The 144,179-nt window shown below is 36.8% G+C and overlaps 1 protein-coding gene across 2 annotated transcripts; it reads right to left on the reverse strand.

Moving 5' to 3' along the window:
• Window positions 1-2,487: 2,487 nt before the first annotated feature.
• On the reverse strand, window positions 2,488-110,186 carry Fbw5 (F-box and WD repeat domain containing 5). Of its 2 annotated transcripts, none has more exons than XM_090370488.1 (8): window positions 110,090-110,186; window positions 93,269-93,697; window positions 71,052-71,226; window positions 69,878-70,498; window positions 47,100-47,328; window positions 36,495-36,686; window positions 12,231-12,443; window positions 2,488-3,018 (listed from the first exon to the last, which is right to left on the reverse strand). In XM_090370488.1, the coding sequence occupies exons 2-8, from the start codon at window positions 93,620-93,622 to the stop codon at window positions 2,778-2,780; spliced, it is 2,025 nt and encodes a 674-aa protein (XP_090226614.1). In that variant the 5' UTR covers window positions 93,623-93,697; window positions 110,090-110,186; the 3' UTR covers window positions 2,488-2,777. The 2 variants fall into 2 exon arrangements, with proteins under 2 accessions (XP_090226614.1, XP_090226615.1); XM_090370489.1 differs by having other exon boundaries at window positions 93,269-93,694; window positions 110,090-110,154.
• Window positions 110,187-144,179: the final 33,993 nt, after the last annotated feature.

Here is a 144,179-nt window from a genome sequence, read left to right on the forward strand (position 1 = left end):
TTCGTCGTAACGTGATTTGATTGTACAGTGAACCAATTGTAAAAAAAAAAAGGGGGGGGGGGAGGTACATTGTATTTTTAACTATTTACGTGAAACTTCAGATAATTGGGACAGCCGCTTAATTGGACCAAAATGCGCTAGTCCCGATGTGTCCCAAATAACCGGAATGGACTGTAGTAATATTTAGCCAAATCTTTTAAACCTAAATATAAGAGAAATGGACTTTGGTACCTTTACATTGAAATATCCTATATATAAATACAAGCAACATATACATTTCATTAAACTAAAATTAAGATTAATTTTTCAATGACAAAATCTAATATATTATAGATGTCTGTAAGTATAATTGCAAATCTGAATAAGGCTTTTAATATAAAAATATTTATAGAAGAAGCTGATATACTGAGAGTGACTATATTATCAATATCAATAATCAGATTGTTCATGCTTATATTTGAAGATAAGTAAAATTTACTTATAAAAAGTTATGTATTGAGGCACACAAATCTTCTGAAATATCAACAGGCAAACAGTAATGAACAATATCAAAATCGAAGATCGTACTCAGATACACAATAATACCCATTATTTATATAAAATTTCTGAAATCAGCATGCATTTACATACAAGTTATATTCACCTTATTAGAAGTTATTAGCTATAACTAAATTCAGATAATTTAAATTGTACAGTTAATAAATTATACCTTGACAAGTTGTGGGTATTACATAGATATTTTTAGGATGGTATATAATTTATATATTCTTTCAATTACTTAGCAGTTTACAGATTTGAACTTGGAATGAAGATAATAAAACATTTCACTTCCTATCATCCCGCCACTGACAACTGTTTTCGGTTTTCAATTCCTCTATATTGTTTTAACGGAAAATTTTCTAGTTTACTCCGAGTTAGTGTCTCGGGCTATAGTAATGAAGTTTTCCTTGGAATTTTTTCGCACAAACAAAAAAAAAAAACTAACATGTGCAATACCCAGACACTACAGCTGTAAAGTAGACTGCGATATTTCATGATTTATCGTGGTATGCAGAATCATCAGAAAGTGTATCTGACTGTAAAAACTCAGTTCTGGTTACAAGCTTCAAAATTCCTGTTATCATTAACACATCTTTGGAAAGCAGGAGAGTGACTACTAACTTTTAGCATGTTAGTAACAGTGACATACTGGCAACAAAATTTCTGGGTACTGCAATACTGATATTTCTGTTTGGGTAATTACAATATTTTGTAAATTTCAATAACGTTTTTTTTTATTTGAAATACATAAATCTTAATAGGTGTATTTTGCTGCTTTCCTTGATGTGGAACAAAGAACAGAATTTAGTAAAAATGCAAAATCAAATTCATTACATATAAATACAGTATAAACAATGAACTGACCAGTCAACAATAATGCCATATGGGTAGTATTTAGTAAACCGGTGCTCTCCATACAAGTGATTTTCCATTATTCATCACACAGAATCGATTTGATCCTGTGTGACTAACAGCAATTTGTGCTTCATTTACTCTGTCCACACAGTTGAAACTCCTAATACCTATTGTTGAAATGGTTTCCTTGAATTTGTTTCCGAAAATTCCAGACGTGTCTGTTAATCATTGCACAATTGATAAAAATATATGATTAAGTTAAACCTAATTATATGCATGTGTTGATTGACAAGTGTCATGAAAAGATATTGATAGTAATTTCACTTTACCATTGTGCTTTTTCTTCCAATCAGTAATGCTCTCTGGCATCATGATGTTGATGCATGATCTGGAGTAAAACAGTTTACGTACGCCCTTCACATTTCGTGCAGTGAGCACTGTTGTTAGTAACATGTTCTCCTCAAATAAAAACATAGGTTGAAGGTTGGGATATTTGCATTTGCTATAACAGATCTAAACTCAGTTTTAATTTTCAAAAATTAATTTAAGATATGTATGTTTTAAATATATAACACGGACTTTTCACAACTGTGTTCAGAAAAATATTTAAATTATAAGTGGCATCAAAAAAATGAACAAGTTTAAATCATTTTTTACTGATTTTTCAAATTTTCACTAGCACCTCTTTCGCACAATCAGTACAGAGTTAAATAAACATTCTGTAAACAAACAAACAAAATAAAAATTGATAAATTACTCGAGAAAGATTGGATATCTTAAATATTCTGAAAAATTAAAAAAAAATTTGAATGAAAAAAAAAAAAAGGCAGTACAGACACTGTATTAATAAATCATACTATAGGCTTAATTTCTAAGATGCTTAATATAAGACCAGATAACAATACCAAAAAAAATAATAAAAAAAGAATTTTAACTAACAACATACAGTACAATAAACTTAAATAAACAGTTTGTATAACCTCATATGGAAGATTTAGAATATATCCAATATTTGTCTTCAAAAATATATACATTATAACTGGTCATATCCATTTTTATATACAAATAAAATATATTTAGACTGAGCTATGCTGAAATAAAATCTATTACAGATTTCGACTTTGAAGTCTTATGCATCTTCCTTTCAGTATCTGAATGCAATATAACTATTTTTAACTGTTATTAAGATAACACATCAGCTAATTCTGGCATTTCCAATTGCAACTGCTAAATAGCCACCAAACTGTATCAACTTTGTATGTGTTTGTTTTCCATATAGCAAAATATCTCAAGCTATGCAAACTTGTAACATAGAGTTCCTGACAGAAATACTTATTAATAAATATCTTACAAACTGTAGAAGACTAAGGCTTTTCTTTTATTTATACTACACTATCCATGCCACTGTAATTACCCACATCTCTGTTAATGTCAATATTCAATTGTTGAACTTTATTCTGGGAACGCCAAACCTTGAGTGTAAAATCATCACTTGCAGTTACTAGCATTTCTGGGTCCTGTGGGTTGAAAGCCACGGAATTAACAACATCAGAATGTGGAAGTTTGGCTAAAAGATTGCCATAATGTCTATCCCAGAGATAGCCATGTTTATCTTCGGCACCACTATGAAAAAAAAAAAGAAAATAAAAATAATAAAATACACACACACACACACATATATATATACATATAAATAAATATATATCAATAACAAGTGGTTGTAGTGAATAGTAACAGCTTACAAAGGAATGATATACAGGTAGTTCTCGATGTTACGAGTTAATTCGTTCCTAGCGCACGCTCATAAAGCAAACTCTTAAAGCGGGAATTTATTTCCCATAGATATAAGGTTAAAAATACGGGTTACGTTCTCAACAATGAAATTAGTTAGCTAATTAGTTTGTTTAAAGAATGATTGATTTATCCAAAGAAATGAAAATGTAGCCTGTAAAATCAAGCAAATTATAATAATAGAGAAATTATTTACGACTTATAAAAATGTTAAAGAATGTTTATTCTTCATCATCATCGATAAAATGCACACTCGTTGATCACTCATTATTGGGCTCGGTACGCGTTGGTTTGTTGCACAAGGAGTTATCTTCTTCAGAAATGTTTCAAGAGGCGTTTGTTTCCAAGATAATCTTCTCTTTTAATTATAAATTTCATGATTGCATGCATAAGCATTTTTAAACAGCACACGCAAATTGCAACTAACACGATTTGCGTGGAGTAACAAGTTTATGAAGCTTAAAAAAAAAAAAAAAAAAGGAATGAAGAGAAGATTCTGAAATTTTATGTTCTTTATATGATTGAAGATTTCAGTAAAGGAGAAACACATTTCACCTAATAACGTAAAAACCACACAATTCCAGCTATCGGTATTTTTGCAAATGCAAGAAGATCGAGTTTACTACCTGTTTATAATTGCTTGCAGTAACAGAAAAGCATAATAAACCGGAAAGTGCATATTGTTTTTATTGTTTTATGGTCATGACCTTCAGAAATGTGCTTTAGAAAAATATCACAAAGGCATTTTAAAATTGATTCTTATAACGGAACATATGATAACGATGAAAGTATAGTGCATTTTTAATGATTTGAATTGGTAACTATATACAATTTACAAACCACACTCAACCTTTTACATGGCCTTAAGGTCACGTTCATTACCTTAAAAATGATATTTTAGAGAGATAAATAGCTTAGTTATAACAGAACAGCAAAAATTTCAACTTCCGAGATCTTGAAACGAATTACCAAAAAACAATGTGTTATTGGGTTTCACATTACAATATTTTCACAATACGATGGTCTCTGGAACTGATTAATATCGTAAAGCAGGGTACACTGTATTGTACAGCTACGCATGTGGTTTGAAATGCGGTATTTGTGAATGTTTAACATTCATTTTTTGAAATTAATGTTCATATTTTCGATTTTGTTGATTGGGGAAAAAAAACAACTCGTAAACCCGGGAGAACTCGTAAAGCGAGAACTGCCTGTATTCAAATATTGGGATGGATTATGGACAAGGGGAATATATAAATAAATATAATATATACAAGTGTGGCAATAAAGTTCCTGGACTGGTGCAATAAAAAGTGAAGGAGCTCAAAATGGTTTTATTTTTATTCAAAATTTTTAATGCACTTGTTCTAAAAGTTTTTGAAAAGAGTCAGCAAAGGCATCCAGAGAGATGACATTCATTTCTTCAGTTACATTTTTATTTGTGTCCCAAACATCCTGAAATCTTTCCTTTGAGGGTAGTTTTCACTTTGGGAAAACTGAAAGAAGTCTGCTGGTGCTAGAGTGCAAGAAGTGATTGGAGGGTTAATCTGTACAGTGCCATGTTTCATCAGAAATATCTTCACAACAAGTGCAGAATGGGCAGGGGCATTGACACACAACAAGAAGAAGCTCCTTTTCTCTCGAAATTGCGACTTCATCCAGAAAACGCACTTCAACAGTATTTGAAGCACCTGTATGTAGAATGTAGCACTGACTCTCTCCCATTCAGGTACAAATTTCTTGTGAACTACATCCTGATTGTTGAAAAACACAATCAGCATTGTCATCATCTTGATCCTGGAGTTCTGTAAACAGAACGTTTTAGGCCTTGGTAATGTGTTTGGAGGCCACTGCATGCTGTGGCACTTTTTTTCCTCTGGGTTGTACTGAAACATCCAACATGCACATCCGTGTTAGGTGTCTAACTTGCAGTTACAATGCTGTTGAGAAAATTAGTATTATCTTGACCAGTCTGGATCAAGTCTTTGCATGATAACACTGTTCATTGCTTCTGCTCATCCATGAGGCTGTGCAGCAAAATTTTGCAGACCTTTCTTTTCCCTAAATTTTCATACAGAATTTAACAAATCATCTCCTTATCCATACCCAACTCATCAGCCATCATTTTGAGGGTTAAACAACAATCTCCTGAACTTTTGCCAACTGTGTCCACATTTCGGGAGTTTGATGAAAACTCACTTCTTGGATCATTGCAAACATCCTCAAGGCATCTTTGAACTGCTTGCAGCATTTGAACACACACACTGGTGCAAGTTAATGTTTCACCACCATAAAGTTTTTTATTTTAACATTTCATATGGTTCTGTTAGAGATTTTCCCAGTTTAAAGCAAAATTTGATATTTATTCATTGCTCCATTGCAAAATCGTGACATGGAACAATAACACTATTAATGAAACTGGTTTTTACTTTCAACCTGTCAGTCTACTGGTCAATCTCTGTACCACCATCTGTTGGAGGACATTTGAACTACAGCATACCACTTCTGTTTATTTTCAAACTCATTGAACATGACTGTGGCATCACCAGTTCAGAAACTTTATTGCTGGATCTTGTATATTTTTATAGCAAGTTTTAAATTATTCTATATTTATATATAAAAATTTAAAAAGTGAACATAGTTAGCAGGGGCCAAATTTTCAATATTTTGAAGCACTTATTATTTTAAATTACAACTTACGTGACAGACAAGGGGGGAGGGGTTAAAAAGGATTTGTATTCCCCCAGAAGTAGTTGTGACAGAAAGACAAATTTTTTTTTGTTTGATACTTTGAAACCTCTATAGCAATGACAAATTTTGGTTTTGATCTGACAATTCATTATTTTCTTTGCTGAATGAAGTGAAGTGTCACAAAGGATAAATTGGAATACAGATCAATGATTTGGTTTCTCTTTCTGCAATGGAAAATACCCAAAACAATCCATGAAGAAATGGTCACTATTTATGGAGAAGACTGTCCAGTGTTGTTGCACACTAGTATAAAAAATTCAAATGTAGAAGAACAGTGTGTGATGAAGAAATTCTAGGATGCCCAGTAACTGCTATAACAGAAGTGAGTGTTGCAAATATTGAGGCATTAATCCTGGAAGATTGCTGTATTAGCATCAAATAATTAACTGCATAGCTCCAAATTAGTTTAGAGTCTGTGGAGAACATCATCAACAGCTGCATATGAATAAAGTGTCTGCTAGATAGGTTCCCAGACTTCTGATCCCTTAACAGAAGAAGAAAGGGCACAATATGCACATGAAATGTTGATGTGCCAGGAAAGGCAAGAGGAGTGTTTTTCTTGGCTAGTCACCATGGATGAAACTTGGATCCCTCACTATAATCCTGAAACTAAACATGTCTAAACAATGGAGCATGCAGAATCACCCCACACCCAAAAAGGCAATGGTGCAACCAAGTGCTGGCAAGGTAAATGCTGTTGGTTTTTTTGGGATCAGCATGGTGTAATACTAACAGATTACCATCAAAAGGGCTGTCCTACTATGATGGTGAATTATTATTCCAACCTCCTTATAAAGCTACATGCTTCTGTAAAAGACCACCATGGTGGCTCATTGCAGAGAGATATGTCCACAAATATGAGTTTCAAATATTGGGAAAACTTCCTTATTCACCTGACCTTGCACCCTTGGATTTCTTCCTCTTTCCCACTCTAAAGTCCTTTCTTTATGGAAAACACTTTGCTGCTGCTGATGATGGTGATTTCTGCTGCTGAGTCATAGTTTGAAGGACAGTCAGAGGACTTCTACAAAACTGGCATGTGGAAGTGTATCAAGAGGTAGCAAAAATGTAATTTTGTCTGGCAACTATGTTGAAGAAGTGTAATACATGGTGTTTGTTTCAACCTTCTATCAAAAATTCTTCTGGATGACTGCAAATATTTTCTGATCCCCCTTCCCTCATATACCATTAAGAGAATATAGCATGAGGAGAATGTCGAGATGGATAAAAATGGAGCTGGCCAGTCAAAGAGAATAGAAAAAGATAGCATGGAAAAGTTACAGAGCAGAGCAATGAAACTAATGCTCTATTAGTTTGCTTTCTTGCATCATTTGCCACTACTAATATTAATATTAAAAGTACTGAAGCCTACAACACCTACAAGTTAATCTGTAATAATACCACAGATAAGATCATGGAGGCCAAGGCTTAGTATGAGAAGCACTGGCTAAGAGAGCAAGGAATGGGGACAAGGAGTTTTCATGTATGTGAATACAAAGAAGAAGAAAACAAATCAGTTTGGAAGTGCATTGAGAAGTAGCAAAAATGTGTCATTTTGTCTGATGACTACATGAAACATGGTGTTTTTTCAACCTTCTATTACAACTACTTCTGGGCAAATATAAATCTTTTTTGAACCCCTCTCACAATAACACTAAGAAGTGCAGCTCCATAATGAATATCACAGCAAGTTTTTCAAATATTTGCAATGTTATTCTACAATAATACACATTAACAGGCATGTCTAAAACTGGCTGTTAAAAAAAAAAAAAAAAAAAAAAAAAAAAACAAAGGCAACATGATGTACATTAATTATTTCACTTTTTGCAGATGAAATAAAAAAAAAAAAAAAACAGAGCAACAACACTGCACCTCATAATTTCATTCTTTATTCTGATACCGCACACTGGATAATAAGAAGCAATAATATCTTTAATAACATCAGTATTTGTTATCTAAAAGAAATTATTTCCCAACTATCTCACTTTCAACATACATAAATACACAATGAGAGAAAATGAAGCCAATGCCAATGCACCATGGAAAATCGACACAGGATTGGACGTGTGATGCATTTTGCACATAAACCCAGAATTGTAAACAATTTTTTATGGCTATACTTCTCCAAATAAAAATAATCAATGATATTTTTATAACTGAATAACATACTGTAAGAATATTCTGACTGGCTTAATTCTAGTAGATGTTTTAATTTGTAAGTTCTGTTTTTGGTTATAACTAGACATCAGATTCTATACAAATGCACATTGTGACTGTTTTAATTAGTGCTTATAAATGCATACAATATGAACATCTCTAGCAACGCTGCCTATTTTGTTAATTTGAGCTCAGTTTCTAGGACATTAAACTTGGAAATGTGATTTAACTCATTGAAAATATTACAATAACATTAGCGTGGAAAAGCATGTCAGTAGTGCTTCAATTTTTGTGCCATCAACGACCTTGTATAAAAGTATTCTTTGAATGTGTAACATAATAGCTCAGTTTTTCTATTAAAAAATTGCAGAATAGGCAAGTAGAGCTTCGCTCAAAATTCCAAAAATCATATCTGTTGCTCAACTTATTGAATTATGGACTGCCAATTATAGAAAACATTTTACATGGATGGAGGTAATGTTTTTCTACTGTTTGAAAAAATAATGTTAAATATTCTTTTATCAGCATGGTGCACAGGTATATCAAGAAATGGAGATTGGTGAATAACAAGCACTTCAACCTACGTGGAGGGTAATCTGCCTTAATTTCTCAAAGAATTACAAATTATTCTCAGCTGTTCCGCCATACTTCCTGTACCACTTCTTCAGTGACTGTAAAGACAGCATAACTGATAAATTATGGTAACTTTGTTTACAGAGTGGTTAATTTGGTTACAAATTTCTTACTTGTTAATACCTTACCTTTAGTAATTATATGTTCTACATTCTAAATTAGTTAACAGATAGTTATTAGTAAACATCATGTAAAGATTAATTATAGTAGTTTAAATAATTTTTAAATCAGTTTATTAAATTTAATCTTATTAATTAAATTAACTTAAATACATTAAACTTAAGTAAATAGATAGCCATGATGACTAACTCTTTACTTAAGTATAATTTTATTAAATGTAATCTAAGTAAATTATTAACTGATTTAAAAATTATTTAAACTGATAAAATCTTTACCTGATGCTTACTTTTTTTTTTTTTTTTTTATGTGACCCCCAAACACGAGAGGTATTAGAACCTATAGTACTTAGTACCGTGCTTGGGTTGGAGGTTGAGAAAACGGAAGATATTTGTTGACATTGGACTTGAACTTCTGTAGATTGTAATTTTCAGGAAATACGTATGAAAGAAGGTTGTTCCAGAAAACGGCAGTTGAATGAATAAATGAGGAAGATGAAAAGTTGGTTCTGTGGGTTTGAAGTTGGACAGAAAATGGATGTTGGCTGGTGGCGGCACGTGTTCGGACTGTTTTGAAAGAGAGAGCGGGAATTATAGAAGCCAATTCAGAAGAACAGTGCCCATGGAAGTATCTGTAGAAGAGGCATGCAGCAGAAACAGTATGTCTATGAGAAAGCGAGTGGAGAGACTCTGTTAGAGATGAATCATTAATTAACCTAACTGCCCTCTTCTGAATGGAATCAAGAAGCCTGAGAGAGGTTTTGGGGGCACCACCCCAGATGTGGGAACAATATTCCATGGCAGGGCGGATTTGCAATTTATACAGAGTGAGCAGCTGTTTGGAAGAAAAGTAATGCCGAGAGCGAAAGAGAAAACCAAGTTTTTTAGATGCAGAGGAAGCAATATTTGTAATGTGCTTGTGCCAAGAGAGATTAAAAGTCAGGGTAATCCCCAAAAGTGATATATCATTTTGCCTAGAAATCGGAGTGTCACTAAAGATAAGCATAGGAGCAGAAGAATCCTTTTTGCGAGATATAAGACAAGACTGAGTTTTAGAAGGGTTGAAATCAACTAAGTTGTCTTTGCCCCACTGGAGAATTACCTGAAGATTGGCATTTAAGGAATTGGTAGCAGATTCTCGAGAAGTTGAAGCTGATTGAGCAGGACAAGGCTTCTCAAAATGGAAAATGGAATGCAATGTGCTATCATCGGCAACACTATGGATAGAATTTCCAGTCAATGGAAGAAGGTCATTAATATACAAGAGGAAAAGAGTGGGGGAAAGAACTGAACCTTGGGGGACACCAGCATTAGTGGAGAAGTTAGAAGACAGAGAGCTATCTACCATCACCCTCAGTGAGCGATCAGAGAGAAAACTGGATAACCAATTACTAAAAACAGTTGGCAAACCATAAGATGGAAGCCTGTTTAGAAGACCTTTATGCCAAACACGATCAAAAGCCTTTGAGATGTCAAGAGCAACTACTTGTGTTTCACCAAACCTTTCCATTGAATTAGTCCATAAATGGGTAACATAAGCCAGAATACTTATAGGTATCTGTTGACTAACTCAGGATCTATTACACATAATAAAGATTAAACATTTAACTCAGTGTTGTCATGGGGGACTTCATGAGAGCTTGAAAAATGGTGGATGCACACAAAAGGTTAAAATTGGGAAGGCCCATGTCAGAGCTTGCACCTGATGATCAGGTAACACAGCAACAATGGCAGAATGCACTGGTCTCACAGGAGTTCTCGCTGACCCTATTGTTATGGAAACAGGAAATATATCGTGCAAAGAGAACAGTTGGAATAGGACCAGGGAATTGATGACAGTGTAGAGCAAAAATCATCTTTTAAGGGCACAAAAGGTGATACTGTTGTACACATTGGCACTACTGACATTAAGAGTAAGAGATCTGAAGACGTACTTAACAAGTACAGAGCAATGTTGAAAAAAGTTGCGAGTTAGGGTTAAATTTGCAAGTGCTAACTGATGAGAGCCTTGTCAATCAATTTGGCCCTGGAGAGATTGTGCAAGGCTCATGGTGTAGAATTTTTCACAGCATGGTCTGTGCTTGTTAACAGGAGAGACTGTTTCTACAGGGATGGGATACACTTAAATAGAAGGGGTGCAAGAATATTTCGATGCTATCGAGGCAGTGTTAGATTGGTTCAAAACTGGAAACTTGAGGGGGACACACAGACTAATAGCTTCACTAGAGCCACAGACAGGTGAAAGTGATTCTTACACTACTGCTACTATTGGTACATGCAGCAGCCTGGAAAGCAAGGTGTGGGGATTTCAAGTACTGCTGGGAGTCATCATGGAACAAATAAATACATGAGCCGTGTTAGAGTAACTAAGAGTAAGAAGAGGTGCACGTACACTAATGCTAGGGGCATTCTAAATAAATTTGATGGATTTGAACTGCTGGCCAAGACATCAAAATGGAGTTGGGATGTTGGAGATATGGTGTCACTCATATATAAGGGATGCAGAATTTGAATATGGGGAGTACAATGTGTACAGAAAAGACAGACAGGATAGGAGTGGGGGAGGAGTTATGCTCTTAGATTTTATGCTCTTCTTAGTTAAGAGCATAAAATCTAAGGCAACCATCCAGTTCATATGAGTGGCCAGTGCAATATTGAGTCAGTTTGGTTTGACATAAGCACTGAGAAAGCAAAAATGAGAGTAAGAGTATGTTATAGGCCTAATGACTCTAATGAGTACAATGAACAACTGTACAGAGAAATAGAGTGGGCCAGTAAATCAGAATGTTTTATATTGGGAGATTTTAACTTTCCAGATATTGATTGGAACTTGTGGGTTGGTCACACACACTAGTAAGACTTTTGTGGATTCATTGGATGATTGATTTCTACATCAGCAGCATTAGAGAGAAAACAAGAGGAAGTAATACTCTTGATCTAATTATCAGCAGTGATTATGCATGCATTAAGAATCTGCAGATATAGGAACCACTAGGAGTCGAAGTGATCACAATGTATTGATGTGGGACTTACTTAAAGATGTAACTACAATCAAGGATAAAGGGAAGGGTTTTTGCGTTCTTAAAAGGTGACTAGCAGTCTCAGACAGTTTTTAAATTTTATACTGTGGGACCAACTGATGATGCAAAGAAAAACAGCAAAGATTTCTTTACTTATGTAAACACTAGAAAGGAAGTGAATGAATCAAATTGGTCCACTTCATATTGATAGTTTGATCTGTACAAAGTATTTTGCATTACATTCACTCATGAGGAATTCTTTTAAGGAAGTGAAGAGTAATTACTTAGCAAAATTTTGGAAACTTTTGTACACTTAACAATAAAAAATAAACAACCAACTACAGAAATCAATCAAAATATAGCCCACCTTGCAACATACTGATCACTAACATCTAAGAATATAAAGAAGCATTCATCATTTGGGGTGTAAGCCTTGTGTGACCTGAGCATGGTCCCAACTTCCTTAAGTGACACTAGATCTATCACATGGATATCAATTTCCTGTGCTATAGGTGGTGGATCAAGCGGATGTTCAATCACATAGTTTTGAGGCCATGGTCGACTATTCACATACAAGTACCTGAAATGTAAAAATATTATTATAAGAATAAGGATATTGTTATATGTTTGTTATAAGTCACTTTGTGGGAAGGGAAAGTTACCTCTTTGGGCTAGAACTTTCAAATATTTTAATTCTAAATCTCTCAGAACCACTAATAGTTTCAAGGAAAAGGAATAATTCTGCCCACTGCATTTATTTCATTTCCCTCAGTCATCAAGGACTGGACAAGAAAAGCAAAGATATGAAATAATCTTATTTTAATCTTATTTTCAAGTTTTGTCCCAAGCTATGAACATAAGTACAAAACAGTGTGCAGCAGTTATCTGACTGGACATTTTATTTATTTTTTAATGTTGTTGTTATTTGGTTTTTAGGAGCATTAGCAACTAAGGCCATATTGCTCCGGGGATATGCAGTGGTCATTCCCTGACCTTTCCGCATCCTCCGTAGTTGGTAGTCACGGGCTTGAACCCAGGTCTAATCAAGAAGCATGTGCTATGCACTGCTGCTCCTGCCCACCTGGCTATGGAGGCACCCCCCCTTTTTTTTTTTTAATGAAAACCCCAAACACAAGAGGTCTTAGAACCTATAGTACTTAGTAGTGTGCTTCGGTTGGAGGTTGAGGGATCAATGCTAATAAGACACTGTAAGATGTCATATTTTCCCAGAATGAACTGCTTTTTTCTGAACTCCCAATGGATGCATTAGACAAGTCATTGAATGGTGATCACACTGGTCAACCATATTTTTGGTTTCTGAAGGAAAAGCAACTCAGGAGTGGATGCTCTGCCCATTTTGTATGTGGAACAGTAATGAATTTTTTACCATGTTTCTTCAATTAAAAAATAATCAATGATGCAATAAAAAATGAAGACCATACTGAAAATATTGAACTTCACATGGTCATAATTCTAACAGATATTTTAATTTTGAAGGTTAATTTTTTTTTGTTGTTGTTAAAATATAATGGGCCTACTAGCGTAGTCATTCCCAACTGGCATGCTGCCCCCAGCATGTTAGTGTGCTGTGAGATTAGGAAAAACTCCACTGAGTTCAATGGCAATCACTAGGTATGCCATTAATATGTACCTTTTAATTTCAAACGTGACTTGAGACACTGACATTGTGTAAAAAACATTATGGGAATTGGATGATTAAAAAGAGTTTAAAGACTGACAATCATTTGAGAAAAATGGAGGGTCTAAACTAAAAATAAGCTATAATGGGGGTACAGTCAGTCCTCATATAACATGTGTTTACACTACACGAATTCGATCATACACGATTTATAAATAGGGGAACGATATCTTATATAACACGAACCAAATTCGCTTATGCACGATTCGCCTTTGTGTTTACAAGAAATGGCAGTCGAACGCGGAATCACCCCAACCGAACGCAACACGACAGGAATGAAGAGAAGATTCTGAAAATGTATTTATGTTATATCAGTGAAGGGGAAACACATTTCACCATAATAACGTAAAAACCAACACAATTCCAACTATCGGTATAATCGCAAATGCAATTAGATCGAGTTTACTACCAGTTTATAAGAGATTCCACTAGCAGAAATGCAACTGGAAATTGTTTTTATTGTTTTATGGTAATAACCCCTAGAAATGTGCTTTAGTAAAATGTGAGGTGTAATAGTGTATCTCTGCCTTTACGGTGTTGTTTATTCAGTTGCTACACGCGCGCAGCTTTGTTTATGTGTATCAAGCGTGCCTCCTCGTTTTGTAATTGTGCTTTATTCCCTAAAAATGAGTAAAATACTTAAAAGGTGTGAAAAGGAAGCTTCCTGGTGAAGACACTGCAGATTCAGAGAGAAAAAGAAAAGCAATATTGATAAACAGAGGCGGACTGGGTCAAAAATTCTTACCCAGGAAAATTCATAGTGGCCTCATACTATGGTTTATGGCCAAAATCCCTCCGGCCCACCGGTGTTTCCCTGGTAAGGCTTATGGCCAGTCCGCCTCTGTCGATAGAGAAAAAATATGAAATTGGGAAATGCTTTGAGCGAAATGAAAGACCATGTGATATTGCACGCGCAACAGGCCTGAATGAGGCAACGCCGAGAATTAGAAAGAATGCAGAGAAAATAAAAAACTTTCATAGCAGGAACAACTCAAAGTGTAATTAAAATCCATTAGATTAAGACACAAGGAATTGGAAGAGATGGAACGGCTGTCATCTGTTTGGATAGAAAATCAAACAAAAAACAAGTTTGGTTAGGATAGAAGCAAAAGCAGTAGCAATATTTTATTACGTAATAGTCGTAATAAAATACTTGTGTATTTTATTACGATAATTAATTGTGTTTGGTAATGTTTTGGTTACAAATGTGTGTTCAATCTTGGGTGGTCGGCACCTAACCCTATTTTTCCCATAGGGCCCGTTGTTTATATTGCATGATTTTGCATTGCACGAGGGTTTCTAGGAACACAACTATCGTGCTATATGAGGACTGTTGAAATGATTTGTTAATGGGTTGTAAACATTAGTAGTAGCATGCATGGCATTCTTAAAACATTTACCCACCTTGAATTTGTGCATGCCGGATTCCCCATATTCTTCAGGAGAGCAAAACTGCCATCTAACATCATACTAATAACACAATCACGTGTTTTATACCTGTCATACAATCCTAACCTTGGCCCACATTTAACTTGTTTCCAGCAATAAAGAAAAAAGCTACTAACAGGGCTGCTGTTATGTATAAGCAGGTGGTTGCCTGTGGCTTGCTTGGTTGGTTGTTTTAGGATTTTATGCTGCAATAGCATCTAAGGCTATAATGCACCAAATCAAAAGGTTGCTTGTGGCACCAAACTGAAAAGGGCATCATTTTCTTTTACAACATGAGATCAAAAAATAACATAATTAGAGTTAGCTTTGATATGACGAACTCATTTCTTAACTTGTATAATATTGCCAATTGATTATCATTATAACTGTAATTGTATTGTCAAAATAATCAAATGCTGTGCAAACTAAGATATTACTGCAACATATTAAAATCAACTTTTTTTTTTCTTTTTGCTCTCACTATGGAGTCCAAAAAAATATTTTGCTTGTGGTGGCATAAATCTAGTGGCAGCCCTGGTTACTAAAGCAATTTAAAGAAAATTACAATAGCTTTTGGCATGAAAGAGCCATTGGGATAAGGGCACAGGAAATAACTCTGAAAGCAAAATGCAAAGTGCTTTAAAAAGTGAGAACTTTGTATTAATATGATTAACACGACTGCCACGGCTTATTTGGGTAAACAGGTCTCCGACACCAATCTGAGTTAGGCATGTTAAATTATTCAAAATCCAAATTATAATATATATTCATTGCCAAAACTTGTAAAAAAAGCTTATTGTTGTAAAAAAAAAAAAAAAAAAAAAAAAATCAAAAATCTCGAATCGTAGATGGTGTCTATAATAGAAAATTCTTCGCGGCAGTCAACCAAAGTTAACTTGATTAACTCAGACATATTGTTGCTTGCAGAATTTTCCATATATGAGTCAGCACTGTGCGTAAATCCACAGTAGTGACAGCTTGTGTCGTGTACGTTGTAGTTAGTAATTTGCTACGTTTTTTTTTTTTTTTTTACAAAAAAAAAAAAAAAAAAATGGATAAGAAGAGACCGCTGACCGAAGAAGAGCTTGAGAGCTCTATGCTAATATCAGTGACTCGGAATTTGAAGAGCTGTACAGTTCTGTTTCCGACAATGACAATTATGAACCTTCTAACGATCCAAGTGAGGATAGCGAAGATGAAGCCAGCTCCCAGCCTGAAGATAATCCTAATTCTCCGCAGGCAAGTATGTCAAATAATGACAATTTGTGGAATGAAATAGCACAAGATCCTCCACAATTTATTTTTGAAGAGAACATTGGTTTGACAAATGAACACAACAGAACTTAGTGTACAAAAATTGGTAGACCTATATTTTTCAGAAGAATTTCTTACATTATTAGTTGAACAAACAAATTTATACGCTTTGCAAGAAACTGAAAAATGTGGACAATTGCAAAAATCTGCCAGGTCGCCAAGATGGAAGGACACTGACATCTCAGAAATGAAAGTGTTTCTTGCACTTTTGTTATGAATGGGTCCTTGTTCTTTTCCTTCAATAGAGCATTAGACAGGCTATACAAAGTAAAACCAATTCTGAATCATTTCAATAATGCTATGTGCAATAATTACGTACCGAATAAAAACATCTGTACTGACAAGTCGATGATGTGGTGTGGGAGATTGAATTTCCGCCAGTACATAAAAAATAAAAAGCACAAATACGAAATCAAACTTTACAAACTGTGCGAGTCCAATGGCCTTGTTATGAAAATAAAAATTTACTCTGGTAAATCAGAAACTGAACAAAACATAGGTCATACTGCTGGAGTTGTGCTATAGTTGCTTGAGGACTTCTTAGACAAGGGACATGTATTGTATACGGACAAGTTTTATAATTCTGTTGCTCTGATGAAATTGTTGTCTGCTCCAAAAACTTATGTATGTGGAACATTAGGCACCAACAGAAAAGGACATTCAAAAGATTTGGTGATGCAAAAATTGAAGAAAGGGGAAGTTGCATGGCAACGAAATGGCCCTGTTGTAGTATGTAAGTGGAGGGATAAAAGAGAAGTTCTCACTATTTCTAACAAACATGTTGTTGAAATGGTCGAGGTACATAACTGGAATGGAAAAATTTCGATAAAACCAAACATAATTCGAGATTACAATAGTGGAATGTCTGGCATAGATCAATCGGATCAAATGCTCCCATATTCTTCAGCGCTAAGAAAAAGATTTGGATCACTTGCAACCGGAAAAAAATTGCATTACATATTTTAGAAATATATATATATACATAACGCATACATCCTTTTCCATCAAGTTACAGGTTCCACCATAAAATCTCTAAAATTCAGAGAAACATTCATTGAATCTTTGATTGGAGAAAAATTTTAAATGTTCCAAAGAAGATTAGATCATGAAAATTTTAAATGTTCCAAAGAAGAACATGAAATTCATTATTTACAGGTTATACCACCAACTGAAAAAAAAAAAAAAAAAAAAAAACCATGCCCAACTAAGCCGTGTCGAGTATATACAAGAAATAAAAAATGCCGCGAAACACGCTATTATTGTCCAGTGTGCCAAGAAAAGCCTGCTCTTTGTGTAGAATGTTTCAAGAAATATCACAAATAAACAATATTATTTTCATGAGTTTCACTAATACAGCAACTCCCCAACTTACGTAAGGGTTGCGTTCCGCGGAACTCTACGTAAGTCGAAATTTCCCCCCATGCTTGTGCAGCACTTGCAACTGTGCTCGTTGAATTGATTGAATCAAAAAAGAAATGTTTGACGAACATGTAAAAAGAATTATTTATTGTATTTATTCAATTTTTTATCTAATGCCCAGGAAAAAATTACAAAAGCGTGCAATTTAAAAAAAATTTGAAAATTATAAATTTACAAAAAAAAAGAGGAGACAGGCATAACGTCAGTAAGTTTTACCTCTCGAGCATCGTTGCCGGAATTGATGTCTTCAGCTGATAAGTATGCCGCTGCATAGGTTGAGTGCTATGGAGATTTAGAAGGGGTCGGCCACTCAACCTTACGAAAGAACATATTAATGGATGACTTTTTTCTTTTCATAGTAGATTTCTTTGTAGCAAGCAAGCATATCATTCACCCCTCTGTTAACTTTTAAGAATCGTTTGCTGTCAGGATCCATCTTCTCAAACCTTGCCATTGCCGATGCAATTTCACAAAATGCCATTGCCATCTCCCTGATGATGAAGCATCGCGGCTCTTCATTTGGTTCATCTTGAACTTCGTCAACATTTTTTTCTTTCACTATCGCTGCCTGCAAGTCAATAAGTTCTTTGTTAGATAATTCCTCCTCTTCTTCCTCTATTAACTCCTCCACGTCTTTGGCATCAATCACCAACTGAAGTAGCTCCGAAACCTTGACAATCTTATCTGTAACCTCTTCATATGGTTTGTCTTTTTCAAATCCTTCGAAGCCTTTTACGTGCCGTGGGGGGCGCCTCCGTAGCCAGATGGGAAGGAGCAGCAGTGCGTAGCACATGCTTCTTGATTAGACCGGGGTTCGAGCCCGTCACCACCAAATACGGAGGATGCGGAAAGGTCAAGGGAATGACCACCGCATATTCCCGGAGCAATATGGCCTTAGTTGCTAATGCTCCTAAAAACCAAATACCAAACAAACAAAACAATAACGTGCCATGGTCATATTTTCTTACATGTTCAATTTAAATAACTTTTAGTGATTTCTGCACAGGCCTTATTAATGTTTAAGATGGCGTGGTAAATATTGTAAAATTTCCAAAAGTCTCTTAACGTAAATATTTTTTCATCGTCTATTGCAGACAATGCTTGAGCAAATGCTGTGCGTAGTAAATAGTATGCTTTTAAGTTTGAAATAATACCCTAACCCATAGGTTGGATGAGTGAAGTCGTGTTTGGCAGTAGAAATATGACTCTCATGTTTGAATTGAAATCATCTAGATGCGTTAGATGTCCAGGAGAATTATCTAACAGAAGCAAAATCTTGAAAGGAACGTCATTGTCTTTACAATATTTTCAACCTTGGGAATGAAGCAGCATTTAAACCAATCCTCAAACAGAGATTGTTATCCATGCTCTCTGGTTCAGTCAGAAATGCACAGGTAGGGTGGATTTATTGATGCACGAAGATTTCCAGAATGGTACACAAGCAGGGGTTTTAATCTGTAATCTCTCGCTGCATTAGCCCCAAGCAAGAGAGTGACCCTATCTTTTGAAGCCTTGAAACCTGACATTATCTTTTCCTCTTTGGCAATGTATGTTTGATCCGGCATTATTTTTCTCCAATACAGAGCAGTTTCGTCAAAGTAAAAATTTGCTGCGTTGAATAGCTACTTTCATCGATCATATTTTCCAACACATCACAAAATTTCTCTGCAGAATTGGCACTGGCGACTTCACTGCATACTTTAATGTTGGAAACCAGCGTGATGCTTGAACCTATTAAACCACCCGTTGCTTGCCACGAACTTGGGTTGGGGTTCGCTGTACTTATCTGTAATATCTTCATAAATACTTGTTGCTTTTGCTTGAATGGTCATTACACTCAGGGGCACTTGCTTCTGAATCTGATTTTCCATCCACATTATTAACAGCTGTTCCATTTTCGATATAGCACCTGAACGCCATTTTGTGATCACTGTTGATCTTAAGTGCATTGATCCTTTGACATGTTCTTTTATATGCGCACTGTCCTTTAAAATAGTATTCACTGTTGAAGCAGTGAGACCTAATTCCCTTGCAATAGATGACAAACTTTGTCCTGCTTCATACTTCTTAATCATTTCAATCTTCATTTCTAATCAATTTTGTTTTGTTTCCTGTTACTTCCCATTGGTCATTTACCTTTCATCATTGTAATATGTAAATAGTAGTTAAGAGAAGTTTCTGACAATTTGTTTTTTATATGATTGAAGATTTCAGTGAAGGGGAACACACTTCACCATAATAACGTAAAAACCGACACAATTGCAGTTATCGGTATTATTGCAAATGCAATAAGATCGAGTTTACTACCTGTTTATAATTAGATGCATTAACAGAAAAGCCCAATAAACCAGAAAGTGCAAATTGTTTTTATTGTTTTATGGTCATGACCTCCAGAAATGTGCTTTAGAAAAATAACACAAAGGCGTTCAAAATTTATTCTTGTAATGGGAACATAAGATAACAATGAAAGGGTAGTGCAATTTCCATTATAATATGACCTTTTAGAGAGATAAATAGCTTAGTAATATAGCAAAATTTTCAACTTCCAAGGACTTGGAACGAATTATGGGAAAAAAAAAAAAAAAAAACAATGTGTTATTAAGTTCACATTACGATATTTTCACAATATTATCTCTACCTCCATTATTATATTATCACAATATTATATTACCTCCATTTATCTCTACAGATGCAAAATACATTTCCATATTTTTTTCGGTTTGCACCGGTCGCCAAAAACTTGTGTAAAGTCAAATTTGCATAAGTCGAGTATTACGTAAGTCAGGGAGTTTCTGTACGCTTTTCTTTATGTATTTGTGAATAAAATATTTTTTTTTTTGTGAATAAATTTTGTTTTCTGATGCTGTGGTTGATTTTTGATTCTTACCCCAGAAGCCACTATCCATCAGTTGTATATATTTGCTACAAATATACTCGTAGCTGCACCTGAAAGGCAATTCATACCTGTCTGAGTTAACTTGTAGGCAGAATCCTGGGCCAGATCGTGAAATATGAGTTAACTCGTATTTGGCAATCAAGGTGTTAAGGATTGGCAGACAGTGCATGGGATTAGTATTAGCAAAATGATGCAAGGAAGCAGATTTACATAGCATCAGTTAAAAAAAAAAAAAATCCTTTGCTCAATCTGCCTAATCCTCCCTTAAATTTATTCAAATTACCTATCTACACATACTAGGTAAGCTTATTCCAACAAACAGCTACCCTGGCTGAAAGCAAATTCCAGACCTCTATCTTGCAACCATCCTTTTCCAATTTAAAATGATGTCCCCTTGTGTGTGTGTTGTTGTCCAAGGATGATGAGTAAGAAAGCCATCAGCATTTACCAAACCCATTTAAAGCTTAAACATGTCAATCAGTCATATCACAGATGACTAGTTTCCAGGCACTGCAATTTACAGAACTCTTAAGTCTCTCTTGGTAAGAGTACCCTTTTGTGTCTCTGACTAACTTTGTTTTTCTGTGTACCTGTTCCAAGAAACTAAATCCTTCTAAAATGACACTTTCAAAGCTGTATGCAGTACTCAAGATGTGGCCTAACCACTGCCTTACACAGCACTCTGATCTTAACCAAAAGGCCGAGAAACAATTGCCTTACACAGCAGAGAAATTGCCTTTTCTCTGCTGGAAAATTTTCCACACGTTATTTGAGAGAATCCTATGAGCTGTCCTATAAAAATGAGAACTGCACAGGACACAATCTGCTGAAGGTGGAGGTAATCAAACTGACTGCCTCTCTCTCTTTTCAGAGAGAGAGAGAGAGAGAGAGAGAGAGAGAGAGAGAGAGAGAGAGAGAGAGAGAGAGAGAGAGAGGCAGTCAGTTTGATCACCTCCTCAGTCAACTCCTCATTCTAACAACTGCCTTGCCCAGGGTGTGTTTCCTAACATCTGGAAGTGGGCAAATCTAAGGTTAATACTCAAAAATCCAGATAAGCCTCTAGTTGAACCAAGGTCTTAACAAACCAACAGCTTTGCTACTTTTGCTTGGTAAGATTCTTGAGAGAATGTTACTGTTGAGGTTAAATGACCATTACCACCAGTCTAATCTGCAATTTGATAGGCAGTATGGATTCAAACCAGGTAAATCAACAAAAGATGCAATGTACCAGCTAACACTCAAGAAAAATATTTGTTAGCCATTTCCATTGATTTTTCTGGGAATTTCACACTTTGCAGCAGCCTAACATCCTGTGGCCATGCAGGTGTCCCAAAGTTACAGTCCAGACCACATATCAACAGAAATGTCACCCGACGATGCTCCAAAAGCTCCCTCTGGTGACAGTTCTTCTGGATCATTGTAATGGATGAACTACTAATTACTGATCACTAATCTCTCTCTCAACACAGAGGCCATAGCCTTTGTAGACGACCAGGTTTTGACTGTGAAGACAAACTCCTATGTAGAACTAGAAACGCAAACAAATTTAGTCTACAGAAACTACAGCAGTGAACCAATGTTCATAAACTTGAAATAGCCACAAATAAAACTAAAACCATACTGCTTAAAGGAACTCTACACAGATCACCAGTTATGAAAGTCAATAACAATTCCTTGAAAATGGTCCATGAACTAAAATATTTGGACATAGTATTTGATTCTAAATTAACCTTCTACCTTTCTTGCCAAAAAAGTAAGAAATTATACAGGTCCGATCACAAGAATCCAAGACTGACTGGGGATTAAAGAGGCATTAGCTCTGATCTATAAAGTAGTATTCATACCCGTAATTTCCTATGGTGCTGGAATATGGTTTCATAGGAAAGCAATAGTCAGGAATAAAAACAAACTAGACTATACACAGAGAATTATCCTACTTGGCATCATAAAAGTGGAAAAATTTCATTGGAAAAATGCCAACGTATCTCTAATAAATAAAGGTGGTTCTAAGAGTGAAGTGGGAAATTACCAACCAGTCAGTCTAACTTCAGTAGCATGGAAAATCATGGAGGCAATGATCAGGGTAGAATTCAGGATCATTTGGATAGAAATGAAATTCTGAAGGATTCAGAGCATGGTTTTGTAAAGGGAAAATTACGTTTAACAAATCTGGTTAACTATTTTGATAGGATCCCTCATGAGCTGGATTTAGAGAATAATTTCAACATTGTTTATTTGGATTTCAGCAAAGCATCTGACTCAGTCCCACACGAGCAGTTACTTTATATGCTGGAACAGGTTGGAATCACAGGAAAAATCCTTAGATGGATAGCAGGAGGGCTCCATAGTAGGAGGCAGAGGGTTGTGATAAATGGTTATTCTTCAGATTGGGTTGATGTAAGAAGTGGGGTTCCCCGAGGATCAGTATTAGGACTACTGTTGTTTTTGATTTTCATAAATTACATCAATGAAGGGGTAGAGGACATGTCTAAATTTGCAGATGATGTAAAGATTGGTAGAGTAGTTAATAATCATTGCCAAACAGAGCTCCTTTAGAGTGACCTAGATAGACTTCAGGGATGGTCAGAAAAATGGCAGGTATGCTTTAATCCAGCAAAGTGTAAGGTATTACATCTGGGGAACAGTAACCCCAAAATAACTTATACACATGGTAGAATTGAACTAGAGCCAGTAGTGGGGGAAAGGGACTTGGATGTTATGATACAGTCAGACACGAAGTTCTCCAAGCATTGTAAACAGGTTGCAAGGAAGGCCAATGATTTATCAAACAACTGCTAGTAGAGATAAGAACGTCATAATCCCATAATAAGGCTATTGTCAGGCCACACCTGGAATACTGTATTCAATCATATAAGGCGATTGTTATAATACCAATCATATAAGGCTACTGTTATAATACCAATCATATAAGGCTACTGTTATAATACCAATCATATATAAGGCACCACATATAACATAATAATATATATTACATATTATAATATTAAAATAATATATAACATATAATCATATATAATAACAATCATATAAGGCTCTTGTTAGACCACACTTGGAATACTGTGTTCAAGTATGGAGACTGCACCTAAAGAAAGACACTGTGCTTCTTGAAAAGGTCCAAAGATGGGTAACTCGCCTGGTGAGATCAGCAAAAGGGCATCCATATGAAGAAAGACTTTGAATATGTGAGTTTAGCATTAGCAGAGACACATGATGCAAGAAAGTGTTGCAGAGCTTGGAAACTAGGCATCTTAGAGAAGACTTGACTGAGGTGCTCAGAGAGACATAAGTAAAATGAACGAGGATTAAATTTTCATGGTCATAAATGAGTCTAGAACTAGGGGCCATAATTTCAAGTTATGGGGTGGGGGGGATATTTAGACTGGACTGCAGGAAGTTTTATTTTAGCCAGAAAGTTGCAAATTACTGGAATAAGTTACCTACATGGGTGGTAGAGGCTGACAGTTTGGGGAAATTTAAAGGTCAGCTGGATACCTATGGGTGGATGGAAACGTATAAGTTGTCTGTTTCCTTTTTATTTATTTATTTTTTGGCTGGTGCAGCATAAGCTATAGGCTTCCTTGCACCATGTGGCCATTGCTAATACTAATAAGAAACTACAGAACTATTAGTACCCCTGCCTTTCACATTCTGGCAGATACCTTACCTCTTGATCTTGAAGCTGTTTGCCATGGGCTAAACTACAGGTGGAACAGAGGTATTGTCACACAACATCGTGGCATAACACTGGAGTTGGAACAACATATCAAAGAAGAAAGGAAGCATGTTGCCACTGAATTCCAGCAAATGTGGCAGACAAGCTGAGAACTTTCCACCAAGGGAAAGATCACTGGAGGTTCCTGCTCAATGTGGCTCTAACTTTTCCTAAATCTAAACCTTGACCAATATCTCTTGGGTTACACGCTTTATAACCAAGAGCAGAACTTCTTCCTCCCCCACATCTATCCTTTCTATCCATATTTTACTCTTATTCTGATAGCCCCATATGTCAGAGTGGTACCATGTTTCTAGTATTCCTATAATGTCTGCATTTGATGAGTTAACCAATACTCCAAGTTCAAATTTATTCACTATGCTCCTAGTATTAGTATATAAGCAAGTACAGTAAACCCCCGCTATTCGGGGGGTTACGTTCCTGAGAAATTCCGCGAATACTGAGTTATGGCTCCCATAGTAATAAAAGGTTTCCATTCCAAAGTATGAATTATATAAGAAAAACTAGTCTAAAATTTTGTCTATGTATGTATTATATGTACCTTCATAATATGACTATGTACATAGACAGTACTTAGTGAAATGCAAGCATAAGGCATCGAAATGAAAATAAGAAACAATTTAATATTAAATGTAATATTTATTAGAAATTTCAAACAAATCTTTCAATCCAGCGCCTTTGCTATAGCTAAAAAACTTATCCCGCCAGTTCTATCACCAGTTTCGCTAAAGTGTTGATAAAGGTGTTTTGCCTTTTTACGAATGATGAAAAGGGGAATTTTATTTTGAGTTCAGTCTTCTATCCACAGATTTAAAGCTTTTTCCATATTTTCTAATTTAACATCATGAGTTACAGAGCAAATTTTTATAGCAATTAGCGCGTTTCCACGGACACTACGGCGGATTTTTTCTTCCGATTTCTTGATTGATCATACCGTTGACTTTTTTTTTTTTTTTTTTTTTTTTATGTGAACCCCAAACACGAGAGGTATTAGAACCTATAGTACTTAGTACCGTGCTTGGGTTGGAGGTTGAGAAGACGAAAGAAGATATTTGTTGACATTGGACTTGAACTTCTGTAGATTGTAATTTTCAGGAAATACGTATGAAGGAAGGTTGTTCCAGAAAACAGCAGTTGAATGAATAAATGAGGAAGATGAAAAGTTGGTTCTGTGGGTTTGAAGTTGGACAGTAAATGGATGTTGGCGGCACGTGTTCGGACTGTTTTGAAGGAGAGAGCGGGAATTATAGAAGCCAATTCAGAAGAACAGTGCCCATGGAAGTATCTGTAAAAGAGGCAAGCAGCAGAAACAGTGCGTCTATGAGAAAGCGAGTGGAGAGACTCTGTTAGAGATGAATCATTAATTAACCTAACTGCCCTCTTCTGAATGGAATCAAGAAGCCTGAGAGAGGTTTTGGGGGCACCACCCCAAATGTGGGAACAATATTCCATGGCAGGGCGGATTTGCGATTTATACAGAGTGAGCAGCTGTTTGGAAGAAAAGTAACGTCGAGAGCGAAAGAGAAAACCAAGTTTTTTAGATGCAGAGGAAGCAATATTTGTAATGTGCTTGTGCCAAGAGAGATTAGAAGTCAGGGTAATCCCCAAAAGAGATATATCCTTTTGCCCAGAAATTGGAGTGTCACTAAAGATAAGCATAGGAGCAGAAGAATCCTTTTTGCGAGATATAAGACAAGACTGAGTTTTAGAAGGGTTGAAATCAACTAAGTTGTCTTTGCCCCACTGGAGAATTACCTGAAGATCGGCATTTAAGGAATTGGTAGCAGATTTTCGAGAAGTTGAAGCTGATTGAGCAGGACAAGATTTCTCAAAACGGAAAGTTGAATGCAATGTGCTATCATCGGCAAAACTATGGATAGGATTTCCAGTCAATGGAAGAAGGTCATTGATATACAAGAGGAAAAGAGTGGGGGAAAGAACTGAACCTTGGGGGACACCGGCATTAGTGGAGAAGTTAGAAGGCAGAGAGCCATCTACCATCACCCTCAGTGAGCGATCAGAGAGAAAACTGGATAACCAATTACTAAAAACAGTTGGCAAACCATAAGATGGAAGCTTGTTTAGACCTTTATGCCAAACACGATCAAAAGCCTTTGAGATGTCAAGAGCAACTACTTGTGTTTCACCGAACCTTTCCATTGAAGTAGTCCATAAATGGGTAACATAAGCCAGGATATCACCAGTGGATCGACACTGGCGGAATCCATACTGGTGATCGTTGATCAGACGGAAGGTTTCTAGGTAGTTTAAGAGTTGGCGGTTAATTGATTTCTCCATTACTTTAGAAAGAGTAGAAGTAATTGCAATGGGACGATAATTGGATGGGAGGGATTTGTCACCCTTTTTAGGAACTGGCTGGATATGAGAAAATTTCCAAGCAGAAGGAAAAACACCTTTGGAATAAGAAAGAGAAAAAAGGCGGCAAAGAATAGGAGTAAGTTCAGGAGCACAGATTTTGAGAACAAGTGGAGAAATACCATCAGGACCTGGAGCTTTCTTAGCATCAAGATTCATCAAAATCCTTCTGATATCCTTTTGACGGAAGACCACAGGAGGCACTGAATGGACCGTGTTGGGAATGGTGGGAGGTGTTTTACCAAGTTCATTAATACATGAGCTGGAAGAAAAATGGGATGCTAGCAGGTCAGCTTTATCCTTGGCTGAAGTGACAACAGAACCATCTGGTTTGGACAGAGGTGGAAGCAGAGATGGGCAAAAGTTGCGGCCAATAGCTTTGGCAAGAGACCAGAATGCTCGGCTACCATTAGGGCAAGAAGCAAGTTTTCTACTCTTAGCCTGTTCAAACTCTAGTTTGGACTGATTAATAACTGCTTTACAATTGTTGCGAGCTTTGGTGTAGGCAGAAAATGAAACTGAAGAATTAGAAACAAGCCAATTACGATATGCCACATTCTTCTCTTGGACAGCCTTAGCACATTTATTGGAAAACCAAGGTTTAGATAAAGGACGAGATTTTAAAGTGGAGTGTGGGATAAAGGATTCCATTCCTGCAAGAATAATTTCACTGACACGATCTGAGCAAACATTGACATCAGAAGTTTTGAAACAGTAATCCGACCAAGGAAAAGAAGAAAAGAAGTCACGCAGGTCATCCCATTTTGCATTCTTGTAATGCCAAACAACACGAGGTTGGGAATAGCCATGAGATAAAGGTTCCACTGGAGAAGAGACAATCACCAAGTTGTGATCTGAAGTGCCTAAAGGACCTCTCACTTCGACCGTGTACTTAGAAGGGTTGTTTGTGAGAAAAAGATCAAGCGTATTGGCTGTATGATTCGGATTGTCCGGTATTCTTGTAGGTAAATGAACAATCTGTGCTAGGTCATTAGTAATTGCAAAAGCCTCAGCATCTCGACCTGCTGGGTCGGTGTGAATAGAAAACGGAAGCCAGCTGGAGTTGTGAACCTTAAAATCACCAAGGAAAATTACCTCACTGTTAGGAAAGTTGGACTGGAGAAAGTCAAGTTGCAACGAGAGGAAGTCAAAGAGCTCCAAGTGATTAGTCGAGTTGGGAGAACGGTAGAGACAACAGATGAATTTGACACAATGAGGTAGAGAGATTTTAAGCCAGAGAAGATCGAAGAGAGGAGATTCCAAATTGCCAAGTCTCTGACAGGGAATATCAGAACGGACATATGCACAAGTACCACCTTTGAGGCGAAAGGAATCATACAGCGAATAATTTGGGCATCTGAGATGAGCAGTAGTTGAATCAACCGATAACTGAGATTCTGTCAGAAAAAGTACGTGTGGTTTGGCAGACTGCAAGTGGAAATGGACATCGTTGAGATTAGAATTGAGACCACGTATATTTGTGAAATGAATTAGGAAGTCCTTGGGAGGTTTAGATCTTTTCGCAGATAAGCTTGTTCTATTAGTTTGACAATTCATGGTGTATTCAATAGTAAGAAAAAGTGGGTGGGACATGCTGTATGAAGTAATGAAATTTTTGGATATGGCGTACATGTGGCAAGAATATACCCAGATCCTTGACATAACGTGGCCTCGACAATGCTCCCCGCATACACACTACTCGGACTCCCTTCAGTCACTATCTGGCAGAGTAGAGGTAGCAAGATTATACACTAGCTGATCCGGAAGCCTCCTAGAGAGTTACCAATAGGTTCGGTCCGGTGTACTAACTAGCGGCCGGCCTGCGAAAACCGTTTTAGAGCTGTACCCTCGAAATGTAAGGAATATTGGATCTCGCCACGACGTTCATCATAACCTCAAAAGTCATCAATCATACTGCATGATGGAAGAGATAGGGAAGGGTTGACCGGAACTTAGCTCTAGAGACTAAACATGGGTTCCACCACTTCAAGCCTCCAATAAGCAAAGTGGTGGTATTTCACCGGTTGATGAGAGTCATCTACCACCTAGTACTGCCTGGTAACATAGAGGGGCGGCGTTCCTCCATGTGGTGTGGGTGCCACACCTCGACCGCTGCTTACGTTGGTTCACACCTGGGTGGTCACTCACCATGTGCTTGTGCATGGAGGTTATACCCAGGATTACTAACAGTCCCACCATCGTGAAGGTGCAAGCAGAGGATTTGGCTGTCACAGACCGTCCGGACTTCGCCGAAATTGGGTCCACTTGACTTGAGTGTCACCCGAATATCAGTTCCATCAGCGTTTTAGACTCCCAGGTAGCAAGTACAGCTTGTCTGGCATATCTGAGAGAATGTCTGTGACAACCTCAAGGACTTATTGATTTTATAATGTTTTGCCACTTTCACCATTAGAAATTTTGTCTAATAACTGAATTTTACTTGCTAATGTCATCACCTTCTTTGACCTTTTCACATTTTCCTTCTTATTATTAGCCATATTTTTGTAGGGGTTAGAAAAGAATTTGTTCACAATAAAGGCACTTTCTTCTGTTAACACTAACACATTGCACAACGGTAGATTTTTCACTTTTGTAAGCATATCAATTCCTAAATTGATAAATTTATTCATTTTATAAGCATATAAATTAAAAGCAAACAACGAAACCTTCCATGGCAAGCACATAGCACATACTGAATAAGGATTAGCGAGAAACATCCATGCTCGCGATTTTGTCACCCCTCTCCCCCACCCACTGAGCGCTGTTTTTACCGGGAAAGATGATTTTAGCCATGCCCATGTTTTTTTATGGTGGAAAATGTTCACGGCGATTTAAAATTCACATTTTTTTAGGTTTCATTTTATATTTCATTTGAAGGGATAGAGGGCGTGATGTCTAAATTTGCAGATGATGTTAAAATTGGTAGAGTAGTTAATGATCACAGTCAAGCTGAGCTTCTTCAGAGAGACCTAGATAGACTTCAAGAATGGTCAGAAAAATGGCAGCTGTGCTTTAATCCAACAAAGTGTAAGGTATTACACCTGGGAAACAGTAATCCCAAAATAACTTATTCACTTGGTGGAGTTCAACTAAACCCAGTACTGGAGGAAAGGGACTTGGGTGTTACGATACGGTCAGACATGAAATTCTCTGAGCATTGTAAACAGGTTGCAAGGAAGGCCCATGGTGTCCTATCGATGATCTATCGAACTTTTGCAAGTAGAGATAGGGACGTGATAATCCCATTATATAAGGCTTATGTTAGACCACACTTGGAATACTGTGTTCAAGTATGGAGACCACACCTAAAGAAAGACATCGAGCTTCTTGAAAGGGTGCAAAGACGGGTAACTCGCCTGGTGAGATCGGCAAAAGGGCGTCCTTATGAAGAAAGACTTCGAATATGTGGGTTGCAGAGTTTGGAAACTAGACACCTTAGAGGAGATTTGATTGAGGTGTTTAAGGCTCTGAGAGGCATCAGTAAAATGAATGAGGACAAAATTTTCAAGATTATAAATGATGCTAGAACTAGGGGACATAAATTCAAGTTACGGGGGGAAATGTTTAGATTGGACTGCAGGAAGTTTTATTTTAGCCAGCGAGTTATAAATTATTGGAATAAGTTGCCTTCATGGGTGGTAGAGGCCGACAGTTTGGGGAAATTCAAAGGTCATCTGGATAGTACTTTCGGGTAAGGGAAGCGCATAGGATGATAGGATTAATTTCCTTTTTATTTATTTTTTATTTCATTTTATTATTTTTATTTATTTATTAATTATTATTATTTATTTATTTATTTAATTTTTGTTTATATCATTGTTTTGTTCGGATTTTTTTTTTTTTTTTTTTGGCTGGTGCAGCATAAGCCATAGGCTTTCTTGCACCATACGGCCGTTACTAATACTAATATTAAATCAGCGACTGCGAATATGCGAAAACAGATGCCGCGAATAGTGGGGGTTTACTGTATATATATGTGCTCTTAGTAACTTTTAAATATATCTTTCCTTTTAGCACTTCTTTCTGGATAGCAATAAATGTCTACCAAATATTCATTCACTTACATAGCAAGTCATCTCCCTTTTCAACACACAAAAGGAAAGCCCATTACCATCAAAGTGCCCAACTACCTCTTTCAATACCTTGCTATTTCAGTTTTTAGGCCTACCACAACAAGTGCATTATCAACAGCAAGTTTCAGATGGTTTTTTTTTGAAGGAATCCCACATGCTTTCAGGTTGTTTAGATGTACAACATTATATCTTATAGAGTCACCTTCTCAGTGCCAGCACTGAAGGCTGACTCTACACTACCATACAGAGTCACCTTCCAATGCTGGAACCGAGAGCAAGTTGCTTTCAGTGTGACAGTTTTTTTTTTTTTTTTTTTAAATTATTATTATTACAAAAGGTCACCTCAATGCTATATAGCTTGGAATCAAAATCACTTTGTTTACTGCCATCTGTAGTAAAAAAAAAAAAAAAAAACTTCTATCCAAATCCATGAAATTTAACAATGCCTGCTGTTTTCATTCTTCCACAATCATATTTTCTTGCTATTAGTAAACATATTTCTGAACAACACACCTACATGATCAGCACAACTCAAAGTATGTTCTATGACAAAAGATGCAAATAAGCATTCAGCATGTATGACAACTAATGATGCAAAACATCTATTGCTTCTATTAAATTCTTTATCATTAATGATAACAGGAAGTACTGGAAACTTCATAAAAAATTTCAAATTTGAAACTGATGCACTGCCAACTGATAAAATTTGCTCTACCTTAAGCATTCATAAGAACATCATTTTTCAATGGAAACAGTACTTCCTCACTGAATAAAAGAATAGAATGTTCTCTTGTTTTAGACTCCCCATCCACAACCTTGACAGCAGAAATGCCTATAATTGGGTCGGAAGCATCCATCTGGTTTAGTCTGCTACAGCAATCAATTTCCAAAATGGAAGTGGAAAATCTGAAAATTGCTAGTAAAATAAATTCACACATAACATTCTTCAACATGGTAACGAATGGGCCTGGAGTACTGGGGTCCATAGTTCAAATACACATATAGTTATAGTTATTACCCAGTTTATTAACAAAACAAATTATAATAAAATATAATAAGATAAAACCAGTAGCTTTCGGGACGCGTGTCCCGAAAGCTACTGGTTTTCCCTTTGTCAACTGACAAGTTAATACAAATTTTGAATACAATACAACGAGCAAAGTGGCATGTTAATCATGCTTCATTGTTGTTGCACGGACGTGTGCTGCTTCTATGCCACTTTCGCCACCGCCTATGGCTAGAGTCACTCAACATAATAAATAATTCTAAGGCATTAAATCGCCAGAAAGGCATGCGTCTACAATCCCATCCTGGAAACTACCGTTTTATTGCTGGATGATCAGTGGCGTAGAAGCAGCACACGTCCGTGCAACAACAATGACGCATGATTAATGTGCCACTTTGCTCGTTGTATTGTATTCAAAATTTGTATTAACTTGTCAGTTGACAAAGGGACACGCATCCCGAAAGCTACTGGTTTTATCTTATTATATTTTATTATAATTTGTTTTGTTAATAAACTGGGTAATAACTATAACTATATGTGTATTCTTCAACATGTGAGTAATGACCGCAGCACATGGATATGCAATATTTTGGATTGAAGAGCTATGGACATTCCTCTCAAGCTCTAGCTGCTTAGCACTGGGTGGAGCATAAAGTACTTATACATTAAACTTATTTTAGATATAGTTATTATTCAAATTTAATAAGGTAGTAATTGAATACTATAAATATCTGACAGCATTCTAGAAAATTCTGAAGCCATGGTTATTTACACCGAGGCAAGTGCACTGGTGTCTCAAAAGGTACCAAATTCTGCAACCTTTACCCACATGAACCCTAATAATCAATAAAAAAATCAAAGAAAGGCTATGGCCAATTTTATTACGATCTTATTACGATTACTACTTTAACACATTCTCATTTAATTTTTGAACATTTAAAATAGGATTGCTTACATATGAGGTGTGGCAATAAAGTTTCCAGGTCGGGCTGTTGCAGCCACGTTTGACGAGTTTGAAAAGAAACAGAAGTGGTTTCCTCCAACAGATGGTGGTACAAGTTGTCCAGTAGGCTAACAGGTAACAAGTACAGTCGGTCCTCGTATAACACGTGTTTACATTACACGAATTCGATCATACACGATTTATAAATAGGGGAACGTTATCTTATATAACACGAACCGAATTCGCTTATACACGATTCGCCTTCGTGTTTACAAGAAATGGCAGTCAAATGCGAAATCACCCCAACCGAACGCAACACGATAGGACTGAAGAAGATTCTGAAAATGTATTTATGTTTTATATCAGTGAAGGGGAAACACATTTCACCATAATAACGTAAAAACTAATACAATTCCAGCTATCGGTATAATCGCAAATGCAATTAGATGGAGTTTACTACCAGTTTATAACAGATTCCACTAGCAGAAACGCAACTGGAAATTGTTTTTATTGTTTTATGGTAGTAACCCCCAGAAATGTGCTTTAGTAAAATGTGAGGTGTTAATAGCGTATCTCGGCCTTTACCGTGTTGTTTATTCAGTTGCTATACGCGCGCAGCTTTGTTTATGTGTATTAAGGGTGCCTCCTGGTTTTGTAATTGTGCTTTATTCCCTAAAAATGAGTAAAATGCTTAAAAGGTGTGAAAAGGAAGCGTCCTGGTGAAGACACTACAGATTCAGAGAGAAAAAGAAAAGCAATATCGATAAACTGGATCAAAAATTCTTACCCGGGAAAATTTATAGTGGCCTCATACTACAGTTTATGGCCAAAATCACACCGGGATTTCCCGGGTAAGGCTTATGGCCAGTCCGCCTCTGTCGATAGAGAAAAAAAAATATGAAATTGTGAAACGCTTTGAGCGAAATGAAAGACCATGTGATATTGCACGTGCTACAGTCCTAAATGAGGCAACGCCGAGAATTACAAAGAATGCGGAGAAAATAAAAACAACTTTCATAGCGGGAACAACTCAAAGTGTAATTAAAATCCATTAGATTAAGACACAGAGAATTGGAAGAGATGGAACGGCTGTCATCTCTTTGGATAGAAAATCAAACAAAAAACAAGTTTGCTTACGATAGAAGCAAAAGCAGTAGCAATATTTTATTACGTAATAAAATACGTAAGCATTTTATTACGACTTACGTATTATAATTTATACTTACGTATTATAAAATACGTAAGTATTTTATTACGACTATTTTATTTAATATAATAAATTTTTACGAATAAAATACGTATTTTATTCGTAAAAAATACTTTTTTATAATATAATAAAAATAAATATTTTTTATTATTTATTGTATAATAAAAATAAAAAAATATTATATTATTTTTTATAACGATTAAAATTACCCGATTATTTATTGTATTTGGTAATGTTTTGGTTCCAAATGTGTGTTCAATCTTGGGTGGTCGGCACCTAACCCCACTTTTCCCATAGGGACTGTTGTTTATATTGCACGATTTTGCATTGCACGAGAGTTTCTAGGAACACAACTATCGTGCTATACGAGGACAGACTGTAACAACAAGCTTTGTTAGTAGCATTAACATTCCATGTCACAATTTTGCAATGAAGAAGCATGATCATCAAACTTTGCTCTAAACCGGAAAAATTGCAACTGAAACGTATCAAATGTTCAAAACTGTTTATGGTGATCAAGTCATTTCAGTGTGTTTGAATGGTATAAGCAATTCAAAGATGGATGTGAGGATGTTTGCAATGTGGGTGTCTGTCAACTTACTGAAACGAGGACAGAGTTGGAAAAGTTTGGGAAATTGTGACAAGAGAACATTTGACTCTCACAATGATGGGTGATGAGTTGAATATGAATAAGATGATCTTAAAAGGTAAGATCTTAAATGATCTTAAAAGGAAGGTCTGCACAAAATTTGTGCCACACAGCCTCATGGAAGAGCAGAAACAACAAAGAGTGTTATCATCTGAAGACTTCATCAAGACTGGTCAAGACAATCCTAATTTCATCAACTGTATTTTCACTGGAGATGAGTGCTGTGTGTTCCAGTAAAACTCAGAGACAAAGCATCATTTCATGCAGTGGAGTTCGAAATCATCACCAAGGGCCAAAACATTTAGTTTACAGAAGTCCAGGATCAAGACTATATTGGTCACATTTTTTGACAAACAGCATGATTCACAAAGAATTTGTATCTGAAGGAATGAGTGCCAATGCTTCAAAGACTATTGAAAACCATTTCCTGGGAGAGGCTGCAATTTCAAGAGAAATGCACCTAGATCTTATTGCACGACAATTCCAGCCCATTCCATACGGTGGATGGTTGGATCTGTGCAATGCCACAAAACATGGCATTGCATAGATCAACAATCCACCGTACTCTCCTGATTTAGCAGCAGCAGCAGACTTCTTCCTCTTTACCAACGTGAAAACTGCCCTCAGAGGAAAGACATTTCAGGATAAAGAAAAATGTACTCCGAAATGAACATAATCTCTTTGGACACAGTTGCTGACATTTTTTTTTTCAGAAAGTTTTAGATAGGGTAACAAGTGCATTCAATCTTTTAATAAAAATGAAACCATATATATATATATATATGGTTTCATTTTTATTAAAATAATGTTTTATGTAAACCAAGAATTCTGTTAAATATAATTTATATAACTTTACACTCCTTTGCTTTACCTTCCTTCACTTAATATATATATATATTAAAAAAAAAAATAAATAAACAATATTGAAATAGACCCACCCACCCCGATGGGAGCAAGTGGACTACACTCCATAATAATAAAAGCTTGCAGAAGGGTGAATACAAATCAGTAGTCAGTGTATGGGTATGCATACAGTGGCAAACACTGTGGTTCCAGAGCAGATGACTAGAGGAAGTAGTGGGTGAACGAACTGCATTCCCTTTTGTATCATGCCAACGAAAGTGTACACATGTAGTAATGAAAACAAGGTAATAGAACATCATGTGCATGGTGCAGAGAGTAAAAACTGGTGGTGGTGTTCTGGTCTGAGAAATGTTTTGCTGGGATATGTTAGTTATATGTACAAAGACATTTCATGGCAGAGATTATTACCCATCATGTATACTCACCAAAAATATATCTAGCTATTCCCAGATGGTAAACTGTACCTTTCAGCAGAATAATGCTGCATGTCACCAGTCCAGATATGTGCAGCAATGGTTTTCCAAATACCCTGATTTGAATCCAATGGAACACCTGAAGGATGAGGCAAAACAAACTGTTGTATTCCCCCCCTTAAGTGGGACAATTGAGACTCTATACAGATGGCATGGTGATCCATATCTCCAGATGTATTTGGGAACCTTGTATCCATGTCATGATCTTGCAAGCCCACAGAAGCCCAAATCTGTATTAGATTTCAATGTCCTTTCAGTATAATATACACATAGAAATGTATGCATACTGAATTTTTAGCTTCCCTCTCCCAGCAGAAGTAATAATAGTTTTGTTTGATAAAAACAATGAGTTAAAAAACCATTTTAAAATTTTTTAATTTTTCATTTAAAAAATTGCAATACAATAACAAAAAGTTATTGTATTGCAATAATGAAAGTTTGTTAATTTATAAAGTTTGTATTGCAATAATGAAACTTTGTAAAGATACTGAATAAACAGCAGAAAGAAATCTAATAATTATTAAATATACCTATGGTCAGGTGATAGTCCCATACCAATAATATGACCATGCAAGTCAATAATGTGATCAACATTATCAAAATAACGCATTACAGTCTGTTCATCTTGCCAATTCGGTGATGCACTTGGAGCCTGAAGTCTTTCTTGACGTTCTGCAATACGCTGAGAGAGATTTGGTGTTTCTGTGACTCTTTCTGCAAACCTGTAATGCAATGACAACAGTATTATGAAAATTGTTTATAAACATAGGTAGTTTATGGAAAAAAGCTACTTTTTGTTTTAGAGAGCAACAGGAAAACAGCAAAACAGAAAAAAAAAAAAAATATATATATATATATATATTTAATTATGTTGCATTTCAGTATAGAACTTTTTACTAAATGAATATAAAAAATTGAAAATTGGTTACTGGTATACAGGTAACCCTCGTATAACACGGTAGTTCGGTGCCTACAAAATTTTCTGTAATATGAAACCGTGTTATACAAGACTAAGAACCAGTACAAAGGAGGGGGGGGGTTACGTTCCAAAAGTTTTGGAACGTAACCCCCCCCTCCAAACAAAAATACCATTTTTGTTTAACAAAAATTAACCCCCCCCCTCCAAACAAAAATACCATTTTTGTTTAACAAAAATTAACCCCCCCCCTCCAAACAAAAATACCATTTTTTTAATAACAAGCATTAGTAAAGGCACCTGATGCAAGAAGCGAGCTTATATAGCATCAGCCAAAATAAATAAATAAATAAAAAACCCTTCTCATTTCACTGATCCACTCGCTCCAAATGTTTGTCTAGTTCTGCTTTGAATCTATTTAAGCTATCAATTTCTATAATGACAGATGGAAGTTTGTTCCAGCAATCAACCACCTGCTGGCTAAAGGCAAACTTCCGCACATCTATCCTACAACTGTCTTTCCTCAATTTGATTTTATGCCCTCTCAGGCGATTACTCTGAGCAAGAGGAAGAATCACATCCACATTAAGCATGCTCAAACCATTCAAGGCTTAATACACCTCAATCAGATAATCTTGCAGGTGCCTAGTCTCCAGACACTGTAATACTTCGCCAAAAATTTCTTGTAATCTGCCTTTGCCTGCCTAACCTCCTTTGTGACTTGGTTAAAGACCAAGTTATATCTATCATAGGCTTCCATATCACCTGTTAATTTTTATGCGTCCCATGCACTCCTCCTCTCTGCCACATGTCTCATCAGTTCATCTGACATCCATTTAGGCCTAAACCTTGAACAATATTTCTTAGTTGGTATGAAAAGCCTAGTAGCTTCCAAGATTAATTCTTTGAATGCCTCTCATTTTGAAGTTGCTGTTGGTAACATCAGTTGGTCCCACCGTATAGAATTTAAATACTGTCTCAGACCATCGTAGTCGCCTTTACGAAAGCAAAAACCCTTCCCTTTACCTCTGATGGTAGTTACCTCTGAGTAAATCCCACCTCAGCACACTGTTATCACTGCCACTCAGTGGTTCCCCTATCTTCAGATTCCCATTGTATGAAGAATCACTAATGATAATCAGATTAAGAGCATCACTTCTCCTAGTTGCCTCCAAAACATGCTGCTGTAGAAAACAATCATCCAATAAATCCACTAAAGCCCTGCCAGTGTGTGATTTTTTTTTTTTTTTTTTTGATTTGGTAGTTGTTGGCGCATCGGCTTCTGTGGCCATATTGCACCTCCCAAGGTTTTTGCAGTACTTTGATCCAAGCCCGAGGCGGGAATCGAACCCGCGACCTTTGGGTTGCCGGGCAGGTACTTTACCCACTCGGCTAGCCCGGTCGGCCCAGTGTGTGAGTGACCAACCCACAAATTTCAGTCAATATCTGAGAAATTAAAATCCCCCACTATAAGAAACTCTGATGCACTATTGGAAAATTAATTTTTATAATAGTAATAACTAGATATTTTAACTTTGTTTTTATAATAGTAGTAACTTAAATAGTAATAACTGAACAAATTTCTTACCTTACAAAATGTGATACATATATGTCAGATAATGTACATTCATTTAATTTTCTTCCTCTTCATTGCTGCTAAGCACAATCAAAAGAGAACATTTTGTCTGTTGCAGAATATCACCTTCTGAACTTTCTTCTGCAGCATCCAGGTTTTGTGCATATTTTGCTCTTTAAAAAATCAGTAATCTGGGTTTGTTTGCTTTTGCTTGATAGATCTTTGTAAATTTCTTGGTGTGGAGCTAAACATTTTTGAAGCTCCCTTTTGAACTTTGTGCTCCTTTCAGTAGCAGGATCTGCATTCAAAAAATAAGATTCTAAATGCTTGGCTAAGTTTATGCCTTCCCATATGCTTTTTAGTGTAAAATTTGGAACTTAAGAATTTTTATCTGCGCTATCATCCTCTGAATTGATTTGGTTTACCTCTGATGCCATTTACACCAAATCTGCTTTGCCAGCCTCTTTTTCTACCAATAATTCTTGAATGTCTTCAGCAGTCATATCATCCAAACCTTCCTCTCCTACCCACTTAGCAAGTTCTACTATCACACCAGTTCAACCATATTTCCTGAATGAACTGACTCTGGCCATACATTTTTCCAACACGCATTTAATGTTGATGGTTGTCGATAAAGCTATGATTCCAATACAGTCCACAAATGAAAAACGTTTTCGTGCCTCCATCACTTCAACAGATTTGAAATCAATTTTTTCCGAGATCCATTGTAACGATTTTCTGATGTAATGAGTTTTAAAGATAGATATAATGCCTTGATCTAATGGCTGAATTAAAGAAGTTGTATTAGGTGGTAGGAACGTAATACTTCAATGGTTTAGATGACTTAAACCTTTTGGATGGCCTGGTGCATTATCTGATAGTAATAGTGCGTGTGCGAATTCGGCTATAGTTGTGGATTTTGGTGCTCCTAATTATTGAATGTTTTTATCTTATTTGAAGTGTAATTTAGTGTTAGCATTAGCATTAGTAGAGGCATTTGATGCAAGAAAGCAAGCTTATGCAGCATCAGCCAAAAAAAAAAAATAAAATAAAAAATAAATAAATAAAAATAAAATAAATAAAATAAAAATAAATAAATAAATAAATAAATAAATAAAAAATAACCACTTCCAGTTCACCCGTTTATATAAACGAACAGTGCTGCCATCCATAGTTCATTTTTCGTTTATATAAACAGGTTAAGATTACTTTTGTCAGTGGTGTGGCTTTGCCCTGGAGTGCTCGTGTCTGTTCTATTTTTGATTTTCGCTGCATCAAGACCACCACTGTTCAATTCCCTGCATTGGCGGTTCGATCTGAGGATCAGTGTGGCGGACTGATCTTTGGATCGATTCTCCTTTGCGGCGATTTGTCTAGCGTTCGAAATGCAGTGATTCCCTTACCATTATTGGCCTTGTGGTCCTCTGTCGAGATGGGGCATGATGGTCAGTCTATTTTTATTTTTGTTTACTTTTGTTTTATTGTAGTGGTTTATATCTCTATTTGGTGATATTTCAAATAAATCTGGACCTGGTGCCCGTCAGAGGGGGCACCGTTAAATTTCTATTTAATTGGCTTTTAAATTTCAAAGAATTATTATTCGTACATTTAGATTTTCTAAATTAGAGTTTCTGCTGCAATATTTTTACTCTTCTCTTCCCTCCCTGCTTGATTTGAATTAATTTAGGTTTAATTTTGCCTTTTTCGCTCTGGTCTTGCCGTACTGCTGGCATTATTTTATTTTTATTATGATCCTTACTCTAATTTATATAGTTATATATATATAAAAGAATAACAGTATTAAGAAGCTAAGTAATCATAGAGGGTGGAGAGTAACAGTACAAAAAGGAAGTATGTTGATTATGGATGAGGGACACTACATTAGCAAAACGTAGCCTACAGCCATAATGTGTGTGTACACACACACACACACACACACACACACACACACACACACACACACACAGGGTGTCTCAAAAATACACGGCATAACTTCAGGAATGAGTTTCTCATATGTAGACAATAAAAATGTTTTATATCAACATAGTTCCGGAAATGCTTGGTTCCCGAGTTATTAACCGGAATGTCTTATCTCCCGCAGGTGAAAGGTTTTTTTCCCTTCATCACAAGGTACTGCAAAGTATTTTTGTACGTTACTGGCGGTTTCCAGGGTGGCCCCTATGTCCGCCGTTTGTTAAGCTAGTTTTTGCCAGCAGTATAATTTAGAATTCCTCTAAGGAAAGGGTGTGAAGGAGGAAGGAATTTAGAAGAGGGGGGTAAAAAAGGGGGGAAGGGGGGAAGATAATTTAAAGGTTACATTTTTAGGGTATTACTCGGTGTTCATTATGGTGTGTGTTGTGTGTGGTTATGTTGTTTGTGGCTGGCGACTGGCATTTAGCAGCAGGGGGCCGAGGGCAGGTTGCCCCAACCCCCCGCTCCCGTCCCTAGCCACGAGGAGGCAGCCAGTTTCTACTTCATTAATTGGTGGGAGTTTACTTATAATTAATTTAGTTTAGGGGAGGAAAATGTATAACAGAGTAACAGATTACAGTAATAAATATCGTAGGGTGAGGTAGAATAAGTAAAGTAAGTAACCTATAATAAAGACATCATTGAACTAATGGATAGACAAACTGATATAGGGATGATAATTAACATAAGTAGCATATAATTTGGATAAGAGAAAGTAAGATATGCTAATAATTAACACTTTGGAGAGTTGGTGTTTGAGTTTTGTCTATCTGTGCCCAGGCTCCCGCAGGGCTTAATCCTGTCCTGGAGCGGGCTTTAGTATGTTGTTGGTGGCCAGGACTCTTGCACTCGCAGGGCCCAATCCTGTCCTAGTGTCAGAGCCTGGCCCTCTTACTTTCAAATTTAAGCAATCAGTACTATAAGAGGCACCTGCATAACTCCGACGCACAGTTTCCCCATGCATCTATAAAGCATGCCTGCACTAATATTACTATTCCCTAAGTGTACTTCAAGGGTGCTTACATCATAATCCAGCCCTAGGTGGGCGTTTGGTTGATACTTGAAGGCCCGAGCCCCCGCACTCGCAGGGCCCAATCCTGTCCTAGTGGAGGAGCCCGGCCCTCACAGTACTTTCCATATTTATCAGTAGGGTATCTGGCCCATCAGGCCATTATTTGGTTAACCGTGTGTTGTTACTGGGCTTCTGCACTCGCAGGGCCCAATCCTGTCCTAGTGGAGAAGCCCAGTACGTTTGTTACGTACATACGTTGTACTCCGGTATACCTGTGTATTCGGTATTTTCTGTCCTGGTCATGCCCTTTCAGTATCTTTCTATTGTGCCTGGCGGGCAATTTGTTCCGAGTTGCCGTAGGCAGATTATCTTAATCTTTCCTTTAATCTGTGGCTTAACCATATTGTTTGGAGTGGCACTGTATTGAGACCCATTTAATAGTTCTTTCAACTGGGTCAACCTTTAATCAACATATTTTGTATGGAAACTGCCTCACCCAGCAGTCCCCAGGAGCACACTGGCACATTTCATTGTTCTTGGATAGTGGCCATGTGAGTGAACAGGCATCCCTCACCTTCCCATTATATCCTAATACTGTTGATTTTCAGTTATCTTAGTCATAGCCATTCAGGCTGCCACTTGCAGTTGGATCACCTTTCGGTCTAGATCATTGCCACTGTGAGGGCTTGTGCTGCTGTAGGCAAGTATTACTTTCAGTCTGTACTTAAATAGTATGAATCAGAGCTGTAATACTCCTCTTATTAATTTACTAAGTCTGTACTTAAGTATTGTGGGATGTTAACTCTGGCAGTCAGCCCTGCAGGGTCTGTTTGTTGCCCTATGCTCTTAGCAACAGTGGGACATTTTATTACTACCATATATGGTACATGTGGTTGGGTGACTTTTGTTCGCTGCTTTGTGCAGCAAGCTGCCTCAATTAAAAACCTCCAGCAATGCACCATCACATTGCTTTCTTCATAGAAGTAGCCCTGCAAGAGAACAGGCATCCATCGTGCCACACTGGCCACATGCATGCGAGTGCCTTTTGGTCAGCTTTATTGCATGCCAGTCACCCCACCTGCCCACTGGGGGCTTGTGTTGTAGCAGGCATCCATTTTGATCACACTGATCCACGTATTGTTGGTTGTTAACTGTGTCATCACAAGGTACTGACAGAATCTGGTGGTTTTCCATTCCGACCATGTACTCAAATCAGGAGCAAGCGGATATACACTTTATATACGGTTTGGCAGACGGCAATGCTCTGGAGGCTCGTCGTTTGTAGCACGAAACAGGAAAATGTTTGAAGGTATCCATCGCCGCCTTTGTGAACATGGGACCTTTACACCTCGTACTGCTGACAGAGGACGACCAAGATCTACGACTTTTGAAGCAGAGGAGGAGATTTTGGATGTTGTGCATGCCACTCCTGGAATCAGCACACGCTGAATAGCAATGCAACTGGCTGTTCAACGTTCGACACTGCTGCAAGAAACACTGGCAGAACATTACGCGAGCAGGGTAATCTGCTGGTGACAAGGCCTGTACCCGTCGCAGATGGTAAGGATACAGTTGGTGTTCTTGCAACACTCTCCAAGTAGTCAAATGTTGAACAGCCAGTTGCATTGCTATTCTGCGTGTGCTGATTCCAGGAGTGGCACGCACAACATCCAAAATCTCCTTCTCTACTTCAGGAGTAGTAGATCTTGGTCGTCCTCTGTCAGCAGCATGAGGTGTAAAGGTCCCATGTTCACAAAGGCAGCGATGGATACCTTCAAACATTTTCCTCTCTGGACATCTTCGTTCTGGGAACCTTTCGTGGTACAAACAACGAGCCTCCAGAGCATTGCCATCTGCCAATCTGTACATAAAGTGCATATCCACTTGCTCCTGATTTGAGTAAATGGTTGGAATGGAAAAACTACCAGATTCTGTCAGTACCTTGTGATGAAGGAAATAACCTGCGGGAGATAAAACATTCCGGTTAATAACTCGGGAACCCCAAGCATTTCCGGAACTATGTTGATATAAAATATTTTTATTGCCTGCATATGAGGAACTCATTTCTGAAGCTATGCCGTGTATTTTTGAGACACCCTGTACGTGTATGTGCATATATATATACATATTTTATATATATATATATATATATATATATATATGAGGATGAAATTTAAAAAAATTCTATGATTATTTCCAAATTTTTAAACATTTATGATTTTTAAAATTCTTATTTGATTTTTGATAATGATCAAGTCAAAATATTAATATTTTGACTTGATCATTAAAAAAAAAAAAAAAAAAAAACATACTAATATTTAAAAGAATTTATGTATAAAGTTTTCATTTTTGTGAAAATTTAAAAATTTCATAAAGAGAGCCTAAAAAATATAGAAATCTAGAGAGCTTAACAATAATAAACTCAAACCTTAGGGTACAGACAATTTTAGGAACTCTCTCCCAAAAGAGAGAGAGAGAGAGAGAGAGAGAGAGAGAGAGAGAGAGAGAGAGAGAGAGAGAGAGAGAGAGAGAGAGAGAGAGACTTTATTTAGCCCTCTATCTAGGATAAATCTTAAATCCTCATTGAGCTTTTCCACCTGTATAAATGCTCTGTGCCAGTATTTTTACATTCTTGAAGAATATTCTGCAATCTGTCCTTGTAAATGAGGGGAAGGGAGCTTTATACTGTCATGTGAAGACAGGCTTTATAATTAGTCATTGCTGCTTAGAGATGTAATGCATGGATATATAACCGGCTTGGTCCCTATCTGTACTTATTTTTTTTATACAATTTCTATATACAGTATATCTTTTAAAAAATAGTAATTTCAATAACTGTAACAATAACTGTGTGGCAATAACCGTAACAATTGAAAATTCTTAGAGAATTTTGAATTGTTACGGTTATTGAAAATTAAAAATTAATTTTCAATAACCGCACGAGAATTTTTAATATGGAATAGAAACTATTTACTTGAATGTCTATACAACAGTGTACTCTCAATTATTGGGTGGATTACCTGGTTTGTGGTTATCCATGGATATTTTTTCTAATTTACTTAATAAAATTATGTACATATAAATATAAGCATTTCTCGGTACTTCCACTGCTTGTTCCAAGAAAAGTGCCTTAAATCAAAATGAAGTACTGCAAGTTGGAGAAAGAGGCTGTGATAACAATGCAAGATCCTCTGAAATGAAAGAATATGAAAAAGTCATCTTATGAAGATGTAGATATCCACCTGATTTCAATGGTTAAACCAAAAATGAGCAAGAGTGTTTCCAGCTTAACATGTGCACATAAAGTCAAGTTATTTCATGAAGCATTGGGACTGGAAGGTGATTTCTTCACTCACTGAGTGGTTGACCAACAGATTTCAGAAATTATTTGGTAATTAATGAAATTACTTACACAGGGAGTGGTTTAGTGCTTCTATTGTAACAGCTGATTCATTTTGCACAGCATTTCAGAAATATGTGGAGGAGGAAAATTTGCAGCCTGATCAAATCAGATAAGATAAGGCTTAAACTGGAAAGGCTTGCTTACAGAAACTTGCTTTGCAAAAGCAAAATCTGTTCCAGGATATGTCATTTGAAAAATATGACAATCGTGTGTTGTGGGAATGCTTCTGGAAATCATAAAATAAAACTTATCGTAACTGGTAAAGCAAAAAAATAAATAAATAAATAACAAGATCATTTAATTGAACTGAAAGCAAAAATCATCTTGGATATCATTATTTTTGAAAATAGGTTCAAAAAAAAAGCTCAACCTGGAAGTTCATTCTTTTTTAAAAGATAAAGGATTTCCACATAAAGCAGAAATGCTATTAGAAATGTTCCTTAACATCCCAATAGAGCATAAAGAAATCAAATGATGGCCTCGTGGTTGTAAAATTTTTGCCCCCAGATGTTATATCTATAATTAAGCCCAGAGTGCTTTCATAAATGAAATGATACTATTCGGCTGGTCTACTCAGAACTCTTGCTGATGAAGTTGACAAACTGACAGCATTCTGGAAAAAAAAAAAAAAAAACAGACTATTTTTACTGAATGCTATATAGCGTGTGTATTGGGTGTGATACAGTATAAAACCAGTAACACTGTTTGATCATGGAGGGAACTTCTCACAAGAGCAAAAAGGCAATCCATGGGTTCTGATGAAAAAGCAAGCAAGATGGCTAAGAGATGCAATGAAAAATTTAAAAATTTGTGAAAATGTTGACAAAGAAAATCTTGAGTGGTTGAAAACTAATTAATGTGAATCAAGCTTTCAATATAAATGCTGCAGATATCATCCTGCTGCTGTGGCCATCCACAGAGAGAAAGAGAAAGAGAATGAAGAAAAAATCAGTAAGTAGAATAATCACAGCATAATGCTGCTCTGTGTTGACACTTTTGTTAGAGTATGCGAGTCAGGTGGGACTACAAATATAATTATATCATAGCTGTGAGTAAAATCCGAACTGATGTAAGGAGACATCTTAAGGATTCTCAAAAATAAACCAAAATTACATATTACATTTTTTTTTTTTTTTTTTTTTTTTGTTAGTTGTTGGCTTCTGTGGCCATAATGCACCTCCCAAAGTTTTTGCATTTTACTTTGATCCAAGCCCTAGGCAGGATTCAAACCCACAACCTTTGGATTGCCAGGCAGGCACTTTATCCACCTGGCTAGCCCGGTCGGCTACATATTACATAACTTAGAAATGTACACAATATATATACAATAAAAGCCATTACAGATTAGAATAATTTCTAATACTTCAAAGAACAAAGTATAAATTTCACATCATCCATATTTTTAAATTATCTGTGCATCCTCTCTTGCTCAATTAGTCTGGATATTCAAGAGTACATTTCATAGCATAAAATAAATTCCTACATTCTGAATTGTTACATAGAAAACATTTTTAAAATGTTATTAAACTATATGTATATCCAGAATAATTCAGCACAGAAGAATAAAATTCAATAGGCAACTACTTGTCTTCTGTAATAATAGTTATTTTTAGAATCTAAGGGAGCATTTTAAACAGGCAGTTTTGGTATATTGATATAATACAATATTGATAGTATTTTCTTGGATTTTTTCAAAATATGCTCATTTTATTTGTAAAATAAGAGAAGTTTACCTCAATATAACACATAGAACACTTCCGTACGATGCTCTCCAGCAATTAAAATGGAAAAAAAAAAAAAAAAAAAAATCGAAAATCTTACATAACAGTAAAAAATAATTATGTCGTGTTCACAGGAACAAAAATTCGTTCCCGAATCACGACATATGGTCGAAAAGCGTTGTCAGCTTCAGGAAGGAAAATCGTTTTGCATTTTTTTTTGTTCTATTTCTTTTAATTAATCTATTTAATTTTTAATTATGCTAGATTGATTTTTAATTATTTTTTACTGTTATGTAAGATTTTTGATTTTTTCATTTTAATTGCTGGAGAGTATCATATGGAAGTGTTCTATGTATTATATTTAGGTAAACTTCTCTTATTGTTTTACAAATATTGATATCAATGTAGAACGTATCGAGCATTACAGCTCTGGTTCATACTTTCAAGCTCATTTTATTTGTAAAAAAAAAGGTGCTTTTGGGGGACTGATCAATAACAGAGAAAAAAGTCTGCACACAATATATGTATATACATACTTGAAAGGCTTGATCTTCTTAAAACCTATCTGATGTGGTGTATAGGTTAATGATCCAGTAGTAAAAATTAGGAACTTTTCTCTGGGATCAAGAATTTTTTCAGGGCACCCATCTTCTTCAACACTATCTGCTGCATCACTGTCCTCTTCCTCATTATGGGCTGATGGTGCATGACAATTTCTTTGAAAGCAGCTTTTTTTATTCTCAGATGTTTCTAAATTTTCCTCACCTAGAGAAATATATTATTGTTTTAATTTAGCCCCTGAAAGAGTTTTACTCAAATGCAAAATAAATTCTAATGAGAAAAATATGCCACATTTCTTTGCTAAAACATATACACATTTTCTAGAGCTCATACATCTGTAAAAATGAATAATACATTAAGATTATAGTATCTTTCCTGACAGGCAAAATAAGAATGCAAAGAATTTCTTTTTAACCCTAACCCGTGACTTTTTCCATGACCTGTAATTGTTAAGTAAATCTACAGATCTCTTACTCTTAAGGTCATTAGTGCCAGTGTGTAGAATTTTGTAGAATTTCATAGTATGATACACTAAATTATACAGGCCTAAAAAAGTTTTGGGACTGGATAATTATGTCCTTCAATAATTCATGTTCTGAATTACTAGCAGACATATTGTGTAGGGACCTGATCTATCCATATTTTCTCCAACAGAAACTCTCAATACAATTTCATCAGTTAATTCTGAATTTAATTTATAGGTGATGGCAAGTTTTCCCAGAATGAAAATGTAGGTGAACTGCCAAAAAAAAAAAAAAAAAAGATAAATTATTTGGAGAAGAGATCTGATTCTTCCAAATCTGGAGAGATGATGGGATCAAGATACTATGCTAAAATTACTCTTGCCAGAATATCATTTTCCTGGTACACCACGATGAGGAGTTAATTTCACATTTTTCCTCAAGTACATTTAATTGTCTACTGCAGAAATATTTGCAGATTAATGACTACTTTAGCAACTCCAGCAGATGAACCAAATTAAAATTAGTGAGACTGTTCACCAATTTCTGCATAACTAGCCTGAAAGGCATTTTTACTTCACAAGGAGAAATTTATGCTTTTGAAGTTTGATTTACTTACTTTTCTGTGGAATTATGTACCTATACCAGTGTTTTACATATTTCTCTAAACAATATATCCATTAAAGTCCTTGATTATACTCCAGAACAATTATCAGATCCGAGGAGTTTTATAATTAATTATTTGATCAGCAAATATAATTATTAGCCATATTTAGCAGTCAACTGAGTTTGAACCACAGTCCAAAAAATACACAAAATGTCTAAATTTTTGGCTACCATCTCTATTATTATTATTATTATTCATAGTAATAGTGGTAGTAACAACAAATGATGCAAGAAAGCAAGTTTACACAGCATCAGCCAGAAAGAAAAAAAAAAAAAAAAAAAGTGTGCGCGCACCGAGCATGCATAGCAGAAGTTAAGTGAAACTTCTTTAGGCGAACAGAACATTTATCACTTGATCGAGGATACCATATTGACTAACAATGCCACAGGCAATGAATAGAGTGGGCTAGTAAATCAGAATGTCTTATAATGGGGAATTTTAACTTCCCAGATATTGACTGGAACTTGTGGGTTGGTCACTCACACACTAGTAAGACTTTTTTGGATTTATTGGATGATTGCTTTCTGCAGCAACACGTTCGAGAGGCAACCAGAGAGGGTAATACTGTTGATCTGGTTATCAGCAGTGATCATTCATGTATTAAGAATTTGCAGATAAAGGAACCACTAGGTGGCAGTGATCACAGTGTACTGATGTGGGATTTACTTAAAGATATAATTACCATCAGGGGTAAAGGAAAGGGTTTTTGCTTCCGTAAAGGTGAGTACAGTGGTCTCAGACAGTTTTAAATTCTGTACAGTGTGATCAACTGTACAGAATTTAAAATGTTACCAACAATGTTACCAACAGTAAATTCTAAGTGGGAAGCATTCAAGGAATTAATCGTAGAAGCTACTAAAAGATTCATACCTATTAAGAAATATTGTTCAAGGTTTAGGCCTAAATGGTTATCAAATGAACTAATGAGACTCGTAACAAAGAAGAAAAATGCATGGGATGCATATAAATTATCAAGCGACTCAGAAGTTTATGGCAGATATAAGATAGTGCGTAATCAGGTCACAAAGGAGGTTGGGCAGGCGAAGGCAGATTACGAGAAATCTTCGGCAAAAGATGCTAAGAAAAACAGCAAGGATTTCTTTACTTATATAAACTCTAAAAGGAAGGGGATGAATCTGATTGGTCCACTTGATATCGATGGTTCGACTGTTGATGATCCTGCACAGTTAGCAAACAAACTGAATGAGTATTTTTCATCTACATTCACATGAGGAGTTATTAAGGTTTGAAAATGGCAGAAGGTTATCAAATTGTAGCAGGGTGCTTAATGATTTTGTAATAACTGAGAGAAAAGTGGAGGAGAAATGGTTGAAGTTAAACATAAGAAAGGCACCTGGGGTGGATGGGATCTATCCAGTTATACTAAAGGAGGCGGCAAAGCAACTAAGCAAACCCTTAGCCATAATTATGAGAGCATCCTTGGACTCAAGGGAGGTCCCCACAGACTGGAGATGTGCAAATGTATCTCCAATTCACAAAGGGGGATCGAAGGGTGACACGAGTAATTACAGACCAGTTAGTTTAACTTCTGTTCCGAGTAAAATAATCGAGTCACTGGTTAAAGATGCATTGCAGGATCATCTAGACAAGACTGCAGCAATAATTCAGACACAGCATGGCTTTGTTAAGGGAAAGTTTTGTCTGACAAATTTGATAGGATATTATGATGTGGTTACAAAGGAACTGGATGCAAAAAATAATTTTGATATCATATATTTGGATTTCAGGAAAGCTTTTGACACTGTTGCGCATGGAAGACTATTGTGCAAATTGGAGCAGAATGGTATTAAGGGTAAGTTGCTACAATGGATAAAAGGATGGTTGAGTGGGAGAAGACAGAGGGTGGTAATTAATGGGTGCTGCTCTTCGTGGACTAATGTTATTAATGGAGTCCCACAGGGTTTGGTGTTGGGTCCGCTGTTGTTTTGTATATTTATCAATGATATTGATGAAGATATATCAAGCTTAGTGTCAAAGTTTGCAGATGATACAAAGGTTGGCGGGGTTGTTAATGACAGTAATGGCAGTGTGCTACTGCAACAGGATCTAGATAATTTGGGCAGATGGGCTAAGAAGTGGCAACTGAAGTTTAACCTTGAAAAATGTAAAGTACTGCATATGGGTAGAAGTAACCCCAGAGAAACGTACCAACTGTGTGGTACTACACTTAAAGTGGTAGAAAATGAAAAAGACCTGGGAGTAATTGTGCAGTCAGATATGAAGTTTTCTGAGCAATGCAGACAGGCTGCCAGGGCAGGTCATGGGGTTTTGTCAATGATATATAGGAATTTTGCTAGCAGGGAGGAGGAGGTGATTGTCCCTCTATATAAGGCAATGGTTAGGCCAAGCCTTGAGTACTGCGTACAGGTCTGGAGGCCTCATTTTAGGAAGGATGTAGATTTGCTCGAGCGCGTACAGAGAAGGGCAACAAGATTGGTGAGGGGAATGAAAGGATCCTCTTACCAAGAGAGGCTTGCAAATTGCAGTGGCTGGAAACTAGGCACCTGCGCGGTGATCTGATTTAGTTGTGTATAAAAGCCTTGAATGGGTTGAGCACGCTGAATTCTAATGGGATCCTTCCACTTGTTCAGATTACGAACCTAAGGGGGCATAAATTCAAATTAAGAAAAGACAGATGTAGAATAGATGTGCAGAAATTTTTCTTTAGCCAGCGGGTGGTTAATTGCTGGAACAAACTTCCATCTGTCATTGTGGAAGTTGATAGGTTAAATAAATTTAAGGAGGAACTGGACAGGCAATTGGAGGGAATGGTGTGATTTTTTTTTTTTTTGGCTGATGCTGCATAAGCTCATACACTTGCTTTCTTGCATCACATGCCAATACTACTACTGCTACCTTCATGAATGGGAGCTGCGGATACGAGATGTTCCATTACCAAATCTAGTTTCGGTAAGTACTGTGGCATCGGACGATATTTAAAACCATTTTACTTTGAGATAGCCGGAATTGCTTTGTTCTTGAGAGAGAAATGACAGCTGTTAGAGGCTGACATTTGACATACAGCCTCATTTGGAAATGCTGTTTGAAGAGCGTGATCTTGAGCGGCTACAATCTTCACATCGTTCTTGAACCAAAGCCGATCACACAAGAAACAGACTGAAAGGAAATCATTATCCAGTAATGCACGTTTAAACTGTGCATGGATGCTTCAGTGTTTCTTAAAATCCTGTTGCCGCTCCGATTGTGTATTATGTTTGAATGATTTGATGGAGTACTTCTGGCAGTCAGTTTTGGCTTCACTTTTTTTTATGACTGGGCTTCGAGGACCATTCATTGTTTTAGCTTGCAGTATCAACTTCCATGACTGCTTCCAAATTCACTTCTAACAATTCTGGGGAGATGTAAGGCTCTGAAGATGTGGATGGACATTCTCCAGCTTCATTGTTCAACTCCATCGCACGCTGTAATTTCTTCTACTGTCGAAATCGCTTAGATCTCTCCTTTGCACTCAATGGAGGTGGTTTCAGTGGTCGCATTGCATGTATACGTGCTCTCCATGCCATACAAGGCTCACTAATAGTCTTCAACATGTCAAATTATAAATTCTTTTCCACTGAAATTTTTTTATTAAATTTGGTGGAGAATGAAGAAAGAAATAGCATGACACAAAAAGGGTCATGCATCGCTCTTGCCCGGTACGGAGTGGTACAATGGTGGTGTGGGGGCGGATCATTTCGTGTCACATTTTCTTGGCAATTTTTGCAAATCCACAGATGCATTGCATGTATATGTGCTTCTATATGCCTTACAACACTCACTACAGTGGACCCTGCTTTACGATTAGTTCACTATATGATATGTAGTAAGCGCCGGTCATTGTGATCACATTTACAAACTGAATTTTAATCCTATTAACGGCAATTCTAATAATCGAAATTGGCAGGAATATTATTATGCACAGGCTATAAAAGTAAAGATTTATATAAAGCACAGATTCACTTTATTACCTTACGAATTAACAAAACTAAATGATACATGAAAATCGGAAGAATATTTTTCCCAGGTTAACAACAGTAAAAAAAAAAAAAAAAAGAACGGAATGCAAAAAGTCAACTACATTTATTATCAGGTGGTCACCCTCCCAATTACTAACCAGACCTAATGTAGCTTAACTTCGGAGATCATAGGGGAACCAGGATATTTAGCCATTTACAATACTTGGCTGCTCAAAATGCTTGTAATGCATTTATTTATGGTCACATTTTTGTTGTGTTTATTTTTTTTATTTTTTATTCAATCCACAAACGCAAGTTACTCCAATCTGAAAACTGCCCGGAGCGTGCCTAAAGAAGTTTCACTTCAAAAAAAGCCAACTCTTCCCATTTATCTAATGAACTAATGAGACTCTTAACAGGGAAGAAAAATGCATGGGATGCATATAAATTATCAAGCAACTCAGAAGCCTATGGCAGATATAAGATTATAAGATTACTTGCTTGATGTTTGTGTGATATATAAGATTACTATATTACTAGCTTGATATATAAGATTACTTGCTCGATGTTTGTGGAGCAGTCGGGTACAGGACATGATACTGCCATGGGGGATGTCTTTGTTTGTGCACGATGCAAGGAGTGTAAGGAAATCAGGCGTTGTTATGGGCTTATATGAGAGCTTGAAGGACAGGGTGGATGCCCTCGAATGATTAAAAGTGAGGGGCCCATCAAGCTCTCAGCTACCCACACCAATGCCAGAGCTTGCACTTGGTCATCGTGCAACACAGCGGCAGCCCCCCCAAGGCAGAATGCGCTGGTCCCAAAGGAACTAGTAGTTGTTGGTGACTCTACTGTCAGGGAAACGGGAAACATGCTTTGTAAAAAGGATAGGTGGAACAGGACCAGGGTATGTCTGCCAGGGGCAAAGGTTGATGACGTTGTAGAGCGGATATCATCTTTTAAGGGCACAAACGATGATATAGTTGTACACGTTGGCACTAATGATATTAAGAGTAGGAGACCGGCGGAATTACTTAACAAGTACAGGTCACTGTTGAAAAAAAAGCCGTGAATTAGGGTTGAATTTGAAAGTGTCTGCAATTCTGCACAGACACAATAGGAGGGAGTACATGATGAGAGCCCTGTCGATCAATTCGGCCCTGGAAAGATTGCGCAAGGCTCAAGGGGTAGAATTGTTTTTCAGCCTGGTCTGTACTTGTTAACAGGAGAGACTGCTTCTACAGGGATGGGATACACTTAAATAGAAAGGGTGCAAGAATGTTTGCTGATGCTATCGAGGCAGTGTTAGGTGGGTGGGAAAACTGATAGCTTGGGGGGATACAAGGACTAATAGATTAACAATAGCCACTGGCAGAGGTGAAAGTGATTCTTGCACTGCTTCTATTGGAATGAGCAGCAGCCTGGAAAATAAGATGCAGGATATTTCAGAGACTGCTGGGAATCATTGGGGTACAAGTAAACACATGGGTTGTGTTAGGGTAGCTAAGAAAAAGAACAGGTGCATGTATACTTGTGTGTACACCAATGCTAGGAGTTAGTAAATTAATAGTAAATTAATTTGATGAATTTGAGGTATTGCTCAAAACATCAAAGGCAGATATTATTGGGATTTCAGAGATGTGGTGTCACACAGATATAAGGAATGCAGAACTGGAATTTGGGGAGTACAATGTCTACAGAAAGGATAGACAGGATAGGAAGGGAGGAGGGGTTATGCTATTAGTTAAGAAATACATAAAATCCAAGGAAGTGAAGGCAGTCGACATCGCTGGACAGTGCAGTGTCGAGTCAGTTTGGTGTAACATAAGCATTGGGAGATCAAAATTGAGAGTAGGAGTGTGCTATAGGCCTAATGACTCTGATGAGTATAATAAGAAACTGTACAGGGAAATAGAGTGGGCCAGAAAATCAGAGAGTCTTATAATGGGGGATTTTAATTTCCCAGATATTGACTGGAATTTGGGGGCTGGTCACTCGCACACTAGCAAGGCTTTTGTGGATTTATTGGATGATTGTTTTCTAAATCAGCATGTTCGGGAGGCAACTAGAGGGAGTAATACTCTTGATTTGATTATCAGTAGCGATTCTTCATGCATTAAGAATCTGCAGATAAATGAACCACTAGGTGGCAATGATCACAGTGTGCTGAAGTGGGATTTACTCAAAGAGGTAACTACCATTAGGGGTAAAGGGAAGGGTTATTGCTTTCGTAAAGGCAACTACGATGGACTGAGACAGTATTTAAATTCTATACAGTGGGACCAACTGATGATGTTACCAACAGCAAATTCAAAATGGGAAGCATTCAAAGAACTTATCTTGTAAGCTACTAGGCTTTACATACCAACTAAGAAATATTGTTCAAGGTTTAGGCCTAAATGGATGTCAGATGAACTAATGAGACATATGGCAGAGAAGAAAATGCATGGGATACATACAAATTAACACGTGACACAGAAGCCTATGATAGATAAAAGTTGATCTGTAACCAAGTTACAAAGGAGGTTAGGCAGGCGAAGGCAGATTACGAGATATCTTTGGCAAGGGATGCAAAGAAAAACAGCAAAGAGTTATTTTCTTATGTAAACTCTAGAAGGAAGGGGATGAATCAGATTGGTCCACTTGATATCGATGGGTCAACTGTTGATGATCCTGTTCAGGTAGCTAACAAACTAAATGAATATTCTGCATCGACATTCACACATGAGGAGTTATTCAGCGAGGGGAATGCCAGAGGTGTATTCAACTGTGGCAGTAAGTTAGAGAATCTTGTAATCTCTGATAGTAAAGTGGAGGAGAAATTGTTGAAGATAAACAAGAAAGGCACCTGGGGTGGATGGGATCTATCCAGTTATATTAAAGGAGCCAGCAAAGGAAGTAAGCAAACCCTTAGCCATAATTATGAGAGCTTCCTTGGACTCAGGGGAGATACCCATGGACTGGAGATGTGCAAACGTGACCCCAATTCACAAAGGGGGATCGAAGGGTGACACGAGTAATTACAGACCAGTTAGTTTAACTTCTGTTCCCGGAAAATTAACGGAGGCACTGGTTAAAGAAGCACTGCAGGATCATGTAGACAAGACTTCAGTTATAGCTCGGACGCAGCATGGTTTTGTTAAGGGGAAGTCCTGCCTGACCAATTTGATTGGATACTATGATGCAGTCACAAAAGAACTGGATGCAGGGAATAACTTTGATATTATATACTTGGATCTTAGAAAGGCTTTTGATACTGTTGCGTACGGAAGACTGCTGCACAAATTGGAGCAGTGTGGCATTTGAGGCAAATTGCTGCTATGGATAAAGGGGTGGTTGAGGGGGAGAAGACAGAGTGGTAATCAATGGACACTGCTCATTGTGGACTAATGTTATTAGTGGAGTCCCTCAGGGTTTAGTATTGGGTCCATTATTGTTTTCTGTATTTACAAATGATATTGATGATGGTATATCAAGCTTAATGTCCAAGTTTGCAGACGATGCGAAGGTTGGCAGGGTTGTCAAGGACACTACTGACACTATGCTGCTGCAACAGGATCTGGAAAGTTTGAGCAGATGGGCTGAGAGGTGGCAAATGAAGTTTAACATTGACAAATGTAAAGTACTACATATGGGAAACAGCAACCGCAGAGCAACGTATCAACTCTGTGGTACTACACTGACAGTGGTAGAGAATGAAAAGGACCTGAGGGTGGTTGTGCAGGCAGATATGAAGTTCTCTGAGCAGTGCAGACGGGCTGCAAGAGTAGCTCATGGTGTATTGTCAATGATATATAGGAATTTTTCTAGCAGGGATAAGGAGGTGATTATTCCCTTGTATAAGGCAATGGTCAGACCACACCTAGAGTACTGTATACAGGCCTGGAGGCCTCATTTCAAGAAGGATGTAGAGCTGCTGGAACGAGTACAGAGAAGGGCAACAAGAGTAGTGAATGGAACAAAGGGGTGCTTTTACGAAGAAAGGCTTAAGTTTTGCAAATTACAGTGTCTGGAGACTAGGCACCAGCGAGGTGATCTGATAGAGGTGTATAAAGCCTTGAATGGTTTGAGCATGCTCAATGCTGATGGGATTCTCCCTCTTGCTCAGAATAATCACCTGAGAGGGCATAAATTCAAATTGAGGAAAGACAGATGTAGGATAGACGTGCGGAAATTTGCCTTTAGCCAGAGGGTGGTTGGTTGGTGGAACAGACTGCCATCCCTTGTCGTGGAAGTTGATAGCCTAAATAAGTTTAAGGCTCAGCTGGACAGGTATTTCGAACGAACAGAGGGGTGAAGTGAAAGTGGTTATTTTTTATTTATTTATTTTTATTTTTTGGTTGATGCTGCATAAGCTAGGTTTCTTTCATCAAATGCCTCTACTAATTATATTGCTAAGAAATATTGTTCAAGGTTTAGGCCTAAATGGATGTCAGATTAACTTTGGTTATTTGGTTTTTTTTTTAGGAGCATTAGCAACTAAGGCCATATTGCTCCGGGGATATGCGGTGGTCATTCCCTGACCTTTCCGCATCCTCCGTATTTGGTAGTCACGGGCTCGAACCCCGGTCTAATCAAGAAGCGTGTGCTACGCACTGCTGCTCCTGCCCACCTGGCTACAGAGGCGCCTGTCAGATGAACTAATGAGACATGTGGCAGAGAAGAAAAATGCATGGATACATATAAATTAATGGGTGACATGGAAGCCTACAATAGATATAAGCTGGTCTGTAATCAAGCCACAAAGGAGATTAAGCAGACAAAGGCAGATTATGAGAAATCTTTGGCAAAGGATGTAAAGAAAAACAGCAAAGAGTTCTTTACCTATGTAAATTCTAGAAGGAAAGGGATGAATCAGATTGGTCCACTGGATATTGATGGGTCAACTGTTGATGATCCTGCTCAGGTGGCTAACAAACTAAATGAATATTTTGTATCTACAGTCACACATGAAGAGTTATTCAGGGAGGGGAATGCCAAAGGTGAATTAAACTCTGTCATTGAGCTAGATGATTTTGTAATAACTGAGAGGAACGTGGAGGAGAAATTGTTGAAGTTAAACATAAAAAAGGCACCCGGGGTGGATGGGATCTATCCAGTTATATTAAAAGAGGCAGCAAAGGAAGTAAGCAAACCCTTAGCCATAATTATGAGAGCTTCCTTGGACTCAAGATGTGGAAATGTGACCCCAATTCAAAAAGGAGGATCAAAGGGCGACACAAATAATTAAAGACCTGTTAGTTTAACTTCTGTTCCAGGAAAATTAATGGAGGCACTGGTTAAAGAAGCACTGCAATATCATCTAGACAAGACTTCAGTTATAGCTCAGCTACAGCATGGTTTTGTTAAAGGGAAATCTTGTCTGACCAATTTGATTGGATACTATGATGTTGTCACAAAGGAACTGGATGCAGAGAATAACTTTCATATCATATACAGGAATACCTCGGTTAACGTTACCTCTGATAACGAAGCTTCGATATAACGAAGTCCGCAATTTCAAGCCCTATTTAACATAAAAAAAATATTCCAGTTTAATCACCTGAAATCTAAACAAACTGAAGAAATTACGGAAACCTTTGGGGCTTCTCGTGGTTGGTTCGAAAAATTTAAAAAACGGGCCAGAATTCATAGTGTAAAATTAACAGGAGAAGCTGCAAATAAGTTTCCAGAAAAACTAAAGGAAATAATTGAACGTGAAAATTTTCCAACAAATTTGGTGGTTAGTGTTGACGAAAGCGGTTTGTTCTGGAAACGGCTACCAACAAAAAGCTTCATTTCTATTGAAGAAAAATCAGCTGCTGGGTTCAAAGCAGCCAAAGACCGTTTAACGTTACTCTTTGGATCAAATGCCTCTGGCGATTATAAATTAAAATTGTTATTAGTTTACCATTCAGAAAATCCGAGAGCGTTAAAAGGTAACATAAAAATGAATTTACCTGTAATACGAAAACAAATAGAAAAGCGTGGGTTACCAAGGAGTTATTTACTGATTGGTTTGTTAACCACTTTTGTCCTGAAGTAAAACGGTATTGTCAAAAAAACAACTTTGAAGAAAAAGCTCTTTTGTTGTTAGACAATGCTCCGGGACATCCTACTGATCTTAATACGTTGGACACATGCATTCCTGTCAAAGTTGTGTTTCTTCCAGCAAACACAACTTCCCTGATTCAACCATTGGATCAGGGAGTAATAGCATCATTTAAAGCTTATTATCTGCGTCGAACATTAAGCAATTTAACTGAAATAGAGGATAAAGAGGAAATGACAGTTAAAACTTTTTGGAAAAATTACACCATTAAAAACGCAATTGAAAACATTGATAGTTCTTGGAAAGAAGTCACTAAGAAATGCTTAAATGGAGTTTGGCGCAAAATATGGCCAGAAGTTGTACTAGAAGAAGAAAATAACATCCAAGAAATTAGAAATGAAGTTATCCAGTTGATTCAATCAATAGGTTTCGAAAATGCCGATGAAGAGGATGTTAGAAATTTATTGAATGCAGATGATGATGGTTTTTCAGTAGAAGATTTAGAAAACCTTGTTAGCAACGAAGACAAAGATAATGAATGCGAAGTTAAAGAAGTTCCTGCCGAAAAAGTGTTAACAACCAAAGATTTAAAAAGGTGCTTAAATGACATTGAAAACGTTTTAAAATTTTTTAGTGAATAGGATCCTGATTTAGGAAGAAGTTTTATTGTTAAGCGATCAGTGTTAAATGCAATAACTCCGTATAGGCAATTGTTAAATGAAAGAGAAAAAAAGCATAAGCAATCAACTTTAGACTCATATTTTAAAATGTGATTTCACTTTGTATGTAAGTTGACTGTTTATTTAATAAAACTTTTCTTTGTTCGAAAAAAAAAGCTTTTCATTTTCTTTACGTAGGAACGTATCCCTATTCTGGCCATAGTATTTTTACCTCTGAAAACGAAGTTTCGCTTAACGAAGTAATTTCGTGGAACGCATCCTATTCGTTATTCGAGGTATGCCTGTATTTGGATCTTAGAAAGGCTTCTGATACTGCTGCACAAATTGGAGCAGTGCGGCACACTGGAGGAAAATTGCTGCTAAGGATAAAGGGATAGTTCAGTGGGAGAAGACAGAGTGGTAATCAATGGACACTGCTCTTCGTGGACTAATGTTATTAGTGGAGTCCCTTAGGGTTCAGTGTTGGGTCCACTGTTGTTTTCTGTATTTATAAATGATACTGATGATGGTACATCAGGCTTTTTGTCCAAGGTTGCAGATGATACGAAGGTTAGCAGAGTTATAAAGGACACAAATGACAGTACGCTGCTTTAACAGGATCTAAAAAAGTTGAGCAGATGGGCTGAGAGGTGGCAAATGAAGTTTAGCATTGACAAATGTAAAGTACTACATATGGGAAGCAGTAACCCCAGAGTAACATATCAACTCTGTGGTACTACACTGACAGTGGTAGAGAATGAAAAGGACCTGGGGGTAATTGTGCAGGCAGATATGAAGTTTTCTGAGCAGTGCAGATTGTCTGCAAGAGTAGCTCATGGTGTCTTGTCAATGATATACAGGAATTTTTGTAGTAGGGATAAGGAGGTGATTATCCTCTTGTATAAGGCAGTTCTCAGACCACACCTTGAGTACTGTATATATACAGGTCTGGAGGCCTCATTTTAAGATGGAAATGGAGCTGTTGGAATGAGTACAGAGAAGAACAACAAGATTAGTGAATGGAACAAAGGGTTGCTCTTACGAAGAAAGGCTTAAGTTTTGCAAATTACAGTGTCTGGAGACTGGGCACCCATGAGGTGATCTGATTGAGGTGTATAAATCTTTGAATGGTTTGAGCATGCTCAATGCTGATGGGATTCTTCTTCTTGCTCAGAATAATCACCTGAGAGGGCATAAATTCAAATTGAGGAAAGACAGTTGTAGTATAGATGTGTGGAAGTTTGTCTTTAGCCATCAGGTAATTGATCGGTGGAACAGACTTCCATCTTTTGTTGTGGAAGTTGATAGCCTAAATAAAGTTAAGGCTCAGCTGCTGAACAGGTATTTGGAACGAATGGAGGGGTGAAATGGGGGCGTTTTTTTTTTTTTTTTTTGGCTGATGCTGCATAAGCTTGCTTTTTGCATCATAGGCCTCTACTAATGCTAATGCTTACTTAACATTTTTCTGTCTGTAGATTTTTGTCTGGGTATTCGATTAAACATCAACTGATTGATTACTTCAAGAAAGATACTTTTGCAGACTTTTCCTTCTTCAGAAATATTGGGTCAAAGTTTTGTTCATAAGAATGGCTCTGCTGTCTAGACAGCTGTCAGGAGTATTTCCGAAACAAATATTTTATATTAAAATACAACCGCAAAATTATTTAAGCTGTACAGCATGCTTTTAAACATTAGCTTACTTAACATTTTTATGTCTGGTATTATATTAAAGATCAACTGGTTTTGATTACTTCAAGAAAGATATTGTTGCAGACTTTTCTCTTTTTGGAAATACTGAGTCAAAGTTATGTTCATAACAATGGCCCTACTGTCTAGACAGGTGTCAGGAACGTTTCCAAAACTTCACCAGAATGAGATCTGACTAAGTTTTGTTTTTATAACCTGGCTGAATATGCTCTCACAATCATCCCAGCTATCAGGAGTTTTTAAAATGCCATGAATCACTTGGAATAACTTGTTATATTTCAAGCTCCCTGTGTACTTGCCAATTAACCAGCCAAGGACTACTGTGTATCAATTCTTTCTTTTTTTTATAATAGCACATGGGAGGTACTCACACTGAAACTGACAGAACTAATGCCACAAAACATCTGTTGCTTCATTAAATTCTTTATCATTAATCATAGCAGGAAGTACTGGAAACTTCTCCAAAAAAAATTTCAAATTTGAAATTGGTGCACTGTCAATTGATGAAATTTTTGCTACCTGAGCATTTATAAGGCCATAATTTTTCAATGGGAACTTGTGTGCCATGTAGTCGCATGCAGTCATAAAGTACTTGCTTATAAGCAAAAGAAGAAAATCTTCTCCACTTGTTTTAGACTCTCCATCCACAACCTTGGCAGTAGAAATGCCTATGACCAAGTCAGAATCATTCATATGACAGTCTGCTATGGTAATCAATTTCCAAAATGGAATGGAAGATTTGTAAACTGCTGGTAAAATAAATTTGTACATAGCATTTTTCAACATATGAGTAATGACATCAGTACAGATATTTATTATGTTTGATTGAAGAGCTATGTTCAGATTTTCAAACGTTGGTATAACATTTAAAAAGAAACAAGCAAATTGCCTTATTCAAGCCAGAAGAGAGAAACAAATAAACAGACTTTATGCACAAGTGAGGACATGCCTAGAATTATCAGCTTGTTTGGCATGTTTAGGATTGCTTTACCAGAAGTTTGTAATTCAGAAGTTCTATTTCTTGATTTCATCAATTTATCACTCAAAGCTTTTGGATCATGAAAGTGATATGAACATACATCAGTGCCACCCACTAGTTGTTGTTGTTTGGTTTTTAGGAGCATTAGCAACTAAGGCCATATTGCTCCAGGGATATGCGGTGGTCATTCCCTGACCTTTCCACATCCTCCGTATTTGGTGGTCACAGGCTCGAACCCTGGTCTAATCAAGAAGCGTGCGCTACGCACTGCTGCTCCTGCCCACCTGGCTACGGAGGCGCCACCACCCACTAGTGATCACTTGTACTTTACAATTTGGTAAATCTGAAAAGTACTCATATTGCTTTCAACACCATTTCTTAAACAGATTTGTCAAAGGTTGGAGCTGTTCCACCAGCCTAGTTACACACTTAACCGCAGATGACTAACTTGTACGCACATGCTTCAAAATCGTTTTTATTTTGTTGGTATGCATTAGTTAAAGTTGTTTAAATTTATCTTCTCTTTAGACAGTAAGAAATTTTCAGCAAGTATTCATCCACTTTCAGAGGAATGCACACAGTTCCCATTTCAGCACATAAATTAATAAGATGACATGGACAGCCTATTACCACCAAGTGATCAATCTCTTCTTTTAATACCATTGCCTACTCCAGTTTTTAGGACACATAACAGGCACATTATAAATACTAAGTGCCAGACAGTTTTCTGAAGTAATCCTGCATGCTTTCAGGTTGTTCAAAAGAAGATGTTAATGAAGTCCTGTAGAGTCACCTTCCAATACAGGCACAGAGAACAAGCTGCTTTTGATTTGTAGATTATTATTATTTATTTTATTTTTATTATAAAAGGTCATCACAATGAAATATAGCTTGGAATCACTTTAATTACTGCTATCTGTAGCAATCAAAAATGGTCCATTTTTCAGAACCATACTACCACTTCTTTCCTTATCTATGCAGTTTCACCAACAATGCCTGTTGTTTTTGTTATTTCTTCCAGAACCAAATTTTTTTGCTATTTCTCTATAGGAAACCTATTTTTGAAAAATGCACCTGCATGATAAGAACATCTCAAAGTAACATCATCTTAAAGTTCAATGACATGCAAATAAACATTTGGCATATATGACATCACCACTGAAATTAAGCATCTATTTTTCCATTTATTTCTATTCACTGCACACTGCCCTTATACTTATTTGTTTGAAAATGTCTGATTAAATCACATTTCCAGCAACTTGAAAATGAAAAATCACATCTAACAGTAAACATAAACCTTTAAGATTTTACAATGCATGAAAAAAAATCTTGTGTGTCTTGAAATTATGTCATATTTCTCTGGCATCTTACTGAAAGGAATTGTTAATTAGCTTCGCACTACATAAGTACTGTGAAATTATTGCATGTTTCCATTTTGTAACATGGACTATTACAATGCAGTTGATGGCCAATTCATTTATGAAAATAAGCAGCAATTTGTAAAATTAAACAAAAAAGGGAGAAAAACAGTTTCTTCAAAAAGACTAAAATAAAAAAAAAAAAAAAAAAACAATTTCAATGTAATTTTATTATTATTATATTTTTAGTGTAAAGTTAAGATGAACAAAAACTGGTTTTTGCAAAGAGGTGGAGTAACTCTGTCACCAAGTATATTATGAATAGCAAGATGGAGAAGGTTCAAAACGAGTAAAAGAGGTAGATTCTCCATCAAAAATCCAGTGAGCTGGCTGCTTGCTTTTGTGCCTAATGTTAATTATGCCTGTGTGGCACTGATAGATATAAAATTATACAAAGTTTGGTCAAGTCAGTCATGTTTTGGATATATATTGACTATATATGGTAAATATATTAAAATCACCAGATAAGATAAAATCTAAAAATACACATATTTACATAATAAAAACCATATTTATTTCTTAGTGATTAAAACTGTATACACGAATGTTTTTTTTTTGTATTTTTATTGTTGTTACAGCAACTAATTTAATCACATATAAAAAAAAAAAGCTAAACAACTTGGCATCATAACATGGTTTTTATATTCTGACATGAATATATATATATTAGAATAGTTTACAACTAGCCATTTGACAAGAATACTATAATTAACTGTATTCTGTGATCACATGGCTTTGAACTACTCTCAGTTCCAATGCAAATACTACCCAAGGTCGGCCAGATATCATTCTGATTGAAGAGGACTTTAAGAAATTTTCCAGTTTATGTGGTATGTGGTATGGTTGTTTATTGGCGCATTAGCTGCTATGGCTATAGTGCGCCTATTCGTAGTTATATCAGAAAATAATTAAGAACGTAGCAATTCAAATTCATTCCAGTTCTGAAAGCTATTCATAAAAGATTATACACTCTAATTTGTTTCAGAAAGCAAAAAAAAGTTCCTTAATATTTGCCTCCTCTCCTATGATATGATGTAGTGTCAACGGTTCTTGAAAATTAGCCAGATTTTGAAGTGTTGAAGTACGATGAGGTTGATAGTGTGGACAGTCAATCAAAATATGTTTGACTGTTAGATGTTCAGAGCAGTGTGAACACTGAGGAGGATCATTGCCGGTGAGTAAATGGAGGTGAGTCAGATGGGTATGCCCTATTCTTATCCGTGCGAGTACCACTTCTTCTCGCCGAACAGGTTGAGTGCATGAGTGCCACAATTTTGGGTCCTGTTTCAATTGAAAAAGTTTGTTATTTATTTCTTTATGCCATAGCTCTGTCCACTGTGCATGGTAAGCTGTTTGAATTATGATATTATAATCAGATGCTGGAATGAAGACAGATGTTAAGTCTAAGGTTGATGGATTTTTAGCAGATATATCAGCTAGTTCATTTCCTTTTATGCCTGAATGTGCCGGAATCCAGCAAAACACTAGTTGTTGACTGTGATCAATTTGCAATAGCAAACTCCTGATTTTCATTAAAATGATTCTTTTGAGAGGGATTCTGCATTGCTCTAATTGAGCTGAGAGAGTCAGTGTAAACTATATATTTTGCAGATGGGTGTAGAGTCAAATTTTCTAGAGCTAATTGTATTGCATACAGTTCTGCTGAAAAGTTGCTATACTCGGGTGGAAGAGAAGCTGATATGATAGCCGAGGGAAACACTGCTGCTGCTCCAACAGTTGAAAGAGATTTAGAACCATCCGTATATACCGGCAAGAAGTCAGCACAGCTTTGAAGATGGCTAGCATGGAGTTGTTGCACATTCAGTGTCGGTAGGCGATTCTTTCCCCATTGTAGAAAATAAGTATCACAGGTCAGTTGAGGAAAGGGGGTCCACAGTGGATGAGAGTAATTCTTTATCTGTTGCCTATTGTGGAGAGGAACATTCCAGTTCTGTGATATTTCAAGGAGCCGTAGGCCAGTTGGTCGGATTTTACTTGGTTTATTTCTATAGAGATTAACTAATGGTTGATTAAAAAGGTATGGCTGAATAGGGTGCAAAGAGCAAGTCTGTATTTTGGCTGCATATTTAAGTAACAGCATTTTTCTGCGGAGATGCAGAGGGGGCTCATGAGCTTCAATGTATAGACTATGAGTTGGAGAAGTCCTATACGCACCAATTGCAATCCGCAGTGCACTATGTTGAATAGGATCCAGCCAGCGTAGTAGACTCCTTCAGGCAGAATCATAAACTGGAGCACCATAATCTAAACGGGATCTGATCAATGCTCTATATAAGAGCAGCAAAGTTGTACGGTCTGCTCCCCAAGAATGGGCAGATAAAGTTCTTAGCATGTTGATCTTTTTGAGACAGGTAGTACGTAATAATTTAACATGCTCAAAGAAGTTCAGCTTATTGTCCAGGATTAGTCCCAAGAATCTGATATTGCTGGCAATCGGAATGGTGGTATTTGATTCCGAAGTTCAGGATCCGTATGCAGTTTGCGTTGATTGCAAAAGTGGATTGCAACTGTTTTCTGTTGGGAAAGACGATATCCATTGCGCTCAGCCCACTTTTGTACTTTATTGAGAGACATCTGCAATTGCCTTTCAATAGATCTCATATTCTGTGAATGGCAAGAAAGAGAGAGATCGTCAGCATAAAGGTACGCCTCTACAGTATTTAGGAGTTCTTTTGTGATAGAATCAATTCTGAGGGCAAACAGGGTTGCACTCAAAACTGACCCTTGGGGCACTCCTTCTTGCAAGAATGTAGTAGAAAGGGAATTTTGATATCGCACCTGGAAAGATCTGCTCTTGAGGAAGTTCCTAATGAATATAGGCAGGTTGCCACAGAGCCCATGATTATGGAGGTCATGGAGAATTCCATAATGCCAGGTGGTATCGAATGCCTTCTGTATATCTATGGAGACCATAACTAGGTGTTCGTTTTTAACAAAGGCATTGCGAATTTTGGATTCAGTCTTGATCATCAGATCAAAGGAGGACCTGTTTTGGCGGAAGCCATGCTGACTATTACTTAGTAGATGTTCGCTTTCAATGATCCAAGTGAGTCGACTGTGGATCATTTTTTCAAGAATTTTACCTAGGCAACTGGACAGAGAAATTGGTCTGTAACTATTAGGATTGGTGGGGTCTTTTCCAGGTTTCAAAAAGGCCAGAACTGTAGCATGGTACCAAGAGTTGGGATAAACATTTCCCAAGAAGATTCGGTTAAAGAAGGCTAGCAGCATGTGTAAGTTTTTCTCATCAAGGTGCTGTAACATAACATAATATATCCCATCTGGCCCAGCGGCACTGTTGCGTGTTGTTTTGATGGCTTGCATAAGTTCACAGTATTGGAGCGGTTGGTTATATGGAAGTAGCAGTGAAGTTCGAAAGTTGATGTGTCTCTGTTCTATGGTGGTCTTAGTTTTCTGAAATTCCGGAGTGTAGGTGGAAGCAGCTGAGACGTGAGCAAAAGTTCTGCCTAAGGCATTTGCTATATCCAGAGGAGCAGAGACGTCTAGACCATTGCAGGAGAGAATTGGGGAAGGAACAGTTGGAAACTTCCCGGAAAGCTGCCTAATTTTCTTCCATATTAATTGTGGGTTCGTGTTTCTATTGACAGTCGATGCAAACCGAGTCCAAGAATCTTTCTTGGCTTGTCTTTGAATGAGACGAGCTTTTGCCTTTAGTTTCTTGTATTGAATAAGATTAACTGTAGTTGGAGTTCGACGAAATAAATTCCATGCTTTATTTTGTTCTTTCTTCGCTTTTGTGCATTCCTCATTCCACCAACAGTTGAAATGGCGTCGAGTCTTGGAACTTGATATTGGAATTGAGCTTCTAGCTGCAAATAAAAGGCAGGAAGTGATATAATCGGTAACTTCATCTATGGAATGTAGTTGTATAATTTTTTTGTCCAGTTTGATTGCTGACTGAAATTTGTCCCAATTAGCTTTAGAGAATTTCCATTTCCTGCAGGGTTCATCTAATGGTGGTTGTGTAGTCATCAGATTACAAACAATTGGAAAATGATCGCTGCCCATGGGATTATCCAGAGCGGACCATTGCATGACTGAAAACAGTATTGGGGAGCAAATCAATAGGTCGATGGCAGAAGTCTGTCCATTAGGTAACTGTATATGGGTGTGCGAACCACTGTTAAGAAGAGTGAGGTTTTCTTTATCCAGTAAAGTTTCGATCAGTCGGCCGCATCTGTCTAATTTAGATGATCCCCATAAAGGGTGGTGGCCATTGAAATCCCCTAGCAGGCAGATAGGGGAGGGTAGCTGTAATAAAAGTTCTTTAAGATCATTATAAGAGTAAGTATGATTTGGTGGGAGATAAACTGAGACTAGAGTTAAAGCAGTCTGAGTAATCAGACGCACAGCGACAGCTTCGATTTGGGTTTGGAGAATGATTTGCCTAGCTGGAATCCTTGTGTTAATTAAGATAGCTACACCACCGCGAGCAGAATTGGATGTATTCCGATCTAGTCGATAGACTGAGTAATTTTTTATGGAAATGGAAATTTGAGGAGTTAAATAGGTTTCTTGCAGGCAGAAACCAACTGGAGAGTAGCGGTTAATTAAGTAATGAATGTCGTCAATGTTGCCATGGAAGCCTCTGCAATTCCATTGCAAGATGTTAGGCATTACTTGAATTTAGAAGAAGCTGTACCTGACGTGGCTGTCTTATGGCGTTCTGGCTTTGGTTTGTCTCTTTTTGGAAATGTAGGGCAACCTGTGTCCATATCTTCTTCTTCTAAAAATATTTCCAGAACCGGATCTTCCTGTTTAGATGAATACTCAGAATGCATCGATGTGTCCTGAATAATCTTTTTTGTAGATGAATTAGGATTATTTGAAGTAGTAGCAATCACTGGTGGAGGAGGAGATTTTGCTGGAATCTTAAGAGGCGTATTACTGGCTTGGTCTGAGTGCTTCAGGGTATTGGACTCTTGCTGAGAGAGGACAGCTCGAGCCCAGTCGGAGATTGATATGTTATGTGGAATGGTAACATCAGTTTGCGTGGCTATTGTCTGATTTTTTTTGCGATACTGGCATAGGTACGGTTATGTATACTGGGTGCAACTAATTTTCTTGCTTCCTGATAACTAACTTTATTTTTAACTTTATATTGCACAATTTTTTTCTCTGTTTTCCATCTCTCACGTCTTAGAGTAGGCCGGATGGTTGCCTTTGCAGTTGGGACAGATCATTTCTTTCACTGAACAATCACTCTGAATGTGATCAGAGGATCCACAGTTGGGACAAACTGGGTTGCTTCTGCATGTCGTTTGAGAGTGGCCATACTTTTGGCATTTATAATATCTCAACGGATTAGGTATGAAAGGACGAGTGCGGCAAAGAAGATATCCTGCTTTTACTGATGAGGGCAGATTTGGACTGCTAAAGGTGAGAATTATATTTCTGGTAGGTATCAGTATATTGTCTCTTTTGACCATAATTCTTTTTACAGTGATTACATTTTGTTCCTTAAGTTCTTCTTTAATTTCTTCCTCCGTCACATTCATCAGGTCCCAACTAGATATTACACCCTTTGATGTATTTAGGGTTGCATGTGGAGTTACGTTAATTGGAATACCAGCAAAATTTGTCATTTTTAGTAGTTTTTCAGAATGCCTGTGGTTTAGAGTTTCAACAAGTAAGTCCCCTGATTGCAGTCTCTTAACCATCTTGGGAGACCCTGCAATACTTTCCAGATGTTTTTGGATTAGAAAAGGGGATAGCTTACTGAGAGGCTGTTCTGATAGTGAGTGCATTACTAAAAATGCTGGTAAGTCTGTCACCAAGGGATTTGTTTTCAACCTCTTTGCTTGTGACGAATCATGTTTATGTTCTGTATCTGGCCGACAGCTTGTCGACTCTATAGTTGGAAACATTTTTTTCCATGTTGGCTCCTCTTAGCCCCTGGCAGATGAACTTTTCTGCCAAGGTTACTGGCCCCGCCACGGGGAGGCAGGAGCAGTGCCTGGTGTGACCAAGCGAAGTTAGTTATTGTTATTATTTGGTTTTTTTTAGGAGCATTAGCAACTAAGGCCATATTGCTCCGGGATATGCGGTGGTCATTCCCTGACTGACCTTTCCGCATCCTCCGTATTTGGTGGTGACGGGCTCGAACCCCGGTCTAATCAAGAAGCGTGTGCTACGCACTGCTGCTCCTTCCCACCTGGCTACGGAGGCGCCGCGAAGTTAGTAGTGATTAGTCTATTAAATATGAAAAAAGAAAGGTTACTTTCCTTTCTTGCTCTCGATCAGTACTTTTGAAAAAAGAGCTGCTATTAAATAAAAGGATTTATTAAGGAGAAGAACGTAAAAGAGAACTAGAATTCACCTTTTGAGAATCGCAGTGAAAGCACAGAGAAATCGCTCAGTCACAATCGCTTGGCACCCGGGGCCTCCAGTTTATGATGGGATTTGAACCAGCCCAGGCTTCTCCAAATGAGTGACAATAAAGAATAAATAAAATAAGCACTGAGATGCTGTTTTCTCTTTATCAGCAGCACTTCGTTGTATACTACTGTATTTACTAAATACAGCCCTAAACAATACCCAGCATGCATCACTGCATGCCATGACTTCAGCTTGGATATAACCATCTACCTCAATACAACAGCAGAAAAAAAAAAGGAGGGGATAAGACACTAATTTAGTTTATATTCAGATTTTATGTTGTCTGATGATCTATCCCATTTACTGCTTCAAGTCAGTGTATATTAGGGCAATGGACAGATATATAGGCTCCTTTATTTTTCTAGATTACAAATAAAGATAAAAAACAAAATAATACTATTTTGAAGAAAAAGAATATAGGGATAAAACTGTACCTATTGCATTCCAATCTTCATCCCATGGTAATGGAGGATCTTCAAAATCAGATAAGCTATCATCTGAATCTTCCTTCTCTTCGTCTTCAGCACTTTCAGCTCTTCTGTATTCCTGGCTATAGCGTATAGGGCTATCCATTGTACATGCTTCTCTACTCTCTGCACTGTAATCGACTTTAATTTCTTCAGTTAGTGAACCTGATGCCAATTCAAGTGTGCGGCTCCTTGTGTCTGGCCAAGGATTGGAAGAAAGTGCATTGTGGGAAACAGGATTTCCTTTGACAATCAGTTCTGCTGTATGACTGGAAGACTGTGTATTTTCCATTGCAGTCTCCTTAGACAGTGTCTCTTCATAATCATTATTTTCTGCTGTTAAACAATTTGCCACCATAATGGTACGGATTGAGCTAGCATTTTTATTATAAAACTTGAAAAGTCGTTTAATGATCTGTTTTTTTTCTGATTCTGATTCTTGCCATGCTTTATTTAACCAAAGTGCAGAACAGGATACCAGATGCCCTAAAAAATGAAGCCTTCCAGATAATAAGTATTCTTCAGTATACCAAGTTCCAAAGATATCATAAGGCTTATTGAGAACTCTGCACTGTAGATTAAATCCTCCTGGAATAAAAAAAAAAAAAAAAAAAATGTATTAGCATAATTCATATAACCATTTAGTCAAAAAAAAAATGTATTAGCATAATTCATATAACCATTTAGTAAACTTTCATTCAACTAATCAACAGTATAGAGCAGAGGTTCCCAAACTTTTATACTATGCATCCCCCCACACATATTTCATAAATTTCACACCCCTCCTTGAGAAGCGTAAATAAAAAGATTTGATATAAAATTCATCAATGGGTATACATACTTTTATAAATTAATACATTTAATCTCAAAGACTGAAATAAATATGCTTCACACTTAGATTACTAGGTTGGTGTGTCCATTTTTCATAAAAAAAAGTGCTTCATAAAAACGTGTTTTGCCCAAAAACCAAGTAAAGCAATATTAGGAATAAAAAAGGGGCAAAAACAGATGATACAAAAATTTGTTGCAAATCCTTCACAAATGAGCCCACAGGGCAGGAAAGAGGAAGTGAAGAAAGAGAATGACGTTACAGCTGAAGCAGTATAGAGATGCACATACTAAATAAATACAAAATACTTGCCTTGTAGGTTAAATACTGCGATTTCACCAGAAGCAGTATGAGCACCAAAATGAACTCCTGAAACTAATAATAGAGTATCAGATTCATTGAACTGGGAAAACTGTGTATAATTCCAGCTAAAAGCTTTCATATCTGCACTATATTTCACTGTAGCTGGATATGTTGCATTCCAAACCTAAAATTAAAAATTAAAATCCAGTTATTACTTGCACATTGCTTTAGATTTAGACTTTAGAACAAAAAGATTTCTTAATTCAAATACACTCAGCATCAGAGAGCATTACAATGCCTGCTGGGGGTTCAACATGGGACTAGCAGTTACATGGCTGCATAAGAATTGCTAAAAATATGAAGAGGTGCATATTTACTTGCTTATACGCTAATGCTAGGAGTATAATAAATAAATTTTGATGAGTTTAAAGTATAAGTTAATTAAGTCATCAAAGGCTAACATTATTAGTATAACAGAACAAGGTGCGACTCTGACAGTAGGAATGCAGAATTTCAATATGGTGATTATAATGATACAGAAAGGATATACATAAGAGGAGGATGAAGGAGTGATGCATTTAGTTGAGAACCACTTAGTCTCTAAAACAGTAGTCAATAAACAGACACAGGATGCCAGTATAATTTAAGTAAGTCTGGTGCAATGCAAACACTAAGGAAAAAAACAAGAGATGGAATCTGTTATAGGCAAAATGACTGTGATGAGCATAATAAACAACTATAGTGTCATATAAGTTAGTGCTATTGCATCATTTTAATATGCAGCAACCTACTAAAGTAGTATATAATTGGTATCATTTAAGTATATCTCATATTGTGAATACCTTCACGAGTTGCCATGATATTGCACTACCTCAAGTTAATAACACTTCACCAATGGAGAAGACTATTGTTACTTATTCTCGGCAGATACCACCACCCAGATGGCACCTACTTTAGTCAGTTGCTGCATATTAAAATGATGCAATAGCACTAACTTATATGTCAGTAAACTTGCTCACAACATGAGGCTTTATCCCTAAAAGATTTTCAGTCTGACAACTATAGTGTGGAATGTTAAGACATTCTTGCCTTCATTTGTACCGTCATATATATAAATAAGAGATACTCATTCTTTGCTAAAGAGAGAAATTTTTTTTATTGACGTTGCTTAAAAACAAAAAAGAAACTTGGAATGTTGAATTGTACTGCACCAGTATCATTCTTCTCAAATTATATATATATTAAAGATTATTAAATTGTTTTAATGCATTCCAGCTTGCTATAAACTCTATATAGACTATTTAATTCGGCCCTGGAAAAATTGTGCAAGGCGTAAGGGGTAGAATTTTTTTCAGCCTGGTCTGTACTTGTTAACAGGAGAGACTGCTTCTACAGGGATGGGATACACTTAAATAGAAAGGGTACAAGAATATTTGCTGATGCTATCGAGGCAGTGTTAGGTGGGTCGGAAAACTGATAGCTTGGGGGGATACAAGGACTAATAGATTAACAGTAGCCACTGGCAGAGGTGAAAGTGATTCTTGCACTGCTTCTATTGGAATGAGCCGCAACCTGGAAAATAAGATGCAGGATATTTCAGAGACTGCTGGGAATCATTGGGGTACAAGTAAACACATGGGTTGTGTTAGGGTAGCTAAGAATAGGAACAGGTGCATGTATACTTGCATGTACACCAATGCTAGGAGTTTGGTAAATAATTTGAGGTATTGCTCAAAGCATCAAAGGCGGATATTGTTGGGATATCAGAGATGTGGTGTCACACAGATATAAGGAATGCAGAACTGGAATTTGGGGAGTACAATGTCTACAGAAAGGATAGACAGGATAGGAAGGGTTATGCTATTAGTTAAGAAATACATAAAATCCAAGGAAGTGAAGCCAGTCGACATCGCTGGACAGTGCAGTGTCGAGTCAGTTTGGTGTGACATAAGCATTGGGAGATCAAAATTGAGAGTAGGAGTGTGCTATATGCCTAATGACTCTGATGAGTATAATAAGAAACTGTACAGGGAAATAGAGTGGGCCAGTAAATCAGAGAGTCTTATAATGGGGATTTTAATTTCCCAGATATTGACTGGAATTTGTGGGTTGGTCACTCACACACTAGCAAGGGTTTTGTGGATTTATTGGATGATTGTTTTCTAAATCAGCATGTTCGGGAGGCAACTAGAGGGAGTAATACTCTTGATTTGATTATCAGTAGTATGCTTCATGCATTAAGAATCTGCAGATAAAGGAACCACTAGGTGGCAGTGATCACAGTGTTCTGAAGTGGGATTTACTCAAAGAGGTAACTACCATCAGGGGTAAAGGGAAGGGTTATTGCTTTCGTAAAGGCGACTACAATGGTCTGAGACAGTATTTAAATTCTATACAGTGGGACCAACTGATGATGTTACCAACAGCAAATTCAAAATGGGAAGCATTCAAAGAACTTATCTTGGAAGCTACTAGGCTTTACATACCAACTAAGAAATATTGTTCAAGGTTTAGGCCTAAATGGATGTCAGATGAACTAATGAGACACATGGCAGAGAAGAAAAATGCATGGGATACATATAAATTAACACGTGACACAGAAGCCTATGAGAGATATAAGCTGGTCTGTAACCAAGTCACAAAGGAGGTTAGGCAGGCAAAGGCAGATTATGAGAAATCTTTGGCAAAGGATGCAAAGACAAACAGCAAAGAGTTCTTTACCTATGTAAACTCTAGAAGGAAGGGGATAAATCAGATTGGTCCATTTGATATCGATGGTTCAACTGTTGATGATCCTGCTCAGGTAGGTAACACACTAAATGAATATTTTGCATCGACATTCACACATGAGGAGTTATTCAGCGAGGGGATGCCAGAGGAGTATTCAACTCTGGCAGTAAGCTAGATAATCTTGTAATAACTGAGAGTAAAGTGGAGGAGAAATTATTGAAGATAAACACAAGAAAGGCACCTGGGGTGGGTGGAATCTATCCAGTTACATTAAAGGAGGCAGCAAAGGAAGTAAACAAACCCTTAGCCATAATTACGAGATCTTCCTTGGATTCAGGGGAGGTACCAATAGACTGGAGATGTGAAATGTGACCCCAATTAACAAAGGAGGATCAAAGGATGACACAAGTAATTATAGACCTGTGAGTTTAACTTCTGTTCCAGGAAAATTAATGGAGGTACTGGTTAAAGAAGCACTGCAGGATCATCTAGACAAGAATTCAGTTATAGCTCGGACACAGCATGGTTTTGTTAAGGGGAATTCTAGCCTGACCAATGTGATTGGATACTATGATGCAGTCACAAAAGAGCTGGATGCAGGGAATAACTTTGATATTATATACTTGGATCTTAGAAAGGCTTTTGATACTGTTGCACATGGAAGACTGCTGCACAAAGTGGAGCAGTGTGTCATTGGAGGGCAAATTGCTGCTATGGATAAAGGGGTGGTTGAGGGGGAGAAGACAGAGAGTGGTAATCAATGGACACTGCTCATCGTGGACTAATGTTATTAGTGGAGTCCCACAGGGCTCAGTGTTGGGTCCATTGTTGCTTTCTGTATTTATAAATGATACTGATGATGGTATATCAAGCTTAATGTCCAAGTTTACAGATGATACAAAGGTTGGCAGAGTTGTTAAGGACACTACTGACACTATGCTGCTGCAACAGGATCTGGAAAGGTTGAGCAGATTGGCTGAGAGGTGACAAAATGAAATTTAACATTGACAAATGTAAAGTACTACATATGGGAAACAGCAACCCCAGAGCAATGTATGAACTCTGTGGTACTACACTGACAGTGGTAGAGAATGAAAAGGACCTGGGGATAATTGTGCAGGCAGATATGAAGTTCTTTGAGCAGTGCAAACAGGCTGCAAGAGTAGCTCATGGTGTCTTGTCAATGATACACAGGAATTTTTCTAGCAGGGATAAGGAGGTGATTATTCCCTTGTATAAGGCAATGGTCAGGCCACACCTTGAGTACTATATACAGGTCTGGAGGCCTCATTTCAAGAAGGATGTAGAGCTGCTGGAACGAGTACAGAGAAGGATAACCAGATTAGTGAATGGAACAAAGGGTTGCTCTTACGAAGAAAGGCTTAAGTTTTGCAAATTACAGCATCTGGAGACTAGGCACCGGCGAGGTGATCTGATAGAGGTGTATAAAGTCGTGAATGGTTTGAGCATGCTCAGTGCTGATGGGATTCTTCCTCTTGCTCAGAATAATCATCTGAGAGAGCCTAAATTCAAATTGAGGAAAGATAGATGTGCGGAAATTTGCCTTTAGCCAGCGGTAGTTGGTTGGTGGAATAGACTTCCATCCCTTGTTGTGGAGGTTGATAGCCTAAATAAATTTAAGGCTCAGCTGGACAGGTATTTCGAACGAACGAAGGGGTGAAGTGGAAGTTTTTTTTTTTTTTTTTTTGCTGATGCTGCATAAACTTGCTTTCTTGCATGATATGCTTCTACTAATGCTAATGCTAGACAGATTGTTGTTAAGAGATAAACATAACTTATTCAGTGTTGGCTCTCACAACAGTATACTGCTCCAATAACACTAAGGTGCATATGACAAGCTACATGGAAAAAAAACAAAACTAAAAGGAATGCCAATGAGTGACCACAAGAGGTGTTTATGACAGCAGATAAAAAAAGAAAGAATGACTGTTAACTATATAAGTGAAATTTGTTGTCCTAATAGTGTATTCGAAGAAAACATAAGGAAATGTCATTTTCTATATGATACAAAGAGATTGAGTTTAAGCCATAAGTTCAGGTTTCAGCATATTTTAAAGTAACTTTTGAATGGTTCGTTTTTTCAAAGAGGATTTCAACATTAGGATTAATAAAACTGTTTCTTCCTGTAATGATGGAACAAAGCAAAGTTATCTACCATGTTAAATTTTGAGAAAGGACAAAATTTTATTTTCATATCACAGCATTAGAAAATCAGAAAATTGGTCACAGAAAAAATAAACAAGTGATACTGCGGCAGGTCCAAACATTCACATTTCTTTGGTTTTTTTTTTTTTTTTTTTTTTAGGAGCATTAGCAACTAAGACCCTATTGCTCCGGGGATATGCGGTGGTCATTCCCTGACCTTTCCGCATCCTCCATATTTGGTGGTCACTGGCTCGAACCCCGGTCTAATCAAGAAGCGTGTACTATGCACTGCTGCTCCTGCCCACCTCGCTACAGAGGTGCCCACATTTCTTCAATAAACCCATATCAAATTTCAGAAATTTCATGCTATTCATCTACTCTGTCTATTCAGCTGACGCTCACAATACCTTTCAACAAAAATGTTTTCTTAGATTTCCTCATCTGAAATTCCCCAAATACAAAAACAGGAAAAATGTTGGATCAAGTATCAAATACTACCAAGCCTCTTTAGTTTATTCCTGAGGTAAGCAAGTGGCAGTGGACCTCTCTAAACTCCCTTCAGAAAGAGCTATCTCATTTGCTGGATTTTTGAAGCACATCTGTGATTTGCATTCTAACTGTAGAAAATCAGCTACTGCTAATGAAGGGTAGCTGTGGGACAGTTAAGGTGCATGTGTGGTCTTACATGTTTAGATCAGAATAGGAAAGAACTATACAAAGAATAATACGTTTCACACAATGAATTACTTTTTGAAAAAAAATTATTATACTTTATTTTTTCTTCAGTTTGTACTGAATCTACTAATAAATTTCAAGGACATTCATTAACTGGCAGCCTCAAATTGCAAAAACTGGTGTCAAACAGAAAACACAAATTGACCACCAGATAATATATTAACAGCATAAAATAAATTCATATTACTTGCCTAAAACAGATCATGTGAGTAATGTAATAAATTCATATTACTCACATGATCTGTTTTAGGCATACAACACTGTTACAGCACCTTTCTGGGAGATGTATTTTATCTTATAACAAAATTTAAAGAAAAAAAAAAAAAAAAAAAAGAACTTTTGCTGACAATCACGTTATAAACAAGCAAAAAAGAAGAAAAAAAAAAAAAAGAAAAAAGTGTTTTATATGTATTTGACTTAACAAAATTTCAAAGAAATTTATCTACTGGAAGATGAATTATAAATTTCCAAAAGCCTGTGCCAAATTGAAAAATGAAAAGAACAAAATAAAGTTTTTTTTTTTTTAAATTACTACTGGAAATATTAATAAGATGTTTTGTTTTTGAGAACTAGAATTTCTAACCTGGAAAAAAAAACTTGCTCAAACTTTCAAAACTGTTGGCATGCTACTTACTAAGTTTCCTTTTGCATCTTTTTTCTGGGTCTTCCTTGACTCAACCTAAGTACTTATATAATAATCACAAGCAATTTGTAATATCATGTGTGGCTATTTTAGAATTAAGCATTAGACCAGGGGTGGGCAACAGCCGGCCTGCGACGATGTTGAATCCGGCCCCCTCTGTAAATGGATAAATATAGAAAATCCATACCTGACTCGCCGTAAACATTCGGTTTAATTTGGTTCAATCAGGAATTGCGGCCAGTGCAGCATACAGCCGTAAGCAGTTAACTAGGTGATTCTATGCAGCGTCAAAGTATTATTTCCTAATTATTATTGTAGCATCGATCGAACAAAGTTCCTTTGGGTTTGACTTCTTATTGAAAAAAATAATATTGGTGCATGATATTTTATAAGTCAGTTTATGCCCTTTCTAATTATTACAATTTTTAATTTAATATAATTTAAAGCCCATAAAATGAGCCAATTAAAAAAAGAAAAATTGATGCTGAATGCCGCATTTTCAATGATAATTGGACATTCAAATATTTAATTGAAAATATAGACGATAAAGTTGTTTGGGTTTGTAACGAAACTATTTCCGTTTTTAAAGAATATAATCTAAAAAGGCATTTTTCAACAAAACATTTCGTAAAATATAAGCTATTTTCACCGGAACAAATGAAAATTGAAGCAGAAAATTTAAAATGTGGTTTGCGTAAGCAAAAAAATACTTTGAAAATTTTGTCAAATACAGATAGAGCTCTGACAAAAGCTAGTTACATTGTTGCATGTAAGGTTGCAAAACAATGTAAATCATTTTCTGACGGGGAATTTGTGATGGAATGTTTGATAGATATTGCTGAATTATTATGTCCTGATAAAAAACTGACGTTTGAAAAAATTTCTCTGTCACGAAGAACTCTTGTGAGACGAATTGATAATATTTCGAGTAATTTATGCGATCAATTAAAATTAAAATTGGAAGATTGTACTTACCATGCACTGGCTTTAGATGAGTCATGTGACATTACCGATACGAGTCAACTTTTAATCTTTATTCGAGGTATAAATCATAGATTTGAAATTACGGGGGAATTACTTTTTGCATACCCTATGAAAGACAACGACTGGCGAAGATTTTTTTATAGCTCTTCAAGAAGCTTTGCAAAAACATAATATAAAGTGGGACAAAATTGTCAACATCACAACCAATGGGTGTCCTTGTTTGACAGGAAAAAAACATTGGATTATTAAAAAGAATAAGCGACGAAATAAAGCATATTCCAGAAAAAGAAATAATTTCCTTACATTGTATAATTCATCAAGAAACCCTTTGAAAAAGATTTCTTAAACTGAAGCATGTTATATCGGTTGTAACAAAAGTAGTTAATTTTATTCGTGGAAGAGCTTTAAACCACCGGCAATTCATAACATTTTTGAAGGAAATTGAATGTGATTTTACTGAAATTGAATGTGATTTTACTGATATTCCTTACCGTACGGACATAAGATGGCTTTTTTTTTTTTTTTTTTATATATATGAAAACCCCAAACATGAAAGGTATCAAAACCTATAGTTCTTAGTACCGTGCATGGGTTGAAGGAGAAGTATGGGGGGAGGGGATGCCGGAAACTTTGCTCTAAAGACTAAACATGGGTTTAACCACTTCAAGCTTAGTCTTGCAAAAGTGTTAAAACAATTTCATGATTTGTTGGATGAAATTGTAAACTTCTTAAATGCTAAGGACAAGCTGAATGAATTTTGTGAATTAAAATATGAACAATGGCTGAACAACTTTTTCTTCTCCGTTGATATGTTTTCGCATCAAAATGAATTAAATTTATTATTAGCATTAGTAGAGGCATATGATGCAAGAAAGCAAGCTTATGCAGCATCAGCCAAAAAAAAAAATTCCACTTCACCCCCTCCGTTCGTTCGAAATACCTGTCCAGCTGAGCCTTAAATTTATTTAGGCTATCAACTTCCACAACAAGGGATGGAAGTCTGTTCCACCAACCAACTACCCGCTGGCTAAAGGCAAATTTCCGCACATCTGTCTTTTCTCAATTTGAATTTATGCCCTCTCAGGTGATTATTCTGAGCAAGAGGAAGTATCCCATCAGCATTGAGCATGCTCAAACCATTCAATGCTTTATACACCTCTATCAGATCACCTCGCTGGTGCCTAGTCTCTAGACACTGCAATTTGCAAAACTTATGCCTTTCTTCATAAGAGCAATCCTTTGTTCCATTCACTAATCTTGTTGCCCTTCTCTGTACTCGTTCCAGCAGCTCTACATCCTTCTTGAAATGAGGCCTCCAGACCTGTATACAGTACTCAAGGTGTGGCCTGACCATTGCCTTATACAAGGGAATAATCACGTCCTTATCCCTGCTAGAAAAGTTCCTGTATATCATTGACAAGACACCATGAGCTACTCTTGCAGCCCGTCTGCACTGCTCAGAGAACTTCATATCTGCCTGCACAATAACCCCCAGGTCTTTTTCATTCTCTACCACTGCCAGTGTAGTACCAAAGGGTTGATACGTTGCTCTGGGGTTGCTGTTTCCCATATGTAGTACTTTACATTTGTCAAGGTTAAATTTCATTTGCCACCTCTCAGCCCATCTGCTCAACCTTTCCAGATCCTGTTGCAGCAGCATAGCATCAGTAGTGTCCTTATCCACCCTGCCAACCTTTGTATCGTCTGCAAACTTGGACATTAAGCTTGATATACCATCATCAATATTATTGATAAATACAGAAAACAATAATGGACCCAACCCTGAGGGACTCCACTAATAACATTAGTCCACGATGAGCAGTGTCCATTGATTACCACTCTCTGTCTTCTTCCCCTCAACCACCCCTTTATCCATAGCAGCAATTTGCCTCCAATGCCACACTGCTCCAATTTGTGCAGCAGTCTTCCATGTGCAACAGTATCAAAAGCCTTTCTAAGATCCAAGTATATAATATCAAAGTTATTCCCTGCATCCAGTTCTTTTGTGACTTCATCATAGTATCCAATCAAATTGGTCAGGCAAGACTTCTCCTTAACAAAACCATGCTGTGTCCTAGCTATAACTGAAGTCTTGTCTAGATTTTTTCTAGCAAGGGAAAGGACTATTTATTTTTGATATGTATACAAATGTCATATCGTTTACGAGAAAACTCAAGTTATTTTCGCAACAATTCCAAAATAAACAGTTAACTCACTTTCCAATCTTACAAAAAAGAGAAAAAAAACTTGAAATGTGCTGATTTTAAGAAATATGAGGCTATAATAAGTGACTTATTTAACGAATTTACAAGATTTGATGATTTTCAGAAAATTTCTAAAGATCTATCTTTAGTAAGCCTACCATTTAATTTTAATGTCAATGATGCACCACCTTGTATCCAGTTGGAACTGATAAATTTACAATCAAATTTAATATTAAAGAATCAATTTGCTGAAAAAACAATAATGGACTTTTATGCCTTGTTAAATCCAGAAATGGTTAAAAATATTCTGGATAATGCGCAGAAATATTTGCATTCTTTGTATCAACATACCTATGCGAAACTACATTTTCTTTAATGAAAAATACAAAGAGCAAAATTAGAATCAAGAATAACGGATGAAAATTTAGGAGCAGTTCTACGAATAGCCACTAGGGAATTGAATCCCAATTTTGATGAAATCATAAATCAGGAACATTCCAAATGTAATCCCTCACATTAAAGTTTTTGTTTTCTGCATTTACTTTGTTATCATAACAATAAAAATGTTTATTCCAAATTGTAGTTCTTATCTGTACCTATCTATAATCGACTCCTATTTAAATATTGTATTTACTTTTTTTTAAAATACGTTAATAATTTGGTAATTCAAGTAATATAACATTTTTTAGGTTCTGATTTTTTTTGTTAACTCGTTCAATCTATTCCAGTCCGCATCATGATACGAAACCCCTAGCATTGTCGCAGTTGTGGGTATTATTGCATTAGGCAATCATGTAACCAATCACTGCCTGCAATAAAGATATAATAAAATTTCATTCGGCCTACTGACGAAAAAAAGTTTCCAACCCCTGCATTAGACAAAAAAATTGGACTGGAAATGTTTTGTCCAAGAAAGACAGTTATTTTTATGTTACTATAATTATTAATAGTGTTGCAACATTTTTGCTCAATTCAAATGATACCTTAGTGACTAAAAAAATAAATACATATAAAACACTTTTTTCTTTCTTTTTTTTTTCTTTTTTGCTTGTTTATAATGTGATTGTCAGCAAAAGTTTTTTTTTCTTTAAATTTTGTTATAAGATAAAGCATATTTTTTGTGAAAACATCTATAGCAGCATCTAACAATGGAATGTAACAAAAATACGAAACGAAAAAAGAAATTGTTGACAAATATTTATATTGTTGCAGTCATATGACAAATAATTGTACTGTTGCAATCATATTTCCTGCAGTTACTACTGCAGGAAGTATGATAGTGATACTATTCAACAAATGGCTACATTATACTTCTTAATTGGCTTGGATTTTGCTAACCTCTTCCAAGCCAAGGATGTTTTCACATAAAACATCTTTTGTGTATACAGGGTACACATGGTTTTTTTAGAATGCTGCTTTGAATGAAATCTAATGATCACATTGTATCCCATATATAAATACACACGCGTTATTTCTTGTTTTTTTTTTTTTTTGTTTGTACAAAATCTTAAAGCAGAATACTACAGCAGCAACTTTTAGTTTTTAAAAGGAAGAGAGATTCTTTCATTTAGAGCTACATTAGTGGGAAAAGTAAAAATGGATTTTCTAGGAAGCTAAGCCTGTTAAAAATAAAAGGGGAAATCACAAACTGCTCTCAGAGGGAACAAAGAAGATTTATATCTTTTCATGAAATATACAAGTCCAAAGGGGTGCAGTAAATTTTGTCCTTATAATGAAAATTAACTTTGCTGTTTAGGTGTTTTGGAATGTTTGACGAGATTAAAAAAAAAAAAACTAAAGTAACATTAACAGCCCACAACAGAAACACAAGCGACAAGCAGAGAGAGGCAGCAGATTAGCAAGACTTATTATGGAGGATTTAACTTTTCAGATATTGATTGGAACTTGTGGATTGGCAGCTCACTCAGTGGCAGAACATTTCTCAACTTGTTAGATAACTGAATAAAACCAACATGTTAGAGGCAACAGAGAAAGCAATAATTCTGATTTGGTTATCAAGTGATTCATAGTACACAGTGCAGCAATCCGAAAACGAGACTGATGTTATGAGATGAGTGCTGGTACCACCATCTACTAAAAGTAAATATAAAATGAGTGATTCCTTGAGCACTGCAGTCAAGGTCAGTGGAAATTGCTATCATTTTAGAGTGTAGTGTATGCTGAACTGCATGTTTCTCCTTTGTCTGTGTTGTGAAGGGACAATGGAACAAAGAGCAAATATCAAGTTGTGTCTTTGACTGGGAAATAGTGCCATGGAAACGTTTCAAATGATGAGGTAAGTGTATGGAGAGAAATGTCTGTCTCACATGTGTGTTTGAGTGCCATAAATGTTTGCCCAATGAAGGGAATCACTGGAAGACGACGAATGTCCTGACCCAGCAAACACGGTTTGGATGCCAGAGTTGTTTGAAGAAAGGTGCAGGAAATCATTACTAACGACTGACGTACAAAGCATCAAACAATTTCAGAAGACCATGCATTAATAAGGAAACCATTTGACAAATAATAACCCAGGATTTGAAGAAAACGAAGGGCTGTGAACGGTTTGTTCCACATTCGTTAAAAGGCGATCAATGACAGGCATGAGTTGATTTGGTTATTTGTTTTTTTTTTTTTTTTTTTTAGGAGAATTAGCAACTAAGGCCATATTGCTCCGGGGATATGCAGTGGTCATTTCCTGACCTTTCCGCATCCTCCGTATTTGGTGGTAAATGGCTCAAACCCCAGTCTAATCAAGAAGCGTGTGCTACGCACTGCTGATCCTGCCCACCTGGCTACGGAGGCACCAAAGCACGAGTTGAACACTGCAGACAACTCATTAAGGTCAATGAAAGCAAACCCAACTTCCTGAATGTGACCATTACAGGTGACAAGACATGGTGTTTTCAGTATGACCCCACAATGAAGCAACAAAGCATGGAGTGGAAGTTAGCAAACTCTCCCAAAGCCAAAAAGTTCATTGAGAAAGGTCAAAAATCAAAACTATGCTTATCACTTTCTATGATAGCAAGGGAATTGTGCACAAAGACATCGTGATCAATGGCTAAAGTGTTACTGCTGCCTACTATGTGGGTGTTTTCAAATGTTTGTTGCAGAGAATCTGTCGTGTGCAGCCTCAGTATAGAGAAGACACTGGTTAGTTTCTCTTGCATGACAGTGCACCAAGACAAAAGGCTCTCATTGTTTGGGAGTTTTTACTTAGCAAAAAAATCTGCGTATATCCGCACCCACCATACTCACCAGACTTAGTCCCGTGTGATTTTTTTTTTTTTTTTTGCTCCTGACGCTCAAGGCAACATAGAAATGATATTATTTTCACGACATCGACACCATTCAAAGAAACATGAAGAGAATATTGAACAGTATACCAGTCATAGCCTTCCACCAGTCGTTCCAGTCACTTTGTGATCACTGCATGCATGCAGCGTGTGGACATAGGGGGAAGTCACTTCGAATAAACCAAGGTTAGTTTACTACATCATTTTTCTAGCATCAATCTCATTTTCCAATTGCTGCACTGTGTATATTAAGAATTTGCAGATAAAGCAACCTTTAGGTAGCAACGATCTTAGAATACTAATGTTGGATTGATTTAATGAAACAACTGTTGTCATGGGTAAAGGGAATTTGATTATGAATAAATATTTTACATCTACATATGGAAAAGTTTTTATGGATGGGAAAACCAGAAGAATACCATATTATGACTTGGAGCTAAATGATTTTATGATAAATGAGAAGGGGAAGAGAAACTGCTGAAGCTAGAAGTAAATAAGTCACTTGGGGCTGATGGAATCTGATTATATTAAAAGAAGCAGAAAAAGAGGTGAGAAAATACCTTTGCCCATAATTATGAGGGCATACTAGGATTAGGGGAGGGGGGGGGAATTACCAACAGACTGAAGATATCTCTCCTATTCACAAAGGAAGGTCAAAGTGTGAACTGAATAATTACAGACCTGTAAGCTTCACCTTCTGTTCCAGCAAAAATGGAGTCAGAGATCAAAGTAATGTTGGCAATCATAGTATGGATTCATTAAGGGAAGATTTTATCTGACCAATCTGATTGACCACTATGATGTAGTAAGATAGGCATGGGATGAAAAAATAATTTCGACATCTACTTAAGGCTTCAATAAAGCTTTTAACACTGTCCAAATGAGACTGCTGTACAAATTGGAGAAGAGTAGCACTAGGGACAAAGTTACTGTTATGGATAAAGGGATTGGCTGAGTGGCAGAAGACAGACAGCAATTATAAATGGTCACTGCTTTTCTTGAACTAATGTTATTGGTGGCATCCTTCAAGGTTCAACCCTGGGCCACTTACTGTTTTCCAAATTTAGTAACGATAATGATGAAAACATATCAAGCTTATTGTCTTAAGTTTACAGATGATACCAAGGTTAGTAGGGTGGTTAATAACAGGAATAAAGGCATATGACTGAAGTTTAGTAGGGTGGTTAGTAACAGGAATAAAGGCATATGGCACTAAGGTTAGTAGGGTGGTTAGTAACAGGAATAAAGGCATATGACTGAAATAAAACATAAGAAAATTAGGCAAATGCACTGAGGTTAGTTTACTATATGGGATCATTATTTTTTTTTTCTAGCATCAATCTCATTTTCCAATTGCAGCAGTGTATATTAAGAATTTGCAGGTAAAGAAACCTTTAGGTAGCAATGATAATAGCATACTAATGTTGGATTGATTTAATAAAACAACTATTGTCAAGGGTAAGTTTAATATTGATAAATGCAAAGTAATGCACATGGGCAGCAATAATCCCAGAATAACATCAATCTGAGTGGTATCACTCTCAAGGTGGTGGAGAAGGAAAGAGACTCGGGATAACTGTGCAGTCCGAACATTAAGTTCTATAACCAGTGCAGACAAGTTGCTGGGTCAGCTCATGGTATTCCATCAATGATATACATGAATTTTGCCAGCAAGGACAAGTAGATGATTACTCCATTCTATAAAGTAGCGGTTAGCCCACTTCCTGAGTACTACACAGGTATGAAGGTCCCATTTTAAGAAGGGTGTGGAACTGTTCGAATGGGTACAGAGAAGAGCAACAAGATTAGTCAAGAACACAAATGATAAGAACTGCAAAACTTCAGCATTTGGAAACTAGGCATCTGCCTGGAGGTGCCTAGAAAACTGCTGTGTAAACTAAATGGTGATGGCATCCTTACATATTCCTGGACAACACACATAAGAGGACAAACTCAGAAAGAGGATAGTTAAAGGATAGATGTGCAAAAAGCTTGCTTACAGCTAGAGGGTAACTGATTGTAAGAACAAACTTACATCTGGTGTTGTGGAAGTGGGTAGCGTGAAAAAATTTAAGGAAGGCTTACAAAAATTATCAGGGGGAATAAAAGTATTATACTGATATTATAAAAGCTTGCTTCCTTGCATCATTTGCCACTACTAATAATAAGGTGGAAGAGAATTACTGCAGACAAAAAAAAAAAAAAAAGTCTTAAATTTTCTCTAATTTCTCTGAAACAAAAGAATAATAATTAGCCCAAAGACAAAATTAGTAGTTCATAATGCAGTTTTTAAGCCTATTTTAACCTATGGTGGTGAGAGAGAGGTGGGAAAAAAATAAAGTGATCAAAAATTAATCTTCAGAAATGAGTTTTAAGAAAAATAAATGGAATTAACATATGAAAGCAATGGCAAGATTACAAAAATGAAATAAGGAAAAACCTCCATGTAACAAATATCCAAAGATAAGTGAAGCAAACCTAAGAGATGATATGGATAAGTAAGAACATTGGAAACAGGGAAATTAGTTAAGCAAATATGTTAGGCAGAACTGAATGATAATGGACCCAGAGAAAGGTGAATGGTGACAAGCAAGCATCAGAAGAAATAAACAGTTCAATGGAATTGATTGGTACTCATCACAGTGACTTAGTGGATATAACAGATTTGGATGAACACTTCCTTTACTATTACATATTTTTAAATTCTATTGTGCATCAATTGTTATGCTATAAACTGTTTACATTATTTGATACTAATTGCAAAGTATATTTTAATTAAACCCATTTCGTATTCTTAAAATACCATACAAACTGAGGCATTTGTGTTATGGCTCATAGATAGAAAATCACCCTCTTTTGGTAAGGGTTTTATGAGTATATATCGACTGTAGAGAATACTTTTATATTCAACAGCTTATTAAGAACATGAAATTATTTATTTTCAATTTTTACAAAAATGAATACAGCTTTGCAAGAAACATATTGTGCATTTTTTTATGCACATGCATGTGTGCAATCATGCGTGAACGTGTGTGTGTGTGTGTGTGCGCACGCACACACACACACGTGGGGCTTTGCTTCATTTTGTCTAGAAAACTTTGGCACATGTTTACAGGGGATATGTCTAGAAATTTTTGCCTTTAGCCAGCGGGTGGTTAATTGCTGGAACAAACTTCCATCTGTCGTTATGGAAGTTGATAGGTTAAATAAATTTAAGGAGGAACTGGACAAACATTTAGAGGGAATTGTGTAATTTTTTTTTTTTTTTTTTTTGGCTGATGCTACATAAGCTCATACGCTTGCTTTCTTACATCACATTCCACTATTACTATTACTACTAATTTTGCTGAATGAAGGCAAAATTAGGTAAAAGATTTAGGATAGAAATACTTTTGATCTTGGGTACTCTAATAGCTCAATGTGTTGAAATGAATAATCAACATAAAGCTTGTATTTGACTTTTACAAGAGTAAAACTCTCAGTCTATGACGGTAACAGCCCTGGAAATCTCCAATGCTGAATGTAAACAAAACACATTTAATGCTAATATAATTTGGACAGTATGCAGTTTTTTCAGAACTGCATAGAGCACATGTAAGAACATATTCTACACATAAAAAATAAGAAAAATGTTTCCATACATACATATCTCAAAAGTATATTTCTGAGATAGTAAACAATACTCACAAATAAAATATTCAAATTATGTCATAAAAACAGAACTCTGTAAAAGAGGTTTTAAACCAGTACAAAAGATGTGTACCAATACCAACAAGAATAGTAGCATTCAACTATATGAATCATATCAATTCCTCATCTATGAGTAACTAGCATGACAGAGTACATATGGGCAGGGTCATTGTGTTCTTTAGTTTCAGATTCTTTGTTGATCTTCATATACAATACAGTATTTGTTACATTGAAGTTAAGTTAAAATAAAATTTCAAGGAAGAACTATACAAACTATTGGAAGGAACGAATAGGTCAAATGGTAGGTGCAGTGTTTTTTGCTAATGCTTTAAATAAAAATTGCAATCATTAAATAACATCTTTAAATAAGAATTGCAATCATTATCTTTAACCAGTTCACGCTGGAGCGACCCACCGGTGGATCGCTGCTCTAATGTTCAATGGGCAAAGCGATCCACTGGTGAGTCACTGCGGCTAATTATCATCGGACATAGCGACCCACAGGTGTCTTGTTGTGCTAAGAGTCATATTCAGTTTTGGCATTAAGTGCCTGGTGTTTAAGCATTTTATCAGATTCACCAATCCTCCATATATATTTATCTACCAAGTGTCAGCCAGGATCAATATTTTTTTATTTATTGAGGTTTTTGTGGGGTATATAAAATCATAGTAGTTGGAATAGAAAAAGGAACTAATAGTTGACAGTGTTTATTTCAAATCTAATTATTTCTGTTTACAGTGAATTATGTTAAAGCAATCTAGACACAAAGCGGGTTGATTTTCACAATCTTGATAAAACGTTTTAACTTTTTTTGCCTTCAGGTCTGCTTCTTTCTTTTCTTCTTTTTCAGAATTTTTCTTGTAACACTCCCTGCAATGTTTCCTAACTTTCCTTGCTTGACCTTTCATTTTACAAAAAAAGCATGAATCTGCTAGGTGCCTTTGTTACTTTTGTAGTAGCCTCGCTATTCAATAAACTGTATATTATACTTTCTCGGAATTGAAGGATGGATAGACAATTATTAGTCCCAAATCTAATCTGTACCACCCAAGCATCGACTAGCATGGTACCAAAGTTGATCTCCATTGCAGCTTTTTTATACCATTTTACAGCTTTATGCAGGCTACTATAATATGACGCCATTTGGTCAGATATATCCACCCCCTTCCTTGCTTGATTGTAGCTGATAATAACATCGGGTTTTTTGATTTTTTATCCCTTATCAACAATTTTACTCAACAGTGTAAAATTGTTCTTTCCTGTCTCAATTTTACACTGTTGAGTTTTGCATGTTGTTAGCATCATTACTGGTCTTTTATCGATCCATTTCATGATTTTCGCTCCTTTGTTATTCTCAAGAGCGATTATGTCTCCCTGTTTCATTTTTCTTCCTGTAATATTCCTTGGTATTCCTTTTTGATTGCTTCTTCGAGTCCCAGAGAGAAAAGTTTTCTTTTCTAATAACTCTTGCACTAGAGGGAAACTGGTATAAAAATTAACCGAATAAAGAACAAGTCCTTCACTGAGCAGATTAGCCATAAATTTCATTGAGACGGCATGGGAACGTCCTTTACCTTCCACTGAATCATCCTTTCTGGTATAAATAGAGATTTCATGAATATATCTCTCGGGCAAACAATTTATAAAATTTGATCCCATATTTATGAGATATGTTAGGGATATACTCGTGAAAGAGTAGCCTTCCACGCCAAGGGATCACACTTTTATCAATGAAAATTTTTTTCCTGGCATTAACACGCTTTGAAAATGCCTATTGGTTTTATCTAATAAAATTCTGATTTTGTTGAGATGGCCTTGTCCATTGGCAGTTTCATTGTCAGAGAAATGTCAATATTTCAACAGATCTAGGAAACAATCTCTGCTCATAGATTTCCTAATGAGATTATTCGAGTATAAATCTTTTTTTGACCAGTGTAATCTTATATCTGGGACATGAACAATTCTCATTATCAATAATATTCCAAGAAATTTGTCCATTTCCAGTTCAGTTGTTGGTCTCCAATCAGCTTCCTTCTTTTTGGGTGTTCGTATGTTACTAGCTGCTGATGACAAACAGTACTGTGCATATCTGTTGGGTTCAGTCACCATCATCTGAAGGATATCGTTGGTTAGAAACAGTTTGTATATGTGGTAAGGTTGGTTCAAATCAACATCAACAAGGATTTCAGCATCTTTATTATATTCATTAATTGAAATTTTAGTTTTTCCTACCTCTTGCCAAATAACATTTTCAGACTTAGATGTATTGGAGATTACTTGAGAATTTGGGTTATTATTTTCCTCACTGATTTCATGATATTTATCACTTTCATCAGATTCTTCTGAGGTTTGGATCTTATCATCACCATCACTGTAAGTGGAATATATGTCTAAACATCTAATTCTGACCGGTTGTCGGATTCATCACTAAAGAAATATTGTGGCTTCTCTTTTGTCTGCAAGTCCAACTCTGTTCTCGATGTTCCTGGACGATTTTGATCATGTTTTTGGGCACCTTTTTCTTTTAAAAGAGGTACATCTGAATCATCACTATCACTTCTATTTATCAAACATTCATCTTTAGCTCGTTTTCCATAAAAGGAGGAGGGGTTCATTTCAAAACCTTTTAGAAATAGGTATCTATAAATACGAAATATGATAAACGAAAATTCGATATATCTAAAGAGTTTACCTCAATCTCTAAATTATAGTGATAAACGAAAATGTTCTCCACATGTGCATGTATTTGAAATGAAGTCAATATGGAGGCAATAACTATTGTCAGTCCCACAGAGTATGAACAAATTGGAAAACAATGCTCATGGTGGTACCAGAAAGTAATTTGAGTGTGTGCATTGGCGACTCACTGGCACTTATCCCCTTTCATTGACAATACTTAGTGCTACAGGGCGGCGCAAACCACCTGTGGGTCGCTATCAAATTTTCATGAAAAACAAATGACAACCTGTTTTTCTTGCACAATAGCATTAGTAGAGGCATACGATGCAAGAAAGCAAGCTTATGCAGCATCAGTCAAAAAAAAAAAAAAAACCGCTCCCATTTCACCCCTCCATTCGTTCAAAATGCCTGTCCAGCTCAGCCTTATTTATTTAGGCTATTAGCTTCCACAACAAAAGATGGAAGCCTGTTCCACCAAAAGGCAAATTTCCACACATCTATTCTACAACCATCTTTCCTCAATTGTGACCCCTCCCTCAGGTTCTTAGTCTGAGCAAGAGGAAGAATCCCATCAGCATTCAGCTTGCTCAACCCATTCAAGGCCTTATACACCTCAATCAGATCACCTCGCAGGTGCCTACTTTCCAGGTGCTGCAATTTGCAGAACTTAAGCCTTTCTTGGTAAGAGCATCCCTTTGTTCCCCTCACCAATCTTGTTGCCCTTCTTTGTACTCTTTCTAGCAACTCTACATCCTTCCTAAAATGAGGCCTCCACATCTGTACACAGTACTCTATGTGTGGCCTGACCATTGCCTTTTATAACAGGATAATCATCTCGCTGTCCCTGCCAGCAAAATTCCTAAATATCATTGACAAGACTCCATGACCTGCTCCGGCAGCCCGTCTGCACTGCTCAGCAAACTTCATATTTGACTGCACAATTACCCACAGGTCTTTTACACTTTTCACTTCCCTGAGTGTAGCACCACAGAGTTGGTATGTTTCTCTTCGGTTATCACTACCCATATGCAGCACTTTGCATTTGTCAATGTTAAACTTCAGTTGCCACTTATCAACCCATTTTCCCATTATCTAGATCCAGTTGGAGTAGCATACTGTCTTTACTGTCGTTAACAACCCTGCCAACCTTTGCAAACTTGGACATTAAACCTGATATGTTTGTTTGTTATTTGGTTTTTAGGAGCATTAGCAACTAAGGCCATATTGCTCCGGGGATATGCGGTGGTCATTCCCTGACCTTTCCACAACCTCCGTATTTGGTGATCACGGGCTCGAACCCCGGTCTAATCAAGAAGTGTGTGCTATGCACTGCTACTCTTGTACACCTGGCTACGGAGGCGCCAAACCTGATATACCTTCATCAATATCATTAATAAATATATAAAACAACAATGAGCCCAACACCAAACCCTGGGGAACTCCACTAACAACATTTGTCCACGAAGAGCAGTGTCCATTGATTACCACTCTCTGTCGTCTCTCACTCAACCATCCCTTTATCCACTGTAGCAACATACCCTTAATGCCATACCTCTCCAATTTGTATAGCAGTCTTCCATGTGCAACAGTATCAAAAGCTTTCCTGAAATCCAACACACTGTGTTATTTGTCACTTAAATGAACTGAATTATGATAAAAAAAAAAAAAAAACAGAGTCGTCATTTGGGAAATAAAAGTCATGAGTCTATCTGTCTCTTAGGCTTCATGTTAAATAAACACCCCAGTGCGAACACGTTAAATAAAAATCGCAATCTTCTAGGTTCTTCATTGCGAATTTTGATATAGTTGCGTTTGTAAAATCTTCATTCCCATCAATTCTTTTCTTATGTAAACCCATCATACACAAGTCTGATAATTGTCAGCTTGTGTACATTGGCTCGGCTGTACATGTAAATCAGTCAAACTTCACAATACAAGCTTGCTTTCTTGCATCATTTACCACTGCTAATGCTATTGTATTAGACACTACAGTTCAGGTTACCTTCTGCCAAATTAACTGATATCATTCTAATTTATGGCAAGGGGGTATAAGAATTCTGTAGTTGCTGTTTGCAGATAGAGTGAAAAATGTCTAACTCAGCAAGTACCAAATTGTAAAATAATTTGCTGCTGCAGAGAGATGATTTAGAGAAACAAGTAATCTGAAACCATTATGAGTAAATGATGGTGGAGGGAGAGTTTGATAAACTAGAACACGTTGATGAGAAAATACTTTGTACATATATCTTCTACCACAAGTACCAGAAGATTATAAGGCTGCATAAATATTCCAAAAGTGTACGGCTGATATTACACGAACATTATTGTATCCATTTCACAGTAAATCTGAACAAGAGTTGTTTCCACAAGAAATAAATAAATACAGCAAATTTTGTCAGTGGTTAATTTTGCAACATTCACAAGGAATTCTCAACCTTTGAAATACTCATATCCAAGCTGAGGACAACCCCATACAACTGTCAGCATTTATCAACATACCACTTCCTTTAACATTTGGTTTGGTGTTTATAGGCACTCATCTTTTTGATTTATTTTTGTTTTTTTACCCAGCAAAGCTTTCAAGAGTTGGAGTGCTTACATTTTGTGCATGACAATTTGGGGGAACTATTGAAAGATATACCTCTTGAAAATCACCAGAGGACATGGAATGGTCCTGTGCAATGGCTACCATAATCATCCAACCTCACACCCTTAGATTACTTTGTTTTGGTTCACATTAAATCTATGGTGAATACTGAGAAACTGCATTTTAAAAGCTGTTGAAACAATTAAGAACAGTCCTGAAACAATAAGCTATGCCAGAGAATTATGCATTCGTTGCCTTGAATGATGCATTAAGCAAAAGTCAGTTTGAACAGTTGCTTTACATTTCCTTTTAGAGTTTTTAAATTTATGATTAATGTTTAATGTGTCAGAAATATAGGCATTTGAGATGTATGTTTATGGGAATTTTATATTTTTAGCTGGAGAATGTACTCCTACATTTGTTCCATGCAATTTTGAAACACCATATATTATTAAAAAAAAATAAATAAACAAGTAGGACTATTGAGATAAATAATTTTTCCTTTTACCTTGACATATCCATCTTTTGAACTGCTAGCAAATGTCTCTCCATTGTGAGAAAAGCTTACGTGTAGCACTTGATGGGTATGATCATTTAGAATTTCTGTTTCTATAGTGGGTGCATAAAATTTTAGTCTTTTATATTCATTCCACCAAGATATTTTTCCTGGTGCAATTGGTATGGCTTGATCAATTTTGAAATCCTGGCAGAAAAGTTTTTTCCATAACAATTCATCTGTTGCCACTCTGTACCAGGCTTTGCACACTCCTCTTGCTTTTACTAAGTCTGAACCATCAAGAAGGGAAAAAATTTGCAGCAGAAGGGAATCAGGTAACAGCTGCCAAAGTTTTGGTGGCTCCATTATGCAAAAAGAAGGCCTATAAAAACATCAACGAAAGAATCTAACTGCTTCTGAATTCCTGTTCATTGTCAACTGCTAGAAAAGAAAAATAAACTGAAGAATGCAAACCAATACAGTATATATAGTTTAATATGTGTACTGGAGTTTAACAAAATTATTTCAAACTTATATAATAGGGCTAAATCAAACACAAAATAAAAATTTAAATAAAAAACAGCTACCTTAACCAATAAACTTGACTTATATTTGCTAAATACCTAATAATATGGGGCCAGTCTCTTACCTACTAAAATGCAAATAAAGATCTTAAGAAATAAGATGTTTTTCAAATAAAGATGCTTAATGGACAAGGTCCATTAAGCATCTTTATTTGAATGGACAAATCCCCTGTCCATTAAACTCAAAAGAAATACAAAATCACCAAAGTCACTAGAACATAATGAGAATGTGCCACATTATTGAAAAAAAAAACATCAAATACTGCATTTTACTATACTTACCATGGGAGCCAGCAGGATATTTTGCAAGGTGGTGCACGTAGGAATAAATTTTTTGTTCACCAAATTTTCAAATACATGTAATATCTTAATTAAGTCAAGCTTGACTGATTTACATGTACAACCAAGCCAACATACACAAGCCTGATGATTATCAAGCTTGTGTATGATGGGTTTATATAAGAAAAAAATTGATGGCAATGAAGGTTTTATGAATGCAACTATATCAAAATTTGCAAATAGCCAGGAAGATTGCAATTTTTATTTAAAGATAATGATAAAAATGGGGTCTAATTCTGTTTTGAAAGTTATTTTAATTTTGTTCTTGTTTTGATAAATTATTTGAATTAATATTTTATTATTTTTTTCTGTAGAATTTGTATTGTTTTAATGTTTCAATAAATTAATGAAAATATTAAAAATTGTATACATCAAAATCCAAAGGTTTTCGATGTACTGTATAAAATTCCACCAATTTCGATGTATACCCTTCCACCATGCTGCCGGCGCCCATTATACTTGCTATGCAATGAAATACAGCATCACAAGTAATTTAAAACTTCTGGTAGTACAGTGGATATGAAATCTGAATACAGCTCAGAGGTGTGGGGACACACCTCTGAAGAGTACACTCATTAAGGGGGGAGGGCACACTGTTTGTATGAAGCACTTTTTAAACTTTTTTTTTTTTTTTTTTAATAATCTTCTTGGTTGACACAGTTCAGTTAAATGTATTGAAGTGTACAGACACTTCCCGACTTATATAAGGGTTGCATTACGCAGAACTCTATGTAAGTCAAAATTTACATAAGTCAGAATTTCGCTAAAGGCTTATGCAGCACTTGCAACTATGCTTGCTGAATTTGATTGAAGCAAAAAAAATGACAAAAAAGTGTGCAATTACAAAAATTTCAAAATTATAAAATTACAAAAAAAAGAGAGGAGCAGGCAAGTTTTACCTTTCGAGCATCGTTGCCAGAATCAACATCTCTAACTGATAAGTACACCACTGCAGAAGTTGAGGGCTGTGGAAATTTAGAAGGGTTTTTTTCGAACACATCACAAAATTTCTCTGCTGCTGCAGAATCGGCACTGGCAACTTCATTGCATACTTTAATGTGGAAACCAATGCGATGCTTGAACCTATTAAACCACCCGTTGCTTGCCACGAACTTGACTTGGGGTTTGCCTTACTTATCCTTAATATCTCCATAAATACTTACTTTTGCTTGAATGGCCATTAGACTCAGGGGCACTCACTTCTGAATCTGATTTTCCACCAATATTATTAACAGCTTTTCCATCTTCTATATAGCACTTGATCACTGTTGATCTTAAATGCATTGATCCTTTAACATGTTCTTTTATATGCGCACTGTCCTTTGAAATAACATTTACTGCTGAGCAACAAGACAATTCCCATGTAATAGATGACAAACTGTGTCATGCTTCTTACTTCTTAATCATTTTCATCTTCATTTCTAAATCAATTTTGTTTGGTTTCCTAGCACTGCCATCACTTGCACTTCCTACTGGTTGCTTTCCCTTCATCATTGTAATAAGTAAATAGGAATGAAGAGAAGATTCTGAAAATTTATTTATGTTTCTTATATGATTGAAGATTTCAGTGAAGGAGAAACACATTTCACCATAATAATGTAAAAACCCACACAATTCCAGTTATCAGGATTATCGCAAATGCAATAAGATCAAGTTTTCTACCCATTTATAACAGATTGCACTCATAAATATATGTAGTCTCAATTCTAATCTCAACGATGTCCATTTCCACTTGCAGTCTGCCAAATCCCATGTACTTTTTCTGACAGAATCTCAGTTATTGGTTGATTCAACTACTGCTCATCTCAGTTGCTCAAATTATTCGCTGTATGACCCCTTTCGCCTCAAAGGTGGTACTTGTGCACATGTCCGTTCCAATATTCCCTGTCACAGACTTGGCAATTTGGAATCTCCTCTTTTCGATCTTCTCTGGCTTAAAATCTCTCTACCTCATTGTGTCAAATTCATCTGTTGTCTCTACCATTCTTCCAACTCCATTAATTACTTGGAGCTTTTTGACTTCCTCTCTTTGCAACTTGACTTTCTGCAGTCCAACTTTCCTAACAGTGAGGTAATTTTCCTTGGCGATTTTAATGTTCACAACTCCAGCTGGCTTCCGTTTTCTAGTCACACTGACTCAGCTGGTCGAGATGCTGAGGCTTTTGCAATTACTAATGACCTTGCGCAGATTGTTCAGTTACTTACAAGAATACTGGACAATCCTAACCATACAGCCAATACGCTTGATCTTTTTCTCACAAACAACCGTTCTAAGTACAGTCGAAGTGAAAGGTCCTTTAGGCACCTCAGATCACAACTTGGTGATTGTCTCTTCCCCAATGGAGCTTTTATCTCATGGCTATTCCTATTCCCAACCTCGTATTGTTTGGCATTACAAGAATGCACAATGGGATGACCTGTGAGATTTCTTTTCTTCTTTTCCTTGGTCGGATTACTGTTTCAAAACTTCTGATGTCCTCAGATCGTGTCAATGAAATTATTCTTGCAGGAATGGAATCCTTTATCTCACACTCCACTTTAAAATCTCGTCCTTTATCTTAAGTCTTGGTATTCCCATAAATGTGCTAAGGCTGTTCAAGAGAAGAACTTTGCATATCGTAATTGTCTTGTTTCTAATTCTTCAGTTTCATTTTCTGCCTACACCAAAGCTCGCAACAATTGTAAAGCAGTTATTAATCAGTCCAAACTAGAGTTTGAACAGGCTAAGAGTAGAAAACTTGCTGCTTGCCCTAATGGTAGCCGAGCATTCTGGTCTCTTGACAAAGCTATTGGCCGCAACCTTTGCCCATCTCTGCTCCCACCTCTGTCCAAACCAGATGGTTCGGCTGTCACTTCAGCCAAGGATAAAGCTGACCTGGTAGCATCCCATTTTTCTTCCAACTCATGTATTAATGATCTTGGAAAAACATCTCCCACCACTCCCAACACGCCCCATTCAATGCCTCCTGTGGTCTTCTGTCAAAAGGATGTCAGGAGGAGGATTTTAAGAATCTTGATGCAGCCGCTGTTTTTCACTTCCTTATTCCAAAGGTGTTTTTCTTTCTGCTTGGAAATTTGCTCATATCCAGCCAGTTCCTAAAAAGGGTTGATTTGATTTGGTAGTTGTTGGCGCATCGGCTTCTGTGGCCATATTGCACCTCCCAAGGTTTTTACAGTACTTTGATCCAAGCCCGAGGCGGGAATCGAACCCGCGACCTTTGGGCCTAAAAAGGGTAACAAATCCCTCCCATCCAATTATTGTCCCATTGCAATTACTTCTACTCATTCTAAAGTAATGGAGAAATCAATTAACCGCCAACTCTTAAACTACCTAGAAACCTTCCATCTGATCAACGATCGCCAGTATGGATTCCATCAGTGTTGATCCACTGGTGATATTCTGGCTTATGTTACCCATTTATGGACTAATTCAATGGAAAAGTTCAGTGAAACACAAGTAGTGGATCTTGACATCTCAAAGGTTTTCGATCGTGTTTGGCATAAAGGTCTAAACAAGCTTCCATCTTATGGTTTGCCAACTGTTTTTTTTGTAATTGGTTATCCAGTTTTCTTTGTGATCGCTCACTGAGGGTGATGGTACGATGACTCTTGTCTTCTAACTTTTCCACTAATGCCGGTGTCCTCCTAGGTTCAGTTCTTTCCCCCATTCTTTTCCTCTTGTATATTAATGACCTTCTTCCATTGACTGGAAATCCTATCCATAGTTTTGCCGATGATAGCACACTGAATTCCACTTTCCATTTTGAGAAACCTTGTCCTGTTCAATCAGCTTCAACTTCTCAAAAATCTGCTACCAATTCCTTAAATGCGATCTCCAGGTAATTGTCCAATGGGGTAAAGACAACTTAGTTGATTTCAATCCTTCTAAAACTCAGTCTTGTCTTATATCTCGCAAAAAGGATTCTTCTGCTCCTATGCTTATCTTTGGTGACATTCAGATTTCTAGGCAAAATGATCTCTCTCTTTTGGGGATTACCCTGACTTTAATCTCTCTTGGCACAAGCACATTACAAATATTGCTTCCTCTGCATCCAAAAAACTTGGTTTTCTCTTTCACTCTCGGCACTACTTTTCTTCCAAACAGCTGTTCACTCTGTACAAATCGCAAATCCACCGTACCATGGAATATTGTTCCCATATCTGGGGTGGTGCCCCCAAAACCTCTCTCAGGCTTCTTGATTCCATTCAGAAGAGGGCAGTTAGGTTAATTAATGATTCATCTCTAACAGAGTCTCTCCACTCGCTGTCTGATAGATGTACTGTTTCTGCTGCATGCCTTTTCTACAGATATTTCCATGGGCACTGTTCTTCCGAATTGGCTTCTATAATTCCCGCTCTCTCTTTCAAAACAGTCCGAACACGTGTCACCACCAGCGAACATCCATTTACTGTCCAACTTCAAACTCACAGAACCAACTTTTCATCTTTCTCATTTATTCATTCAATTGTCGTTTTCTGGAACAACCTTCCTTCATACGTATTTCCTGAAAATTAGTCTACAGAAGTTCAAGTCTAATGTCAACAAATATTTTCTTTCGTCTTTTCAACCTCCAACCCAAGCACGGTACTAAGTACTACAGGTTCTAATACCTCTTGTGTTTGGGGTTTACATAAAGAAAAAAAAAAAAAAAAAGAAGCCCAATAAACCGGAAAGTGCAAATTGTTTTATGATTGTGACCTCCAGAAATGTTCTTTAGAAAAATATCAACAAAACCATTAAAAATTGATTCTTATAATGTAATATATGATAACGATGAACGGGTGGCCTTCCATTATAAAAATGACCTTTTAGAGAGATAAATAGCTTAGTTACATAGCAAAAATTTTAACTTCCAAGGTCTTGGAACGAATTACCAAAAAAAAAAAAAAAAAAAAAAAAAATGTTATTGGGTTCACATTGTGATGTTTTCACAATACCTCCATTTATTCCTATATGTTTTCATGATTCTTTTAAGTTTACACCTGTTGGCAAAAACTTACGTAAAGTCAAATTTACAGAAGTCGTGTATTACATAAGTCAGGGAGTGCCTGTATATTAATTTATAAAAGTTGTACACCCATAACTAAATTTTATGTCAAATCTGTTTATTTGAACTTGTTCTAAAAGAAAGGCATGACATTTATGAAATATTTTAAGGTGGGGGAGCACAAGACAAAAGTTTTGGAACCTCTGCTACAGCTTATTCAAAGCCTGAAAACCTCACCCCAGCATCCCCACTGGAAGTTCAGATGACTTTTTATTGATGTTTGACACATCCTATAGACTGCTGGAAGGTGATAGTGAGGAAATCCTAGCTCCCTGGAATCTGTGTTATTGTGAAAATATTTTAACTGATGGTAAAACCATCAGACTGTGGGAGTTCTATTATTAGGTCCCATATGGACAAAAAGCCTGGCTCAGTGGATGCTGTCCATTATTTCTGAAGTCTGTTGAGATGAGGGTTTATTGTACTAATAGGGTCTACAACTGCTTGGCTACTGTTCTTGATTGTAAGTGATGTAGGTACCAGGTAGGCAAGGAAAGACAGGAATGACATATCAAGCCCTAGGAGCAGGATTAGCCTTTTCTTTCATAGAGACCAATCTTTATTCCCAGTATGGAGTACAGTTACAAGGAAATCCAAGCACTTTCTGGATGGCAGACAGATTGTAGGAGTGACAAAGCATAGGGCAGGGTAGGCAGAGAACAATTGGTATAGACTGGTTCTTGATAACATATCTATAATCATAGAACCTTAACTAAAAATACGAAACAGATGAGGGTCAGAGGATTCTTAGACTTATGGGTGGATTTTCTGGCATAGGTCAAAAGAGTGAAAAGGACAGAATTTGGTATAGGATTTTGCCTAGGGGAAAAAGAGCATGTTTAGTTAATTTTAACAAATGATCGTGCAGCTATTTATCTTATAAAATTAGTTGTACAATAACTATTTACAAAAACTGAATCTATTTAGCAGTTTTTTTACATGGTTTAAACCATGGATTAAACTAGATAAAACACTCAAATTTCAAAATCATCCTTGTATGGTTGTTGTTATTTGGTTTTTAGGGGCATTAGCAACTAAGGCCACATTGCTCTGGGATATGCAGTGGTCATTCCCTGACCTTTCCGCATCCTCCATATTTGGTGGTGACGGGCTCGAACCTCGGTCTAATCAAGAAGCGTGTGCTATGCACTGCTGCTCCTTCCCACCTGGCTACAGAGGCGCCTCCTTGTATGGACATGTACCCATAATCATGTCAGAATCCTCTGACCCTCATCTGTTTTGTATTTTTAGTTAAGGTTCTATGATCATAGATATGTTACCACAGAACCAGTCTATACCAGTTGTTCTCTGCCTAATGCTTTGTCACTCCTACAATCTGTCTGCCATCCCGAAAGTGATCGGGATTTCCTTGATACACATCTTTCATTGCTGCCACAGTTTGAAAGAGAAAATAGTACATTTTGAAAACACTGAAAAAAACTCCAGTAGTCATGTCAAATTTCAATAATTTTGAAGGCAGCTAAGGCCATAAAGATTACATAAATTGAATTGAATGTATTTTTTTTTTTTTTTAATTTGCCTGTTTTGTAGATGAAAAGCCCCAACAGAAAACAGAATTTGAACATCTCATTCGATCACACTTTTCAAACCCTTCTGCTTCTATGGAATAGAAGTACTGATATAGCCGAGCAGTCATGAGCACGGGTACAGTAGCATATGCTCTTTGAGTAGACTATGGTTCAAGGCTGTAACTGATAAATACAATTAATGACTGCATTCATGATTTATTGTAAACTCCTCTGACTTGGTGGTTGTTCTGGAGTATATACAAGAACACTACTTTACAATAACATTTCAGAAGTATCTCTGAACTGTTATTAATTCAACCCTCCCCCCACACCAACAACTTATTTTTTTAAAAATTGCCTAATAAAATAAATATTTAAATATTAAAGCACTTAACATAAACATTTCATTAACTTATAGAAATGAAACTCATAGACCATTTTATCCCAGGAACAAACTATACAAGACAATTCAAAGAAGGCCAATATTTTAGTCTGGTTGAATTTGAAAGTGTCTGCAATTCTGCCCAGACACGATAGGAGGGAGTATATGATGAGATCCCTGTCGATCAATTCGGCCCTGGAAAGATTGTGCAAGGCTCAAGGGGTAGAATTTTTTTCAGCCTGGTCTGTACTTGTTAACAGAAGAGACTGTTTCTACAGGGATGCGATACACTTAAATAGAAAGGGTGCAAGAATGTTTGCTGATACTATCGAGGCAGTGTTAGGTGGGTCGGAAAACTGCTAGATTGGGGGGATACAAGGACTAATAGATTAACAGTAGCCACTGGCAGAGGTGAAAGTGATTCTTGCACTGCTTCTATTGGAATGAGCCGCAACCTGGAAAATAAGATGCAGGATATTTCAGAGACTGCTGGGAATCATTGGGGTACAAGTAAACACATGGGTTGTGTTAGGGTAGCTAAGAAAAAGAACAGGTGCATGTATACTTGCGTGTACACCAATGCTAGGAGTTTAGTAAATAAATTTGATGAATTTGAGGTATTGCTCAAAACATTAAAGGCAGATATTGTGGGGATTTCAGAGACGTGGTGTCACACAGATATAAGGAATGCAGAACTGGAATTTGGAGAGTACAATGTCTACAGAAAGGATAGACAGGATAGGAAGGGAGGAGGGGTTATGCTATTAGTTAAGAAATACATAAAATCCAAGGAAGTGAAGCCAGTTGACATCGCTGGACAGTGCAGTGTCGAGACAGTTTGGTGTGACATAAGCATTGGGAGATCAAAATTGAGAGTAGGAGTGTGCTACAGGCCTTATGACTCTGATGAGTATAATAAGAAACTGTACGGGGAAATAGAGTGGGCCAGTAAATCAGAGAGTCTTATAATGGGGGATTTTAATTTCCCAGATATTGACTGGAATTTGGGGACTGGTCACTCACACATAAGCAAGGTTTTTGTGGATTTATTGGATGATTGTTTTCTACATCAGCATGTTCGGGAGGCAACTAGAGGGAGTAATTCTCTTGATTTGATTATCAGTAGTGATTCTTCCTGCATTAAGAATCTGCAGGTAAATGAACCACTAGGTGGCAGTGATCACAGTGTGCTGAAGTGGGATTTACTCAAAGAGATAACTACCATTAGGGGTAAAGGGAAGGTTTATTGCTTTCGTAAAGGCGACTACGATGGACTGAGACAGTATTTAAATTCTATACAGTGAGACCAACTGATGATGTTACCAACAGCAAATTCAAAATGGGAAGCATTCAAAGAACTTATCTTGGAAGCTACTAGGCTTTACATACCAACTAAGAAATATTGTTCAAGGTTTAGGCCTAAGTGGATGTCAGATGAACTAATGAGACATATGGCAGGGAAGAAAAATGCATGAGATACATACAAATTAACACGTGACACAGAAGCCTATGATAGATACAAGTTGATTTGTAACCAAGTTAAAAAGGAGGTTAGGCAGGCGAAAGCAGATTACGAGATATCTTTGGCAAGGGATGCAAAGAAAAACAGAAAAGAGTTCTTTACTTATGTAAACTCTAGAAGGAAGGGGATGAATCAGATTGGTCCACTTGATATCGATGGGTCAACTGTTGATGATCCTGCTCAGGTAGCTAACAAACTAAATGAATATTTTGCATCGACATTCACACATGAGGAGTTATTCAGCGACGGGAATGCCAGAGGTGTATTCTACTCTGGCAGTAAGCTACAGAATCTTGTAATGACTGAGAGTAAAGTGGAGGAGAGATTGTTGAAGATAAACACAAGAAAGGCACCTGGGGCGGATGGGATCTATCCAGTTATATTAAAGGAGGCAGCAAAGGAAGTAAGCAAACCCTTAGCCATAATTATGAGAGCTTCCTTGGACTCAGGGGAAGTACCCATGGACTGGAGATGTGCAAATGTGACCCCAATTCACAAAGGAGGATCAAAGGGCGACACAAGTAATTATAGACCTGTTAGTTTAACTTCTGTTCCTGAAAATTAATGGAGGCACTGGTTAAAGAAGCACTGCAGGATCATCAAGACAAGACTGCAGTTATAGCTCGGACACAGCATGGTTTTGTTAAGGGGAAGTCTTGCCTGACCAATTTGATTGGATACTATGATGCAGTCACAAAAGAACTGGATGCAGGGAATAACTTGGATATTATATACTTGGATCTTAGAAAGGCTTTTGATACTGTTGCACATGGAAGACTGCTGCACAAATTGGAGCAGTGTGGCATTGGAGGCAAATTGCTACTATGGATAAATGGGTGGTTGAGGGGGAGAAGACAGAGAGTGGTAATCAATGGACACTGCTCATCGTGGACTAATGTTATTAGTGGAGTCCCTCAGGGTTTAGTATTGGGTCCATTATTGTTTTCTGTATTTATAAATGATATTGATGATGGTATATCAAGCTTAATGTTCAAGTTTGCAGACGATAAGAAGATTTGCAGGGTTGTCAAGGACACTACTGACACTATGCTACTGCAACAGGATCTGGAAAGGTTGAGCAGATGGGTTGAGAGGTGGCAAATGAAGTTTAACATTGACAAATGTAAAGTACTACATATGGGAAACAGCAACCCCAGAGCAACGTATCAACTCTGTGGTACTACACTGACAGTGGTAGAGAATGAAAGGGACCTGAGGGTGGTTGTGCAGGCAGATATGAAGTTCTCTGAGCAGTGCAGATGGGCATGCAAGAGTAGCTCATGGTGTATTGTCAATGATATATAGGAATTTTTCTAGCAAGGATAAGGAGGTGATTATTCCCTTGTATAAGGCAATGGTTAGGCCACACCTAAAGTACTGTATACAGGTCTGGAGGCCTCATTTCAAGATGGATGTAGAGATGCTGGAACGAGTACAGAGAAGGGCAACAAGATTAGTGAATGGAACAAAGGGGTGCGCTTATGAAGAAAGGCTTAAGTTTTGCAAATTACAGTGTCTGGAGACTAGGCACCAGTGAAGTGATCTGATAGAGGTGTATAAAGCCTTGAATGGTTTGAGCATGCTCAATGCTGATGGGATTCTTCCTCTTGCTCAGAATAATCACCTGAGAGGGCATAAATTCAAATTGAGGAAAGACAGATGTAGGATAGATGTAAGGAAATTTGCCTTCAGCCAGTGAGTGGTTGGTCGGTGGAACAGACTTCCATCCCTTGTTGTGGAAGTTGATAGACTAAATAAGTTTAAGGCTCAGTGGACAGGTATTTCGAACGAACAGAGGGGTGAAGTGGAAGTGGTTATTTTTTATTTATTTATTTATTTTTTTTTTTTTGGCTGATGCTGCATAAGCTTGCTTTGTTGCATCAAATGCCTCTACTAATGCTAATGCTAATTTTGGGATGAGTTTCAACATAAAAATGACAAAGCAGTCTAGAGGCATTTTTGGATTTAAAGCACTGCTAGTGAGTTGCATGACTTCAAATTTGTGTCATCTGATGTCATTTATGTTCTACCATTCAATGATTAATAAATGTAAGTGTTCAAGTGTTCAGTTAATTTAGATAAAGCAGCATCCTACACTACCAGCTCAAATATTAACATTACTGCACCTGGAATTGCAATTATTTGGTAACTGCAGATTCTCTATTAGCAGACTGTGCATAACAAACACTCACTGGCATGTAAAAGTAGATTCTGCAGAACACTAATGAAAACCAGTGTCAACACAATGGTTCGAGTTCTACTAACAAACTCCACCTGAACCAGTCTATCCTCTTGCAAAACAATGTGCAAAAACTTCAAAATTTGCAGAACTAGCCTGCAAGAAAATATTTCTTCAAGCAGTCTTTAACCTATTTTGATTTTCAATGAGTCAATGCTACCTCACTTTAATGCAACTCCATCTGTTAAACCCTATGGTCACATAGGGTTTAATGGTCAGTTCGAATGATTTTGAAGCGGTTCCTCCCTTAAACAAATCTGGGTTCCCATTGTAAACCATGTAATTTTCAAAGCATATCTCTGCTGGCAGGTAAACTGCTAAGAGAGGTGCAGCCTGCTATGATGAAATTATGTATAAACAGAAACCAAGGCAACTCATGTTTGACACCATCAAGGGACCATTTTCCATACAGCCACAACTTCACATCTGGAGGATGAATAATATATGATTCTATTTTGCACTAATTTTGCTTAATGAACCTATCCGTTTCATACAGCAAGATATAACTGTACATGGTGCACTGGCAAATAAGATTCTCACATCACAACAACAACAAAGGGTGCTACTGCCTTTGTGATGTATGCACTGCTGATGGAAGGGTCAGCATTCAGTATAGCTAGTATATTCAGTATAACTGACATCTTCCACAAGGCTGACCATGGCCACATCTGTTAGAATTTAATTCCTTGATGTTGTGGTGGCAAATATGCATCAGTTGGGATGTTAAGACTGTGGAAGGTCCCATAAAAACTTAATGTTCACCAATCTGTTTGGTCCAAGCACAGTTTAACAGGTTGAAGAAAGTTATAATGTTTCTTAAATATTCTACCCTAAATGAATGTACAATACTTTTTTTGGTACCTTCAAGCTTTTTTTTTTGCATGCTATTAAAAAGAATGAAAAATTTGAAAAAGATTTTTTTTTAATAATCCCCTTGGCACTGAATTAAATGAAACAAAATATAATTTGGGAATCATAAACTGGATAAATGTAATCAGTGACAAAACTACCATACTGCTAGGTCTGACACTGCAGGTTTCACCTGCCTACTAGTTCTATCAGGGAGTCAGGAGGCCCAACAACTGGTTTAGTATTACTATCAAGGTCATGTGATGCCATTTGCCATTTTGGCAGGGCAGAATTTAGTTTTGCCTCTGAATGTGGTATTAGCATAATAATAATAATGCTATTATTAATGATATTATTGATGCCACCTTGAACTCTTATGATCCTAAAATCTATTTATCAATTTCCTTTTATACAGTTTGACTGTCACTTAAAAATTTTATTAATTATTAATTCTAATTAATTAATTCTTCCTCCAGACCAATGTTCCAAACTTGCTATAAAATTAGGTTGTTGTTTATATTCCATCACTTTTTAAAAGTGACAATATTTTTCCCCTCCCTTTCTTATCAGATTTTCCTTGTACCTTTCAAAACACACATACAATCCCAGAGTGTATATGGGTTGACATCCTATTCATTTCAACCTCTTTGCTAAGATTATTTGATAGATCTCTTTTTTTTTCTTCCATCTTTCAAGAGATTCTACCTGCTCACTACTATATTCATTATGAGTAAAAAGGAATTTCTATTCTACTGATTTTCATGGGAATTATCAGCAGCAGCATCTTTTACTTTGGCCTTAGATTTCCTCAGGCAATTATATTGGCACTGCAGTAAAACTGTTTGCAGAGACCTAAGACTGAAGGAGTTTTGCACTTTATCCAATGTTCACTTCAAATTTGTAATCACATTATCTGAGGAAAGGATAAAGCGTATCTTCAAGACGTGTATCTTCTTCAAGGTGTCCTGGAACACCTCATCCCAGTTTCAATTTTTCAGTTTTACAAAATTGAAAAATTAAATAATTTATTTTTAATTTAATTACTAATTTATTAAATTAAAAATAACTAAAAAAATTTAAAAATTTAATTAAATTAAAAATGAACATTGGCATAAGGACCTATGTTTTTTGTTCAACTATAAACTGTTGTTTTAGTTCATAGCAATTAGCTAAAAATTAAATCAATAAATTAAACCTCTGGATTCTAAGAAAATCTCTGCAGGTTTCAGATTGCTGAAACATCCTGAAACATTTAATGTCATGTCATTTTACCTCCATGTTGTATGCACTAAAGTCTGACCACTGGCTGCAAAGTCAAACCTTTGCAATATTTTGATGAAGCCAATATCAAAATGTAGAGCTTGGTAAGGAATTTCCAAAACATACAGCACATAGGGCCACTACACAGCCATTTTTCCAAGGGAAAAATAAAAAAAGGTAAATGCCAAATATTCAAGTCAGTAACATAACATCAGCCGGTTATATACCACAAACAAGTGCTGAAAGGTTAACAATGGCCATAATGTTTAAAACAATATTAGCATGTTTATTTAATTACCATTAAACTGATCTATAACTGATCAGTGCTCAGCATATGGAATTTACTCTGATTTTTAAGATAAATGGCTATCTAGTAGCCCAACATTCTATATGTTTTGGAAACTGTTTATCAATCTGCAAATTTTAATGCTAGTTCCATCAAAACACTACATTTCACACTACTATATCCTCTTGTTAGAGAACTCTCAGAATTTAAATTGATATTTCAATTGCTAACATTGAAAGCTAACCTAAAATATGGTTTTCCACAGACTATCTTCAAGTCAGTAACATAAAGTAACCTACACCAGATCACCATTCCAGAACTTATCCAAATAAGTTCTGCATACCTTGGTGAAAATGCTTAAGTATTTGCTGGAAACCCTCTATTCAGGATTGGGGGGGGGGGGTCAGAAACCTCTTACCCCAAACTGCTAAGAGAATATCTCTTCTAGATCGTGTATTTTCCTATCCATCTGTTAGAGCTGTTAATTAGCTTAATGTTGACCTAGCATTACCTAGTCAGCCCAAAATGATGTTGGATTAACTCTTATTCAACACAGAATGAAATTGTTGGGAGTTAACAGTAATTTGAACTTTTCTTTCTCCTTAGCCATCTACTGATGAACTTGATTATCTTTATTTCCTTCAGATGTTCTCTCTTTGTTGTATCATGAATGCTGTAATTGATTTTGTTATAAGTGCAATTTTAAATCTCAAGCTTTGCTTTATATTAGCTAATCTAATTGGATGTATGTTGTTCTTGCATAATGTTTTGATTTTTTTTTTTTTGATGATGTAAACTCCTGTGGTTTCACTTATATAGAGCAGATAAATTTGAAGTACATTACTTTACAATATTCCTCTTACCAATAAACTGATGATTATTTTCTTATTGATAGTTGCTGCTACTGCTTGTGACAATTTCTTGGCAGGCATGTTACATAGAGTTCATATTAGCATACTCAGTTGATGTCAATACTCTGTAATGCAATCTGCATGACAGTGCAAGTAATGCAACCAGATTGGCACACTTTTATCACTGAGTAACACTACATCATAATTCTTTTGGACCTGAAAATGGATTTGTAGTTTAAACACAGCATTTTACAAAACTGGAGTACTGAATAAGGAATTAAATAATTTTTGTTGTTTTAAAAAGAATGTCAAAAGTCAGTGTATATAATCCTTTCAAAAAGCAAATAAGTATCACAAAATTTTGATGTCTCTTAACTTTAGGGGTACACCTCATGCTGCGTCGGCTATAAAATATTGCTAGACATGTAAAGCATAAAGAACGATGCTAAGCAGCAATGAAAAAACTACGTTTATTACTTAGTGCATCAATCACATATTGTGGAAGAGCTTCATGAGTTGTATCAGTACTGCAACTATTCTATATAAAATGTATTCATCTAATGGAGAAGTATGTTGCTATTTATTTAAAGTATATGACAATAACTCATACTTTAATTAAATAGCAACGTACTTCTCCTTGGCACGGTTTTATTTACAGAAGTGTAGCTAAGTGCTTCCAAAATTTGAGTTCGATACAGTAAGTAGCACCTAATTTTCCAATTACTATATACCGAACACAGCTATGTTTGACATGTAAAATGGCATTCTTAACTAGATACTCATATTGTAAATCGAAAATTGCCTTTAGATATTTTTCTGTCTGCATTTTTGTGCAGAATATTAACACAAATTGCTGACTTCCATTTTGGACTCTACTCACACATAAAAATTAATTAATAATCAAAAAGCAAAGTGGGCTATTATCTTTTGGATTTTTCGTGTGCCTTGCCTAAAAATTACAAAATATTAATTCAAAGTCAAAATATTATTTCAACAATCAAATATCCAAAATAAACTCCCAGCTTGTTAAACGCAAGCTAATAACATTTATTTAGTTGCATATTTTTAGAATGCCATCGCAACTTACAGTAAAACATAAAAAAAAAAAAAAAAAATGTAACTGTAGAAAGTAATTTTCGCATTATAACGTAAATTCTGGTATATGTTTACTTATATATTATACTTATATATATGATTGTATATACTCACGTTACTACCAGAAATATAAGATACATGGAAAAATTTATACTGCTGAATCGTTTCTTCAGTGCATTTTCATGTTCAACATACAATAAAAAATCCATTCATTATTATAAGTGCTGAAATAAAATAAAATTTCCGCGAGTCAAAGAATTGAAACCTTGAAAATATAACTCAGAAAGGTGGGGGAGGAGGGAAAGCGTCCAGAATCATCGGGCAGAAACGTGAGAAAAATAACTGTGGTCATTGTATATTTAAAACTTAGCAAACTGGGCAGCAACTATGTTAAAATTGACAACAATTGCGTAAATGGATGGAGAATTTTCTATTTTATTCCACATATGCACGACTGCATAATTAAGTCGAACTTGCCTAACATTTTAGCAAACTGGGCAGCAACTATGAAAATTGACAACACGTAAATGGATGAAGATTTTCTATTTCATTCCACATATGCAAGGCTGCATAATTAAGTTGAACTTGCCTAATATTTTAGCAATTTTTACATATGCCCACAGTATTTCTTGGATTTTTTTTTTTTTTTTTTCTGTTAGAAACGAAGGCTCACCTAAGCCACGAATTGTTACGCTTACTTTGACATTCCATAACCTCCATCTCTCCAAATGATTTCCAAACGTAAATTATGAATATTTAATTAAACGACATTATCAATTGAAAGAAAATCATGCAAACTTTTTACACATAGTCTAGGTTTAACAAAAATGTTTGAAAAAACTGCAGTACCTGTCTGCAAGCAGTCAGATTTCGTTATCTAACCATAATTGTTTACAAACTCTAAAACTGCCATAAATAAATAAAACGAAAGCGGCTTCCAAAAAAATGCCAACAAAGCGATGGCCCTCTACACATACTCACATAAGAGGACTAAAAAAAAAAAAAAAAAAGAAAAGAAGAAAATTAAGAGTACTGTATAGGCAAATATCAAAATTCACAGATTTTGCAAAGATAAGATATAAAAATTCTGAGTATCTAAAGATTCTACAGAATTCTCTTCAGTTTCTGATTTCATATTAAAATTTCCAAATAAAATAATAGAAAGTGAAAAATATTAAGTAATGAAGAACATTAGCATTAGTAGAGGCATATGATGCAAGAAAGCAAGCTTATACATCAGCCAAAAAAAAAAAAAATCCCATTTCACCGACCCATTCGCTCTAAAAGCTTGTCCAGTTCTTCCTTGAATTTATTTATTTAAGCTATAAAACGAAACATGGAAGTTTCTTCCAGCAATCAACTACCCGCTGGCTAAAGGCAAATTTTAGCACATCTATTCTACAACTGTCTTTCCTCAACATGAATTGAATTAATGTCCTCTCAGGAGATTAATTTGGGCAAGAGAAAAAACCCCATCAGCATTGAGCCGCTCAAATCATTCAAGGTCTTATACACCTCAATCAGATCAACTCGAAGGTGCATAGTCTCCAGACGCTGAAATTTGCAGAACTTAAGCCTTTCTTGGCAAGAGCATCCATTGGTTCCCCTCACTAATCTTGTTGCCCTTCTCTGTACTCGTTCTAGCAACTCTACCCCTTCCTAAAATGAGGCCTCCAGACCTGTATGCAGTATTCAAGGCGTGGCCTGACCATGTCTTATACAAAGGGATAATCACCTCCTTATTCCTGCTAGCAAAATTCCTGTATATCATTGACAATACCACATGACCTGCTCTGGCAACCTGTCTGCACTGCTCAAAAATCTTCGTATCTAACTGCATAATCACTCCCAGATCTTTTTCATTCACAACCACTCTGTGGTGCTTTTCTCTGGAGTTACTGCTACCCATATGCAACACTTTGCATTTGTCAATGTTAAACTTCAGTTGCCACTTCTCAGCCCAGCTCTCCAACTTTTCTAGATCCTGCTGCAGTAGCATACTGTCATTACTGTCATTAACAACCCTGCTGACTTTTCTGTCATCTGCAAACTTGGACATTAAGCTTGACACATACTTTTATCAATATCATTGATATATCTACAAAACAACAAAATGTCCATCATGGAACCCTAGGGGACCCCCATTAATAACATTAGTCCACAAAGAGCAGTGTTCATTAATTACCACTCTCTGTCTTCTCTCACTGAACCATCCTTTTATCTATTGTAGCAACTTGCCCTTATTGCCATACCGCTCCAATTTGTACAGTAGTCTTTCACGTGCAACAGTATCAAAATCTTTCTTGAAATCCATGTGATAAAAATATAATTATTTTTGCCTCCAGTTCCTTTGTGACCATATCATAGTATCCAATAAAATCGGTCAGACAAGTCTTTTAGTCTGAATTATTACTGCAGTCTTGTCATAAACAAACATTTTACTGTTACTGTTTCCTTTTTTTACAGTCTGGTGCAGCCACTCAATCCCACATGGAGTTCAGAACTGACTTTTTATATCTGCCTATTTCCGGGAGGAGGAGGGGGAGGGCAAAGGAAGAAGTCATCCCACATTCTTCTTTTGTTTGTTATAGTGTTTTAGGCGCATTAGCAACTTTGGCATTATTTCACCATCTGTATTATATTTATAAATTTGCGTTTCCTTTGGTCGATTTGCTAGTTTGCTGGACGAACTTCCCGAGTTTTCGAGATAAAAACTATGTTACCCACCTCTGGGGCCAACTAACTCAGCCACTTTGTAAAAAAAAAAAAAAAGCCCATAAAATTTTCTTACTTCATCGACAGGGTTCGAACTCAAGAGGACGGAGTTGTCCTCTCCACCCGGTGTGGAGAGGATAGCTAGCCAACCAACTGTGCTCTCAGCAAGGGCCAAAGCATAATCTTCTAACTAGGGGAAAAATTATCATTATTCTCCCCTTTATTTCGAAATGTACAGTATCTGGTAACTTTATTAGGATCATGGTAATTGGATGTATGCAACACAATGTACAACATTATGTTAACCAGCGAAGTCACATGTGACGTGCAAGAAAGCAATATAAAGTTGTGTGATCCAGTTACCTTACAAAAATGAGTTCACCAGGATTGGGGAATAGAAGAGATCTCTAGGATATGTCACTGGGTGTTTAGCGTCTGCAGTGTCTGCAGCATAGAGGGTATTTTCACTTGTCGAGTGTTGAAAAATTAGTGTCACTAGAAAACGACTTGACAAGGTATTCGACATCTGGAACGGATTATCACATAAAGTTGTCGCCAACTCAATTAATGGGAAAAACTCTGCATTTAATCAGGAGCATCATAGATATCAGTAGCAAAATGTGAAGATCTCTATAACGAATGCACTATGGATATAGTCAGGGGAGGACTGGCCGTAGTTGGCCTCGTTGGTCCTATTAATTTTGGCCCCACTTTTTGAGAGTGGTAACATGCGAGACAAATCGTATTAGCACCGGCGGTGATTTCCACCCCATAGCTTCAAGGGCCATTTCGCTCCTGGCGTGGTCACCGGATGGAAAAGACCAGGATTCGAATCCGTTCAATGACGTTAGTAACTTTTATAAGCTTTTTTTCCACTCTGTGTATCAGTTAGTTGGGCTCAGGCATGGAGAGTACGGGTTTGTCCATGGAAACTTCGATTTTTCGTCCAGTGAAACAGGCAAATTGACCAGAGAACACACTCAATTAATGGGTACATGAGTTAGTTCTCAGGTGACCTAATATGACTCTTTACTTTAACCTGAAAATAAGGTCGCATTGGTGCCAGGAATGACACAGAATGAGCGCAGTAGAACTGCGGGAGGTAGGTTGTCATACTGATTCAGCGTTTCCGCACCAATAGATGGGTGCATATGGAGAAAACCAAACGAAGCGCTAAAAATATCCCGTTGTCAGTGTTGTGTACCAATGGTACAATTTATTACAGAAAATATAATGGTGTACAGCATACTTATGTGGCATACACTTGGTCTTCTGATCCCACTGGAGTGCAATATGAACGACAGAGAATATCTCTGAACATATCTGCAAGTTAGGTATTCCCAACAATGGTGATTGTCTACCATACTGAATAAATTATCAACATGTTCAATGTATGAAAGAGTGGAGTTTGAGGAACATACGAAAGACTTCAAGCATCTTCCTCGGCCAGCAAATTCTATCTGCCGTAATTACTACAGGAATTAAGGACAGTTTTTGTTACATGAATCATCCAAACGTGACTTGTTTCGCATGCCACATTTCAATATCTTGTGGAACCCAGGTTAAAAAGTATTTGTATAGTGATTACAGATAACCCTGGTCGCTATTGGCCCATGATAATTGTAATTTATATTTAAAATTCATTAAAAATTTAATGATCGACGATTACTATAGTTATTTGTAATCCCCCCACTTCCTCACAATATGGCCATAAGCACTAGTATGAGGCCGCTGCAAGTTTTCCGCGGTAAGAATTTTTTCCAGTCCGCATCTGTCTCCACTGCTCAGAAAACATATTTGACTGCACAATTATCCTCAGGTCTTTTTCATTCTCCACTGCGATCAGTGTAGTACCGCACAATTGGTACGTTACTCTGGATTACTGTTACCCATATGCAGTATACTTTGCATTTGCCAAAGTTAAGCTTCAGCTGTCACCTCTCAGGCCATCTGCCTAACTTTCCTATATCCTATTTCAGTCGTATCCTGTCATTACTATCATTAACAACAATGCCACTATTCGTATCGTCTGCAAACTTTCACATTAAACATGATAGAACCTCACCAATTTCATTGATAAATATAGAAAACAACAATGGCAACACACTATCTTCTGCCAATCAACCATCCCTTTATTCATAGCAGCAACTAGCGCTTAATGAAATACTGCTACAATTTGTACAGCAGTCTTCCGTGTTCAACAGTATCAAAAGCTTATCGAAATTCCAAGTATATGATATAATTTTATTATTATTTTTTTTTTTGCATTTGGTTCCTTTGTGGCCACATCGCAGAATCCAATCAAACAGGTCAGTCAAGATTTCCCCTAAACAAACCCATGTTGTGTCTGAACTATAACTACAGTCTTGTCTAGATGATCCCGCAATGCTTCTTTAACAAGTGACTCCATTATTTATCCCGGAACGGAAGTTAAACTAACAAGTCTGTAATTATTCGTGACTCCCGTTCATCCCACTTTGTGAATTGGGCATACATTTGCAAATCTCCAGTCTGTGGTCCCATCCCTGAATTCAAGGATGCTCTTATAATTATGGCTGATGGTTTTCTTACTTCCTTTGCTGCCTCCTTTAATATAACTGGATACATTCCAGTCACCCCAAGTGCATTTCTTATGCTTAAATTCAACAATATTTCCTCTTGTAAGACACAAAGTCTTACAAATTAAATTAAATGTCTATATAATCAATGATAGAACGCTAGATAGAGTGATATTGTAAAACCTTACAAGAAAACACTTAAAGTCACAAATATTGTTTAAGATAGTGGGTCTCACGCTAAAAGAATTTAATTAAGTGGAGTCTATAGTTAATGTAAAAGCAGATATACCGTGGAAATAAACATTAGAAAGAGTTTTGAATCAGTGCCCACACCGGAAACAGCAAGCGAAGATAGCAAGACGGAACAGTGGGGGGTCAACTGATAGTATGGCAAGGGACGGTTTGGTCCAGAGATGACAATAGGGGTACCAGCGGGGGGCGTTCTTGTTTACTGCAAACAGAGCGGGCGTGGCGAGACAAATCAAGTAAATGGACGCAGGTGCTTCCTGGATGATACTGAGCTCCGAAATTTCGATCACCTTCCAGAATATTCGAGAATTCTCTAGAAACGGAAGTCCTCTCTACACCGGAAGGGGCTCGACCGTCGTGTCATGGGTCATAGGCAAATGAGAATGGAGACGATGATGGTCAGATAGAAATGATTGGTTGAGGAAAGGAGGGGCGTTATGAAATTTTGGGTAATAAAAAGGCAAGAGCGCGCGAGTTCAGGAGTGATGAAATTTTTCGGAATGTGATAAAGATTTTTTCGGAGATGATAAAGTTTTTCGGAATATGATAAAGTTTTTTTCGGAAGGTGATAAAGTTTTTTTTTCCGGGAGTGATGAAGTTTCTTTGGAGGGCGAAAAGGGTGTTTTTGGAAAGATAGGCCCAGGAAACAGTCCCCGGAAGCGATCCACCAGTAGAACCAGTTATGGTGAGTTCACTAAATTCTGATGGCTTTAACAAAGTGTAGATAAGTTACGGAAAGGGGAACTTTCTCGAGATGGAACATAGAAGTCCGAAAGCGTCCACCGAGAAATATATTTGAAAGGAGGACAGCGAGATTATGCTAACAGAAGAACACCGTACCGTCCTGTAGAAATAAAGTGATGGGAAGCGACTCCTACTGAATGATCCGGAACAGCAAAGAAGGATACGACACCAGGATGATCGGCAAAGCGAATAGTGTCCCTGGCAGAAGTTAGCATTCCGGAATCGGAGAAGAACGTTCCCAAACCAATGGAGGACCCGATGCAGAGCTGAAAGTCACAGCCCACACGTTGTATTAGCGGTAAGATCCAAATCCCCAGAAGTAAGTGGTTAAACAACGAATTTACCTCTATGTAATTGCAAAGGACTGCAGGGAAGATTATATAAATATTAAATGAGATTTAGGGAAACATACAATTAATCCAATACATGTTGTATAGATAAGTAAGGAAATATCATAGAAATAGTTTAATGAAGGATGGTTTACAGTTGTGGTCTATTTACCGATCAATTAATGGAGTAAAAGTAATAATTTTGGACGGGTTAGCCTATAGAGCAGGTACAGTTGTATGTTATTTATATAATGTTACTGAAGTAGAGAAATTAGTCGCCATATGCTGAAGTTTACCTGAGGGAATGAAGAAATAAATAATCCCATGTATATTTCATTTACCTGTAACTTTAAAGTGCTGGGGAGAGAATAGAATAGAATAGTTTGTAAAGTGGACATTAAATTCCAGAAGAAGAATTGTATCAACCATGAAGAAGAATGTAGGATTGTGCTAGATAGGTATGAAAAAGAAAGATATAAATAGATAAATAATAAATGTCAATTGTAATTAAGAAAGAGTTAAATTAAACTGATTGTACGAGATGTTAGTGGGCCTATAGTAAGAAGAAGATGATGGATGGGAGAGCCTAATGACCAGGAACGTGATCCATGCCCTGTACCTATATATGAAGTGAATAATGTGTAATGATTTGTCTTATCTTTTATTTGTAAGTATGTATAATAAACTGATTGTATTTCACTTAATGCAAATAGTGTTTAGCCATTTCTGAACACACAGCACAATCCAAAGGAGGAGTGATCTAATATAGGAACTCCCACAGAACCGGAATTCTTCTGTGAGCTAACAAGTCAGATGCAAAGTGGGGATTTTTAAGAATAAATATAATAATAAATAAACAATAAAAAATATATATATAAGAAAGAAACCCCACCCCCACACTCTGCTTTGCTCTCAGTTAATAAAAAATCATTTAACTCCATGTTAGAGTTCGATAAACTTCTGGCCTCCACTTTCCTACAGAATTTCTCATGTGAAAATGTAGATACAAAATGCTGATTCAGTTTGTCAACTACCTGAGCAGGATCATCAACAGTCGAACAATTGTTATCAAGTGAACAAATCTGATACATTCCCTTCCTTCTAGGTTGTACGTAAAAAAGAAGTATTTGCTGTTTTTCTTTGCATTCTTTGCCAAAGATTTCTCGTAATCTGTCTCCACCTGCCTAACTTTCTTTGTGATTTGATTACAGACTAGCTTATAACTCCACTAGGTTTCTGTGTCGCTTCTTTTATGTGCAACCCATGCATTTTTATTCTCTGCCACCAGTCTCATTAGTTCATCTGAAATCCATTTAGGTCTAAATTGGTTCATCTGAAATCCATTTAGAACTAAATTGGTTCATCTGAAATCCATTTGGGTCTTTAAGAGTGTTTTTTAGTTGTTGTGAAAACCCTAGTAGCTTCAATGATTAATTTTTTAAATGCTTCCTATTTAGAATTTGCTATTGGTAACATCACCAGTTGTTCCCACTGTACAGAATATTAAAACTGTCTGAGACTATTGTAGTCACCTCTATGAAAGCAACAACTTTTCTCTTTACCCTTGATGGTAGTTACATCTTTAGGTAAATCTCACATCTGTACACTTTTATCACTGCCACCTAGTGGTTCCTTTATCTGTAGATTCTTAATGCATGAATAATCACTGTTGGCAATCAGATCAAGAGTATTACTCCCACCTCATTGCCTCTCGAACATGCTTCTGTAGGGAACAATCATCGAATACATCCACAAAATCCTTGCTAGCGTGCGAATGACCAACCCACAAGTTCCAGTCAATATCTGGGAAGTTAAAATCCCCCATTATAAGACGTTATGTTTTACTGGCCCACTCTATTTCTCTGTACAGTTGATCGTTGTATTCATCAGAGTCATTAGGCCTATAACACACTCTTACCCTCGTTATTGCTTTTCCGGTGGTTATGTCACACCAAACTGACTGAACATTGCACTGTCACACATGCCAACTGGGTGCACAGCTTTACATTTTATCTGTTTCTTAACTAACAGCATAATACCTACTCCCTTCCTATCCTATCTATTCTTGAAATTAAAATTCAGCATTCTTATATCCAAGTATACATTCACCTGTTCTTACTCTTAGTTACCCTAACACAGCCCATGTATTTACTTGTTCCTGTTGACTTCCAGCAGTTCTTGAAATCTCCAGAATCAGGTTGCTGCTCATTCTAATACACGCACTGCAACAATTGCTTTCACCTCTGCCTGCGGTGTTGTTAATCTATTAGTCTGTGAATCCTCCCGAGCTAGCAGTTTTTCGACCCACCTAACACTGCCTCGATAGCATCAGCAAATATTCTTGCATCCTTTCTATTTAAGTGCATCCCATTCCTCTAGAAGAAGTCGCTTCTGTTATCAAGCAGAGTGCACGCTGAGAAAAATTTTGCCCCACGAGCCTTGCACAATCTGTCCACGGCCGAATTACTTGACAAAGCTCTCCTCATATACTCCCTCCTATCGTGTTTGGGCAGAATTGTAGGTTCTTGAAGGTTCTTAATACATAATGAATCCCCGTCGATAATCGGGTCAAGGATATTGCTTCTCTTGTTTACTGTCTAATTTTTGTAGAAAGCAGTCATGCAGCAAGTCGAGAAATGTTCTGCTGGTGAATGAGCTGTCCAAAAGTTCCAATTCATTACTAGAAAGTTAAAATCCCCCATGATAAGTCGTTCAAGTATTTTGGCCTATTATGTTTTGCCGATAACAGAATCGAACTCCCAGTTTTTAGTGTATAGGTTTCAACAGACTTAATTATTATACCGGTAACCTGTGTCTATTGATTTTACTGTGTTAGAGTAATTATATGATTCGGAATTAAAAATATTATTACTTCCTCCCTTCTGTCATTTCTGTCCTATCTATATCGAATTCTTCACCCCCAATATCAGAGTAATGACATGTTTCTGTTATACTTACGTGGCCCATGTATTACCAGTTGGATCCTTATGAAGCCTTGAATTCTGTTTTCACACCCCTACTTGCTTTTTCTGGCTGTTGCATGTTAAAATAGAAGGATGCAAAGATCAATTCCACTTATACTTATAACTATTATTAGTCTTTGTATCTATATACTACCAAAGTAACAGTTTCTCGAACCAACTAATACTCCTTTGATGGCATCAGTAAATATTCTGTGCACCTCGCCCTCGTGGGTAGCACAATTGGTAGGATCGCCGTCCTCTCCAGACCCGATGGAAAAGTCATGAGGTCCAATCCCGTCGATGACGTGAGGAATTTTTATGCGTCTATTTCACAACGTGGCTGAGACAATCGATCTCAGGCGGGAATAGCGTGGTTTATCTCCAGGAAACTCGGATTTTTCGTCCAGCAAACAGAAAATCGACCCGCAATTTACAGATAATGTACACACAGAGCAAGGTGGCCTTAGTTGCCAATGCTTCTAAAAATCCAACGACGACAACAACAACAACAACAATTCTGTGCGCCTATTTTATTGAAATATATTCCGACTCTATAAATACAATCTCATCTCTTTAACAAGCACTGGCCATCCTGAGAAAAATTCTACCCCAATGAACTTTGCATAATCTCTCAACAACAAAATGAATTGATATAAATTTCAATCTGTCTTAATCATGCCTTTGAAAAATTCCAGAGACTCTCCAATTCAGCATTAATTCTCAGCTGTTCTCCAAATCTCCTCCTATTCGTTAAAAAAAAAAAAATGTAAACTATTATATTAGGGTCACCTGGAAAGTAACTTTCAACTACCTATGTATATTGCCCCGCGAGCTACGCTGGGGCATTTCGGAAAGTTTATTCTTGTAGTGAGTAAGAGTGTCTTTGTTCAGGGCCGTCTTAAGAACTCTTGGCCCCCCTGGCGAATTTCCAAATGTGTCCCCTATTCAGTATAATTTTGTTTTAATTTTTTTCTGGGTCTCTCTTAGTCACATTCTTAACTCAAAGTGAGGCCCCTGGCGTTCGCCAGGGGCGCCCATGCGTTAAAACGTCCCAGCCCTTTGTTTCTGTGCTAGTCACAGGAGTTATTGTTCTTTCCGTGTGCTTAAAGGCTGACAACCTATAGCGCCGCTGCTCATACCTCCGCGAGATCCGGGGTGGGCAGGTGAAGGGGAAACCCCTTGCCTGGCTGAAGTGAGCGGAAGGCATAGGGGGACGAAGTCTCTGCATTCATTAAACTTGCGTTTCTTTAAAAACTCAGGAGGAGGTCAAAATTTTCTCTCCTGATGTATTTTGGAGCATTTCCGTGCCCTTGGAAATTGCCATTAAGCTTAAAGTTGACACGAGTTGTCCCACGGACCACCACCCGTTAAACTTGGGTGGCGTGAGTTTTAATAACAGAGGAGAGTTTTCTCGTGTTTCTTAATAAAATTCCATTTGAGTTGAGTTGGAGGATTAAAGGCTCCTTGCTCTCTTACAATTCTTTTTCCCGAGAGTCCTAACTTGTGTATGATTTGGAATTCCAGTAACAGTCCATGGGTAAGAGAATGTAGTTCATATCTATATGGTCACAGATCTAGATGTCACTTAAGACCACACAAGGTATAACTCCAAAAGTTTCAGAGGAGGTTGTGCTTGTAAACTATGTTTCCATCTAGTTCCTTAGTTTTTGATTTCAGGTGTCACGCCCCAGAATCAATCAACATTCTTATTGAGAATCCTGTTAACACCCGAGGGTCCCTGTATATCCTCCCATTAGAGTTCTATTGAGGCATCCGATCTGCGACTTCCAACCAGCTGAGATCCGGGGAAGACTACTGGAACTGACTTCTTTTTCTTGAATGAAATCAAACTGAACAGTTCAACTTGTGACTTCATTTGAAAATAAGAAAATGAACTGAGAATAAATGAACTGTGGTGAAAAAGTCTAAGACAAGGAAATCATGTATATATGTTAATATAATTGTTACAATTGTTTTGCTAGAACATCATGTATATAACTACTAGTTTTTTTTTTTTTTTTTTTAGCTGGCTCTCTGGTAAGGGCAACCTGGGAGCGAGATTGCAGGCACTCGCCAGTATTGCACTCCCTCTGGCGGGTGCGAGATTTTCGGTGGTAATAACACCGGTATAGAAGGACTGTTGACCCAGGCCCGGTGCTAGGGATGGGCACCAGGCAGCAGCTGCCCATACGTTGGCTGCACCCTGGTGGCATAATAACCTGTCACAAACAAAACAGCACACATACACTGACACTTTTCAGGCCCATTATGCAGAGTTTCTGCACCATAACAGAGTACAAAGGTGGAGATGGGCTAAGGCCTAGGAGCCACCCCGATATAAGAACACACATGCAAACACACACACAGTAACTTGATTACCATTATATAGAATGAATATATATATATATATGATAATGTCCATAAAACTGTATATAATCTTGTGTATAAATTGTTTATATCATGAGAATGTACATAAAATTGTGTGTAAATAAATGGAATGGAATGGAATGCTCTCTTACAATACTTTATTCAATACAGTCTTCAGTGTCCCTTCCTTCTCTAGCTATCTCACGACTAGCGCTTGACCTTTGTTAAAACTACACAAGCCCGACGCTCAAAATTTTTAAACTCTACTCCGCATGACTTATATCTTTTTCGGCCTAACCCAATTTCTAGCGTTTCTCCCATCCTTTTCATTTTTTTTAAGATCCTATCCACTGAAATCTCAGAAAATTAGGTGGCAGGACCTGCTAGAGTAAATATTTAAAATACTGGTGTACCTGGTCTGCCTCCACAGGGCTTAGAGCGGGCAACGATCGGTCCCATTAGGGGCCCTAACAGCTAAAAGGCCAGATGAACAAAGGTAAAAAACATTAGGCATCACAATATTCATACACTTTTAAACCTCTGTCCTTAACAGTGTTCTGTATCACACTAGAATGTATATCACGTGGATATGGGGGAAACCCCTGGTGCCGTTATATCCTAAACACACTATACACTATGGAAGCAGTTTCAGGAGATAGGCACCATTACAAGAACTGGCTAGGGTTTCCTTGGGGCTAAGTAAACCCGAACAGACTGCTGTATGGATTCAACAGCAAGACGGAACCCTACGATGTCTCTCATCAACTGTCGCTTGAGGTTTCTGCGGCCACAAAACATTTCCAACCGGGCTGTGTTAAGAAGACTCAATTCAAGTGGACTCTGTGCAAGGAAGCCAGTGATTTGTATCCTATTTACCCTGTCTGCGCGGGTAGCACAGTGGTATCGTCACCGTCCTCCACACACCGAGTGGAAAAGGCACGGGTTCGACTTCCGTCGATGGCGCGAGGAACTTCAATTGGCTTTTTTCACTCAGTGGCTGATTTAGTCAGTCTCAGGCGAAGATAGCAAGGTTTTTTCCACCAGACACTGGGATTTTTTCGTCCAGCAAAACAGGAAAATCGACCAGAGAGTACAGGAAATTTACAGACATAATATATAACTGGGTTTATGTAAGAAACTACGGGAAGCCCTAATATAATAATTTGAATTTTTGAATCCTATTAACCCCAAACCACCGCAGAGCTCGTCGAAACTGGTGCCAGGAACGTGTGACTTGGAGCCCTGACAAATGAGGTTCAATTCTTTTCTCTGATGAGTGCTCGAATCACATGTGCGACTTTTTAGGTGTGCTATTGGCCCAGATTTTCCTTTCATGCATGACAATGCCACTGCATATAGATCTCAAGTAATGGAGGAACACCTTGAAATTGAATATATCCAACGACTACCGTGGCTAGCACGACCAGCAGACTTAAATCTAATCGAACATGTATGCAATGTGACTCCCATTGGGCGTCACATTGGTAAGCTAAGCACTTGGTAAGCTAAGGTCTGCGCTGGTGGAACAATGTGATTTGTTGCCACAGAACCTTACTGACACCATTATATCGAGCATGATTCACCGCTGTCGGGCCTGTTTAACTGTTGGAGGTGATCATACACCGTACTGATGTCATGTGACCATATTTTTGAGGATCTTCGATCGACTTTTGTAATATGAGCTTTTTGGTAATTCTTATACAACCCTTATAAATGTCGCTTATACCTGTCTGAAGTTAGCATTAGAATTAGCATTTTAGTATTAGTAGAAGCATGTGATCTCAGAAAGCAAGCTTATAGAGGATCAACCAAAAAACTAAAGATAAACCCTTCCCATTTCACCCATCCATTCGCTCCTATCAACTTCCACAACGACAGATGGAAGTTTTTTTCCAGTAATCAACTACCGACTGGCTAAAGGCAAATTTCCGCACATCTATTCGATAACTGTCTTTCCTCAAGTTCAGTTTATGCTTCCTCGGATTTGTAATCTGAGTAAGAGGAAGAATGTTATCGGCATTGAGCCTGCTCAATCCATTCAAGTCCTTATACACCTCAATCAGATCACCTCGCAGGTGCTTAGTCTCCAGACGCTGCAATTTGCAGAACATAAGTCTTTCTTCATAAGAGTACCCCCTTTGTTCGTCTCACCAGTCTTGTTGCGCTTCTCTGTACTCGTTCTAGAAACTTTACATCCTTCCTAAAATGAGGCCTCCAGACTTGTAAGCAGTACTCAAGGTGTGGCCTAACCATTGCCTTATACAAGCAGATAATCACCTCCTTTTCTCTGCTAGCAAAATTCCTGTATATTATTGACAAAACCCCCATGACCTACTCTGGAAGCCTGCCTGCACTGCTCAGAAAACTTCATATCTGACGGCACAATTATCTCCAGGTCTCATTCATTCTCCACTGTCCCGAGTGTAACACCACGCAGTTGGTATTTCTCTGAGGGTTACTGCGACCCATATGTAGTATTTTGCTTTTGTCAATGTTAAACTTCAGTTGCCACTTTTCAGCCCATCTGCCCAACTTTTCGACATCCTGTTGCTGTAGCATACTGTCATTACTATCATTAACAACCCTGCCAACCTTTGTATCATCTGCAAATTTCGACATTAAGCCTGATATATCTTCATCAATATCATTAATAAATACAGAAAACAACAATGGACCCAATGCAGAACCCTGGGGGACTCTACTAATAACATTAGTCCACGAAGAGCAGTGTCCATTGATTACCACTCTGTCTTCTCCCACTCAACCATCCTTTTATCCATTGTAGCAACTTTCCCTTAATTCTATACTGCTCGAATTGTACAATAGTTTTCCATGTGCAACAGTATCAAAAGCTTTTCTGAAATCCAAGTATTTGATATCAAAAGTTTGTCAGTCTCGGGCAAACGTATGGTTTTTAATCTCCGAATTCAACAAGATGTCGAGTAAGTGCCACAAGGTCTATGCTGGCTCAATTTCTTTCCACAGTTGTGAAAAATTCGATAGTTGTGGATCTCTTCTGCAAAGTGCTTGTTGACTTACTTCCTTTGCTGCCTCCTTTAAAATAACTGGATATAATCCATCCACCCCAGGTGCCTCTCTTATATTAATTTCAACAATTTCTCCTCCACTTTAATGTCAGTTATTACAAAATCATTTAGCTCCCTGTTAGAGTTTAATAAGCTTCTGTTCTCCACCTCCCTACAGTATTCCTCAGCAGGTGGTAGATGACTTTCATCAACCGGTGAAATACCATTAATAAATACAGGATCAACCAATTCTTATTGGAAGCTTGAAGTGGTGAAACCCATGTTTAGTCTCTAGAGCAAAGTTTCCGGCATCGCACTTCCTCCATACTTCTCCTGCAACCCATACACGGTACTAAGTACTATAGGTTTTGATACATTTCGTGTTTCGGGTTTTCATAAAAAAAAAAAAAAAAAAAAAAAAAAAATGTCGATGCAAAATGCTCATTCAGTTTGGCAGCAATTTGAGCAGGATCATCTACAGTCAAACCATCGATATCAAGCGGACCAATCTGATTCAACACCTTCCTTTTAGAGTTCATATAATTAAAGAAGTCTTTGCTATTTTGTTTTGCATCCTTTGCCAAAGATTTTTCGTAATCAGTCGTCGCTTGCCTAACCTCCTCTGTGACTTGATTACAGACTAGCTTATAGGTAGCATAGGCTTCTGTGTCTCCTGATAAATTATATGTATCCCATGCAATTTTCTTCTCTGCCACGAGTCTCATTAGTTCATCTGACATCCATTTGGGCCTAAACCTTGAACAGTATTTCTTAGTTGGCATGAAAAGCCTTGTAGCTTCCAAGATTAATCTCGCTGTCTCCCCATGTCTTCGTTATTCTACGACACACCAGCATACCAAATTTTGTCTTGCTTCATCGCAAGCTTCAAGATTTACAACGCTTTTTCTCGTGTTCTGTTATTTTTGTCGATTAGTGTAGGTATTGAACACAAGAAAGCCTATAAAATAGATCTTAAAGAACTAATTAGTGATTTTGCAAAAATGGGAAGGAAGATGATTTTTAAATAGAACTCATTTAATATTACTTATGACCTTATAGATTATAAATTAAATATGCCGATATTTATAATAAATTAATTTTAATACTATAGATTCTTAAACTGCTCAGTTGATGTTCTAAGCTTTAACAGTTTTTTGTTGGTAAAATTTGTTGAATGTTACTTAAAATATACATTATAAATAATATTTTTTCGAGTAAGGCCTTTCATATTAATAAATTAGAAAGGGTCCTTCGGTGGTCTTTGTGTAAGGTCCCAAGAAGGCTATCTACGCCTCTGTTATTTCGGTTATTCTTCAAACCGTTCGTCGTACCCATTCGGAAATGTCCCTGTCCCATGGTTATGACATCAGTAATGCAGGAACAACTTTGCTATAAGCACTGCTCAGGTACACTAGAAAGTCGACAGAGGCCCTTTAAGAAGTAAGAAACAACTACAGGGCCTCAAAAATATTGTCTACAACAGAATACTACGAGGAGAGCCCTGAAAGAGGACTTGATGCACCTTTATCCCAGAAATAAACACCAAAGTTAACTTTAAAAAATAAAATTAGGGAAAAAACAAGAACTTTGTCTATTATTTTTATAGTACTGGAATAATTTCCTGTTAGAACTCAACTATCTTTGAGTCATCGTATTTATTTATAGGTTTATGTTTACAATTTTATCTAGCATTGAATGTTGCTCTGCTGTACATATCAATAAATGACAAACCAATTAAGCTGGTCAGTACAGTTCGAACCTAGTTTAAATATTTAAAATAAACAAACAAACAAAAAAAAAAGGTACGTCAGCATATATCAGCCTCTACTTGGTGTTGGCTCAAGTCCATTAGAAGTACGCTGCACATGTTTTGTGTGAGAATCGCCATTGTGGTAAAACCGATCCTATAATAGAATTTAGAAGTTAAATTAGTTTCTAAACTGTGAAAAGTCTAGTGTATTTGATACTCGGTAGAAACTCTTTCTGGTCTTGTGCAAGTTCGGTGAACCTTTCACTTTTAACATAGACTAGGCGCGGTATACTCTAAACGCTGGTTTTTTGGCAGAATGCTATACTTTTTATCTTTTCACCTAACAGGTCAAACATCACGCAAGGAGTGACGTAAAACACCAACGTCTGACGTTGATAATTCCTTCCTTTTATAATCGCAAGTTTCAAAATTAGAAAGTGTTCACACGTACAGACCTTAAATAGACAGTGTTTACGAAAAGCAATGCTAAACAGCGTATATTTCTAAATACAGGCTGTTCACTTTTTTTTTTTAACATCTTTTCTATTTCCGAACTAATTATTAGGAGATTATGCTACCTAAAATAGTTTACACAGATTTATCAAGCACTAGACTTCATTCATTTTTCTCCAACGCCTTAAAAAAATTTTTCTTTTTATGTATCACTAGAGCTACCAGATTACAGATCATCTTAACAGGATAAAATTTATTCTAGATTTGGTATTAAATACATATACATATTTATTAAATAATTCATTAATGAAAAAGTGCATTAAAATTGTGTCTATTTTTTTTAGAATAAACCGTGTAACCATTAATTAAAATAACATATTTAACGTTGAAGTTCCATACTGTGGCAACTCGCTATAAAGATGGAATGCACTCTTGCCATTATAGAACCAAAAATTAATTAATTAATTAATTAAAATAAATTTAAAAAAAATAATGAATAAAACACCCGTTGTTCTAGCAGTTCACAATTGAACACGTTTATAAACTTTCGTCATTATTTTCAGCTCCTGAATCTATCCAAAAGCACATTCACATGTTATGAAACACCCTGTATAATTTAGATTATTAAAACTAATTTTAATTTTAAGAAATTCGCATAGTTGATCGATTTAAATTTAATAAATTCTTTTTATGCCTAGTTTTTGTATTTACGCTCCAATACTAACCAATAATAATATTATGCTTTATTTAAAATTTTATTAGAAATTCAGTAAGTTTCTTTTTTTTATGAACACCCCAACCACGAGCGGTATTCGAACCTACAATGCTTAGTACAGTACATGGGTCGAAGGTTGAGAAGATGAAAGAAGATACTTGTTGACATTTGAATTGAATTACTGTAGACTGCAATTTTCAGGAAATATGCAAGCTGTTCCAGAAAACGAAATTTAAAGGAATAAATGAAGAAGAAGAAGACGGTTGGTTCTGTGAGTTTGAAGTTGGTCAGTAAAAGAATGTCAATTCAGAAGAACAACACCCATGGAAGTATCTATAGAAAAGGCATGCAACAGAAACAGAACGTCTATGAGACAGAGAGTGGTGAAACTCTTTTAGAGATGAGTCATTAATTAGCCTAACCTCTCTCTTTTGATTGGAATATAGAAACCTGAAAGAGATTTTGGGGCACTGCCCTAGATGCGGGAACAGTATTCCGTGGTAAGGCGGATTTTCGATTTGTATAGAGTGAACAGCTGTTTGGAAGAAAAGTAACTCAGAGAGAAAATCCAGTTTTTTTTTAGATGCAGAGGATTTGTGGAGTACTTATGCCAAGAGAGAGATTAGACGTTAGGATAATCCCCATCCATTGTCTAGAAATCAGATTGTCATCAAAGACAAGCTTAGGAAGAGAAAAAAACTTTTGCAAGATATGAGACAGGACCGAATTTTAGAAGGATTGCAATCAACTAAGTTATCTTTGCCCCAATGGAGAAATACCTTGAGACCAGCATTTAAGGAATTGGTAGTGGATATTTGAGAAGTCGAAGCTGTTTGTGTAGGACAAGGTTTCGCAAACTAGAAGGTGTTAGCATCTGCAAAACTATGGATAGGATTTCCGGTAAATGGAAAAAGGGCATTAATAAACAAGAAGAAAAGAGTTAGAGAAAGAAATAAACCGAAACCTGCATTAGTGGAGAAGTTAGAAGGCAGAGAGTCTACTATCACCCGCGGTCAGAGAGGACAAAAAAAAAAAAAAACCCTACTATATTAGGCCACCCGAATATTTCAATTCATATACCGTGCTGTGTGTCTTATGTCTGTTAATTGAGTGTGTTCTTTGATCGATTTGTCTGTTTTGCTGGAGGAAAAACTCCAGTTTCTTGGGGGGGGGGGGAGAAACCTTGCTATCTACGTTTGAGATCGACTAACTCAGACACTGAGTTAAAAAAAAGCCCATTAAAGTTCCTCTCATCATCGATGAGAAATGAACCCGGGCCTTTTCCACCCGGTGTGGGGAGGACGGCGATGATACCACTGTGCTACTGCACAGACGGTGAGAGGGAACCTCTGTATGTATGTACCTGTCTAAGGCGGCACCCGGATTGTCCACCGTGTACTTCTGTATTCAAGTAGAACATCTACAAATAGGCCTGCGGTATAATGTGTGTATAAAAATATGTAAAAAAAACCAGGCCATTTTACCACCAAGAAGCAGACACCACCTGGAGATCCGCCTCTTGGTTCACGTCCCTGGCACGAGGAGCGGTGCCTAGGTGCTTCTCTAACTGTGCATTTAAACGCAAAAACACCGCACCCATCGGATGTAGTGCAATACCGATGGGTGCCAACTTCTCCACTTTCAGGCTGCCCACAACTGAAAGTTAAAAAAAAAAAGAAGGAAACTCTACCCCTACGAACTCGATGGAGATAATCCCGCATCAGTTACATTGCCGGATGCCAGCCAGAAAAAAAAAAAAAAAAAAAAAAAAAAGCGAATCCGGGGAGAGAAAAAAAAAAATAATAATAAATAAATAAATATATAATATAACTGCTTCAATTGTTAGGATTACCAGAAAGGAATGGGAGCTAGGCAAACGAGTGTTTAATTTATATTACAAGGTAATATTTTTACCAATTGTGAGCTACGCAGTATCTGTCTGGTTCAAACGTACTAGTACTGTTAAATTTAAAAATAAATTCAATTGACTGCAAAGATCTATGTTAGTTCTGTTATGTCTGTTAATCTGCAAAGATTCTGAGAGTGTGTTAAACTGTCTACGAACGCCCTGCAAGTTATTGAATGGGTTCTTCCTCGTGATATGTATAGAGCTTATAGAGCTTTTTTAGAGCTGATATATATGTTACTTATAGAGGTCAGAGAGAACCAAAAATTATGATATTAGGGTCACCTGATAATGATTACATCTACCCACATATTTATTTTGTCTGTAAATTGCATTTGTTCTTTGGTCGATTTACTTGTTTTGCTGGACGAAAAAAACCCAGTTTTTTTAGAGCTTGTGGCACCCACTCCACATCTTGTTGAATTATGAGATTAAAAACCATACGTTTGTCCAAGACCGACAAACTTTTGATATCAAATACTTGGATTTCAGGAAAGCTTTTGATACTGCTGCACAATTGTAAAACTATTGTACAAATTGGAGCAATATGGCATTAAGGGCAAGTTGCTACAATTAATAAAAGGATGGGGTAGTGGGAGAAGACAGAGAGTGGTAATCAATGGACACTGCTCTTCGTGGACTAATGTTATTAGTGGAGTCCCCCAGGGTACAGTGTTGGACCCATTGTTGTTTTCTATATTTATCAATTGTACTGATGAAGGCATATCAGACTTAATATCCAAGTTTGCAGATGATGCAAAGGTTGGTAGGCTTGTTAATGATAATAATAACAGTATGCTTCTGCAACAGGATCTAGAAAAGTTGGGCAAATGGGTTGACAAGTGGCAACTGACGTTTAATATTGACAAATGCAAAGTACTGCATATTGGTAGCAGTAACCCCAGAGTTAAGTACCTACTGTGTAGTACTACACTCAGGGTAGTAGAGAATGAAAAAGGCCTAGGGGTAATTGTGCAGTCAGATGCGAAGTTTTCTGAGCAGTGCAGACAGGCGGCCACAGCAGTTCATGGGGTTTTGTCAATGATATACAGGAATCTTACTAGTAGGGAAAAGGAGGTGATTACAAAGAAGGCAACAAGATTGGTGAGAGGATAGGAAGGGGATGCTCTTACCAAAAATGCTTAAATTCTAAAAATTGCAGCGTCTGGAGACGAGGCACCTCCGAGGTGATCTGATTGTGGGGTGAATTTGAATGGTTTGAGCAGGCTCAATGTTGTTGGGATTCTTCTTCTTTCTCAGATTACGAACCTGAGGGGACATGCATAAATTCAAATTGGGGAAAGACAGTTGTAGAATAGATGTGGGAAATTTGCCATTAGTCAGCGGGTAGTTGATTTCTGGAGCAAACTTCCATCTGTCCTTGTGGAAGTTGATAGTTTAAATAAATTCAAGGAAGAATTGGACAAAGTTTTGGAGCGAACGGGTGGGTGATATGGGAAGGGGTTTTTTTTTTTTTTTTGGCTGATGTATAAGCTTGCTTTCTTACATTATATGCCTCTACTAATGCTAATCATGATGCAAATGCTAATGCTAACTCAGCAACGTTTTGAAAAAATTCCCGTATTAGGGTCAGCCGAAATTACTTCGTCTACCAGTGTGGTTAAACAAAACTATGCTAATATTCCAAATAAAGAATTTTATTTAAATGTGAGGGATATTTCAGTTCAAATAATTCCAACATGTTTAATTGGTTTTATTCATTATATGAACGGCATGTGTGTTTGTGTGTGTGTGTGTGTTAAGCCCCAAGGCAACTGAGGCTATGTAGCGCCACCATATTGGGGATGTAATTGCGGTTATTCTTATGTCGTTTTGTTGTTTGGTGGACAAAAAAAACCATAGTTCCAAGGAGGAAAGAACCACATGCAGCCCTCATTCGAGACCGACTAATTCAGCCATATTGAGGAAAATACCCATAAAAATTCTTCAAGTCATTGGGACTATATTATGGTCCGAGAAGTTATGAAGACAATGAACTGCAACAACGAGATCATTTACAACGAATACTAACTTGATAACATTTGAATAACGAATGTAAACCTTATATCGGTTTACAGTTGTAACACAGACCGTTAAACGAAGAGGTAGCAAAAGCACAATCGATCTATAACTCGGGTAAATTGCAGAATTAATTATTTCTTAATAAATTTAGCCACAGAAATTTAGTGACTTCTGTTTTATCTTAGATACATATTTATCGATATTTTAGTGTTATGTTAGGGGCTAAATTCGATAAAAACAAGTATATTAAAGTCCACCTTACGCTCATAAACGTTGCGATGTCTGACCATCTTTTGCCTATGAGTTCCTTCGTATAAAAGCAAGTTTTGTAATGAATTATATACTGGAGGGAGAAATAAATCGATACTTCGAGTAGTACAAGAACCTGCAGTCTAGTTGTGTTCTGCAAACCAGAATGAGGAGCATACAGGAGTGGAAAAGTGACATCCCACTATTTCACTTGATATTGGCTTCTTTTGTTGCCCTGACAACGGTCATTTGCTTTCCCATCTATCCCATCTTCACAACAATGAGGACTTGTGGATCTAGAATATCTAGTTTTGTTATATATATACTTGTGTATTGGCAGTAGCAGCTTGCACTGTTATTTTGGTATGTGAGAGATGGAGTTGTGGCGCCCTCTATCATATGATAACCAAAATTCAGCTTATTATCTACCACGTGCATTGCATCTTTAGTGCATTTATTGAGTAGGTCCTAATTTTAGGTATACAAACATTATTTATTTATTTATTATCGAATTTATACAAATATTGGTTCTGCCCCTAAAGAACCTTTTGCTGTGGTGTGCAAATTACATTCGGAATATACAATAAGCAGAGAACTAAACAATACCAGAGTACATGGTTACAATAAAAAAAATAATAATAAAATATGATAGAGGGATTTTAAATTAAAAAAAAAAAAAGAGATAGAGGAATTTTAAATTCAGCCTCCGACTCTGGTAACACAACACGGCTCGATGACATATTTCAAAGATGAATTCAAAAAGTCTCCATATTAAGTCCAAACTTGAATTCAATCGTTATCATTCTCTTATCTTTTATTAAGACTGCCATTCTCATAAGAGAATGGCAGCCTTAATAAAATTGAGGTGTTTGTGTAAGACTTAAACTTGATTCTAGCGCTGAAATCCATGGTTCAATTTGCTTCAAGGTCTGACGTAGCTCTCTGTAACTTTTCACCGCGAGTAGTTAATCGAATCACTTGCGTTGACTTTTGGGATAACGGACAGCGAGATGGGAAAGTATTCTAATAAACAACTTGCGGAAAATGGGACAGTGAATGGAATGTTTCCTATTTTGTTCCTTCCCCTTTCTTTATATTTATTTGTTTATTTATATACACGTTTCTCACACACAGGGCACACAGACCCTAAATAAAGGTGAGAACGCTAGAAATTACATAAAATACAAAACAATAGTAATCAATATAGAACTAGAATTAAAATATATACAAAATTTACATTAAGAAAAGAGAGTAAGGAACAAATTCTTATAGATAGATGGATTAAGAGTAAAATCAATATTGTACTTATTCATTACCTGAAGAAAACGAAACAGAGGACTCCCAAGTAAGTGATGAGTACGAGGAACAGGCAGTGAGAAATTAATTTTATAACGAGAATTTAAACGGGGTATAGCGAAAGGTATTTGTTCAAGAAGAGATGGAGAATCGATAACAGAGTTTATGATATTGTAAACAAAAAGAGACCCATGGAGTTGTCGTTTAGAGTGAAGAGGAATGATTCTGAAGCGACCACAAAGAGCTCCATAATTTCGACGGTGAAAGGCAATGTGATTTCGATAGCGTAAGAATTTAATGAACTTAATTTGAATTCTCTGAAGTCTGTGAGAAAGATATTCCTGCTGTGAGGACCAGATAATATTACAATAATCAAAAATGGGAAGTATAAGCTGCTTGTAGTGAAGAATTATAACTTTGTCACTCTTGAAAACAGAGGAAGAACGCTTGATTAATCCAAGAAGTTTAGAAGTGTGAGATATTACATGATCAACGTTGGAAGAGGGATGAAGGTCAGATCGAAATAGGACACCTAAATCCTTGAAAGAATCAGTACTTGCAATTAAAGAGTTTCCAATATAATAATCAGTAAGGATGGAGGGTCTGACAATTTGGATGGATGGAGAGGCGACAATTTATACTTTAACGGGTTTAGAAACAAGTTATTTTTATTGAGCCAGAGTGAAAGGGAATCAAGACAGAACTGGAGTTCATCTCTGTCAGTTGAAGAACGAATACCTTTGTAAAGTTTAATATCATCTGCATAGAGTTACCACTCAACATTAACAGACTGAAATAAGGCTGACAGATCATTAGTATAAACAATAAAGAAGAGCTGATCCAATGGTGAGCCTTGAAGAACACCTTGCGAAAGAGTAAACGGAGTCCACGAAGTACCATCAATTATTACGGATAGTTTACGGTTTCTAAGCAGTGAATCAAGCAAATCTAGTAAAGGGGATCATAGACCATACGATGACAGCTTGAACAGCAAACGATCGATGTGGACGGAGTCAAATGCATGTTAAATATCAAGGAAAAGCGAATCAATTTGATTTCCTTTGTCCAGGTTAGTTTGTAGGAAACGAGAAAACAAGGCAAGATTTGAAACAGTTGCTTTCCTAGGAAGAAAAGCATACTGATGATTATTGATAAAAGGGTGACAATAGGAACTAAGATATTTATGAAGTAGGAGTTCAAAAATTTTCGCAGTTGTATTCAGTATAGTAATAGGTCGGTAGTTATTAGGCATAGCTTTATCACCCTGTTTTTTATAAATCGGGATGATATAAGCCTCTTTCAACTCTGTTAACGATACTGTGTTCTAATGTTGTTTATAGCCGATTTTTAGGCTATTGTTTATAGCCTGAAAATTGGCTACAAACAATATCAGAGTTCTATCGAATTAAATTATTTATAGTAAGAAGACAAAATACAAAATAATACCAGAATATGGACTATATATTGGAGAGTTCTGCGCCATAACTAGTGCTGACTGTTACCGTATAGCAGGATATGGAAACAGTCAGATATTTATTTATTTATTTCTGATTTTCTGCCAATGGGGAAATACTAACCTTGTACAGAGTTCGTATGGATTTTTATCCACATTTTTATTTACAGATTCTGATTAATGTGCCATATCATTTGTTATTTTAATTGTAAGAAAATAAATAACATAAATAGTTGAATCATTTAAATGTTATTTTATATACTCTTTATAATTTAAAATAATTAGTTTTACACAAAAATAATTTTTTTGTATACCGTTATGCAGTTATGTCTGTTTGAATTTAAAAAAAAAATGGCTATGGTGTTTTCCATGGTAAAAAATAAATAATAAATAAGAATAATCGTAGTTTTAGCATTCTTTAGCCCTCGTGGGTATTACAGTGGATATAATGATGGGACTTGCGAACCCTGGATTTCCTCTTGCTCTTTTTTGGCGAAGAATAGGGCACCATTTACATAAAAATATGTTTGTTTAAAGGTGGTGTCTTAATTATAGACTACGTCTATAATATTAATAATGCAAAAATATCTATAATAATTATAAGTCAAATTTTTCCTCAGACAGTCGTTTATAGACAATGTGGGAGTCAGCCACCCACGAGTAGTCTGGTTCTTCATGAATACTACAAGTTGAACTTTTCAGGGTTTTGCAGGTGCAATTAAAACGAACCGCGTAATTGGATTTGTTCCGTGAAAATTAGTTACATCATCATTTAGCTAAAATCCACTATTCAAAATAACTCAATTTTTCATTACTCAACTGGAATTCTAAATGGGGTAATCCATATGGAAAGATATCAGCACCAACAGGGCAGTGATCTATTCCACCAAACCTAATCGGCATTTATTGCAATTTATTCTAGAATATATCATTTCTTTTGATCAGCTATTAAATAATGGACACATAATTCTGGTTTATATCTTTGTTGTCCTTAATTCAAGCCGCAGTATTCATCTGGTGAGCTGTCATCAGCTTAAGTTATCAGCAACCAAAAAGGATTCAGTTGTAGTAACAGTACTGAATATCAATTCGATGTTAAAATGGTAATCATGAATGTAGTATTTGTCTGCTTCTGGACTTTTGGTCTGGTGTTTGTTGAATTTTTAACTGAAATGAAATTGAACTGACTGGTAAGATCATAAAGGGCGGAAAAACAAGTTGAATTAAGGTTTCACTAACTAATAAATTAATCACAACTACTAATATAATATAATTATTGATTTTTTTACTTCTCCCTTAATCACTTATGGGAGATTTTTAAAAAGTAAATAAATAATCCAATATAAAATAAAAGATTTGCATATTTTAAAAAATAAGCAATTAAAATGTATCATTTATTTATTAAAATGCTTTCAATCTATTATACATTATGAAACCTCTTGAGTTCATAATGTGTAATAGATTTTTTCTTGAGTTCATCTCAATATTCAGCCAAAATTCACGATATTGGCTTTGAGTTTTGCATCCAGAAGGATAAATCATATATCATTCGAAGAGCCTCAACCAGTTTATGTTATTAAGAGAATCGAGTTTATGATATTAAAGAGAATTTACTGAGTTAATTTTTAAGTGAATTAACTCATCATTTATTTAAATTTTAAATTAAGTAATTGATGCTTTGCGAAAATGACTAACTGATATTGTAAATCACAGTATTATAAGCACATGGTAAAAATTAAATCAGTCAGTAGCGTAATGGATAAAAGAACTTCATTCGTATTTAGCCCTCGTGGGTAATACGTGATTATAATCACCGTCCTTCCCATACCGGGTGGAAAAGGCCCAGTTCAAATCCTGTCAATGAGGCGAGGAACTATTAAGGAATATTTTCACTCCATGGTTGAGTAAATTGGTCTTAAAGAGCAATTTACTCAACCATGGAGCATTTATGAAAATAAACGCTGAAAGAGCAACATAATAGTAAAAGTAATAAATATTAATAATAATATTATTAAAAGATAAAAATCGCGAAAGTCGCTTCAGCGGACCTATCCCCCAAAGGTGGAAGTAGAAGCTGAGGTAAATAGTGGCGCCATCTGGTGTCACTCCTAAGAGCTAACACCATCGCTGTACGCAAGCCGAAGACGCTAAAGAGGTCCACCTCCACAGATGGCCGATAATGATGTTGAAGAGAAGTAATGAACATACTGCATCAAGTATGGTGCAGGTAATAATGTCACTCGCGTTCTGATCTTAGGTACAGGGTTCAGTTCGAAAAGTCGAGATAGTCTCCCAAGAAAGACGTAGGATCAAGTGGTGCTGTCCCCGGTATGGCTACCACAAGGGAAGGGTAAGACCATTCAGCCCAACCAACTGGAAAAGCTTCCTGCGCAACTGCCCCAGTGACCATCCAGGAAGGTCACTAGGGTCAATAAGGTCACTTCTAAACACAGAAATTCTCGTTGCAACCTAGATCCTAATAACTCAGCTTGTTGCTTTGAAAGATTTAAATCCCTAAACAAATCATTAAGTTCACTTTGCTGAATTAAGTGTGGGGTTTTGTCATTTTCAGGATTGTAACAAAGAGATCTGCAGACATTGAGGGGACGGGTACGGGCTCTAGTGACTCTTGCTCTTCTTCTGGAATAGTGATTTTTTCACAACTAGGTGGAGGAGTAGGAATGGGTAGTTCGGGTGTGTGTGGCAGTGGTCTTATTGCGGAAGGAAGGTTGAGGTAGAGTGGAGTGAAGAGTGTGTTTAGTGTCAAACGGCACCAGGGGTTTCCCCCATCTCCGCATGCTATACATTGTGGGTATGAAACAGAACACTGTCAATGCCAGAGGTTTAAAAGTGTGTGGATTTTGTACATGTGTAGTGTCGTGTACCGTTGTTCCTCTGGTCATTTAGCCGCTGGGCCCCTAATGGGACCCAACGTTGTCCACACTCTGCCTCGTGGAGGCAGACCAGGTACACCAGTATTATAGTTATTTACTCTGGCAGGTCCTGCCACCTAATTTCCTGAGATTTCAGTGGCAAGAACCTTAAAAAAAAAAAAAAAAAAACGTTATAGTTATGGGTCAGCCAAAATGAAGTACTATTTATGCAAATAAATGTTAAGTTTTTGGGTGTAGGGCTCATGCAATTTAACAATGGTTCAGACACTAGTAATTATAATTAAAAGAGAGAGAGAGGGGTGGGGAGACTGAAGGCTGGGGGGAAAAGACAGAAATAAGGGGTCCATAGAGAAGATGACCCCCAAATCAGTGGAGCTATTTTATTTTAACTCTATTTTTCCTTAAAAACCCTTAGTATTTCTGAGGCAGAAGTAATAATCTGCGAGGTGACTTGTTGGTTCTCGCCAGATCATCGGAACAGCAAAAGGTATTTTAGAATTGTACCCCTGCATCCATTCAGTCAGATTTACATAGCGCATTATACAGCACTTATACGGTGCCCACCTTTTATCCTGATCACCCACACGACACCCAAAATAAAAATAACAAGCTTATTTCACTTTGTCTGTGAGTGATCGACGTTGCGACTTCATTGTAAATTGTCCACAAACATATGGTCTTTTCTATTTACTGGATGAAAAACGATGTGTAACGCTCCCTTTGTCCCTCAGTCCGTCTCTTCGCCAGCATGTCAAAACTGGACTTCTAGTGGACGAATCAAAACTTTTTTTGATTTTAAAATATTTCAAAAGATTTCTCAAGCGATCCGAAATTTAATTAAAATCATACAGATAGAAAGAGTATTTTAAATAAAATTTCGAGTTATTTCTATGAAAATGGAAGTATCTCAATTGTCTGGGCATTTCTCGATAAGGAAAAGCTAGATCGACACGAAATTTTCAGCGTATGTTCTGTGGTCCCTGGAAAGCTCTTAGGATAAACTGCAATTCCACAGCTCGCTCAGCATCTTCTCCTCCAGAGAAATCTATCTATATATAAATGAAAGCATGTTTCGAGAAATATTTAAGAAGGAAAAAGTGAGGTCAACATCAAATTTTCAGTTTATGTTTCCTTGATCTGGAAACTTTTTAAACGTAATTACGACTTTATAGCTCCCCATACAGAAAGATGGCAATATATTTGGAACAGCAGCTCGGATCTTTTTCAAAATTTCAGGGTTTACTTAGTGTATGCATGTTTAGGGACATTTTCATATCAATAGGTCCATGTACCCTGTGTACCAGTTAACCAATATCCTCCTCCTCTCCACCCAAAGAAAAGAAAAAAGAACTTCTACATAAATCTCTCGTCACGCTATTCATCATAGCTGTAATAAATACATGCTGAGGTACAGTTGTTAAACCTTTGTGGGGTAGCACAGTTGGTAGGCTCGCCGTCCTCACCACACCGGGTAGAAGAAACCCGGGTTCGAGTGCCGTCGATGAAAGGAGGAATTTTTATGGGCTTTTTTTTACAACGTGGTTGAGTTTGTCGGTCTCAGGCGAGGGTAGCATGGTTTTTTCTCCCGGAAATTCTTGTTTTTCATCCAGCAAACAGAGAATCGACTTCAGAACACAGCAAGTTACAGACAATATACACGGAGCAATATGGCTTTAGTTGGTGATGCGCTTAAAATCTTACTACAACAGTTGTTAACCACTGAGGTACGGTATTTGATAATCGGATTCGACTGAAATGTAATCCAATGCTTACTCGTAGTAGCAGTTATTCTTCAGATTTACGATTATTTTGGAATATTTTTATATTTATGTAAACTGCTTTAATACCAGTACAGAATGCTATTTTTATATCATCTAAATTTTGAATTCATATAATAGTTGGATTTTTCTTAGGTTACGAATCTAAATAATATAAATGACTGAATTATATTATATATATTTTTTTTTTCGTTGTGTTCATTATCTCTTTATTCAAGTTCACCACTTAGAAAAATAGATGATATATCATCAGAGAGTATATCTCTATAAATAGAATTTATAATATCAACTAGTATTAAATAAATGAATTTTTATCTACAAAATTTCTTAATAGAAACTAGGTTTCTTAGGTTGGTCCACCAAGAGCTGCCAGGTGAATGGAATTTTAGAGATAATGGCGAAGTTGCTGATAGCGAATCTGAGATACTGAAGAGAACTTCAACTGAGGATAAATACCAGTTATTGGGGCCAAAGCTGCAGAAAAATAATGTGCGAACAAGTTATGTAAAAAACGCACCCAATTTTCAGTTCGCTTCTTTAAAAAAGTTTTTCTTAGAAAAAAAATTACACTTTTATTAGTGATCTTTGTAATAATCAATCCAGCCAGTAGAATGCTATATTCTAAGATTTGCTTGAGTAAAACTATTAAAAACAAATGTGTCGGGAATTGTCATGATAAAAACACCAATATCCTGAAAGGCAAATTTCCTACCGTTTTCTCCGAACAGCATTGCCAAATCCGTAGAACTGTAGCATCCCTGGTTCACCATTAGGTAATCATTAATCACAGGGCACTACTCATTACGAATTTTTCCTTATTTAGATTCGTAATGACTTGTGCCCTGTGAGTTAATAAATACCATAAATGATCTTCATATTTAATCGAGTTGTCTTGCTCTTTTGTGCTTTGGAGAAGATGATGAACGTAGTAGGGCCTTAGGAGCATTAACGACTAAGGCCATATTGCTCCGTATATGCTGTTTCTAAAGTTCGTGTGTTCTGAGATCGATTTTCTGTTTTATGGACAAAAAATCCGAGTTTCCCGGAGAAAAATCACGCTACCCTTTCCTGAAACAGACTAACTCAGCCACGTTGTTAAAAAGGCCCATAAAAATTCCTCTCGTCATTGACGGGACTAGAACTCAGGTCTTTTCCGCCCGGTGTAGGGAGGACGGCGATTCTTCCAACTGTGCTACTCACAAGAGCGGAGAAGATCGAGTCTTCTATTAAGAGGACTGGGCCTATGTTTCCGGATCACAGCCATATTACTAGTAATGAACCTACTGTTCATTACCAGTAACGATGAAATGTTGGTTGGTTGGTTGGTTGTTGTTGTAGGGTTTTAGGAGCATCAGCGACTTAGACCATATTGAACCATATATATCATGTCTGTAAAAATTGCGCGCCTTCTGAGGTCGATTTGCCTTTTTTCTGGACGAAATACCCGAGTTTCCGGGAGAAAACCTCGCTGAGACCATCTAACTCAGCCACGTTATGAAAAAGAACATAAAAATTAAATTCCCAGCGTCATTGATGGGATTCGAACTCAGGTCTTTTCCACCCGGAGTGGGGAGGACGGTGATTATACTAACTGTGCTGCCCACGAGGGCATTGATGAAATATACGAAGTGTGCGTCAGCAGCATCATTTTGATGAAGATCCTGACATGCGAGAACTTGCCACTGTCTGTAGTCCTCAGTAACGATGCGAAGCACGAAATTACCTCAAGCGTGTCACATTCCCAAATTCTGTGTTAAAATTGATTGATCTGGCCTATAAGAAATTTTAGTTTCACTGGCAACTTCAAGGATAATTAGATGTCGATTGCTCCCGATCAGATAACATGAGTGACTGAATATTTATTTTATTTTTTAGAAGTTGAACGTAGACCAGAGCGATGATGATCTTCGACGGACAAGAGGTTGTTTACACTTTAGTAAAGAGCTTCTTTGCGAACTTCTGAAAAATCTTCGAACGACACATAGCATTTCTCTTTTCTGAAAGCTGCTTGTTTTTTTCGCCTGAAGATTTCTGTTGAGCTTCTCCCTGTTTTAAAGAAATATTTGATCAGGTTCGTTGTTCAGATAAAATCACTTATTTTAAAATGCGACGAAACACATAAAACACTGTTTTATATATTTTTAACACATTAAAATAAAATAATAGAAACTATCATATTGGGCTACCCAATAAGATCTCATTAGCCCATGTGTATTATGTTCGTGGACTATATGCGTTCTCTAGTCGATTTGCTTGATACTCTGGACGAAAAACCTACGTCTCCACGACCGATTAACTTACCCATGGAGTGAAAAAAGCCCAGCTCATAAAAGTTCCTTGCGTCATTGACTGGATTCGAAACCGGGCCTTTTCCATCGGTGCGGGGAGGGCTATGATTACAATCACTGTGTTACCGGCGAACACCGATAATTCAGACAGACTGCAGATAAACCGGTGATTCATGCATACCATATCTTTAAGAAATGGTATGCATGAAGTATTTTAAGAAAAGTTACAGCTGGCTACGACACCACTTCAAGATACATAGTCAATCCCCGAACGTTTAACTTAGAACAGAAAATCTGAGATAAAGAAAATCGTGCATTTTATTTCGCTTATTTACTGAAATTTTAGACTGTAATCTCATCTTGAAATAGACAGATATCATGCACTATAGAACACTCTCCAGGAACAGCAAAAAAACTAACAAACATTGCAGAGGAGTTGCAAAGAACCTACTACAAATCAACTTTCATCTGTTTATTTGTGTTTCGTTTCAATCATGGAGAGACATTTTACTTTCACTGAAGATTGAGCACCAAGTCCTCGGTGCTAAGACTCGGACCTGTTTGATTTAGAGACGACTATTATCCGCATTTATGCCTAAGTTGCTAATATCTTTTTAAATTGTATAGCATCACCAGAATAGGTGAATCCGCTGTACATTTAAAAGTGTGGGACCAGGACAGCCTTTCGAAACTTACTAGCATTTCTTCAGCTGGAGGGTAGTCACTATTAATATTAGTATTAGTAGCGGCAAAATGATGCAAGAAAGCAAGCTTACACAGCATCAGCGAAAAAATAAAAATAATAAGTAATACTTCCCATATCATCTATCCATCCCTTATAACAGTTTGTGAGTTTGAATAAATTCAATTTTCCAATGCATTTATTCAAACTACTCCCTTCCTCAACCACGCCAGATGGAAGTTTCTTTCAACAGTCTACTGCTAACTGAATGAAAATAAATTCCAGCCCATCTGTACGGCAACCATCCTTCTTCAATTTAGCGAAACTATGCTGAACTGTGAATAATGTATTTTGTCTAAGCGAACAACCAAGTTAAAAGTGCTATTAAGAGTCTTTATAGAACTTAAGAAGTATGAAACTTAGGGTAACTGGCTTGTCATTTATCCAAGTGGTGTATAGAAGTGAAACTTCCATTTGTAAACATAATATAGAGAAATGGAGTCAAATGTGTCCCGATTGTGTATATTCTTTTACCTCTCCAAAGAGACATCATCAATGACACGGCAGTGGCCTTTTTTCACTGTTGTTAAAGGGTAGGGCGTGCATTCTACATTTTTCCAAATGAGAACACCTCCAGAATCAGTTTTAAAATAGAATCCAGACTCATCTCTAAAGTGAACACTAGTCCATTTATCTTAGTAATAAAGACGATGTTATTCAACAAAAATAGAAGAACCTCTTCTGTGGAGAAAGGGTTGTTAGTGTAATTCTTCTTTTGGCCACTGAGAGAGAGAGAGAGAGAGAGAGAGAGAGAGAGAGAGAGAGAGAGAGAGAGAACTGCTTATGTGTTATCTCTGTATTGGGTCTCGCTGTTAGTACTAGACAACGGTCAACAACAACAAAAACTGAGTAATTTTATCTCTGTCAGAGCAACAGGTATAACGACTCAGTTTCCACTAAATTAAAGTCCTAAGTACATTACTATCCTGGAATGTTGTCCTACCCACCTCAGCTAGCAATTGTCTTGCATCATCCTTCCAATAACTATTCACCACTTTGAATTTTTCAACGTCTAGTCTATGTCACATTGACATAAAAAGAAAACTGAACTGGAAACCTTTCTGATTTGCACGTACTGGTGAATGAAAAGTGGAGCACCTCGCGCTGACAGCCTATTATGGCATATCTCAGGTCCACGTTTTGAGAGCGATTCTTACTTCAATTTTAATTGGAGGCGGGCTGGTATTTCCCATCTCTGGATCTTTGTGATGCTTTCTACCTTTGGGAGTAAAGTGTGGGACCAGGACAGCCTTTCGAAACTTACTAGCATTTCTTCAGCTGGAGGGTAGTCACTATTAATATTAGTATTAGTAGTGGCAAAATGATGCAAGAAAGCAAGCTTATACAGCATCAGCTGTATAAGCTGATGCTGTATAAGCTTGCTTTCTTGCATCATTTGTGGGTGGTCCCTTTCTTGCATCTGTTGTGGGTGGTCCCTATACACTTTTAATGAAAAGTGTATAGGGACCACCCACAACAGCGCTTTGTGGACTTAAATAATTCAACATAATGTGAAGAGGACTTACAGTTTATATTATAACCTATATTCGAATTTTTCGTATAAAATTACGTAAAGAAATCAAATTATAATTAAAAAAAAAAGATAAAAAACCACAGTTGTAAGCTAACTTTTGGACACCAGGGTACTTCTATACAAGGTTATATCTTCTGATATAATACATTTATGGTTAGCTGTACTTTGTTTGTAATAAATAAATTTAAAAAAAAATATATAAAGAACTTAAATCGAAATTTTAACTTCCAAGCCAAGTAGACCATTATTCAATATGCGTATATATTTTAGTCCTTACAGTATCTAAAAATTGAAACTAAACATCTAATAACTTAAAAACTGAAACTAACTCAGAGATTTCAGAAACGTAGGCAAAAGTGCTATTAAGAGTCTTTATAGAACTTAAGAAGTATGAAACTTAGGGTAACTGGCTTGTCATTTAATCAAAATAATGTCTTATAAAACTAAACATTGCAATCAAACAAATCAAGCTATAATAACAGTGGAAATGTAACATTGCTAAAAGTTCGACATCTGCACATTACAATAAGGAAGCCATTGATGAAAAAATCAACTCGGCAGACTATCCAATAAGTGACTCACAATATCTTCTGATACTGGAAATAATAGATGACTTCGTGGATCAACAGGCTACAATATCGACATATGGATTAAAATATACCATACAAGTATCTCAAAAGTTCAATCTAACTTAAGCGTTACTTAGACCTTCATGTAGTCCCAAGATTTCGGACACAATGCCACATCGTTCATGAAAAATGGAGCACCACCCCATATTGGCAGGTCTATTATGGCATGTCTCATGTTTTGAGAACGACGCTTACTAAGTTGTAATTAGAGCTGGACCGGCATCCGCCATTATTAGATTTTTGTTAAAAATGATTTCTACCTTTTTGGGAGTATTTTAA

The sequence above is a fragment of the Mastigoproctus giganteus genome, chromosome 3 (genome assembly GCF_048544385.1).
Source record: "Mastigoproctus giganteus isolate SK-2022 chromosome 3, ASM4854438v1, whole genome shotgun sequence".
NCBI lineage: Eukaryota > Metazoa > Arthropoda > Arachnida > Uropygi > Thelyphonidae > Mastigoproctus > Mastigoproctus giganteus.

Bases quoted from the DNA above. Each gene is read 5' to 3' on its own strand.
- Fbw5 (XM_090370488.1), bottom strand. From the start codon at position 93,622: ATGGAGCCACCAAAACTTTGGCAGCTGTTACCTGATTCCCTTCTGCTG. The intron at 71,227-93,268 runs GTAAAAGGAAAA...TTTTAATTTTAG, and splicing joins CAAAAGATGGATATGTCAAG to GTTTGGAATGCAACATATCC. The intron at 47,329-69,877 runs GTACAGTTTTAT...ATATTTCTCTAG, and splicing joins TGAAGATTGGAATGCAATAG to GTGAGGAAAATTTAGAAACA.